Genomic DNA, 134,697 nt, shown 5'->3' on the forward strand with positions numbered 1-134,697 from the left:
AGGGAAAAGGGTTACCAGGGTCGGGTCCGGGATCCCTGCGTGGTTTGAGATGGACTAGGTGTCAGCAGAAGCCAGAGAGGGAGATGGAAGGGAAGCGATGGGGTGCCCCGGGAGGAGACAAAGAGGCTCCCGGAAAGCACTTCCACGTGGAAAGCCCTCCATTCCGAAGCGCCTGCCTGCTATAACCCTTCTTTCAGGGAGTAACTCGTGGGCTGGTCCAGGGGAGCCTGAGCTTGGGTCTGGGTCAGCTGTGAGGGAAGGAGGGTGAGCACTTGGCAGGGGGGTGGCAGCCTCCTTGGGGTGGGTACCTGGGCTGGTTCAGCGCTGCCATTTATATCTCCAAGACCCGACGTCGGATCTTGCCGCCCCACAGTAGCTGCTTATTTTGGGGTGTTACATTCTGGCAGAGTGAGAAGCTGTTTGCAGCAGCTTTAAAACCTCCAGTCACCTGCATCAGTGCCTCCCCAGGCCCCTGCGTCACTGGCATGCCATCGCCCCCATGCCACTCCCAAGGCCCCCATCTCCTCAGCCTCTGCCCCCTCAGCAGCTGCCGGGCAGGCCCCTGGCTCTCCCCTGAGGAAGCGTTTGAGGTATGGAGATGGTGCTTGTATTGGGACCCTGCACCCGCCTTTTAGAGCCAGAGGCCTGTCTATGTTTCTGGGGACATCTCTGTCCCGTTATGGTGCACCCTGGTTCCTGCCTTGGACCCTGCCCCCATCCCTTCCTCCTCAAGTTTCCTATCCCCAGGGGCCGCTGGTCTAACGGTTGGCACAAGCTGAGAACTTCATCTCAGATCCTGGGTACTCCAAGGTCTGGCAGCCCTTGGACTTTGACCATGATCCCTTGGTGAGCGGGTCCTCTTGGCTCTAGGTACCTTAACCTTCCGGGGATCAATATCCTGTGTGGCCTCGCTCCACCCCACTGTCCTGTGGCCAGGTCGGGCTATGTCTTTGGTCACTGGTCACCTCTTCTTGGCTCTCAATTGTGCTGTGCTCTAGAGTAACCAGAGCCTAGGGCCCAGGAGTGTACATCTGTGGAGAGGGCCTAGGTCCCTTTCGCCACCTTGATCCTGAACATACAGACAGCTAGCAGTGTGGTTATCCGGAGCCTGAGCAGGTGGGCACAGTACCCAGTTCCCTTTACCTCTAGGCCAGCATCTCCTGTCCAGGGGATGGGGGGTGGGCTCTGAGAGAAAGGTATGGTGTGTCTTCTGACCACAGTCCCACACCGTCCCTTCTGCTCTGGATCCCATATTGCTCGTGCACAGTGAGGTCTCCCTCCCTCCTGGAGAGGTTGGGACCTTTGCGCTATTGATTGCATGGGGGCTGTGACCGGTTCTGTGGATAAAGAAGGCAGCGTGTACAAGCAGAGTGCTGGCATGCAGTAGGTGCTCAATAGCAGATGATTCCTCCTCCTCTGGTCCCACACGCGAGGCACCTTGGGGGCTTACCTGCTGACTTTAGAGGAAGGGGTGAGCAGAGGGTGAGGGGCTTGCAGGGAAGGCTTCCCTCTGCCATCACCGCATGGGAGGGAAGAAACCCAGGACAGAGAGGGGTTCTACCCACCAGAACCCCTTTCTGCCCTCCAGCCCTCAGTGATTTCCTGTCTCACAAAGGTTTGATCCAGATGGCGGCTGAGGATCCCTGGTCCACCTCTGGTACTTCACCCAGGACACACACAGGGAAACTCAGTGTAGCTGTGGTCCTGGGGGAGTGCCTGGAGTGGCTGGGAAGAGATGTGAAGAGCAGGTCTTAGGGAGGGGACGTGGGAGGAAAAGGTCACGAGGGGCAGGGGAGGGAAGAGGGGTAGGAAAAGGTGTTCGCCCAGCCCCCTACCTTGCTTCTGCCTGGAGTGCACACTCCAACCCAGCCTGGGGGCACAGAAGCCCAGAGCCCCCCACCTTCCCCTCCCCCTGCCTCCAGTGAGAGCCGCAACCTGAATTATGGATGAAGCTCCTTGGGTTACAGCTGCTTTGCACGGCAGCCAGCGAGGGCCAGAAATGGCATCAGAGTCACTGTTACCAGCAGCTGCCTGGAGGCCCCCCACCAGGGTCCCTCCTCAAAGGGCCTGCAGGGAATACCACCGAGATCCAGGGAAGAGAACCCTGCTGGGAGAGGCTTGGACTGGGCAGCGGAGGCAGCGGCGGGGGCAGAGAGGAAGAGAACTGCACGGGGAAAGTGGGGAGCCAAAGAGAGCTTGGGCAGGAAGGATGGGGACTTGCCAGCCCTTGAGGAGGCTGGGGCTGAGGGAGGGGCCCCCTGAACCCGGGCCGTCTGGTTTGTAGCCCTCCCTGCTCTCTTTCCTCGGATAGGGTAGCCGTCAGCCAGGCGTGGAGGCCGAGGAAGAGCGCGGTAATGGGGTGGGGGAGGGGGGCAGCCCTGCAGCTCACTCTCTGGTGAGCTTCGGCTGGGGGTGGGATTAAAGGATCAGAGGAGGATTTGGCTCCTTTGGTGTAAAGTCCTTGGTGAGGCAGAGCTCAGAGGGTGAGTGACAGGAAGAGGGGCTGCACACCAGGCTAGTCTTTTTCTGGCCCTTGTCCTGTACCACTTCAATGTGTGACCTTGGGTAAGTTCTTTGCCTTCCCCGAGATCCAGCTGTCACCTCCACAGGACTTACACGGGCTCTGAAATCAGTGCTCTGCGAGCCCGGCAGGGTCCCACTCTGGACTTCCACCCCCTGCTCCTTCCTGGTTAAGACTAGGGGTGAGAGACGTGCTCCCCCACCCCACGTGGCTCTGAAAAACTCAGGAGGAGAAAAGTGATCGTGAACCGCCGCACGGGGGAGGGGTGAGAAGGGCCGAGAAACGCGGAGGTGGTGTGAACGAATGGGACAGCCGCGCTGTGTCACTGAATATTACATCACACCCAGCCTACACACGCACGGGGCCCGGCACTCACACACGCGGAGGGCCGCCAGCACCCGCTCGCTCACTCAAACGCCAGGAGGGCCATGGAGACACACACACACACACACACACACACACACACAGAGGCAGGCTGGGTTGGCCTTGGGAAGTGCCTGAAAGTGAAGCGCTGGGGAGCACCCTGAGGAGGGGCCCAGGGAACTCCACTCTGTCAGAGCGTGGCTGCTCCCAGGATGGGGCTCAGGGAAGCCTGCCTACCCGGCTGCATGGTGCCAGCCATCCGTAGTGAGCACCTGTCTCACGCTGCCCCCCCATCACAGGCACACCTTCGTACACACAGACACCTCAGAGACATTACACTCAAACCGCAGTCGTAGCCTTAGAGTTCTGGCACTCAGAGTTACCCACCTCTCAGGCATCCTGAGCCCCCGGGACCCCCAAACCAGGCCTTCCTACCTCTGACTTCTGAGGCTGAAGGAATGTCTCCTGGCCTTGTGGGTACAGGCTCACCTCTCCCCACCCAAAGCTTCCCAGGAAAGTCCCAGAGGCTTTCTGGGAATTCTGATAAAACTAAAGCCAAGCTCTGCAGCACTGAGGCCTGGGGGGCTCCTTGCTCCTTGGTGGGGCCAGGAAACACTGGCACCCATTCTGCACACTTTAGGCGCCTGTACCTGCTTTCCTGTCTGTAGGTAAGAGTAGCCATACCCCAACTCCAAGTTACTTGGGGAAAAAACTCTGTAACAAAGACTCTGAAGGCTGCTCTGAGTAAGTGGAGGAGCTGGCTCTACCGCCCCACCCTCTAGCCACTTCCTAGATGGAAAGGCTAAGGTTCTTCCAAGGCCTGCGAGGAGCCGAGGGAGGAGCGTGTGGGTCACCAGGACACCCACGGGCCTTCTAGTCACAGAGGGCCTCAACTTAGCGTCTCGCTTTCTCGAGTGGGCTGGTGTTGCTCCCAGAGGACATTTGGCAATGTCTGGAGACATTTTGATTGTCATAACTGGGGGCAGGGTGCTGCTGGCATCTGGCGGATAGAAGTGCTATAGTTTAGCACCCTAAAAAGGGCTGTCCCTGTCCCAAAGAATGCCCGGCCCTGCTTCGGTACAAAGGGAGGGGAAACCCTGACCCTTAGTCTTTCGACCCTAACTCCAAACAAGGTCAAACACACAACAATGCCGACAGGAATAAAACAACACCTGCTCCCCCCCGAACAACCTTAGACACATCCAGGTGCTCTTAGCGCTTGGGGCTTGGGGCCCGCCTCTCCCCAGGCGAACTCCAAGGGGATCCTGACAGAGGGAACAGGTCAAGCTGTGGCCGCCTTTATCTGCTCCATTGAGGGCTAGAGGACAGGGTTGAATGACAGAGCTCCTCCCTCTTGCATACCAGGGAGAACACAGGCATTCATTCTTGACAAACTCTAGCTCTCAGGAAGGAGGCTTGAGGCCTCTCTCTCTCACCATTGGTCGCTGCCTGTCCATTTGTCCCTCTCTGTGGGTCTCCTGACTTGCCTCCCCTCCATGTCTCCCTCTGCCCTGTACAATCCCAGTCTCGTCATCTTATAGCTGAGTCGTGGGGTGCTTGCCTCACAGGCGCAAGACCCAGGGTTTGATCTCTGGAACTGCATAAACTAGGCGTGGAGCCCACCACTGTTCCCTCAGCACTGGGAAGTGGGGAGCAAGAGAATGAGGCGTTCAGGATCATCTTCAGCTAAACATTAAGATGGAGGGCCACATTAGACCCTGCCACAAAAAGAAAACAACAGAAGAGAGAGAGAGAGAGAGAGAGAGAGAGAGAGAGAGAGAGAGAGAATTTGAGGGTTGAGGCTTGTGTGCCTCACACCAACCTAGAGAAGTGATGTGCTGGGCGGTGCCAGGCCTCCTGGTGAGGCTGCAGCTAAGCCCACCCACCCAGTGAGCCTCCTCTGCTCTGCCAACAGGTCCTGCCTCAGCCTGCCTGCTGCTGACACTCCTGGCCCTCCCTCCCGCGGCTCCCAGCTGCCCTATGCTGTGCACCTGCTACTCCTCGCCACCCACCGTGAGCTGCCAGGCCAACAACTTCTCCTCAGTGCCGCTGTCCCTGCCGCCCAGCACACAGCGACTCTTCCTGCAGAACAACCTAATCCGCTCGCTGCGGCCCGGCACCTTTGGGCCCAACCTGCTCACCCTGTGGCTCTTCTCCAACAACCTCTCCACCATCTACCCTGGCACCTTCCGCCATCTGCAGGCCCTAGAGGAGCTGGACCTCGGGGACAATCGGCACCTGCGCTCCCTGGAGCCCGACACCTTCCAGGGCCTGGAGCGGCTGCAGTCGCTACATCTGTACCGCTGCCAGCTCAGCAGTCTGCCCGGCAACATCTTCCGAGGCCTGATCAGCCTGCAGTACCTCTACCTCCAGGAGAACAGCCTGCTCCACCTCCAGGTGAGCCAGCCAGCTCCCCTGGGGCTCCTCCCCGCCCCCCCCCACCTCAGTGCCCCTCCTGGGTTCCCAGGCCAACATCCTGACTCAGCATCTTCCTCTACCTGATCCTTCCTCTTCTTCCTCAGCCTCTGTCCACCCCATTCAGTGGTCCTGCCTGCCTCTCTCTGTCTCTCCCTGACCCCAACTGCCTCTGCCTGTCCGTCTGTCCCTCTCTGCCTGTCTCCTGACTTGCCCTCCCCCGGATGCACGGCTCCCTCTGCCTCTTCTGTCTGTCTCCCTTCATGCACCCACTCAGCACACTCCCCAGTGTCTGTACAGCTAGCTCTCCTCTTTCCTGGAGCCTCAGCCCAAAGGCCTCTGTGTGATCTTTTCCCACCCACCTCCAAGTCCTCCCACTCCTCAAGCTGGACAAAGGGTGGAGTCATTGCTGGGGAGGGGGTTGTCCATGGAAGCCACACTCTTCCCTGAGGACGGGCAAGAGCACAAGGGAAAATCTCACCCTTTCTACATCCTGCTCCTTAAACCTGTTGTTAGGTAAAACTGTTACATGGCTGAAAAAAATGGATGCTGGAGGGGGCAGGAGTAAGGATAATTATTATTTATTGTTATTATTATTGATCTAGTTATTATTTATTGTTGTTATTATGCTGCCTGGCGTTAAACCCTCACATCTCATTTCCCCGGGAAGCAGAAACGCACCCTCCTAACAAACACCCAGGAGTATTTCCCCTCGTAGCAGAAGCTCTGGCTGGACTGGGCCCCTCACCACCTGAGCCCAGAAGGCCTGGCCTCCTCCCAGTCCAGGCCATCAGCCTGTGGGTTGGAAAATCAGTCCCACCTGACGCTCCCCATCACAGCAATAGAGATGGTAATTTATCAATGTATTGAGCATCCATAGCGCCCTGAATTATAAATACAACAGCCTTGGAAGCAGCATTCAAGTGGGGAGAGGGGCAGGAAAATGCATAGTGACTGGGATACTGTGTCTCATTGCTGAACAACAGTGATCACCTTAGCAGCCGCACAGTAAGCGGACACTGCGCTGGGCCCCAGGCGAAGCTCTTTATGGACATCAACATTTACAAGCCTGTGGCAGTTTTCAAACCCGGGCCTCAGTTTTCTTTATCTGTGAAATGGGAGTAATGTGAGCACTCACTGCTCAGGGATTCTGTGAGCACTAAATGCATGAATAATTTGTAGTGCACTTAGAATACTGCTCAGCTTATATAAGAGCTACATAAACGCTTATTAAAATGCCATGTTTTTTTAAATGAGCTTTATTTAACACTGGTCTCAGTGAAGTGCCCTAGCCTGAACCTCCTCTTAGAGATCTGGGTCAACGCTAAGGATCACTCCGAGGCCATGGAGAGGATCCAAGACCCACCTCGTATTTCTCTTCTGTCTAACTTTGCCGGGAACCACATGGTGCAGCGCGCACTCAGCGGCTTCACCTGACGCCTGTGGGCCTCTGCGGGCCGTGGCTTTCACCCGGGTGCGCACCGCTGGAGATCCCGTGGATCTGTGGACCGTAAGGCCCTGGAGCCACTGTGCCGTGACTGGGACCTTACTAGGCCCCTCACCAAAGTGAGCCAAACTGCCTGGCGGCCGGGACAGGTGAGGAGGAGCACAGGACGGAAGTGTCTGCAAGGACGCAGCGGGGAGCTGGCATGGGACCCTAGAACCTCCCTGCTGTGGAGGAATAGTACCCTCAGGGTCCAGTTAAGTGGCTAGGAGTTTTGGCTGGTATGTTTGCTTAGGTCTTTTGCTTGTTTCTTCCGTTGGTTGGTTTTGTCTTACGATGATGTCTCCCGTACCTCAGGCTGGCTCTGAACGTACCATATAACCAGGGATGGCGTCAAAATTCCTTTTTTATTTATTTATTTATTTATTTTTATGTGTATGGGTGTTTGCCTACATGTACATCTGTGCACTACTTGTGCACAGAGCCCGATGAGGCCAGAAGAGGAAGTCAGAGCTGGAGTTACAGATGGTTGTGAGCTGCCATATGGCGCTAGGAACCAAACCCAGGTCCTCTGAAGAACAGCCGGTGCTCTGAGCCGTCTCTCCAGCCCTGACCCTGAACTTCTTACTCCTCCTGCATGATTCCTGAGGGCTGGGATTATAAATATGTGCTCGCTCGCCGGGTTTATAGCCAGGGAACCCTGGTCTCTGGATACATGTGGCAAGCTTTCTGCCAGCTGAGCCGCGTCCCCAGGCTGTGGGCCCCTTTTTCAAAGCACCTCCCAGCCTCTCGTACGGCTTTAGACAGGCTGTTCTTTCCAGCCTCGTGTCTGCATCGCTAAGTTGGCACTTAGTGATGTTTATCTAGGTTTAGGAAGGTTTATCTAGGTTTAGGAAGGCTCATCGGTAATAAAACAAAAGGTATTTAACAGATGCTACACTTCGGTATGAAAGCACCATAGCTGTTACAGGCTGAGGACCCCGGCCTGAAGCACCGGGGATCGGGTGTGCTTGTTGCAGACCTTGGAGGATCTGTATCTTCCAAATAACATAAAGAGTTATCGTGAAGACAGGACCTCAGTCCAAGCACATAGCTCATCCATGTCTCCTATACATCTGGCCTCATGGCCTAGAGCAGATGTCATACAAACTTCATAGTTCTGCCCACGAACAAAGTTTCGTGGTGGGGAATTCCCCACCAGCGGGGACATGTCATTTTGCTGCTCTGAACGTTTTGGATTTTAGAGGATTTGGGATTTCAGGTTTTCTGATGCAGGATGCTTGGCCTACGTTTTCAATGTTTAAATTACATTTACTTTCTGCTTGTAGGGGGCAGCAGGTGTGCCCACATGCCATGGCGCATACACGGGAGGGAAAGGACAGCTTGGGGCGGCTGATTCTCCCCTCCGTCTTGTGGGTTCCAGCTACCGAACCCAGGTAGTCGGGCTTGGTAGCAGCCACCCTTACAGGCTCAGCCAACCCGCTGGCCTCGACTGTTTTAATTACTCCTCCTGTTCATCTAGGCACTACTCAATATCTAGAAGCTACTCAGTATTTGGCTTTAGGGAAGGATGCTCCATCTCCTCTTCCCAGTGGGGAGCCATGAAAACGATGCCTTCCACAAAGGCAGCCTGTGAGATGCAAGCAAGTTAAGTGTGGAGAGTGCACAGCTTAGGGTTTAATAAATTACTCTTGACCTTGACCCTCAGGCCACAGGCAGCAATCTGTGCCTGGGGTCAGCTAAGGCCCAAGTCTAAGAACCTCTAGACGACGGTCACTGGGCTCTGCTGAACTGGAAACCATTTTTATTTTTCTGAATAATCTTGGGCTGTGCAGCTTTGGGTGTCATGGGAAGGAAGCCTCTTCACACCCTGCCCTTTATAGAGAGAAGAGGCAGCCTCTGCCTGTGAAGCGCCTGCTGAAACTAGGCGAGGAGATGCCACGCAGGTGAGGAACATGTGGCTCAGTGAGATCCGCAGGGAGCAGGCGTGACCTAGGACGAGCCAGCTTGCCCCCGGAGGGCTCTGGAGGAGCCCATCCGCAGGATGTGGTCTGTGCGCTGGAAATGCTGGAGGTTCTCACGGAGTGTGTGCTGAGGGCGAGGCACTGTGCCAGGCCAGTTCATTCACCAGCAGAGTCCTCACTCAGCACCCACTGCACACCAGGCAGCATGGATTCTGGGTGACAGAGACGGCACCCCTGCCCTGCCGGAGCCTGGTGGAGCCCGGCCACTGGAGCCCGGCCACACAGTAAAGCTGCTCTCCCCTTCCTTGATGGGGAGTGGCTTCCTTGATGGTCGCAGGCAGTATCTGCGCTCTGGCACATCAAATTCAATCTGAGCCCTCTCTAATGTGCTGTGCCCTCCTGGTCCCTCCGTGAAGGAGAATGGCCTGTTGCTCAGGGTAGGAGGTGTATGAGGACTGAAGGGATGGCAACTTGGAAAGAACACAGAGTGGGTGGAAGTGAATGGTGGCAGTGAATTCACCAGCCTTGGAGGTGCCGGGGTAGAGGTGGCCCGGGTCTGGTAGGGTAGAGGTGGCCCGGGTCTGGTGGGCTCTACGGCACGGGTGCTGGCAGAACTCAGTCTTCTGGAGTTCATGGCCAGGTTAGCTGTTGGCCTTAGACAAGTGGCTCGGGTTCTCTGACCCCCTCTCTCTTAGTTCCAAATAAGAGATAATCACAGCATCTGCCTCACTGTTGATGATTGAGCTACTATCAGGGTCGGTGCCACACAGGGTTTGGCATTCAGGGAGAACTTGGCAAATCACCTGCTGACGCCAACGGTTATGACACCTGCCATGGACGGGCAAGCGCGGTGAGCGGGGGTGCCTGACGCACAGCGCACACAGAACAGCTTTGCTGAATGAGTGAGAGCGGCTCCGGGCTCACTGAGTCACAATTAGCAAATGCTCAGGGAACTTGAAGGATCAGCCACTCTAAGTCACTTATGGCGCAGATGGAAACACTGAGGCCCAGAGAGCTGCCTGGCACTGTGCAGCCACGCAGCCTGGGCGGTGATAAGAGCAGTCCCAAGGCTAGGTACTGGAAGGCTGGAGGAAGGCAAGACTGAGACAGGATGCTCCCAGGCAAGGCTGGGGAAGGATGTCACACTTAGATTCCAAATGGATGCAGAAAGCTCTGGACAGGCCAGGCGGGAGGCGAGAAGTGTGGTTTTTGAAATGGAAGAAGATGACTTTCGCAGATGCTCCTAGCCCAGAGGGAGGGGGCATTCGGGAGGGTGATGGGGGAGGGCAGGGGCTGTGAAAGTCAAGAACTCATTAATGCGAAGGTTGTAATGGCAGAGAGAGCTGCAGCCCAGAAAGTGGCAATGGGATTTGGCTACAACTTGGGTGGGGGGAGGGGAACGAACCCCAAGGCTGAGGTTCAGAATCAGGAGGAACAAGACTTCTGGCCAAAGAACACAGAGGAGGGGAGGCTGGAATACAAAATCAGGCTGTGGTTGAAAACATCTGGGTTCCCTGGAGTGTCTGAACCTCTGTCTTCCCTCCCAGAACATCAAGTCTCCAAAGTAGTGTGCAGCCCAGTGCCACCCTCGTGTGCCCCGACGCTGGTCCTCTGGACATACTTCTCTGGGTGTGACCTGCTGCTGACTAGGAACAGAAACCCCAAGGGAGGGGTTAAGCAGAAGGACAGGAAAGGAGGAACTAGCAGGCAGCAAGGCTGAGGCTACTGGGGTAGCAGGCTAGCTGGACCAGAACAGGCAGTCAGGGTGGTGGCGTGAGGGCCTGCAGAGCACCTGGGCAGAGAGGGTGGAAGGCAGATAGATGGGAGGAGGTGCTAAGGAACAGGCGGGGACACGGGAAAGTGGAGGCTGTGGATATGGGCCTGGCCTCAGCTCTCCCTCCTGAGGCCTTCATCCAGGTGCCCAGGTAGCATGAGGAAGGAACCATCTCCCCGGCACTGGGGAGAAGGAGAGAACAAAATTGGGGGATGACCCAGGGTGAAGGGGCTTGAGCAGAGAGGATGCTGTGTCCTGTTAAACCCAGATCTCCCGGAACCTACTGTCCACAACATCTGGAGGACCTCAAGGCAGTGGCATGAGACCAACGGGTTTTTCTGCAGTAAACTCTTCGTGTCTGAAGCAAAGTTCACTTTTGATGGGTAGATGCTAAATACCAGCTCCCAAATCACACTGTGCATGGGTCGGAACAGGGAGGAACCCAACTCGGGGCCTTGACGGTGGACAGGCAAGTACTCTGCAACTGAGCTACAGTGCCACCACCAAGAGTTCCCTGGGAAGCTGGTTAAAACGCAGCGTCCGCCCCCGTGGTCATCCACACCTGAGCCCTAATCCCAAGGTTCTTCTAGTTCCAGCATGCCGTCTCCATGCGGGCGCTGTGCTCACACTGTAGGAGGGACAGTCAATCGCACACTGTGGAGGGACTCCAGCTACTTCCCTCCTTGCTAGGCCTGGGAGCCAAGGAAACTTCCAGTGGATGGGATGTAATTCTAAGTGAGCCCCTGCTGTCCTGACAACTGTGGATTACGGGTGCCTGACTGTGTCTCTGTCTGCTGCTGTACCCACCATTATAACATCTAACCTTCCCTCTGTCTGTTGGAGAATCTCCTTCCCTTTCATACTAAGGGGGCAGAGGTTCTGTGAGGTTAATCGACTTGTCCAGCAGCTAGGAAAAGGAAAAGCTGGGGTTTGTGTCAGTGTTTTTAACTCCTGAGCCTCTGGGCTTCATCTCTGGGCCAAGACTCTGTATGCAGGAACTCTACCTGCCATGAGCCTTATGTGAACTCTCTTCCTTGTCCTCAGAACAGACCCCAGGGCTAAGAGCACTCACTTGCACTTTACAGAGAACCTTGCTTACAGGTAACCTGGCCACAGTAACAAACATGGCTAATTCACGTGACGTCTGCCCATATGAAAATCCAGGCATCTTAATACATGCTGCTACATTTGGTTGTCACATTTTACAGGCAAAGAAACTGAGGCCCAGAGAGACAGAATGACTTTTCCCAGGTATCCCAATCAGTTCCTGACAGACCCATGATCTGCCTCTCAGCCTCCTCAGCACCACCTGGGAAGGCGGGCCCCACACCTGCCGGATGGCATGCACTGGGAAGTTATTGGAATCTGAAAGGGACTGGGCTACTCCCCAAATGAGAGACTCAGGCAGGTGAGATGGCACTACCTCTGTGTGATGCTTAGTATCAGCTGCCATCTCGACAGGACCTAGAGTCACCCAGGAGGCCTGGCAGGATGGTTCATGGGAAAGGTGGCTGTCAAGCCTAGTGGCCTGCGTTCTATTCTGGCAACCCATACGATGGAGGGAGAGGACCCACTCCCACAGGTTACACACATTCATTCTCTCTCACGGGGGGGGGGATGGGTATGGGTTGGGGTGAGGGTGGGAAGTGGCAGGGGAGAGGGGAGATTGTTAGATAAATAAGTAAACTTTAAAACTCTCTGACATAACATATTGTGTTACTGAGTGCTAATCCAGGCTACTGAGCCACAGGGATGGCACTGAGTGCTAATCTGAAAGGCTCAGGGCAGAGATGGCAAGACCCACCTCCGCTAAAGAGCAAGCGCAAAAGCAGCCTGAGCAACTCAGTGCGAAGCTGGGGCTGTGGTTCAGCAGTAGAGCCCTTGCCTGTCCTTGTACTGGCTTCAGTCCCGTGCAGCCCTGGGGACACATGACCGACCCAGTGACCTCCATTGGGCAGCTTTTTCCATAGGACTAAAATAGGTTAGAAGATAGAAGATGCGGGTTGCAAGTTCAGGACTCAGACTCAGTGGATAAGGTGCTGTGGAGCAAGTTTGAAACCCTGGGCTGGTCTCCAGAACTACATAAAACGGTGTTTGTTAGCACAAGCCTGAAATCTCAGAAATCCAGGTGGAGGCAGGAGCTGAGATGATCCTCTTGGTTACAGAGCTGGGATCCGTGAGTCTGAAGGGATAAGCCAAGCCCTATCGCACTTCTCCACCCTGCCACCAGTCTTCCTTACCCTCCCCGGGTCCCATACCCTGCCTCAGGCCACTCTCTTCTGTTTCCACCCCCCGACTCAGGATGACTTGTTCGCGGACCTGGCCAACCTGAGCCACCTCTTCCTCCACGGGAACCGCCTGCGGCTGCTCACGGAGCACGTGTTCCGCGGCCTGGGCAGCCTGGACCGGCTGCTGCTGCACGGGAACCGGCTGCAGGGCGTGCACCGCGCGGCCTTCCGCGGCCTCAGCCGCCTCACCATCCTCTACCTGTTCAACAACAGCCTGGCCTCGCTGCCGGGGGAGGCGCTGGCCGACCTGCCTGCGCTGGAGTTCCTGCGGCTCAACGCCAACCCGTGGGCCTGCGACTGCCGCGCGCGGCCGCTCTGGGCCTGGTTCCAGCGCGCGCGGGTGTCCAGCTCCGACGTGACCTGCGCCACCCCGCCCGAGCGCCAGGGCCGGGACCTGCGCGCGCTGCGCGAGGCCGACTTCCAGGCGTGCCCGCCGCCCGCGCCCACGCGGCCCGGCAGCCGCGCGCGCGGCAACAGCTCCTCCAACCACCTGTACGGCGTGGCCGAGGCGGGCGCGCCCCCCGCGGACCCGTCCACGCTCTACCGGGACCTGCCCGCCGAGGACGCGCGGGGCCGCCAGGGCGGGGACGCGCCCACCGAGGACGACTACTGGGGCGGCTACGGAGGCGAGGACCAGCGGGGCGAGCAGACGTGCCCCGGGGCGGCGTGCCAGGCGCCGGCGGACTCGCGGGGCCCCGCGCTCGCGGCCGGGCTGCGCACCCCTCTGCTCTGCCTCCTGCTCCTGGCGCCCCGTCACCTCTGACCGCGGTGCTCAGACGCCAGAGGCCGCGGCCTCTGCCTGGCTCCCCCTCTCTGCCCACGGAGCTGAGGCTCCACCCCCGCCCCTTGTTTGCGGACCGGCCTGGGAGCCTGCCCTCGGGCTCCCTTTCTTCCCCCGGACCAGGCTGTCTCGTTTGCCTTCCGGGCTGTTCTGACGTGTGTGCGGCGGCCCCTGAGACAACGAGTACGAGGTGGCTCGGTCCCATCCGCCCTGGCTCTTCTTACCCCATCCTGAGGCTGGGGCGGAGCACCCCAGGCAGCCTTTGCGCCTCTCTCCGGGGCCCCACCGTGGACTCGGAGGGGCTTTTTCTGCAGAGCACCTTCCACCAGCAGAGCCTTTGAAAGCTCCCCCGGGAGCCTCCCCTCCCCCCACCCCGGGAGGGATGCCTCAGCGAGGCCCAGGCTGCTCCTGGACCCTGCTTGTCCTGACCCCTTCAGCCTCCTGACATCGGAGGAATAGTTTTCTCCTAAGTCTACCCAGGACACTTTTGAGGGTGCCTGGAGAGAATCTCCTCTCCACCATGGCCCCTGTGTGGTGAAGATCAAAAGAAGTTGTTTGGGGGGAAATTTATTAAAAAATTCTATTATTTTATCTCCTGTAAGTTTTTCCCCCTCCTCAAGACCTCAAAAGCAGCCCAGTGGTGATGTTGCATGCCTTCATGCCTTTAATCCCAGCATTCAGGAGGCAGAGGAAGGTGGATCTCTGAGTTTGAGGCCAGCCTGGTCTACAAAGTGAGTTCCAGGACAGCCAGGACTACACAGAGAAACCCTATCTGGAAAAATAGACCTCACCAGCAGTAGGACCTAGACCTGTAGGTCTTTAAGGGTGGAAGGGCTTGAGAAGGAGGAGTCCTTTCAGGCTACCAGAATTTACTGCTGCGTGGACTTAAGGGTGACTCCACCGTGCCTAGGCCTCGAGGTCATCCTGGTCCTCCTCAGGTTTCTTCTGTTTTTTGCGTTACCTGGGTGTTAGGAATGTTACCTGGGTGTTAGGAGGGTGTACGGATGGCACCGATTTGTCCAAGAGAAGCAGCTCCCACCAGCCCTGAAGCATCTGGTGGCTGAGCAACTGTGTGTGCAGGTGGGCATCAGCCTGGCCAGGCGGCATCCAGGGAGGAAAGACAGCCCCTGCCTTCCCTGCAGAGCAGGGACGTAGACCTCCATAGCACAACCGGCCTAGGCACGGCTTTGAGCCTGGGTGGAAAAGGCTCGACTTCTTGGGGGAACACGGGGATGCCACGGTTCTTTTGCCCTGAGAGCAGAAGCGGCAACTAGATTTCAGCTGTTTGCCTTCTTTGCTGAAAGCCCCGTGCGATGTGCTCAGCATACACAACTGTTCTCAATACCCCTAAGCCATCCCGTCTTCCTCTCTTTGCTCAGGTGAGGTAGCACCCAGCCCAGGAAGTTCTCAGAGCAGTGTAGAAGAGCCTGAGAGGTTTAGGCAGTGAAGGCACAAGGACTTCAAGCTGGGGCACACTGCAGTGCAGCTAGAAGCTCTCTCCTCCCCCCACCCTCCAATGGCCAAAGAGAGGCTAGGGCAATGAAGCTCAGCCCTGAGACTCATCAGACGGATGTGGTCAAGGATCCAGAGCTGAGGATGAGACCGGGTGGTGGGAATGGCAGGGACAGGAGGGAGCTGGGTGGTAGGAGTGGAGGACTCAGCTGTTACTGGGACCCCAACCAGTGATGTCCAAGGACGGTCAGAAGAGCAGGAAGGATGGGCATCCACAGCCTGGAGCAGATGGGCTTTAGGTACAAATGTGAAGTGGGTTAGGAGCTAGTGAGAGCAGAGGTCAGAACTGCAGAGTTCTGAGCCTGAGTTAGGCTGGCTTTGAGGAAGCTCTTGAGCAGGATTGGGGGAGGGGGGATAAGGTCGGGGGGGGGGGAAGAAGAGGAAATGTGAGTTAGAGAAGAGCTGTGTTGGAGGAGGGGTTTCTGGGCCAGGGCAGGGGAGGGGAGTATGCTGGTAAATCAGAGGCAGGCTGTCCAGGTCACAGAATTATGGTTGTGAAATATTCATGGGCCTTCGGTCCAGATGCTATTTCAGAACAACGAGAGCAGGAGGAGTGTGTGAGAGCCTCAGGAAGAAGCCTAGAGCAATGCTGCTCCCCACTGGCCCCCACCACAGCCACTGCCAGCCCAGACAGACCAAGGGATGCCCGTCACGTGCACACCCCACTCTCCAGCTCTCCCTCTCACACACACAAAATGGAGCTTTGTGGCACGTGTAAGCATGCCAGCCACCCACGGGTCCCGCAAACAGGCAGATGCACCTCAGACATGGGTGTGTACCCCATCTCACCCAGGACCCCACCCCCAGCAATCTCACAAGCTCAGATCCCCAGATTCTCCCAGCAATCCAGACTGACAGCTGTGAGCCGCATACCCCAAAATAGAAGAGATGGGCAAAACCACAGGTCCCAACCCCCACCGTTGTCCTGATAAGGAAACTGAGGCCAGAGGGTCAGGAATGGAGTCTCCCATGACTCCCCTAGCTCCTGAAAGAAACAACCCATTCACCTCCCTCATTCCATGAGAGTGCCCCTATTCTGCATGCTTTGTTTTTCAGACACCCAACTCGGCGTTAGCTCCTCCTTTCTTTGATCTCCTATATCTGCTCAGTTCCCGAGCGCGCTCCTGGCCCCTGTCCATGCTCTTCCTTCTAGCCCCTGCCTCCTCCCTGCTGAAGCTCCTCCTTACCCCGTGCCTAGGATATAAAGGAAAAATGGAAGTAATTCTATTCTGCTTTTTCTGGCCTTAGTCTCCTTCCCTCCAAACCAAGCTGCCCACAGTGACCAGACTCATCTGGCCAAACTGGGCATCGTGGCACTGTGTCACTCTGGAAACCAGCATGGCTCCCCATTGCCTTCAGCATCACCATCAAGCACCTTTCCAAGGACCAGAGGGCTTTCACTGTCAGGAAGCAGCTGCTATGCAAGCCTCCTCCTCGCTGGCCGGCAGCCAGCCTTCTCTATAAAGCTTGAATGTTTGTGGCCACCTGGTTTGGTACGCTAGAAACCCAGAAATCTACTTTGAATGCTCCCTAAAGTCCCTTCCATCTCCCCCAGACTAGGAAACTCCTCCCCGCTCTCCTCAGATCAGAGATTCCAGAGCCTTCAGGCAGGGCTCATACTGCCCTTCAAAGTACAGAGATGAAGAGGACGACTGCCCACTACTGGCCATCGTGGGAAGCACAGCCGGGCTCTGTCATCACAAACTGCAGAGTGAGCAAGCAGCTGCCTGGGGAGAGGATAGAAGGAGGACAAGGTTCATAAGCCTTTAAGCGGCTCAGGTTCTTCCACCCAGAGTGGGGGTGAGGGTGTTTTCAGCCCGGTTTTCTGAGCAGCTGGCTCCCAACTTTAGATCTCTAATCTGTTAGAGAGCTCCTCTCTAAAACATAAAGAGTGAGCTGTCAGGACCCTTCAGAAGGGAGAGTTGGCCGACAACTTCTGAGAGGCCAGGAAGGCAAGGCGGGCCCAGGTGGCAGGCCCACAGTCCAGCTGGGCTCAGGTTTCTCTATGAATGTTTAATGCTTCCAGCCAAACCTGTCAGATGTCCTGAAACCTGAGTATCCATCTCCTTCCATCTGTACCAGATGCCCTGTCCATCTCACTGCTCCCAGGGAGGAGGCCAGAGAGAAGGCTCTGACAGCTTATGTTGGGGAAATGGTTTGGCAGAGTAAAGGTTCTCCTACTTCCGAGCTTTGCGACCTTGGCAACTCACTTCTCCTGATACCCCTTTTTGTTAATATTGTTTGTTTGGGCATCTGGAGGGGTGGCAAAGATTCCCTGACAAAACTGAGCTGTAGTGGGGAACAAGCACCTAACCGGCCATAGGGGAGGGAAAATGGCTGATGGATTTGTCAGCACCGTCTTTCCCCAAGCCCTGCCTCTCCTCTTTTCTTCCACACCCGAACTGGTTGTGGTGTTCCTAGTCACCTCCAAACAGCCTCAGCCTCAAAATTCTCCCAAGAACCACAGATGAGAAAAGAGAGGGAGCTAAGAAGTGGGCAAGGCTGGCTGAACAAAATGGAAACAGAAGAGAAGCTGAAGAGTGGGGAAAAGAGGAGAGGAGAGGGGGCAGCTGAAGAGTGGGGAGAAGAGGGGAGGAGAGGGGGCAACCCATGATGTGGAGGCACACTCATCTCAGAGAAGAGCCAGGCGCAGACTCCCTCTTTTATCTTGGATTCTTCCTCTCCCTATTGTCTCCACTCTTTCTTTTTTCTTGCACCTTCTCCAGGCCAGATATCATCACACCAGAGACAGCCACAGTGTGTGTTGGGGGGGGGGGGGTCTGTAGGAGGAAGTTGGTTCCCATTTTTCCAGTCCATTCATCTCTTGCACACATTTCTAAAAATAAGGGCCTCTCTATCTGATTAAATGGGAAACGAATTGCTGAGCCCCTCAACGGCTGCTGAATCAGATAGCTGGGGTTCCAGGAATCTGCATTGTGTGAGTGGACATGCTCCCTAAGGGGAGGAGGTGGGACAATGCAAAAGAAAGTTAGAGGTCCTCCCCAAACGAACACACTGTGCATGAGAATCCTGTGCAGACGACAGTGGGCGCGAATAAAAGATGGAGGATGCCAGCCTGAGTGACGGTGCTTGCCTGCAATCACAGCACTAGGGTAGCTGGGGGAAGAGGATAGCCTGAGCTGTGGAGGGAGTTCCAGGCTAATCTGAGCAACAAGGTGAGGGCCTGTTTAAACAGAAACCTTAAGGTGAATAGTATGATGAGTGGAGAAAGAGACACCCAAATCATACAGGGTGGGGCACAGTCAAGATGAGACTGTGAAGCAGCCAGAAGCCCACCCACCCTTCCTCATGGTCACCTGGAACTCTGCATTGCTGGACCCAAGATTCAGAGAAGGGTAGTCATGGACAAACCGTCACCAGCTTTCTTGGACAGGAAGTCCCCAACACCGGGGAGCCTCTCTAGAATGCATCCCCGGTATATGTGGGTCCTTAACCAGGGCCCTCTGCGCCCGCGGGAACTCTGCTGCGTCCCGCATCCTTTGGACCTGTTCTCTCAGGCCTTCCCCAGCCCCCAGTCCCAGCTCATCTGCATAAAGTTCCAATTAACACGTTTTCCCAGAGCTGTTTGCGATCCCTGAACCCGCTCCCAACCCAGAGCCCTCTTCCTGCCGCCCCCTCGTCCCTGGGACCGCAGCCCCATTAACCCCTGAGTCCCAGGCGGTTCCCGCTGGCCTCTAGCCTGCTCCTCCGCAGGAGCCAGGGAGCCCGGGACGCGCCCTAGGCGGCGGACGCTCAGAGGGCCGGCCCGAGGCCCGAGCTCCTCCGGAAGACGGCAGGCGTCCTCCCGCCCTCTTTCTGGGAAGAGATGAGGAGGGGGACTTCTCCCGGGAGACTCGGGGCGACGAAATTCCTCGTTCCTCATCCTCCGGCCCCCGCACCCCTCCTCCCGGCAAGGCACCCTCTCCCCTCCCCAGCCATCTGTTCCTCTAGGCAGCGCCGCGACAAACACGGCTCTAGCTTGCTTCCGCCCCTCCCCAGCCCCCTCCTCAAACTCCCCCATCCCCTGGAGTGGGAGAATGATGGCACCCTCTCCTAGAAGGTCCACATGTAGCCTGCATTTCTCGCTTAGCCCCTAGCCTCAGCTGGACGGGATAGCCGCGGGGACCCCCCTTCTGAGTATCGGTGGAGCTGGAGAAAGAATGCGTCAAAGCTGGGGGCTCAGGGGCGGCGTGGAGGAGACCTCGGGAAAGGGCAGAGCAAGCAGAGGCAGGGAAACAGAGGCGCGGGTGGCAGAAGCGCGTACTGAGCGCAGTGGTCTGGGGTTCCCTTCCTGGATTGACACCCCGACTTGGCCGCAAACACGCAGCGCCACCTGCTGGGCACACTGAATACGACGTGCGCGCACGCACTGGGCTTCCAGCGCCTGCCTTCATCAGACAGACTGGTGGGATGTCAGACAGGTCCCTTGATGGCTTGAGGTTGGCAAAATTAGAGTCCGGGCAGAGAGAGCACAGAGACCCCGGCAGGGCCTTTGGGAGCTAGCCAGCCTCACTGACAGGATCTCTCCCATTCTGAGGTTTTTCGTGTGCACAAAAGGCCACACAGTCAGGAGTCTGCGTGAAGCAACCATCTGCTGTGTGACTTCTCTCCAGACCTCTCTGCAGTTTTGTCATTTGAAGACGAGTGGGTCATTCTCCTTTGTTTATTCCTCAAGGGAACTCAGAACAGAGGAAGCACAGCTTATCTGCAATGCTCTTCCAGCCCTGGCCTTTGGGGGTCCTTCATTGGATAGGGCTTTGCTGAGGTCACTCCAAGTCAGAGACAGTGGTGCCCGCCTGTCAACCCAGCACCTGGGAAGCTGGGGCAAGAGGATTGCAAGGTGGAGGCCAGCCCCAGATACTCAGTGAGCTTCTGTCCAGGCTAAATTTGAGACCCTCACACACACAAGCTACCCTACCCCGAGAACCGGAATGCTTGGGCCATCCTTTCTCACCCTGATTGCCAAAGGGGTGGGCTTCTGCAGTCACATCGCTAGGTGGCCTTGCCTGATTACGCCTGCCTTGCCTCTGCGTGCCACCTGGCTTTTGCCTTAGCCTCTCTGGCTGTTCCCCTAAAACTGCAAAGCAGCACACTTCTAACCTCTCCAGCTATAGCCGGGATGAACCGATTCGCCTGAGTGGGCTACAGAGCCTCGGCCCTGCCAGTCTGTGACTAACGCTTTGTGCCCCAGGGCACGGACTAGTGAGAGGCTGGGACAGACAAGGTCGCATCTTCCTGGAATGTCGATCATCACTCAAGACAGTGTTTTCCTTAAACGAGAACAATTTTAAAGCCTCACCTTAATGTTTAGAGTGGATGTAAACACAGGGTAACAAGACGCTCAGAATTTGCTGTTTTAAGGTAACATAGGAGCCAACAGAAAGGTGCTGCTTTAGCAGGCCCCAGGCGTGCCTTTTCATGACAAGTGTGTGTTACTCTGAAGCTCAGGATAGCCTGGGATTTACTATGTAGTCCAGGCTAGGTTCCATCTTCCCACCTCAGCCTTCTAAGCACTGCAGTTATGGGTTGGGTCCACCACACCTTACTCCTAAGTATGTCTCTCTTAAGCATTTGGTCCTGATCTCTTGTATGGAGAAAGGGTAGCTTCCAAGATGAACCCCAAACCCTGGAAAGTGAGGAGACACAACTAGAACTCCCTTTAGATACCAATGGGATGGTGGTTTGAATGAGACTGTTTCCCACAGGCTCATACATTTGGGAACTGTTTGGGAAGGATTAGGAGGTGTGGCCCTGTTGGAGGAGGTGTCACTGGGGGTGGGCTTTCAGGTTTCCAAAGCCTCGCTTTCTCACTCTCCTTGATTGTTGTCTCAAAATGTAAGCTTTCAGCCAGGCATGGTGGCACTCTTTTAATCCCAGCACTTGGCAGGCAAAGGCAGGCCTCTGTGAGTTCAAAGCCAGCCTGGTCTACAAAGTGAGTCCAGGACAGGCAAGGCTACACGGGGAAACCCTGTCAATCACCAACAGAAGTGACCTGTCAGCTACTGCCCCAGCACCATGCCTGCTCCCGGCCATGGTAGTCTCGACTCTAACCAACCCTTGACACTGGAGTCCCAACAAACTCCTCCTTCTTAGAAGTCGTCGTGGCCCTGGTGTCAGCACAACAATAGAAACGTAACTGGGACAGATGGCAGGACATGGTCGAGAAGAGGAAGATGGCCGGACAGCCAATGGGCAGTCGGGTATGCCAGCACACACATACACACACACACACAGTGGGCTTTATTTTGTTTTTTTGAGACAGGGTTTCTCTGTGTAGCCCTGGCTGTCCTGAAATTCACTCTGTAAACCACAATGACCTCAAACTCAGAGATCCACTTGCCTCTGCCTCCCAAGTGCTGAGATTAAAGGAATGTGCCACCACCAGTCATATATATAACATATATTATAATATATATTATATATGTAATTATATATAATTATAATATATGATTGATGGTATTATATATATAATGTTTTGCTGGCATTCATGTCTTTGTGAGTTGTTGGATTCCCTGGAACTGGAGTTACAAACAGTTGTGAACTGCCATGTGGATGCTGGGAAATGAACTCAGGTCCTCTAGAAGAGCAGCCAGTGCTCTTAGCCACTGAATCATCTCTCCTGCCCCTTGCATCCAGAATCCTTCTTAAAGGCCCAGCCAGGCCTGGGCAAGGCAGAGGGATGGTGCTGCAGAAAGGCAGCAATCCGCCCCCTCCAGCCACAGATACACAGCAGCCAGACTTTGATTTCCCTTTTATTTCCTAAGACTTGTAAGAAGCAGCACCAGGGAGGGAACCTGCCCTCCAGCCCCACACCCCATCATGGGTACAGCCAGCACCTCATACCCTCTTCCTCAGGAAAGGTTGCCATAATATGTGCACATGTGGCAGCTGGAACCTCAGGGGAGGCTGTTCACTGATCCCATGAGTCTTAGGACAAGTGTGGGGAAAGGGCAGCTTCAAACTCTGGTTTCCTCTGGTCCAAGAAGATGGCCCAGCACCACTGGAATAGGCATGGTCTTCAGTTAATAAACAGTTAATAAAAATAAAAATAGTTTCTAAGGGCTGGTTTTTTGTTGTTGTTTTAGGGCTTGGTTTTGTTTTGTTTCCCTTTTTGCAAGTCCCTACAAAAATAGAAATCTCAGTATTTATAAATCCACGGCCCTTAGCTCCATGCACAGGATGTAGGCAGAAAGCCACCAGGGTGTTCCCTTTGCCTTATCAGGCCTCGGTTGCCTGTCCTCCAAGTCACCGGGGCTCGGGAGTCTACATAGCCACCTTCGAAGCACTGAGCATCTTCTGCGGGACCGGCAAATTGGTGGCATACTCTCTCTGCAGACGGGCCCGGTAGTAGAAGAGGTAGGAAGGTAGGAGAAATCCCAGGAAGGAGAGAATCAGGAGGCCCAGATGCACCTTCAGAGCACGGAGAGAGAAGCAAGGAAAGTGAGCTGGGTGCTGGCTGGACACATCCTTCAGGGACCTGCCTGAGAGTATAGGGCAGACGCTGCCCTCCAGGTCCAGAAGGGAAGAGGCGTGCTCGGCCCCAGCAGGGGCGCTGACCGCTCCACCAGCACCTCGATAGCCAGCCACCTGGCCAAGGTGCTGAGTGACACCCTGACGTCTAGGAGCCACAGTCAGGCGCCACAACATAACACTCTCTGGCCCTGGAGGCAGGCTTGTGCCAGCCAGGAGGACCCAACTAGGCTGGCAAAAAGCGGCTCTCTGTCCTGGCCGAAGGAGGCAGAATGGATTTATAGCCAGTCAGGAGCACTCGGGGCTTGCCACACCCAGGACTTCAACCTCCGGGAGTTCCTGAGGATCACATCCTACCCCTTGACTCATGTGTGACTTTGGGCAAAGAATCTCAGCTCCAAGCCCCTCCTTCACAGGTCGACTGTGGCAAAGATGAGGGGAAAGAAAACCCGGCATGCTGCACGCAACTGCTCAGCAGGCTGCGAAGAGGGTAATATGGCACATTTGCTCAAGAGGGGCTGCATGGTCCAGTCCCACAGGAACACCTGAGTATCAGGAGGGGGACTTGGTGACAACAGTGGTACCTCACCCAGGAGCAGGCACTCTGCCACTCAACATCCCCAGCCAGCTGGGAGGAGCCTATTTCAAGAGTACTGAGGAGGGTGCCTCCATCAGTCCAGGGTGAACGCACTCCCCAGGACCATGACCAGGCCAGCCCAAGACTCGCCTGGGAACTTATGAAGACACATCAGTGGGAAAAGCTCTTCCAGGACACGCATGAGGGCCAGAGGCCGTCCATATAAATAGTGGGTGGGAGCAGCAGTCCACCTGTCCTGTTCCCTGGAGAAAACTGCTCAGCTCTGAGTTCAACAGACAGTCCTTGCCTCCGTGAATACTGTGGAAGGCCATCAAGGAATCCTCCCCGTGTCAGCCATGACATACGTGTACATGTACACACGCACAAGCGTGAATGCCCTCACACACACTCACTACATATATGCTAAAGTTTTTAAGGGTAAAACAGAATAAAAGCAGACCCTTGGAAGCAGATCAGGACAGAGGCTGATCTGAGGCTGGGAGCCCTTTGGGTTTTAACCCTCTGGGAAGGGTTCTGATGAGCAGCCAGCCGGACAGCCCAGGTTAGGAATCTCCACGGCACCCCCTGGCTGACATGCAGAGTGAGGGGTTCCAGCACACGCCAACCCCTGCCCTTCCCCCTGGGCCCATGTTGAAGCGGCTCTCACCCAGAAGGGATCTCCGTGCAAGGGTCCCACGGTGGCCATGAAGAGCAGCGGCTGCAGCAGAGCAAACAGGGCACTGACGAGGGACTGAAGGCCCGTCAGGGTCCCAAAATGCTTGGACGGGAACCTATCCAGAGGGACACCTGAAGTCAGAGGCGGGAACCCCTGTGGCCCAGCCCCCATCCTGCTCCCTCCCCAGAATCACCGTGCTGGCCAGGCAGAGCACTCCTTGATGAGGTCAGGCTCTGCACTTAGCCTTTGGCCACTCCAGAGCCAGCAGGCTGGGTTCAGTCGCCCGCTGTCTGTGTGGTCACTGTCAGTAGCTCAATCTCTCTGTACCCCATCCTTCACTAACAGCGGGGTATAGCCAAGCCTCACTGGCTCACTTACAGGGTTCTCTCCATAAGTATTTACTGGGCTCCTGCTATGTGCAGACACTGTTCTAAGTGCTCGAGAAAAGCGATGGATCTGTCACATAGCACGTGGCTGTGGTATAAGTACGATGAACGCAGAGCGTGTTAAGAGCTAAGGAGAAAGATTAAGCAGAGAGGCAGAGAACTGCGTGGAGACCAGGGACTCACAACTGCCGCTGATGTGGCCAGAGGCAGCCATGCCAGAAAGACAGAGAGATGTCCCCTGGAGACAGCGAGAAGGTAACACCGTAAGCCGTACAGGTATCCGGAGGAAGAATGTCACTAAGGCCCTCAGCAGGAAACATGCTGAGGGTCCGTTTGTCCACAAGGTGGCCCATGAGAGTGGAGAGGGGGCCAGTGGTGGTGGCACACACCTTTAACCCCACTCAGGAGGCAGAGGCAAGAGGATCTGAGTTCAAGTCTGGCCTGGTGTCCAGAGTGAGTTTCAGGATGGCCAGGGCTACCCAGAGAGACCATCTCAGAGAGAAAGAGAATGGGATAGGGTAGAAGAGGCAGGGAAAGTGAGAGGGGAGAGGAAAGGAGGAGGGAAGGAACAGGGAGAAGCTGAGCCACTACAGGTGACACAGATTTGCATACTTGAGATGACAGTGGGCTGGAGTGGGATTGAGGCAGACAAGTTTGGGAAACCAGATGCAGGTCGGGTGAAGGGCAGAGCCAAATGGATTACAGATGCCCTGTGGACAGGGGCTGTCTGCCTGTCATCATCTGCCACAGGACAGGAGCAGCCAGCTCCCATGACCATGTCCCCCTCTGACGATCCATACTGGAGGGATGCCAGGGGGAAGGCTGCTTTAGAAGTCGGGGCCCTTTCCGCTCTGGCTGAGCACCCCTAACTATGCGGGCAGAGCTCCACAGGGTAGCTTGGTCCACGAGGCTCACACTGCAGCGTAGAGACCTCCACAGGCCGAGTGGAAGAAGCCACGAACCATGGTGTGCAGGACAAAAGCCACCAACTGAAACCCAAGAGAGAGACAAAGAGGGTCAGAGAGAATCAAGGCAGAGAGAATGATGCAGGCCTTGCTGGGCACCTACACAGTTCTACCCTGACCCAACCCTCACCAACACAACCTACAAGGCACGCCTCCTAGAGAACCCAGGAGACCTGGAATAGAGCCGTGCTTCCGGAGAATGCAGGCACTGGCAGAGCGTTCCCATATGTGGGGTCGCAGAGATGGAGCGGGGTGGAGGAGCAGGTACCTGCAGCTGTAGGTTGCTGATGAGGCAGATGATGCCAAAACCCACAAGCAGAAGGTTGGTCAGGGTGAAGGCATTGATGGCGTTGGTGAGCTTTTGGACCTTACAGTAGCGCAGTCTGCTGGCCTTGGTGGTAGCCCCATCTCTGAAAAGAACAGGCACTCACTGGCTGCTCTCCGGAACTCCCCGGAAGCTCGTGGTACTTTGCCTGGCCCCACCCCATGCTGGTGTGCCTGCACCTAGCAAAGCAACGAAAGCAGAAAACCATTTCTCCGCCCAGAGAGATGGCTTGAAGTGCTTGCCTTGCAAACATGGGCACCTGGATTCTAACCCCTAAATGGCACACTCACACACACAAACACATACATTTTACATCTTCAATGCTAGCACTCAGGAGGCAGAGATGGGTGGCAGTCTGTGAATTCAAGGCCAGCTTGATCCACACAATGAGTGCTAAAAAGTAAATTCGGACATAGAGGTATATACTCGTAAACTCAGTGTTGGGGAGGCAGAGACAAGTGAACCCCAGGCTCTCACTGGTCAGCCAGTCTAGCCCACCAGGCAAGCTTCAGGTCAATGAGAGAACCTGTCTCAAACCGAAAGCCAACATGGGCAACACCTGAGGAACAACAGCCAAGGCCGTCCTCTGGCCTCGACACACATGTGCACCTACGCATGCACACCCACGCGCAAAAGAGAAAACATTTCTCCACAGCTGTGCTTTCCTCACCTAACTAGACAAGCTAGTTAGTCTAGTGTAAATCCAGGCCTATCCTCAGAACGCAGACCCAGGAGGAAGCTGCAAGTGTCCCAAGCACGTCTCATGCGATGCCACTCTGGGCACAGCTCAGCATGACTGCTCAGAAATCTCCCTCGTTCTAGGAATGACCAACGGAATAGGAGCCCAGGAATAGGAGCAGTGGGCTGGGTTAAGCCGAGGCTGCCCGTCCGTCCTGGGCAGGTGGGCTCGGGAAATGGGCCTTTGGCACATCACCAGCAGATGGTAAAGAGAAGGCTGGGGCCCAGAGGACAGAGGGAGGCCGCTGGGTCCGTCCTTGCCACCTTTTCTCCTGTCACCCTCTCCCACATCCTCAGGCAAATGGACTACAGAGGAGCAAAGAGCTCTAGAGTCCTGAGCTCAAGGTCCAATTTCAGTCTTTAGCCAACATGGTAACCTCAGGCCTTCCCCTACTACACCAGGCTCACTCCGTGTGACTGCAGGCCACGAGAGAAGTGACAGTAGGTTACTACTAAGACTATATTATAGAAGCTGTGACAGCTTCTGTCTGTACCTCTCCCCTCTCTCAGAACTCTGTCAGTAAGCCATATGCTGTAACAAAAGTAGCCCTACCATGGGCCACACTGGTAGGCCTTGAACTTAACGCTCAGTCACACTAGCAAACCTGGATGCAGCTACCCAACCTGGGCAGCACTCAGATGGCACCGCTATGGTAGGAAGATAGAAAACCACCTTATAACCAGGCACAGTGGCCACGCCTGTAAGCCCAGCACCCAGGGAGGCAGAGGCAGGAGGACCTCTGTAATCAAGGCCAGCCTGGTCTACAAATCTACAAAGCGAGTCCAGGACAGCCAAGGCTACATGGAGAAACCCTGTTTTGAAAAACAAACAAAAAGAAAGAAAGGAAAAAGAAAGAAGACAACATGTCAGAAGCCTCAGGTCAGAGACATCCAGGCTGAGGAAGTCCCAACTCCCTACCCTCAGCAGCGGTGCGAAAGTCAAGGTTGCCCTGGGGATAGGGCAATGAATTCCACAGCTACAGACAGCTAATAAACCAACCCCCACTCTCCCCAGCCTTAGTTTTGAAACACGGTCTGGGTCTCACCCTCTAGCAAGGGTGAGCCTAATGCCACCATATAGCCGAGGCTGGCCTCAAACTCACAGCCGCCTCCTGCCCCCGGGGGCTGCTTAGACGGCAGGCATAAGACCCCCAAGCTCGGACAAGCTTCGGAGTGTACACTCTATGACACTGATTCAGAAGCCTGCTGTGTGATCTGGTTGTACAACCCAGGTCTCAGCCAGTCATGGGAGGACCATCATGAACTCAGCCCACAGAGATGCTGCTGGACTCAGAACTGAGCAAAGTGCCTAGCGCAAACCCCGCCCTCAGCTATAGGCATTCTCATGCCAAACAGCCCGTGCCTTTTCTAGCCCAGTTCCCCATCCGCAAAACAACCAAGAGCCCGTGCTTTCTCAGACCTCTCAGGAGAATGAGACGAGAGGCTGCACACACACGCACAGAGGAACTGACAAGTGTTGCTGGGGTGTTAGTGCCGTCCCTCGGTCACCTGGCATCTCCAAAGGAAGCACTCTCGTTCGCGGCACCCTTGGCAGGAGCATCCACGCAATCCTTGATGCGCCAGTCCATGATGTAGCCAATGAGGGGGCAGGTGAGGAGACACAGCAGCTGCATGACTCCAAAGACGGAGGAGTAGAACTCCACTGGGCCGGAAGGGAGGTGGGCTCAGGATGTGGGCAGCTCAGCGGACACCGCCACCGCCTCCAGCAGAGAAAGGCGGGCCTCCAACAGCCTCCCTTGGGCCCAAATTCTCAGGCTCCCAGGACTAGAAGAATGAACCCCACCCTAGGCATGGGCACACCAGGGTACACATGGGCCGGGCCCCTGCCTTGCTCTCCTCACCTATCCCTTCCACCATCTGTCTCTGCTCAGTCGTCTCTGTGGGCAGAGGGGAGACACAGTGAGTGGATGCCCAGCCAGATGATCCTCCGGTCCACACTCCACCCCGCCCTCCACCCCACACAAGGTTTCCGAAGAGCCTCACCAAATTCCTGGCCACCGGTCACAAAGAACTCCAGTATCTTGTTCATGGCGGCCATGTAGAACATGACCCGCAGCTGGGTCATGCCCATGGTGATGAGGCTCCACAGGAAAATGGGGGAGCACAGGCTCTTTCGAAAAGGGACAGACTCTGGGGAGACAGTGGGGGGGGGTCAAGCCTCCAGAACTTCCATCTCCCAGTTTATGCGGGTCCATGGAACCGAGGGGCTAACTGTCTGACTCTGGAGAGGATCGGTCTCTTCTGTAACATCCTCCATACACGTTCTCAGGCGGGCTCTAAGTGCTTCCTGTGTTCCTGTGCTGCTTAAGCAAGTAAATGGTTTGTCGGAGCCCACGGGGCTGAAATGGCAGGGGGCTAATTACTGTCGTGGCTGGACCCATTTTGCACCATATGAAAAGCTTTCCTGCCTATTGGGCAATCTGGTCCTCATAACTATCCTCCCTGCTGGCTGATGACTGCAGAGATGAGGAAGGCAAAGGGAGGACCAAAAACAATGTCATGAAATGGAAAGCAGGGCTCAGACCCTCACCTTCTCACCCTGGAGCCCATGCCCCATCCCCACCACGTGTAGCTGAACTTCGGGAGGGCGCATCGCCCCCTGTGGCCAGCAGGGGGTAGAAGTATGCCAGACCTTGGACGGCCCTGTCTGCAGGCCCTCTGCTCTGGCTGTGCCTGATGCAACAGCAAGGAGATTGGTTGCGGATGGGTGGGAGCGAAGAGCCAGCTGCCTCACAGGTCAGGAAATGTGTCCTCTGCTGGAAGCGCCTCCCATCCTCTTGCAGAGGTCTTAGCAGATGACCCCTCAGTCTGGACTCCGCAGATCTCACTGCGCTTGGTTCTCCTCATCACAACGCCCACATAGGGCGTGGTGAAACCGAGGAGGATGAGACTGTGCCCTCCCTGCCCCCAAGGCTAGAAACCACAGCAGACACTCACTCTCGGGGTGCTTCTCTGAGGTGCCAGGGATGTCTGGAGATGAAATAAAGGTGTCAGACCCCTCCTCCAGGCTGGGAGCCTTCTGACTCAGTCGCTGACCCACGATGGTTACGTGGGTATAGAAGCGGTCACCTGTGACCTTGTGGTCCAAGGCTAACCCAATGAGTTTGATCTTCTTCCTGCCAACAGTCAGAGCAGAGCCTGTGAGAGCTAGCTGTGCAGGACCTAACTTCAAGCTCCAGGCACCATCCCAGCCTGCCCCAGTGAGCACCCCTTTATCTAGCACTGCCGAAACAAGCTCCCTTCCGTTGCGTCCCCCTCCATCTCTCTTGCTCAGAGGCTGGCCTAGGCACTTGCTTACACAGATACATGTAAATGAAGGGCAGAGGAGTGTTTTTTCCTTGGTCTATTTCCATGTAAGAGGTAGCATAACAATTTGAGACACTGGCCCAGCCTGGCCCCATCCAAACTTCAGCTCACTTCTTTTCTGTGCTAGGACTTTTGTCAAGTCACCGGGCCATTAATGGAGTTAACAACAGCATCTACATCACCCAGCTATTTGGTGGTGAGTACGGTGCAGGGCACACAGGATCCTGACACTTAATGTCAGCTGACTACTGCCCTGGGTGCTGGGCTGTGCAGTACCCCTTCTGACGCTGCGGAACTGAAGAGGGGCCGGGAAGCTGGCAATGAGGGTGCCCCACAAAACACAGGGTGCTAACTTCTTGGCAGCCTCTTGTTTGGGTCCAGGTGACACTCAGCAGTACTTCGTGGGGGGGGGGAAGAAAGGTCTCCTGCTGACCTCCCCCTCCAAAGCCAGAGAGAATATTACCAGTCATAGCAAAAAGCACATGTTGACCGCCTACTATGTGTGGGCCCGCTATTTAAAAAACCACCTGTGAGCAAAAGCAGAGCTGGGGAGTCTGAGACCGTTTGCAAAACTGAATTCCAATCCAGGTCTAAGGCCAAAGCTGGTTCTGTCATCAAAGCCCTGGCCTCAGCCCTCTACTGCAGGGGTCAGGGGCCGGGATCCGCTTCACACGCCAACCTCCTCTCCCAGCCTCTCACGTGTAATCAACTTCCTCAGGGGCAGGAAAGGCTTCTGCAGGCCAGTTGAGAGCACAGTTCAGAAAGATAAGACAGGCCAGGCCAGACCAAGTGAACATGATGACCATGAAGGATACGCCAGCATCGTAGATCAGCTGTTGGGGAAGGACAGGCCATGGAGGAAGCCAGCTTGCCTGGGCCCCACAAATGCAGAACCCTTGGGGAACTGGGACCTTCAGGGTCTCCTGCACCCCACTCCTTAGACCCAGTTTGCAGGCAGGGAAAGCAAAGCCAGAAGTTAAAAGCCAGCACGGCTGCCATTCCACCCCTTCCTCCACCAAAGCCCCGCTAAAGGAGTGCGGAGTCATTCTTAAAAGGTGCTGAAGGTGCCCACCACTCACTCACACACAGGGCATCTCAACTACTACCTCGGAAAGGAATGCCGTTTTTTTTTTTTGTTTTTTTTTTTTACCTATGACTCCGTAAAAAGTATTATTTTCACACACACACAAAGTTTTTTTTATATCATGCTCACAAGGGAAATTAACACAGTGGGTTTCGCCTTCCCCTTGCTCGCACATTTCGTCATGGAGGGGCAAACCCAGCCTGAGCAGCCTTATCTCCTGGCTCCCAATGGCACACAGGTGCACCTGCTGCCGGGGTGTGGGGTAATTCAGCAGGTTTCTAACCCTAGAACAAACAGGCTCTGAACAAACGTGACAGCCCCTTTGATAAGAGATCGTCTCCAGCCCCTTTGATAAGAGATCGTCTCCAACTGTCCTCCCTGACAGAGCCCCGGTCCTGTGCGGGGGGGGGGTGGGGGGCAGCTCTTCCAGGAGCTCGGGACTTGGCCTCTTTCGGAGGTAAGGAGGAGCTTCTGTAGACAGCACCGCTCAAGCCCGTAGGGGTAGCACAGGACCCCTCAAGCTCACCCAGGCCAGACTCTTTGCCATAACGAAAAGCTAACTGCGCAGGGTCAACGCTGATGAGCGGCGTGCTCCAGCAGAAACACTGCTCGGACTGCTTGACCGGAAAGAGGCAGAGTCCTCCAGCCCATCCCAGGCTTAAAGCTCAGAACTCCCCTTCCCACTCCACCACGCAGGCCTGACCAGGATCCGCTGTGGCATAGATGTGCTTCGTAACCTAGGCCAAGAACTCAGCCTCTCCACCCCCATCCAGTTCCCGGGTCAAGGCTGTGCAGCACCGGGACGAGAGCAGTGGCCCCGTGTGGAAGGCTTGCATCTCTACCACGAGTGGAAAGGCAGAGTGTGGCGCACACACCTGCCACCCCGTGTGGGCTGCGGCATGGAAACGGCAGATCCGGTGGGCTTACTGGCCTGCCCATCTAGCCAAAACTGCAAGCTCCTTGTTCAGTGAGAACATAAGGTGGAGCCAGGGTGGTGTGCACACCTCTGATCCCAGCACTTGGCAGGCAGATCTCTGGGAGTTTAAGGACAGCCTGGTCTATAGAGTGAGCTCAAGGACAGTCAGGGCTAACCAGAGAAACCCTGTCTCAAAAGAAAAGAAAAGAGCAAGAGAAAAAGATCCCCAATATCAACCTCTGCTGCCACAAGCAAGGATGAGCCCAACTGCAACAAACTGCAACACACACACACACACACACACACACATACACACAGGAGGGGGGGAGACAAGGCAGCCCTCCCCAGCCCTGCCAGAAGTTCCATACCTTGATTCCAGGGAAGGTGATGGCGGAAGATGCGTAGGAACCAATCATGAGTGCCATGAAGGTGGAGCGCAAATTCCCAAACATGTTGGGCAGCTGAGGGAGAAGAGCAACTCCTGTGAGCTGGAGATACCCCATTGCCACCCCTGGCTCCCCTTTCTTAACACTCCACGAGAGAGCTTGGAGGCATTTCCGACGGTGAACTCCGGGAGTGGAAGCCCAGGACACCCATAGAAAAGTGCCGAGGTAAATCCACATGGGGGGGGGGGTTGCTCCAACCCCTCTAACACACTCGCAATGCACTTGGGCACTGAAAAAGGTGCCAGAAATAACCTAGAGAGCAATTTTAACTTCATCTCATCCCAGGATGGCCCGGGTGCTCTGTTCATGGATCTCCTTCATTTGGTGACATCTGAAGAAGCCCCTGGAGCAGGTGGTGAGAAACTCTGATCTAGGGGCAAGAAGGCTCGTAGAGGGCCGACGCCCGGCACCCACACAACTGTTTATCACTCTAGTTCCAGGGGACCTGACAGCCTCTCTGGCCTCTCTGACATGCATGCCCACAAAACACACACGTAACATAAATAAGTAAACGCCGATGCTGTGAAGGAAAGAACACCCAAGTTCACAGCCTCAAAGACTTCCTCCCCATTCTGGCCCCATCGAGGCTGTGTCTGTGGATGACCCTGTGACACAGAGGTGACCTTTAACTCTCTCTGTGGCCTGCACACCACCTCAGCCCACAGGTTCGGCTGGACTAGAATAAATCACGGGAGACCAGGGAGGTAAGAATGAAACTGAGGTGGCTCTGAGGCGCAAAGCAGGCCCACAGAGCCAACCGGTCATGAATTAGTTGATGATCGTATGATTGCTAGGAGTGAGCCAGGCCCTGAGGGGAAGGGAAGGCAAAGTCCTCCGATCCTTCGCTTGCCTTCGCCCTCAGTCCCACTGACCTCCAGGGTTAGGAGAAGCCATCGCTGGACAGGACCTTGATGTGGTACAAAGACTAAAGCCCCTCCAGAGGAGAGGCTCAGTGGAGGGACCTCAGAGCTGAGGAGTAAAATGTTTACACAGAGAAGGGTGCTGTCATAGACCTCAAGGAGGTAAGTCAGGGAGGCCAAGTGGGCTCCCATCAGAACGGAGACTTTGTCACTAGCGCCTTCCATCGGCCATGCTCACAGGAAGGACAGCAGGAAGGACCCCTGTATCTCAAGGGTGGAAGAGGCGCGGCCTCAGCCTAGCGCTGCCGGAGCTCACCATAGGGTGACCCCGGGGGCAGCATATTGGCAGTAGTTCCCTTCCAGGGGCGGTCTGCAGCTGCGAAAGGGCTGGCCAGCAGGGCAGGGCCGCCCAGGGGTGGGGCGGGGCAGGCACCAGGCCGTGCCATTGGCTGGAGATTACAGACGCTGGAAGCGCGGACTGGCCGCCCAGCAGTCCCTCCACTACACAGGGCAGGGTCCAGGTCAAGCCTGCTGCCAGCGGGAAGGGGTTGCTGCACAGAGGGGTGGGTCGGAAGGGATCAGCTTCCTTGAAAGTTGTGAAATGTCCCCAGCTGCAGCTAAAGGCAGCTGCTGGGATGAGAAAAGAGGCCAAAACACCCAGTTGGGCCGCATCAGAAATAAACAAACCAAAAACGCCCAACAGGAAATGTCCCACCCCGCCCCCACCTGGATTCGCTTTTAACCCTTAGACCCACAGACACATATATGCATATAGAGTAAAACAAACTCACGCAGATGCCTAATAGGTGGAGCCCACGTGAAAGGGTTAGTTTTTGTAGGTCAAAAATGGTCAGCTATTGGCAAATTCGCACGGGTACAACCTCACAAATGCGTTTTCCACTCCAGCCCTTTCACACACTCCCCCACAGTGTGGTAAAGGTCCCCAAGGCGAGGACCACGTCACCCAGTAGAGCCTTCTTCCCAGTCTGTTCCACTGCTGACATGACCTATCAGTTTGCTTGCTTATTGGGTTTTCTGTTCCGCCCCTCCCTAGTCCCCATATGGAAGCTTCTGGAAGGGGGGACAGAGTCCTGTTTGTACTGTAGGCGCAGTGCGGGAACATAGCTCAACTGACACAGGCTCAGTACACACACGCACACGCACACAGTCTCACCCACGCACAGCTCCGTGCCTGCCCTCAGCTCCCACGTGCATAGTCCCACACCCAGACTCCTTATCTGAGCCACTCATCTCACTTGAGTCTGTTCTTTTTGTGTGTCTGAGGGCATATGTGGGCCGTGTGCTGTGCCCCCAGAGGCCAGAAGACGGCGCTAGTTCCAATGGGTGCTCGAGCTCTAGAGGGTCATGCGCTGTAGAACCTGGGGGCTGGCAAGCACGCTCTGAATGAAGAGCAAATGTTCTTAACCGCTGAGCCACCTCTTCAGCCGCTCTCGTTCACTTCTAGTCCCACCCACTCCCAGGTGCCTGGAAGGGCGCCAGGACATTTCCGTCATACTCACGGTAAGTGAGGTAAACGTTAGGCAGATGCCAGCAAACCCATTCAGGGACAGCGCCAGGAATATCAACGGAGACAGAACTGGGAAGACAAAGAAGGGCAGCTGAGGGCATCTGTAGAGCCGTGGGAGTCCACAGGCAGGAGCTGAGGTCAATCCACCCACTCTAGAGGAAGCGCATGAGGACAGACGGCTCACCTTCGGTGTCCCGGGAGGCCAAGGCCATGAGCGTGCAGGATGCGGCGAAGGAGGCGCTGTCAGGACACAGAAGAGGGGGCCGTGGTGTGCTGGCCTCCCTCCTCTGCACCCTCTCCCCCGCCCTGCTGTGTCTCCCCACACCCCGCCGCCTCACCTGCCCACCAAGCGCAGGGGCCTGGGCCCAAAGCGGTCCATGAGGATCCCCAGAGGCAGCGTGGTGGCGCTCAGCAGGAAGGAGCCGATGGTGAAGCCCAGATTGAGCATCTTGTCCTGCTGGTCACAGGTTGGCCACTGGCGCTGTTCATCTTGGGTGGTATTGGTCCTGTTCTCAGCTGAGGAGGGGAATGGGGACTCAGTGCAAGCTACAGACACAGGAAAGCAGCCTGGCCCAGGGGTCCTGCCTGCCAATCCAGGCCTCTAGAAGTAATGTGGAGTCCTGTGTGCTCTGATGAAGGACAGAAATTAGCATCTGGCCTTGGAAGAACTACATACAGTCTCCACCTGACGCTTCAAGTAGCCCAGTAAAGAAAGCCGGCCTCAAGGCATGTACCACATTGGAATAGTCCCTGGAGGGCCCCAGCCAGGAACCCCACATCACGAGGCAAAATCGGTGACTGGTTCTCTTAATGTATGCAACAAGAATGCACATAAAGGAAGCAGAGAAAGCCTTCTCAATAAATGACATTTTGATAATAGCAGCTAGGACTGTTTAGAATGTAACTGTGTTCCAGGCCCGGCTCTTCACACACCATCTAAGTCACAATAAGGCCCCAGGAGTCCACTAAGAAAACATCCCATCCCCCCACATGAAGACACCAGCATGCCGCCTTCCAGGGCCCTTCACCTGTGAGTTTGTGAGCTGCGGCAGGGTAACGAGGACAGGGGGTGAAGTCAGTGCTTAGCTCTGTCACTAAGCCATGAGGTGGCTGCCTCCAAATAGTTCCTGGGAGACTGGTCAAACAGGGTCTCCCTTCCCACTGCCCACCCGCCTTGCTTCAGATGGACGGAGTCTTGGCTAGGGAAACTCCCTCACTCTGGCTTTGCCTCAGGCCACTTATCCGGTAACAAGGGCAGAGAATGAGCAGCCTCAGCTGGAGACAGTTTCCAGCCCAGCGGAAAGGGCCGGGGCACATTCCATAGCTGACAATGGGGCTGAACACAGACCCACAGGATCATACCCTGACTGGAAGCTCATGACAGAGAACAAATGGATGATGATTCAAAGAGGGAGGTGTGGGGCTGGAGAGATGGCTCAGTGGTTTAAAAAGCAGTGGCTGCTCTTCCAGAGGACTCGGGTTCAATTCCCAGCACTGACATGGTGGCTCAAAACTGTCTATAACTCTAGTTCTAGGATATCCAACACCCTCAACAGAAACATGCAAGCAAAACACCAATGGACATAAAATTAAAAATAATTAATTAATTAAAAAAGAGGTAATGCCTCAAAATAAATAAATTAATAGATAGATAAGCAAAAAGAGAAGTGTGCTGTTTGTAGTGAGTCCTGAATGTAATCCCAACCCTAAGGAGGCTGACACAAGAGGATTGCCCTGAGGTCAGTCTGAGCTATGTGTGAGACTGGCCTCAGAGAGAGTCATTAACTAAAAATACAAAAGGAGAGAGTTCTGTAAAGAGAACAGAAGAGCATGATTGCACCTGGGTGCTGGGAAAGAGGTTGGTTATTCACCCGACTTCAAGTAACCTCCAACTGCCAAAGGACCTACAGGTAGGAGAAGGAAATGAGATCTGTGTGTTAACATAAAAAGAACATAAAGACCTATCAGATCCTAAGAGCAGGAAAAGAACTGCCCTAGGCAGTCCCAACTACCTGGCAGGCTCGGTGAAGGGCCCGTGAAGGACGTAGTCAGGGTTGAGACCACTCAGCCTTTGAGATTCATGCTATCTTTACGATCATCAGCCATTTCTCCACTGGCTTTGTCCACACAGGTATTCCACACCTGATTACTGAACATTGCTGTACGCCAGCATTGTGTTGGAACAGTGGGTAAAGAAAGAAACAGAAGACAGGCCAAAGGCCACGCACAGGTGCCCATGTTTTGCTGGACTGGCGTTAAGTGTCACTTTAAATATAAAAAAATCCAGATTTCTAGTTCATTGAGAACTGGGCATGGTGGTCTGCAACCATATTCCCAGCTACTCAGGTGCCTGAGGGAGCAATATAGTAAAAAGAGAGGAAGAAAGAGAGAGGGGAAGGAGGGAGAGACAGTCAGGAAGACGCAGCTGTTGCTGCTGATGGCCTCCTCTTTTGCCAGGGCTGTCCTTGTTGAACAGGCTTGTGTCAACCTCACCACTCCCAGATGCTGGCTATCTTAACCCTGCCCGTCTGGCCCCATCCCTTATCATCTGCCTGCCCTTGTATGGTGTGTGAATTTGTAGCCCCTGCATTAGACACTGTCTCTGCCGTTACATCTTTCATAATCAAACGACAACTTCCCTCCCAAACAATTACACTAGCTTGCTGTTAACACCTACTTTGTACCAGGTTGTTCAAAGCAAAGCTTTCACTTGATATTTGCAACAGCCCTAGACGCAATACAGCCCTAGACTGGATTACAGACGATGAGACTGGCAGAAGCAAAGGCCCAGCAGCCTGCAGCAGGCTCCCATTCGCTCAAGGGCCTCTCCAGAGCCACCAGCCAGCCTAGCTGTCCCTCAGGCCAGCTTGAAAACTTTCCCCGGTCTATTCTAAGCCAGCAAGTGTGTGAATCCTGCTACAGAACCCAGGCAAGAGGATAACTAATGGCCACTCCAGGAACACCTAAGTTCCAGTGGCTTCATCCATCAGCTCCCTGTGAGTGCAGTATGTGCGAGCTCCCGAAGCCTGGTCACTGTGGCCAGGACCTGCCTAAAGGACCTGCATCCATGACAGGCACGGCAGAATACATCTTCGGCATCCACCTGCCCCACTGTCACACACAAATGAGACACGGGGGATGAGGAAGGGATGCACTCAGTAAGGGAGTGACCAGCACATGCCCCAGCCCTTGTTTGCTCCTTTTTAGCTTAGACATCTACACACACTAACCGGCCCCACACAGTACACAGCCACACACACTACACAGCCACACATACTACATGGGCATTCAAAGAGGGGTCAGGCAGTATATGGAAACATATATAAATATTATGTACATGTGTGCATACACATCAAACCCAAGGCTGTACCACACTTTAAATAACAGCAGCTATGGCACACAGAAATGATAAAATTCCGAAGGTGGCTTGTGGATGGTCCTGTCCGGGGAACGCCGGGAAATGAGATCATGGTTAATTGTGTACCATAGCTACACTGCTAAAATTCTAAGGCCTTGTCCCACCTTTGACCTGGAACACCTGGACCTGAGGATGGGCTGGTCCCATCCATGCAGAATTTAAAATGATTCCATATTCTTTGTCTCCTAATCCATGCTTGCTTTCTCATGATACCTTCTTGCTGGTGGCAAAACCCCTCAGGACTAAATTTCTGTCTGGTAAAGTCTTGTCCATGACACCAGAGAATGTCATGTTGGAGCCAAGTCTTGTGCTCAGAGATAAGAAGTCTGAAGGAAGGCCTGGTGCTAAATGGAGTAATAGGAGCAGTCCCCACAGAGCAAGACCCCGCCCAGCCAGTCCCACAGCCTGAGAAAGGAAAAGGCCTGAGAGGTCTGACGCCTAGAAAGCATCAGAGTCCAAGCCCATGCAAATATCACTTCAGGAAGGGCCAGTTTCCAGACCCTGCGGACAGCACGGCAGCCTCACCCTCGCTGCTAAAGATAACTGTATCGACTGTGGACTCCTCCTCCTCAGTTAAGGAAAGCCACCGAGAGTAGGGGTGTGACCAGAGTCCCTCCTTAGAGGCCCAGAGACCATCTCATGAAGTTACGAAGGTGAAGTCTAGATTGCTTTGGAGACCCCAAGATGTTGGAGATGCCATAGCCATGGGATGTTTGCCAAGGAGCTGCTGACAGGGAGAGGAAGCAGCCCAGGAGAGAGAAGTGTGCTGCAGTCAACAGAGTCTGAAGAAGTGGGAGAGCTGACATGAAGTAACAGGATAGGAAGTTCTCCTTGCTCAGCTTTAGTCTTGCTTTGGTCCAATATTTCCTCACTATGCCTCTTCCCTTTTGGAATGGTAATGTATATCCTGTGCCATTGTACATTAAAGTATGTGACTTACTTTTGATTTTACAGGGGTTACAGTTAATAGAGTGCCTCAGAAGAGCCTTTTTTAAAGAAAAGTGTTGAGACTGTTATCGACTGTAGACGCTTCTGAAGTTGACTACATTTTCTATCATAATCTGACTATAGGCCTATGGGAATGGGTGCGGGGGGGGGAGCTGGTTTGAATGAGAACTGCGTTTGGTTCCAAGTTGGTTGAACTACTCAGGAAGGATTAGGAGGCGGGTCACTGGGGACGGGCTTTGAGGTTTCCAAAGCCCATGCCAGACTCCGTCTAAATTTCTCTGCCCGTTTGTAGATTAGATGTGCGCTCTCAGCTGCTGCTCCAGGGCCGTGGCTGCCTGCCTGCTGCCATGCTCCCTGCCATGATGGCCATGAATTCATCCTCTTAAACTGTAAGCAAGGCCCCAGTTACACACTTGCTCATATAAGTCGCCTCGATTATGGCGTCTCTTCACAACAAGACAGTATCTAAGACAGCTGGTCCGCTGCTGAGCAGTCCTCAGCCGTTAGGGGTTGGGACACTCAGGCTTTCCCCCTGAGGCTTAGTAACAAAGTTCTTTGGTCGGAACTGAAGCAAAGCCTCACTTTGGGGATGGAGCTTCGCACACCTGCAGGTGCTGGGGACGGAGCTTCGCTGGCTAGGGAAACACTGCAACCCTCAGCAGCAGTCCTTGCCCTCCTCCTCACCAGACGGTGACCTTTGGCACACTGCTCAACATCTCCTTAGCTGCGGGGTTGTCTCCCCTCAAAATGGGATCATAATAATACTGATATCACAGGTTTATAATGAGCTCTAAAGACCCGGCAAATAGTAAACATTTGACAAATGTTAGCATTGTTTTGCTGTTTTGTTAGCACGTCATCAGTTGAGCTAGGCCTGGCTAAATTTTGAGTTACACTCCCCATTAGCTCCCACATAGGGGAAAGAGCCTGACACAAACAGTATGACCAACAAACCTCAAAGCCTGTACTAATGTCAACGCAGTAATAGCCTTCCATTTGCTGAGCTCTTCAACTGTTTCTTAAGCAGCATCATTTGAGAATTGCATTGCTCTGTGACAGGACAACAGTATCCAGATGGAGACAGAAAATCACAATCAGAATGCAGAGAACAAGTGACCATGTGGTGGCTGGCCCCAGCTATCCATCTACCACACAACTCCTGCACCTGAGGCTCAGGAATCATGATGGAAGAGAAAGGAGCTTGCCGGGAGACTGCATCTCTGAGAAATGTCAGGGAAGTCTCATAAAGAATGAGACACCAGGAAGCAGAAAGGACTGTTTGTGATCAGACAGCACAAACAAGACAGAACAGGAAACATCATCCTATCCATCTGCCTGCAGGGCCCCTTAAACAAGGGGGTGGGGAGAGGTGCTGTGCGCTGTTTTCTCAAAGTGCACAAATACGTTCTGTGGAAAAGGACAAGAGTTCGCTCAGCTTACCACTAGTGATCACAGATAGCCAGACTCTACCACACACCAGTTCTGTCCCTTACAAGATCAAGGCTCTAAACATTAGGAGCCCAAACCACAGAGCTAGGAAAACACGGGTGAACTTGGTCTACAGCCAAGTGGGGGGGGCGCCTTTAATCCCAGGCAGAGGCAAACTGACCTCTAAGTTCAAAGCCAGCCTGGCTTACAGAGTTCCAAAAGAGCCAGGGCTACACAGAGATCCTGTCTCAAACACACACACATATACAAACACACACAGATGCAAATTTTTGTGACCTGAAATTTGGCCAACAGTTTCTTAAACATAATGGAGTAACAGAATGAAAAAAAGAAAAGAAAGGAAGAAGAAAGAAAGAAAGAAAGAAAGAAAGAAAGAAAGAAAACAGGCAAATAGGATCTTTATCAACACTAAAAAAAGGATACACACCAGGAAAAAAAAAAAAACTATCTAAAGGACTTAGATCTGGTGTATAAAGAACTCCTCTGCTTCAGTAATGAAAAGCCAGAACTAGGAGTTAGCTCAGTGATGACTGAACATATGCTTAGCAGCATAGGGCCCAGGATCCAATCTCCAAGTAAACAAACAAGCAACTAACACAACTTAAAAGTGGAAGAAGTAGCTGACTAGATGTTATTCTGGAGACCATGCCAATAAAAACCCATGAAAAACATTCAACCTCAGTATGCAAATTAAAAAGACAATCAGCAACCAATGCTGAGGATGTGGCGAAGCTGGAATCCTGCAGGCACTGCTGGGAAGAATTTAAGATGTGGGAGTCATTCTGGAAAACATTAAGGTTAGCTTCATGACCCAGCAAGTCCACTCCAAAATAAATCCGTAAACTCAGGAGTGTTATCCTCACTAAACCAGACGCCCATCAGCTGATGAAGAAAATGTAGCCAGTCTACAGAATGGAGGTACTCTGCTATAAAACAAGAAACGAGGCTAAACCTAGAAAACATTATGCTAAGTAAAAGAAACCAGCCACAAAAGACCAGATTACATTTATAGAACACGTTCTAAATAGGTATAGCTCGTATTTGTCATAGCCAGCCTGTAACAGAAAGCAGACAAGTGGTTGCCTAGAGAGAACAAGGGGAGCTGGTGCTCAGCACAGGGTTACTTTTGGGGATAAAAGTAAATGCTCTGAAATTTGTGGGGATGACTATGCTGTATATATATGGGATATATGTATGTATGTATGTATGTCTCAGGCCCTTAAAAGTTTTGGGGTGATAGAAATGTTGTAAATTTTGGCTGTTGTGATACTATTGGGGTGTATATACTTGTCAAACATCAAGATGCACAAGGTAAGTTAATTCTTTGTGGAACTCTGCCTCCAGATGCGGAAGGCAGGAAGAAGCCCCGGGTGGGCTCCAGCAGATCAAGGCCCCAGGCAACAAAGGGAACATGCAGGGGAATTTGACTCTTGTGCGTGAGCATCCCTACGCTCCCACTTGGTCCTCTCAGCTATCCTGGAATGCCTATTATTCCATCTTATGGGATCCCCCTGCCTTCCTGGACCTCATCTCCAGCCCCAGGCCTCTGAGACTAGAGCCAGGCACATGGGCAGGGTAGAACCCTTTGCTGCCTTAGAGATAACCTCGGCAGGGGTAGGGCAGCCCCACAGTGTAGCTGCTGCAGCAAATAAGAATAGATAGCAAGACGGCCTCACCTCCGCCCTCAAGGAAATGGTCTTCTGTTTTTTCCACACTCAGAGCATACACTGTGAGGCAGGGGACTGACCTGCGGAGCATTTGTTCAGTGCTGTTGAGTCACAGCCATCCCATGGAAAGATATTACTCCTGTTCCTACGTAATGGATGCTCAATTTGTAAGGAACCCACTGGTTAAATGAGGTGGAGGCTGGGATCCCTGCTGGCGGCTGCCTTTCCATGTGTGCTCCCCAACATGGATGTGAAAGAGACCCCAAGTGTACCCCACACAGCGCCTTCACAGAGCAAAGCACTCTCCTTTCCAGAAAAAGAACTATCCACCAAGTCCCGGCCAAGTGAGGGGCTCCCGGGGCAGAGGCAGACAGACAGGCTGCCTCTGGCTGCAGTAACACTCTCAAAGAGTTTAGGATACTCATACCAGGTTTGGATCCGTTTACACAAGGCCAGGGTGACTGCCAAGGAGAGCAGAGACGAACCCTCCAGAAAGGCCCGTTCTGGAGGAAACACGGCTGCTAACTGTAGAAATGGCTGATTTGCAGAACCGCAGACTCCAAGGTCTCGGAAAGGACAAGAGCACATGGCCTTCGCTTTCACACTCCAGTTTGTGCGGCTCTGCTTGATCTCATTAAGGACTCCCGTGTGCTGGTGATGCAGGTCAGCGCTGCACGCGGTGGGCGCGGAACTTCTAAGAGTCTACATCATACTCCAGACTGAACATTGTCACGAGCAGTCAGTCTCGGGCTATGAATGCCTAGTCGCACACCTGGATTCAGGAACCACTGAATCAAAGGATGCTAAGAGAGCGGGCACATGCAAAGTGAGGCTGTCCAATTCCCAACTGCCCAGTGTTCCAGTCGTGGGCAGCCCTGCTTTGTCTCCGCCTGACCACCTGTCCTTGTTTTCCAATTTCCTCCTTCCTCCTCCTCCCGCCCCTCGTGGTCCTCACCTCCCACCCTTCAGTGATATACCTGGACACAGGCTGGAATAGAAGCCTTCTTTCTTGAGCATGATCAGCAGGGAGGCCCAGCCCAGGAGCACCGCCGAGAAGAAGAGGTTTTCCAGCACAGCGGTGCAAGCCATCCACCAGCGCCTTCCGTATGCCTGCTTCAGTGTCGGGGCCATCGTGGCCAAGACTCTGCAGAGAAACAGAGCGCTGAGAGAAGGTCTTCCTAGCGGCCCTTGAGAAGGGTACTCCATCACGATGGCTCCTGAGACCCCTGAAGCCAACCCGAGAGGGAGCCTTCATGGAGGCCCCATAGCGCTGCTTTGGAGCTGGCTCCGCTCGCTCTGGCAGTGCCAGGGGCGAACGCGCGACTGGCCCGCAGAGCACTATCAGGAACTAGAAAGGTCTAGTCTGAGCGAAGCAACTTCCTGGCGCGCTGCCGGCCTTGCCTACCCAGGCCAGGGCGCACGGAGCCCGCTCCTGGAGCCAAACCCCAAGTTCCCAAAGTCTCCCAAAGCTACCAAAGGGCGGACCGTGCTCTCTAGCCACCGCTGGCCCACGGCTGGCCGGCCTCTTGCGCCAGATCGGACTCTCAGAAGCGGGCAGGAGGCGGAAAGGGAAGTCTGGGGCTAGCCAGAGACCCTCTATTCTTGTTACGCCTTTCATTCTACTCCTCTCCGGAGCCCGGGTAGGGAAACTCCTCCCGCTCGCCGAGGCCGGCGGCGCTCACATTCCTCCTTGTCTCCTGGGCCAATCCCACAGCTGCCACGTGGAGGAAGACCCTGGGCGGGCCCGGTGGCACCCCGCGCGCCCCTCACCCCGCCGCGCGCGCCTGGGGACGCGCCAACCTCAGTCCCGAGGAGAAGGCTCGGGCTCCAGCAGGAAGTCGGGTGCCTGTAGACTTTATAAGGACAGACTTTATAGGGCAGCGGATGGGGTGGCCGGCGGGCGGGTGTGTTTACCAGGGGGATGAAGAAATTCGAGCTCTCCAGGGCGCAGTAGCCACCGCCAGCCGTGGAGGCGATCTGACGCGGGGACACGGAGCGAGACCCGAGGGGACAGACAGAAAAGAGCAAGCAAGAAAGACGAAGGGGTAGGAGACACTAGCCCTTCTCTGGTCGGGGTGGCTCGGCCCCTCATGTGTAAAATGGGGCTTTCGATTCAGGGATCCCAGAGGTTCCTTCCCACGGCGACAGCCGTGGCTCTAAACAAACAGGGTGGACGCGAAGAGAATGGAGGGGTCGGGCGGAGGCGACAATGTGCCCGGGGACTCAGGTAACGGTCGCTCCGTGGGGACCTGCAAGTGTGGTTGGGCGACTCTGAGCGGCGCTAGCTGCTCACCTGTCCCCAGCGAACGTGCCCCCCGCAGCTCTTGACACCCGGGGTAACACAGAGCCTTCGCGGCGGTTCCACACTCCGGCTCTCCGGAGACCCAGGATCTCAATCCCAAATCGCATCCACGCGGGGCTCTTTCCCGCCAGAGCCAGCGGGGCTCGGAGCTTCGGCTCCGCCGCCCGCCGGTCTCACCTCGTCTGCGCCCTCGGAAGAAGCGGAGGATCTGGGCTCCGGGTGCCACAGATCCGGGAAGCGTGGACTACGCGATCTGCTGAGTTGATAGCTGTATTTACAGGCGTTGGGAGCAGCGCCCCAAGGTGGGGGCGGGGGTTCCCGTCCCTTCCCCACCCCTTAGGTCGAGTTTCAGGCACACGTGACTGGCCTGTTGGTCCCTAGACACTCTGCTTACCCAGTACGCCCTGGGCGCCTGCACTTCCTCTCTCGACCCCCACCTTCTCTGTTGACCGTCTGAACTACGGTTTGACAGCATTCTCTGCATCTTTGTTCAAAACAAGCGAAGACTTGGCTGGTGGGACTGGGTGCTGGAAAGGCTTGGGTGGGGTTTCGAACTGTGAGGTCGAAGAAGAGTGTTTTCTGAGAGTCAGAACTCTTCTGCAGTTCATATGCTCCAATTAAGAGTCTGAATTTTGAAGGCCGATTAACCTGCTTTACCTTGGGCAACTTAACCTCTCAGAGCGTCAGTTCCCCTCTCGGTAGATTTGGGTAGCAGCAGAATGGGCCTGCCTGCCAAGAGGAATGGAGTTAGGACGCAGCTGTAACGCCGGGTACACTTGAGATGCCGAGCATTATAAGGGCTCATTGTTGAGGCTGTTGTTATCATTTCCGAAAGACCTGGATCAGGTGCGTCTAGTCCCTAAAGGATTGATCTTTTGGTAAACCGTTCAGCCCACCTGGACTCAATCTCCTCATTTGCAAAACAGGGAAGGTATTCAGTACTTATTTGGACAATGGTGTAGATTAAGGAAATAATTATGCTGAAGGAAAATACGGATGTGGGTTAATTCGGGGCATTAAGAGTGAAAAAGAGGGGGCTGGAGAGGTGGCTCAGAGGTTAAGAGCATTGGCTGCTCTTCCAGAGGTCCTGAGTTCAAATCCTAGCAACCACATGGTGGCTCACAACCATCTATAATGAGATCTGGTGCCCTCTTCTGGTGTGCAGGTGTACATGCAGGCAGAATGCTGTATACATAATAAATAAATACATCTTTAAAAAAAAAAAAAAAGAGTGAAAAAGAGCGACCGGTGGTGCATGTGTTTAATGCCAGCACTCAGGAGTTCAGGTCTGCAGAGCGAGTTTTAGGACAGCCAGGGCTGTTACACAGACAGACTTTGCCTCAAAAATAAATAACTAGATAAGTAAAACAGTGGGGCTGGTAAAGTGCCAAACCTCCAGGTTCCATCGGAAGCACAAGCCCACAGACCGGGGTTGGTGGTGCATGTCTATAATTCTGGCATGGGGAGGTAAAGGCAAAGGGATCAGAAGTTCAAGATCATCTTCAAACTGCAAGTTAGAGGCCAGCCTGGGCTAGGTGAAATCCCGTCTCAAAATGAAGAGAGCTGCTGGTGGTGTTACGGAGCTCTGAAGGAACATGACACAGAGCAGAGTTCCACAGAGGCACCAATGAGGAGCTCCTGGCTGCCTGAGCAGCTCTGCTCCATACCAAGAAAGGCGATGACATTGCCAAGTGGCTATGATATGATCAGACTTTCCAAAACAAAAGTTGTTCAGTGTGCTCCCGGCCCACGAGCTCTCGCAGACAGCAAGCAAGGGCCGCCGCGAGAGCAGTGATTGCAGGTTGTCACTGTTCTGCTGTTTTCATTCCGGCGAGCCAGGTGAAGGAACAGCAAAGCAAAAGCTTGGCGGTGGAAAGGCACGGGGAGTTCTCTGGCAAAAGCACGCGTGTCAGCCTTTGAGGGGTTTACGTCTTAAAATGCCTCGCTGGCTTCAGAGTAGGGAGTGTGGCTGGTAAAGCTCGTGCATTAGTTTGTGTTCCATTCTAGAGAGACAACACACACACACAAATACATACATACACATACACGCTACACACACATATATATACATACATATATACATACAAACACACATATACATACACACACTACACATATATACATATACATGCACACATATATACATACACTGCACATATATATACATACACACATATGTACATACACACATATATACATGCAAGCACATATATATATATACACATACATACACACACTACATATATATATACATACACACATATATACATACAAGCACATATATATACATACACATACATACACACGCTACATATATATACATACACACATATATACACACAAACACACATACACACATATACATACATACACACATATATACATACATACACTGCACATATATATACATACACACATATATACATACACACATATATACATACACACATATATACATACACACATATATACATACAAGCACACATATATATATACCTATACATACACACATATATACATACATACACTGCACATATATATACATACACACATATATACATACACATATATACATACAAGCACATATATATACATACACATACATACACACACTACATATATATATATACATACACACATATATACACACAAACACATACATACACACACACACATATATATGTATATGCTTCCACACCTCAGGGTCAAATTCCTTGGCTCAAGACAAAGGGCCCCACAGGACAGGTTCTGACTCAAGAGCATCATGGTCTTTTGATGACCACAATAGAATATTAACCCGTTGTCTATGGAAATGCTTCATGGGCATAAGCACAGACATTCACACTGAAACTTCAGGGGGTTGGGAGCCCCATCCCGAGCGTCCATGAAGTCCTGCTCCTGGGAGGGAGGCTTGACAGTCCGTACTCCACCCAATGTTCCCATATTCCCCTGAGGAACTCTTGGCTCTGTGAAGCCAGGGGCTTTTGTTGCGTCCACTGCTTGAATGCCCAGCACACCCAGGAGGTTCGCCTTGAGCAGCTGTGCAGCAGGGCCCAGCCAGCTGCTTTCACACCTTCCGGTCTCTGCACCTGCTCTTCCTTCTTGGAGGAGCTGTAGCAACGGCAGATTCACTTCTTCACTTCCACCTCACTCATCCTCACAGCCTAGGCAGGCTCCACCGTGATGGAAGCTGGCTGCCCATCCCCAAACACTGTGCTGACCCCAGAAGCTCCTGCCAACCTAAAATGATTGGTTTCTTTCCTTGCTCCCCTTCCCCACTCCATGGGGCTAGTGAGCCTGTTGGGTGCGGAAACAACCCCTGTTGTAGGTCATTTGTACGGCGCCTGCCCATCACGGACCTGGAACACTGTAAGCTGCTGCTAAACATGTGTTGATAAGTGAGAGGGAGCGGCAGGAAAGGAAGCTGGAAGGAAGTCTGGGATGACTTTCTTCATTAGCCTGGATACTTACAGCGGTGTGAACTGTAAGAACAGGAAGAAAAAAAACTCTGGGTTTTTCATTTTCTTCTTTTGGCTTTGTTTAAGGGCACAGACATGGCTTAGTGTGTGTTTAATGACGGGAGGGCACATTGGAAAGGGAAGCTTAAGTAGGTAGGAAGCCGTTATAACAGTTCAGGCTGACGGGTGGAAAAGGCCAGGTCACGCACACCTCTAATCCCAGCGCTTGGGAAGCAGAGGCAAGGCAGGAGGAAGGGGGGCAGGAGTGCAAGGCCAGTTCTAGCCCAGGGCTACAGAGCAAGACTAAGAACATTGAGAGTACCTGTTGCTCTTGCAGAGGACCTGGGTTAGGTCACGGCCCGCCCACGTGGTGGCTCAAAACATAATGTGCTGCCAGTTCCATGGAGCTCCATGCCCTCTTCTGGCATCCACAGGCACTGAGTGCATGTGGTCCACTTCAACGCAAGCTGGCAAAACACTCAGCACACATAAAGAAATCTTAAAGGTTCTATTCCAGGGGTGCACACGTGGTCTCGGGAAGCTGGAAACGGGCCACAGTGAGAACGTATAGCCGGGAATTTGTGCTTTGTCACTGTGGGGATGTATAGAATGAGAGGGGAGTTGGTCTGGCCAGGAGCTCCAAGGATGGGTCTTGAGGGTGATGTGTAAGTCGACACCTGCATATTGCTTTTGTTTCCTTTCGTTTTTCAAGACAGCATTTCTCCGTGTAGCCTTGGCTGTTCTGGACTCCCTTTTTGTAAACCAGGCTGGCCTTGAACTCACAGAGTGCTGGGATTAACAGGCGTGCACCACCATGCCTGGCTACCTACAAATAGCTTTAAGGGAAAGAATCAGCAGGCTTTATCAGTCCCCAAGAGAAGGTAACCTTACATGAGAGATTCAGTGCCAAGAACTGGAGAGGTGCACATAAAGGAGAGAGATTGTAGCGTTGGCTGCCACTGAACACTGCCCTGCCAAGCCCATTCTGTTGGAGCGTTTGAGGCTGTGAGGATTGCTCAGCAATTGACAGTAACCACTCTGTGCCCTCCTCTGCTCCTTCCTCACCCACTGCTGCCTGTGTCAACAGCAGCAGCACCCCAGGAGCAAAACTGGAGGCACCCCAGAGTCTGATCCCTGCCTCCCTCTTTCCTTGCAGCTTGCCTGTAGCCTTAGTCTCTACCCTCCAAACACTCCTTGTTCCCTTACACTGGCCTTCCTGCGCCCTCTTGCTCACTGAGCCCAGGGTAGACCTTTGCAACCTGGCCTTGCCAATTCTACCTGACCTGACCACACATGTAAACAGCATGATCTCCCAGAAAGAAACGTTCTCTCTGGCTGCTGCCCTTGTAATATCTCCTGAGCCCACTCATTACCGGAGTCAGGGATTTCCATAAGTGTCTGGTTCTTTGCAATAACTTGCCGGACTCCATCTGACATACGTACACATATGTGCCTGCTACTTTTTTTTACTTATGGTACCTGCTGTTCTTCTGGAACCCAGGCACCGGGGGGTCTGCTGCAGGCTCTGGGTAGGGGCTTACCTTTCCTTTACTGTAGAAAGAGGCTGCTGCACGAGGGGTGTGCTTGGTCAGCCCCCAGCCCAAACCTAACATTTTTCACAACTACAAAACCACTTTGTTTTAGTATTTGTTCCACCAGCTGGATCTTTGAAGACACCTTCCACTGTGTGCTGTGACCTAAGGCAATGCTCATCACAGGAGCTCTTATATGAGTCTGTGTGTGTGCATCAGGAAACGGCTCTTCGCTTTTGTCAGATTTTTAACGGGCTCTGAGAGCTACAGAGGCTAAGAACCTTCCCTGGACTCTAAAGGGGCTGCCTGCCCTTCAGAATGGCATTCCTCCCTGGAATATAAGCTCCTAGAGGACAAGTGTCTCTCTTACTCTGTTTGGTCCACAGTGTATCCCAGGGCCTACAATGGTATCCGTGCATCCTAGCATAGGTGTGAAATGAACAACAACTCCAGACAACTGCCTTGGGCACATGGACAACCTGTGCGTGCACTGTTTGTGGCTGAACCACTCCAAATACAATGCTTTACCTCAGCTTCCCCAGATCAGGAGATAAGGTGTGACTTGGCTGGTCCCAACCTTCACTGTCTCTCACAGGATGCAAAGTGTGGACCAGGGGTGGCGTCATAAGCAGGGCAAGGATCTGCTTCCGGGCTCGCTCACACAGTGGGGCATGAGAATGGTGCTTACCACAGGGTCCGCTGCACTGGTTCAGCTCACAACCCAGAGCTGGCTTCACCGATTAGCAAGAAGAGGAGAGTGCAGTCTTCCACAACTACGCCCTCTCACTGAGCTATGATCTTTTCCTAAGGAAGCCTCTTCACCTAGTGCACTTGGCACACAGGGACGGGATCCATAAAAGAGCACAAATACTGAGCCTCAGGAATCTCAGAAGCTGCCTACCACAAAATATACTAACCACAGAAGACATAGACCAGAGCCTACGGAGCCAGGCCAGTGGGGAGGAGGCAGAAACTAGTGGTGAGATTTGGAGAATAGCTGAGCCTTTGCCTGTCTTCCAGCGGGCCACCATCAACCTGTAGTGCAGATTTAAAGATCTTCTCACTTTGTAAAAGTAGCCAAAGCCTAGATTTTCCCTCATTTTTCAAATGGGGATAATCAAGCAAAACCATTGGGTTTCCACTTCAAGGCCGGAAAGGACCTAGTTCAGTCTTATCTCTCACACCCTTTGAATCTGTCTGCCGTCTCTCACCCTCCACTCCACCTGACTTGCTCACTGGCAGCAAGAATGCAGCCAATTCAGTCTGTGCACGTCCCACAGAAAACAGACTGAAAACGCAAAGTTGCTGCAGTTTTTTTTCCTCAGGGAAATAACAAGCCAGAGGCAGCCACTAAGGTAGCCTTGGGGCTGTAACTTGGGATCCGAGCCCCGCCTTGAACACGTGATTAACTCTTGAGAGCTCCAGCCTCTTCATCCATAAAATACAAGCAGGACCTGCCTCAGAGTTGACCTAATGTCAGCTAGTCTTACATCACCACCGCTCTCTCCTGCCTGTGTGGTGTTCCTCCCCTTATCTGCTGTCATCTAACACTATCTATCTGGCTGGGACAGTAAGCCTGTGACTAGCAGACTTGTCATTGTCAACCAAAGGTTTAAATCCTTTCACAGCCTGCTGACGCCCTTAGCAGAAAATCCAAATGGCTTAACACAGCCCACTTCCTAGGCTGTTCTGGAGCGGAGCCCGCCCAGGCTTCTGGGCGCATTGCTCAGCTTTTCTCTTCACACTTGGTGCTGCAGCCACACTGCAGCTGTTCCCCGTCCCTCCACACCTCCCCGCCACGGCAAGCCTTTCTCAGAGCTATCCCTGGCTGGAACCTCCTCCCTGTGTCGCCAGGCCTTGTTCATTCTAGCTGTGCCTAGCAAGAGAATACTCACTACGTCCCTTTTATGTCTGAGGCAGACACAGTATCTCTTTTCCTTAGTGACTTCTTCCTAGCATTGTGGTTGCTGGCAGAGAGCAAGTTTAACTTTGAGGCAGTAGCCCCAGCAGCTGAGACCCACGGGCAGACAGTGCCACCTGCTGGCCGGAATTTGTCTGCATTTCAGCACTGAGAATGTCTTAACACTCTGCCCACGGGAGAATGGTTTCCAATTTTACATAAGTCCATCTAGTGTCTCCCCTTTGCACCAAATTAGGAAACTGAGTATTTGATGTATTTCAGACACATTTCTAACTACTGAGTTGTTTCACAGCCACCCAAGAAGGCAGATGGCCTCTACTGCAATATTTAACAGGTAGGGTAACTGAAGCAGTTAATCGCCTCTCCCAAAGCCAGACAGGTAAAAAATCTCAGACTCAAATCTATTTTGAACCCACAGACGTAAGCTGAACTAAGTCTCTGCCTCTCCTGCCCTTCACTCTGTCCCAGACACTCTACAAACGTCTACTTTGAAGGCGTTGCTGTCAGTGGCTTCCGTGTCCACAGTCTTATGAAACAGCCACATTCTGAAAACTGCAGTCCTCCAAGGAGGACAGGAGTAGGCTTGGCTTTCCCACTCCTCTATCTGACCACATCAGACAGAGGCACCTCTGAACCTGTTTCCCAATTAGACCTTTAGTCTGGGGGGAGGGGAGGGACCTTCCAAGATGCTTGGCCCGCCTCCTGCCTTCATAGCATTACAGCTACATACATCTAGGAGCCTCTAGAGCAGCCTCTTGCTCGCAAATCCTGCCCACTCACCTCCTCTCAATCACTTTTGTGTTGTGTAGAAATGTCAGCACCCTCCACTTACAATCAAGTTTTAAGACAGTGCTTCCGTCTCTCTACTGAAGCACAGAGATGTGGCACATTCAGAGTCATACAGCAAGTAGCCCTCTCCATCTCACTAGTCTATAGTTTTGGGTTGTTTGTTTGTATTTTGGGTTTTTTTGTTGTTCCTGTTTTGAGACAGGGTTTCTCTGTGAACTTGATGTGTAGACCAGGCTGGCCTTGAACTCAGACATCTGCTCAGATTAAAGGCTTGAGCCACCATGCCCAGCTTTAGTCTATAGCCTTAAGACATTACTACATTACATACCTGTAATCACAGCACTTAGAGGCTGACACAGAAAGACCGAGTTTGACGCCAAACTGGGCAGCAGGTAACAGACAGCCGCAAAGTACAACCTGCTGGGTGCAGTGGTGTGCTTCAGTCCCAGCACTTGAAGGCAGACACAGGTGACTCTGTGAGTTTGAGGGTAGTCTGGTCCACACAGCAAGATCCTGTATTAAAAAAAACCAATCCCACAAACAGAAAGATCCACTGCATCAAATTCCTCTACTGTTGATGCTCTGACTCATTACTCTCAAATGAAGACACTGCTTTGCACAATTTTGTTTTAATACAGATATATACATATACACATGTACACAGTCACAGACCAGCATGACAAGTCCCCTTCTTTAGCCAGGACAGCTCTACCACACCCAAGGGTCCTGGAGATGCTCCAGGAAGCCTAAGGATGACAGTTTTCACGTATGACACCCATTTGGGAACACTTCAATCAGGTAAGTGGCAAGCTCATCCCAGGTGCACACTGCCTGGGCCTCACGCAGGTCCAGAGCTCTGCTGAACCCTCTTCATCAGCTCTTCATCCTGCATAGACAACTCTGTCAACTTTTTGCCCATCCTCTCATGGATGTCCAAGTACTTGGACACACACCGGTCCAGGCACACAGACTCGCCTTTGGACAGCTCGGCTTCCTTGTAGTGGGGGGGCACACACTTCCGATGGCAGGCACTGGTCATTCTGGGGTTAGAGAGGAGCAAGGTTGTATCAGTAACTTCCTGTACATCCCAGGAACCGTCGACAACTCCAACCCTGCTTTTCCCTCCCCTTCTCCCCCAAGGAAACAGTGGAAATCCTCAGTTTTCACTTTAAGGTTGAAAACTTAGTTCCGACTAAGAACCTTGTTTGAGTCATGTACAAGACAGTTAAAGAGGAATCCCTTGCTGGACAGTGGCTGTGTGCCAGGCACCGTGCTAAGCACTAACACAGATTCTGTCATGGAAGGCACACAGAAACCCAGTGGGGTGGCCACAATCATTATTCCCACTTTACAGGCACAGAAGCCCAGTAATTTGCTGAGGGCCACACCGAGGTAGCTAGTCTGCGTGCACAGCCTGCATCTTAAAGGCCATTCTAGTTTGCAGCTGCCAAGAAAATCAACCAATAAAAAGAGCTTGTACTGACAAACCAGCAGATATGTTTCCTGTAGGTGTGCCACATGCTAACGGCGGTCATGTTTACTGTTAGCACTGTCTATGAAGCGCTGCTCACTCTGTCAGCTTTGTTGATGAGATGATCAGTTAGGAGACAACCTGCCCAGAGGCCATTCCGCAGGTTGGACTAGTGCACCACGATTTGTTTCCAAATTGGCCACACAGGTCCAAGCAGTAGCTGTGAAGTCGGCCTGGAGTTCTGACACTGCTACAGAGCAGCTATGGACCTGGAGATTACTAAACCCTTGATATCTCAAATACCCTATGTTAAAATGGCTCATAAAATTAGCCCACCTACCTCCCTCCCTCCCTCCCTCTTTTCCTTCCATTCATTCATTCATTCATTCATTTATCAGGCTGGTCTCCTCTATCCCAGGCTGGCCTCACTATGAAGTCAAAGTTGACCTTGAACTATTGATTTGCTGAAGTGCTGCAATTATAGGCACCATTTCAGGATCAAACCATGGGCTTTCTGCATTCTACGCAAGCACCCTACCAACTAAGTTCTACTCTTCTCCCTGTGCATTATTTTGAGTATTAAAAAAAAAAGACACTGGGGGCTGGAGAGATGCTCGGTGACTCAGAGAACTGGCTGTTCTTGCAGAGGACCTGGGTTTGCTTCCTAGCACCCACATGGCAGCTCACAATCATGTGTAACTCCAGTTCCAGGGGATCTGATGCCCTCTGGATCTGGCCTTTGCAGGCAAGTGGTAGACATACATACATGCAAGCAGAACACACATACATATAAAATAAAACAAATAAATCAAAAACAATATTAATGATAATATATAGAAAATACTTTTCAAGCGCCTAACACAGAGTTAAAATTTAATAAGGCCAGGCGCTCACACCTTTAATCCCAGCACCCAAAACAGAGAGGCTGGAGATCTCTGTGAATGCAAGGGCAGCCAGGACTACAGCATGAAACCCTGTCTCAAAAAAACAGAAAAAGGTTGGGTGGTGGTAGTATACACCTTTAACTTCAGCAATCAGGTGGCAGAGGCAGATGGGCCTCTGAGTTCAAGGCCAGCCTGGTCTACAGAGTGAGTTCCAGGATAGCCAGGGCTACACAGAGAAACCCTGTCTTGAAGAAAAGCAAAAACAACCCTCCCAAGCCACCCTGCAAAAAAAAAAACCAAAAAAACAATATTAACTTCTAAATGCTATTGACTTCTAAATGACCATTCAGATGGCTCCGGAGGCAACAGTGCTTGCTTCCAAACCAGAAGGCTTGAGACCAACCCTGGAGACCCACATAGTGTAAGGAAAGATGGACTCTTTGAGGCTGGAGTCCTTCAGACAACCCAGTGGTTAAGGGGACTGGCTGCTCTTCCAGAGGTCTTGAGTTCAACTCCCAGAAAACACATGGTGGCTCCCAAGCATCTGTAATGGAATCTGACTTCTTCTTCTTCAAATATATAAGAATACACACACACACTCATCTACTTTTCTTTTAAAGATGGACTCCTAAGTCGTCCTCTGGCCTCTACGTGCTACGGTATGCGAGGTGGCACTCACAAACAAGCACAGTACATAAACAAAGGTAATTAAATGGGCTATTGGGGAAAGGGGAGAAGGGAAGGAAGGGAAGAAGAAAAGGCAGTGCTTAGTTGTTCTTGATACTCACCAGAGTCTGGACAGGAGATTCTCCCTCACGCCCCCTTTACTCCCTCTAAATAGCCAAGCTCTTCTAGTGACCCTTATTTACTTTAGCCAAGGACTCTGAGGGTGGGGCCGGGGTAGAGGGGTGGGACTTGGCTTCACTACCCTAAAGAGAGCATTCATTACAAATCCTTCGCTCTGTTATGGTAAGGGTGACCCAGGCTAATTTTCCAAGACGGGTAAAGTGGTTCTCTTTACCTGTTGTACATGTCGGCCATCATCTCCACCTCCAGCTCCGCAGCCAGCTGCTGGGCTCTGAGAGGATCCATGTCAACCTAGCACCGTGGAGAGGACAGCCTCCTGGTCTTCCGTCCTAGGAGCAGCAGACAATGTCGTCAGCTCCGACCCCTCCCGGTTCAACCTAGTACCCGGGGGCTGGAGGACGCGAGGAATCAGTGTTTCAAACCAGCAGGGACCACTGTCCTCAATAAACGTAACCAGCTCTCCTAGCAGAAGTGGAAATGAGGCCCTTACAGGGGCCAGCGTCCAGCTCAAGGTCACTCAGGATGCCCCGGGGCTCGGGGACGGAAACAGAGCTCTCAGGCCCCCGAGATCACTCCTAGCCAGAGGACCTACGGTAGGGACAGAACACTCAGAACCGTGGGCCCGAAAACGAGTGCGGCCCTGAGAATCCGACCCTACCCACGACCTCGGTTCCCGGTGCCGGACCAAGGGCTGCGCCTCTGCCACGGCGACGGCATCATCGGGTCACCCTGGGGTCAGACGCCGTGGCTCGCTCACCACGGCCTGAGGCACCTCAGTTCCCGCGCCGTCCCCAACTTCGCGTCAATCGTAAAAAGTTGCCGGGCGCCCAGGTAGACGAGAGGAGCTGCACGTGGGTCACTTCCGGAGAGGAAGTCCAACCTCTTCTTTGATCCGGAAGGTAACGGAGGCCAGGCTGCGCCGGGAAACCGGCTGCCATAGAGACGGGGCCTCCGGCTGGGCGAAGACGGCGACTTCGCTTGCTAGAGAGGACTCAAAGGACCATAGAGGCCTGAGTGAGGGCAGAGCGCCGGCAGCCGGGTTAGCATTACAGCCTGTGGGCTGTCCCTGAGGCGTCTGAGCGTGGGAGTGTGGGAGAGGCTTGGCTCCCTCAACCCACCAAGCAGGCTTGAACGCAGTCAGGTCTTGTCTGAAGAAGGGAGAACGTTTTCCAAAGGGGCCTATCAGTTTTGCATGTTAAAACCACCTGGAATATAAAAATAAATATTTTTTTTAAATCTTCGAGGTCCAGACACTTCATAGCTGTGAAATCAGAATCGCTGGGGGTAGGTCCTAAGCATTAGTAAACCAGCGAGCTGTGTGTGCGTCATCAGCTGGTGGGGTTGTAGAGAGAAGGATACAAGATTGCTGCTCGCAGAAGGGAGAAACCAGCAGCTATTTTGTTTGCTTGCTTTTGAGACAAGGCCTCATGGAACCCCGGCCGCCCTGTAATCTGCGGTGTAGCCTAGAACTTAAGACCCTCCTCTACGGGTTTGCTCGGTTACAGATGAGCCCCACTGTGCCTGGCCTTGCAGTGCTGGAATGGAACCCAGGGCCATCTGCATGCTACAGGCAAGCACTCTCCCAGATGAGCTACATGCCCAGGCCTGAAACATGTTTTATTGTACTTTTTTTATTATACCCATACACGTGCACAATCAATCAATCAATAAATAATAAACAAATCTAATGAAAAGCACTGCTTTTATTCTTTAAAAAATACCTTTATTGGTCCCGGGGCAGTGGTGGTACCCAGCACTTGGAAGGCAGGAGAGGCCCCAGACCTCTGTGAGCTAGTCTACAGAATGAGTTCCGGGACAGCAGAATACTGCTTTTGCAGAGGTCCTGAGTTCAACTCCCATCACCCCTACTGCCCCACAACCATCTGTAACTGTAGCGCCAAGGGTATCTGACAGTCTGGCTCCCCAAGGAGGGCCCCTGCACTCATACATCCGTACACACACGTAATTTAAGAAAAAAAAAAAGTTTTATGGGGCTCAGAGGTTAAGAGCACTGACTGCTCTTCCAAAGGTCCTGAGTTTCATTCCCAGCAACCACATGGTGGCTGATAACCGTCTATAATGAGCTCTGCTGCCCTCTTCTGGACTGCAAGTACACATGCAGTCAGAATACTGTAAAATAAATAAATGAATCTTAAAAAACAAAAACAAAAAACTTTTATTAGGGAAATTTACAAAACACAGAGAACACAGTCTAATGAATGCCATTGTATCTATCCCCAGGATTTAACAAATCTTAAAATTTAGTCACATTTTATTGCTCTATTGTTGTATTTACCAGATGAGGTCTTTTTTTCCAAAGTGCTGTTTTCACGTCCTCAGCTAATAGTGATTTTTTAATCCTTCTTTGTCAGTGTTGAAGGCCTTGGGGTCTCATGCATTCTAAGCAAGCACCCCACAACTGAACTACAGCACTCATTTGATATGCTATTTTTACATTTAAATTTGTTTATAAGAACATATGCCTTGGGCACTTGAGAGAGTGCAGGTAATACACACACTGTGCTCGTGGAGGTCAGAGGGCAGCTTTGGACATCCATCCTTAACGCCCGCCATGTTGACACAGGCTCTCTTGCATTTGCTGCTGCCTCAGCCTGCCCCGCTGGCCCGCAAGCTTTCAGGGATGCACCTGTCTCTGCCTCCCATGTCACTGCAGGAGTCCTGGCACTGTGGACCCATCCTAGATGCCCGGTGTTACATGGGTTCTGGTAACCTTAACCCAGGACCTTACTACTGCAGAGGAAGCTCTTTCTGCACCGGAGCCATGTCCTCAGCCCTACTGCAAATATTTTCCCAGCCTCTCAGAGGACTCGAGATGTTATCAGATGTTATTAGAACATTTAGCATGAGATGCTTTTCTTGTACTGTATTACCATCTCTATGCACAGTATTGCACAGAAGACCTCTAGAATTTGGTCAACTTGCATAACTGAAACTATACCCATTCTACTTCCTACATATCCTACTTCCCTCCCTTCAGGGCCTGGAAATTGTTGGTTTTGCTGATAGTGGCACTACTGTTATTATTTACTAGGTGGCCCTGTCTCTCTTCTATAGTTAGCATTCTTGGTGCTACAAGTAAGACTCTCCAATTGCCCATGGGGTGCTTGTTTTAAAAGTCAGCTGAATAGCTTCAGTTTCTGAGATTATCACTGGAATCCAAATGTCATCCTGAACTGATGCTCTCTGGTTCCACACCCTACCCTGCAATCCATCCTTTCCCTTCCTTATAAAAGGTTCCATATTTGTCATTCACTCTGGGTCAGTACTGCCTTCTTGGGACTCCAGCCCCAAAGAAAGGAGTGCATCATTTCCTCATTGGGACCTGACACTCATAAAAGACTCAGAGAGAACAAAGATATGTCTGGGCTGTCTTGAGAAGAGCAAGAGGAAAGAGACTTTCCCATTAACTTAAGTAGAAGGCCTACCCAAACTTCAGTGCTGTCTCCACTGTGGCTGTTCCTCATCACTTTTGCTTTCCTCATCTATCTGCTTTCACAAATGACTCTCTGGCCCAGACCACCACATACTGTACTGAACACGAAGTTACTCTCCTGGCTGTTCTCCCGACTTCTGTCTATACTTCACATCTGACTGTTCTCAAAACAGCAGCCAGAGTGATGTGAAAAACTAAAATTAGATCTTGTCATTCACCCACTAAACACTGCAGTGGTTTCTAATCATAGAGCAAAAGCCAAAGTCTTCTCAATAGCTTTGTAGGATCCGGTGTTACTTCTCTCTGTGATGTGGACCCTCACCTGAGAACAGCAGCCCACAGCAGGAAGGGTTTACCTTGGCTTTCAGTTCAGGAGATACATTCCATTTGGCAGAGGAGGCACTGTGACAGGGATGGGAGGCAAATAGTCACGTCATGTCCATAGCCAAGACACACAAAAGAACGCTGGTGCTAGGCTCACTCTACCTCTTTATTCAGTCAGTTATCCCAGTCCACAGGAAGTTGCTAGATTCCTTCGGTGTGGGCCCTCACACCTCTCCTGGACTTGCCTATAGGTTTATGCCCTAAGCGGCTCCAGATGCTGTAAGTAGATCCTCGGTATAAGCCAGCACACGCCTGGTGATGCGCCAGCCTTGTTTCTTCTACTTCCAGCCTTTCTCCTGCCCCGCGCTCTGTCCAGCCATGCTGACACCCTCTCCTTATCAGACACACCAGGCACCCCTGCTCTCTGGTTTCTGTCCTCTTTGCCACAGATGCTGATGTCCCTCACTCTCACAGGCTTCACTCCCGAACTTACTTGAGGTCTTTGTTCCCACATCACTTGTTGTATCTACAAATATATCCTCTCACAAAACAAAGCAAAAACAATCAGAAAATGCTCTTATTTGCCCCCCTGCACCTTATTTTTACAGAACTTAGCACATATAACACAGTACATACTTTACCTGCTGATGTGGTTACGCTCTCCTCACACTTAACACAGTATATACCTTACCTGCTGATGTGGTTACTCTCTCCTCACATTAAAATTGTCTTTTACCTGTTTCCTCTTGCATTCAATGCTGTTGTCTCCAACACCTGCTTGCTCTGCACCCACCATCACCCCAAGAGACATTTTGTTGACTGATGCCACAATCTTCCTGTGTGCTGTTTTTATTATCTAATGACAGTAGGGCAAGAAATGAGTTAAGGGAAGGAAAGACTCATCAAGCCAGACAAATGTGTGGAAACTCACCTGTATTTGGCAGCTACTTTCTGGATGAATGAAGGAGACATACTAGGGACATTTATTGAGCATCTGTCCCCAAACCTGGCTTCACAAATAGTCTCTGTCTCACGTCATCCCAGGCACTGACCTTTTCTTCTTCCCTGCTTTCCTTGATTAACTCCTTACTTCAATATGTACTTATTAAGAGCCTAATATGACCCAGACAAAGCCTACATCTGTGAACATGAAAAAGATCCCCTATCCTCATGGAGCATAAAGGAGAAAGAGAGAGAGAGCAATGTTACAATAATTTTTAAGGATCTATTTATCCTTATTTTATGTGTATGGGTGTTTTGCCTGCATGTATGTAGTGCACTACAGATGCCTTGGGGATCAGATAAGGGCATCGCACCCCCTGGCACTGGACCCACAGATGGCTATGAGTTATCATGTAGGTGCTGGGATCTGAACCTGAGTACTCTGTAAGAACAGTTGGTGTTGCACTCCTGACCACTGAACCATATCTGCAACCCTGAGAAGGCAATTTGTTGCTGTTATTCAAGACAGAGTTTCTCTGTGTCCTGTCTCTAGCTGTCTTGGCACTCGCTCTGTACACCAGGCTAGCCTTGGATAGACCTGCCTCTGCCTCTACCTCTGCCTCTGCCTCCTGAGTGCTGAGATTAAAAGTGTGTATCACCATGCCTGGCTAAGAATACAATTTTTAAAAATTCCAGTAAATATCTAAAGTACACAGGCAGGCAAAAGTGACAAAGAGAGCTTGACAACTGTGAAGGACCTCTCTGAGAGGAAAAAAAAAATGGAGCTGGGTCCAGAACAATGAGAAGGAGCCCAGCCTCCCAAAGAGCAGAAGGAAAACCCAGTCCTGAGTCTGGAAAGCGCTGATTAGATTTATTTAAGGAACAGGAAGCAAGCCAGGGTGGCTGAGTGGAAGGGATTGGGGGAGGGGAATTGGAGGAGTCACAGGCTTCATGAATGGGAGGGATATCACTGTCCTCTCTCCAAGTGATACCCTTCTTAAGTTGTATGACACATAGCCAGGATAAGGATTTGCTTTTTTGTTAAGTTTTGTTTTGTTTTCTGAGCAAAATTTCAATTCATTGTGCACACACACACACACACACACTATATATATATATATATATATATACACACACACACACACACATAAATATATGTATATATAAACTGTTTGTATGTATGAATGTATATATTCAAGGTTGATCATGTACCAATCAATAGAGCTCAAAACAGAAGCAATGAGTTATGTTGGGCGTAGATGCTCAGTCCAGTGTTTCATTGGCTTTCTCCATTCCTCTGGCCTCTAGGCCCCTCCCCTTTAAAGCTTCCTGGTCCAGTGAGCCCACCACCGGCAGCTGACCTATTTGCTGCCTCATAAGCCCATCCCTCAGCAGCTGCTTTGTCTAGAGAGGAGTGAAGGAGGAAATTAGAGAACTGGAGGCAAAGGGCTAGGGGCATACAGGAGGTCTAGCCTGGCTCTGGATGGTCACAGAAAGCTGGAGACCATGTTCCGAATGGGCTAGCCTGCTGCTTGCCTGGTCCTCAGGAGGAAGGTGAACACAGAAAAGACGCTGTTGGGGTCAGGAGAGGGACGCAGCAGCGTGATTGAAAGGTGCCACCTGTCAGATCTTCAGGGGAAATTTGAGCCTCCCCGTCTAAGAGAAAGTGTTGTACCAACAGGCCGGTAAACAATGCTCTCCCCAAAGCCCAGGCCTCTTCAAGGTGGGGAGGGGTGGGAGCAAGGAGGAGGGACTATGAGCTGGGGGCTGAAAGCCACCAGATCCTGAAGGACGATGGGAGTGAGGCTACTCAGCTAGAACAAGGCAAGAGCTCCCAAGCTGCAGGCCGAACCCTCAGGTAGGAAAAGCTCTGGGCCCCTTTCTCACTGTTCCCAGATCTTCCAGCCCCTGCTCTCACTTTGCACGAGCCAGATCATCTAACGAGAACCCTACAGTGAGAGAAAATCAGGTTGCTTCCTAGTTCTCCTCTCTATTATCAACTCTGTTGAGCTGCCTAAGGAAGTTGGGTAACCTTGAGCTCAGGCACAGAGTGGCCTGCAGGTGGCCATCCAGGAAGAGGGCCTTGGGGGGACAGGTGGAGGTATTTGGGGGGTAGGGAGAGAGCATTAGGATGCAATAGTCTCTCCAAGTGAGGGCTGAGGTAGGCAAGGCAGGAGCCTTGGATCTACTGAGAGAGAGACTGGGTGGCAGAAGGAGATGGAGACACTGCAGACAGCAAGCATCCTTCGCCTGTTCAAGGCTCAGAACTTGGGGTTTCCCTCTGGACTAGGGAGCTGAACTGAAAAGAAAGGGGTAATAGTTGGGGTTCAAGGGGAAGAGGGAAGAAGGAAGCAGAGAGTAGAACAGGAACAGAGTGGTAGGCAACCTTTTGCGAATGGTCCTGTGTGCGCTTGGACGAGAGAGGAGCTCCTCACCCTTACTCAGTGGCTCCTCCCCACTGAGGAGTCCGCTCCAGTGAGCTGGAGCTGGTCAAGGGACACTGGCTGAGGATCTAGTGGGAAAAGTATCTTCAGTACGTGCTCTAACTCTGGACTCAGGAGACCTAGGTCCCAGGTATAACTTGACATAATTTAATTCTCCTACAACTTTAGACATAGGAAGACTATTCCCTAAACCAGACTCCTAAACTATAAAACGGGGCTACTTACACCCTGCTGAGGGCCAAGCAAGGGACCACCAAGGCACAGCGGAGCACTTGAGGGTGAGCTGTAAGCTGCTACAGAATCATGAGCATGGGGGAGGGGGTCCTGGCTCTTCAGAATGCAGAGCTTCTTCACTCCTTGTTTATTCACGACAAGCCTGGAGGGGGGACGCAGAGGTGGTGAGCAGGCCTCGTCGCTGAGGGGCTCTTCCCTCTACCTTCAGTGTGTACAGCTGGAAGGAAAGAATGGAAGCATCAGCTACGTCTTAGCACATTCGCCTCACTTGGATGTGTAAAGAGGACTTGTTTTCATCTTACTGACATACAGCTCTTGTCCTGGGGACCAGGTCAGGACCTAACCCTGGCTCAGGAATGGCACAATCCCTCTTCACCAGGCGATCTGTGGACTAAGGACGCCCTCCAAATCCTTCACATGCCCTACACACCTAAGCCCTCCACTATCCGTATGGGCTGGCACCTATTTCTGTCTATTGAAATTAAAATGAGGAGCAAGCACCATACAGTAAACACTGGGAGCTGGACTCCCTCCATCCCAAGACGCCAGTGACTTTCACCACAGAGTCACCACCTTCCCCACCAGGACAGAGAACAGAGAGGGCAGAGAGTTTATGCCCCATTCACACCTTGAACATGGTTTTGACGAAGGGCGTAATGGAAATGTCTCATGGGAAACAATTCAGTAAGAAAAGAGGGCAAAGAGGAAAGTCCATGGCCAGGCAGGTTTAAGGAAAGGTGAATTCAATGATATTCAAGCTACGCTTTCAGTTTTTTAAACTCAGTGGCACCTGGTGCCTACTGAAGTGCTAATGATGCTGTGTATCTCTGACAGTGAAAAGCTCACTATATTTGGAACAACCTTGGTCAGTGAATAAACACATCTCACATCTTCCTCTCACTGTCAAGGGAACCTGAATTTATTCATTTTGTTTTTCTTCCTCTTTCTTTCTTTCTTTCTTTCTTTCTTTCTTTCTTTCTCTCTCTCTCTCTCTCTGTCTCTCTTTCCTTCTTTTCTTTTTTCTTTTATTTCTTGAGACATACTCTCAGCTGGCCTCAAGATCAATATGTAGCTGAGACTGAGCCTCCTGCCCTACTTCACAAATGCTAGGACTGCACGCATGTACCTCACAAACGCTAGGACAGATTGCATGCATGTACCTCACGAACGCTAGGACTGCATGCATGTACCTCACAAATGCTAGGACAGATTGCACACATGTACCTCACAAACACCAGGACAGACTGCACACATGTACCTCACGAACGCTAGGGTTGCATACACACTCTGCCCTGTTGATGCAGTGCTGGAGTTGAGCATGGGCCTTGTACGTTCCAGGGAAGCACTCTGCCCCCTCAGCCATGTCCCCTGCGTTTGTGCCATGCTTCTACTGAGTACTGTCTAGAAACTCTTCGCTAAAGCTGGCACTCTGAGGGAATCCCTTGAGCTCAAAGCGAGTGGCTAGTTTAGGGTCCACATGCTGTGACCTCCTGGTCATCTTCTGTGCACGCTGCTACACGGGCACACAGAAAGAGGGACCCCTCCTGCTAGACTATCTAACTGGAGCTGCCACACCATGAAGGGACCGCGGTGACAGTCTTCATATCTTTACAAAACTCCACCTACTTCCTAGAAAGTGGGGAAGGGGACACCAGATCCGGGGAGCTCTTGTCAAACTCCACCTACTTCCTAGAAAGTGGGGAAGGGGACACCAGATCCAGGGATCTCTTGTCTAGGGGAACAGGAAGACTGAAGTTGGGGACACAAGCACATCCTGACTTCATGCTGTGTGTGTTACAGAGGTGTTCTGGGTCCTCCCCGCCAGGAAGACATGTCTGCCGAGGGCAGGAGGTATTTTTAGCTGATGACGGGAGTGTCAACTTTTCTTACTGTCTGAGTCATTCCCTAAGCCCGATTTGGGAACTGTTTTCTTTGTAACTAGACCCCCAACAAGAGAAGGTAGTAAAGGAACCGGCCCGTCCCTGACTCTGAACACTATATACCAAACTCAAATAGGAATGATCAAGTAAAGGAACCGCTCCGCCGCATACACCAGGAGCAAGTGCAGGCCAGCTTTGCAGACTAGAGAGGGTGCAATTCTGTTCTTGCACCGAAGCACACTCTCCTCACCCACTCTGTCAAGAACCACAGAGGTTCAGAGGGTAGCCTGCCTAGGGCCCCCCAAAGCCCCAGTATTTTTATATCACCTCTATGATTTGACATTTGTATCGTCTTTACTCGGGTTTCCTAAATGCCTGTCTTGTTTTGAATTGTTATTTTTAAATCCAATAATGCATTTTAAAAAGACACTTTAGATCACTGCTGGAGATGGAAGCTCAATGTCGCTTACCAGAAATAGAAGGTAAATGAAAATCCATACAATGAAAGCAAAGCAGGGCTGTGCAGATGTATACGCCTGCTTGCTGTGGGGGGAGCAGTGATTGTTCTGTCCATGTTCCAGAATGATGGTAGTAAACTGGCTTAATCAAAATGAGGCAAAAGTTATTGGAAAAGCATTATATGAGGCTGGACATTTCACTCAGGTGTAAAGTGATGGCTTGTATGCATGAAGCCCTAGATTTGAGCCTTAGAATAATAATTATTATTGATAATGATAATAATAGCCAAGTGTGGCAGTGTAAGCCTGTAATCCCTGCACTCAGGCAGTAAGATCAGGAAACCCTCTGCTAAAGACCAAGTCTGAGGTCAGCCTAGGCTACATGAGACCCCACTTTAAAATTACAATAATAAATCCATAGCCTTCAGAAGGATGGGTAAACATGAAGTCAACGTGGTTCAACTGCCCCACTTTAGCAGGGAAACCCTCTACCCTTCCTGTGACCACAGCAAGAGTGGGTATTTGGTGTCAAGCCCAACGAGTTAGGGAACCAGGATGGAACCACAGACTTCTTGACTCCTGAGCTAGAACACTCAGAGGGCAGTGTGTGACAGTCTTCATGTCTTCTCTTTCTAGACATGGAGCAGACAGAAGGGAGTCCCTCTGAGGATGGGACCGCTGTCTCCCCAACTGCTGGGAATCCCGGGACACCAGGAAGTCAAGGTACGGCAGAGGAGGTGGCCAAAGGCACAGTGGGGACAAGTGACAACGAAGGGCCTCCAGATGGGGCAGAACACACGTGTAAAGCTGTGTCTGAGGGTGGCCTGCCGAAGGGATGCCCGGGGGAAGCAACTGTATTAGACCTCGACGTAGACTTGCAAGGCGAGGCCTGTGGGAAGGAGGGAGCCAAGGCTGGCCTCGCGGAGGAGGAGGGTGTGAAGGGAGCCACTGCAGTGGCTTCTCAAGAAGACATGGGCAAGAAAGAAGAGACAAAACCTGAACCCAGCGAAGATGAGAGGAAAGAGGAAGTCGTGCTGGCCTCGGAGAAGCAGAAGGACGATGAGAAAGAGGCCAATCTGGAATCTCAGGAGAAACTGGATGGGAACGATAAGGCTAAGCCTGAACCCGAGGAGGGTGCTGGGGCAGAGGATACTGTCAAAGAGGCTGAGGCTGAATCTCAGAAGAAGGCTGATGTGAAAGACCAGGCCAAGGCTGAGCTCCCGGAGGTCGATGGGAAGGAGACGGAGGGTGGCACAAAGGAGCTGGCAGTAAGTAGGGCATAAAGGAGGGCCGCAGCCTCCCTCCTCCGGAACTAACCCCCGCCTCCCTTGCTTGTCTGCGGGCTTTGTTGCTGCTTATTTGTTTGTTTGTTGTTGCTTTCAAGGGGAAATTTTTACTTTGGCTCATGGTTTCAGAGGTCTCGGTCCAGGTTACATTGACTTAAGGCCTGTGGTGAGGCAGAAGTACGTGAAAGGGCATGGTAGAGGAAGACTGTTCTTCCTACGCAGCCAAAACAAAGGAAACAGAAGGAGACAAGAAATCTTGACCATAAGATATTCTCTTCCCAGGGGAGGTTGCTCGTTGGGTACAACACTTGCTAAGCGATCATAAGTACCGAGTTTAATCCTCAGAACCCGTGTCAAAGTCGAGCCCGGTAAAGCACATCCGTGGTTCCAGTGTGCCTGACGGAAGCCAAGAAAGGAGAAACCTCTTATGCACAAACAACAAAGAGAACTTGTCTCAAGGAAGGAGGAAGTCAGGATTATACCTGAGGTTGTCCTCTGATCTCCACACACACACTGTAGCGTGAGCCCATACTTACATCCACACCCACCACATACTTGCATTACATGAAAGATGTGCCCTTCAAGAGCACCACCCCATGGCAGGTGCCCTAATAGCCCTACTTCATATAATACCATCTCACTCCGCTATGAGCTCACCGATGAGACAGTCTGTTAATAGGGTTAGAGCCCTCACGCTACAACCACCACTTGGTAGAGGGTGCAGCCACTTTATCCAAACCACGACACCTTGGGAAAGCACAGCCTTCCCCCGCCAGGTACCGAGGGCTCAGGAGTGGGGACAGGAACGGAGAGTGTAGCTCAGGCTGCCTTCCAAATCTTTCTGAAGTTCTTAGAGAGCCTTGGTAGCTGCCTACACAGTCCTGTTCACCCCAGGAGCCAGAGAGTCCTACTGAAGAGCAGGAACTGGCTAAGGAAAATGAATCAGAAGAAAGGCCCGCTGCGGTTCCCAGATCTCCGGAGGAGTGGCCCGAGAGCCCGACCGATGAGGGACCCAGCCTCAGCCCAGGTGAGGGAGAGCCCCGGGTGCTGCATGGCTAGCCTGAGGAAGGAAGATCCGGAAGGCACATCTCAGATAGCTCAGCTTCCTTCTGCTCTATTCCTTCCCTCCAGACGGCTTGGGTCCAGACTCTACAGCGTCTGGAGAGACCAGTCCTCCCGCCAGGTAATGTTAAGCAGTGGAGCTCTGACTCCTCCCATCTGGGGCTCTGACTCCTCCCATCCGGGGCTCTTTCTCCTCCCACCTCCTGCTTCCTCTGAAGTCAACCATCATCTTTCCCTGGGTCTCCCCAGAACCTGATATCCAGATATCCCAGGATTCCTGGCCCTCAGTCTTGTATCCCAGACAGATCCCAGAAAACAAACGGAGTGAGAGGCATGCGCGAGGCCTAGTCTACGCCCTGCTTCATGCTGGAGCCTGTTCAGGACCCCTGACTGGTCACTACAGCTCTCTCTTTAAGGGCCGTCCATAAGAATGACCAGAAAGCCCGAGTTTGGACAATGGCGCTGCCACTTTAGCAGCCACGTGACCTTGGCTGTGTCACTTAATCTCATCCGTGAGGCGAATAGAACGGTTGTACGGCTCTCACAGGGTTAGTGCAGGCTCCAGGGACCAGTGAGCAAAAAGCGCCTGCGCATGGTGCCTGGCCTACGGGAAGCGCTAGACACCTCAGCCGCATTTGCACAGTTTTGTAGCAAGTGTTGCCACCTGACCCTGATCTTCCGTAGGCCTCGGAATCACCTTGTCAGGTAGGCAGTCTTGTCCCCACTCTACAGACGGGAAACCTGAGGTTCAGAGAAGTAAGGTGACAGCCCCACACGGCGAGTAATAACAAAGTCCGGATCCAAACTCAGGTCAGAGCCCAGATATGCCCTAGTCCTGCACCACGTGACCTCAACAGACCGCGGGCTCCGCAGAGTGTGTCTGTTGCTTCTCGGCCCGTCCAAAGCTAGGATGAGTGTGCACCGATTAGCATAAATGTACAGACCTGAACATGACCTCTGCCTAGCCGGCCCTCTGCAGCCCGTGGAGTCGGCCTAATCCCCTTTCCGTGCTTCTGCAACCTCTCCAATAGTGAATCTTCGCCCAGCGAGGTGCCCCAGGGCCCCTCGGAGCCCCCACCCTCGGAGGAAAAGAAGGGAAGGGCACCGGAACGCAGGCTGTCGGCCCCCACCCGGCCACGGGGACCCCGTGCGCAGAATCGGAAAGCCATCATGGACAAGTTTGGCGGGTAGGATCCCGACCTGGAAGGGTGGGCTGAGATTTCCCTAGGATCTGTGGGTAGGGCTGAGGGAGGGAGGCCTTGGGTGCCAGACCCTCCACCGAAGCCTGTCTGTGGTTCCTTGCCCCTCCCCTCACAGGGCAGCCTCTGGCCCCACTGCGCTGTTCCGGAACACAAAGGCAGCCGGGGCAGCCGTTGGCAGTGTGAAGAACATGCTTCTGGAGTGGTGCCGGGCCATGACGAGAAACTACGAGGTGGGCACGGGCTGGGGATACAAAACAGACAGGGGACACTTCTCTCCAGGGCAAATGTGGTGGGAAATCTGAGGGTTCTGTTTCCAAAGGGTGGGAGAGGCGAAGTCCAGGCGCTCCTGCCCGGGGTCACTAAGGTCTCCTGCCCATCTGTTTCAGCACGTGGACATCCAGAACTTCTCCTCCAGCTGGAGCAGCGGCATGGCCTTCTGCGCCCTCATCCACAAGTTTTTCCCAGACGCCTTTGACTACGCGGAGCTGGACCCAACAAAGCGCAGGCACAACTTCACCCTGGCCTTCTCCACTGCAGAGTAAGCCTCCATCCAGGGACTGCAGGTTCGGAGGGAGGAGGGGGCTCAGAGCAGCCAGCTGCCAGCACGGGGTGCAGGGCAGGTGGGTCTCCAGTTTGTTTTTTAGCACCTTTAGGTAAACGGCACAAAAAGGCAAAGCTGCGCCCCTTGTGGTGTACATTCTAAAGGAAAGAGACAGAGCATAAGCGCATCCTGCAGGTAACTATGTGATGCTAGGCAGAGACAAGTGCCCTGAAGAAAATTCAGGGGCAGGAGAGACGGCTCAGTCGGTCAGCTGCTACCGCAGAGCCAAGAGGGCCCGAGCTCCATGTGAAATGCCAGGTGTGGCCGAGACAGGCAGGATGCCGAAGCTCGCTGGGCACACTAGTCTAACTGGTGAGCCTCAGGTTCCCCGGAGAGGCCAAGACCCAAACAGCAAAGTGGACGGCTCCTGAGTACACCACCCAAGGTTAACTTCCTTCCTTCCACAAACCTGCATACGCCTGCACACACAAACACACACATCCAAAGAAAACTGGAAATTCAAGTGGGGTAAGGGAGAGAAGAAAGGCAGGCCTTCTGGTTTTGGACAGTGGTGGCGAGGTGGGATGTGGGGGTGTGTAGCAACCTGGGGTCAGATTTTGACCCTGTGTAACCTCTGACATTCCCAAGCCCCTTTATTTCCCAGAGCCTCCGTGTCCCTCCATGTTTCCTCTTTTACACAGCTAAGAATCCAGTAGCATAATTAAGTCCCTCTAACCTGTAACAGGGCCTAACCCACTGCAAGCACTTGGCTATACCACCATTACCATAACGCAGGAGATCGCGCTCATTATGATAATTACTATTTACTTTGGGTCCTGGAGGGGATTATTGCGCAGGCTTATACAGCCACAAGTCAAGGGTAGCAGCAGTTCGAAGACAGTGTCAGGAAGAGTGAGGCTGACAGAATACAGGTTCTAGGCCTGCCTGGGATACGCAGTAAGAACCTATCTTAAGGCGAAACCAACAACCAAACAAACAAACAAAAAAAACATGGTTACCAAAGTGGCAACAAGGGGGTAGTGTACCTCCCATCCTCAGCCTCCCACCTCCAACCTGGCAAAGGACCCAGAGAGGAGCTTCTAAGTCACTGATGGAGACAGTGAAGAGGAGATGGCAAACAGGAGAGCCGCTCAGGCCCCTGGCAGATGGACAGGTGCCTTGTCTAACGCCCACGCACATCGGCGTGGGCCAGGAATTTCAGCACCCCAAGGCTGAGGCAGGGAGACTGCTGAGAATTTGAGGCCAGCTTCACCTCTATACTAAGACCAATCAATCAATTATCAGTCAGTCAAAGGCCATGGACATAGTTCAGTTCATAGACTGCCTGTTTACCGTGCACAAAGTCCTGTGTTTGGTCACCAGATGCGATCATGCACACCTGTAGCCCTAGCACCAGGAGCTTTAGAGGCGCGAGAATCTAAAGTGCAAGGCCATCCCCACCTACACAGAGTTGGAGATCAGCCTGTGAGACAGGAGAACCTTTGTCGGATAAGTAAACAACCCCTAGGAATGGGGGTGCTAAAGCATCTGGACTAGGAAGCCAAGCCCTGGAGTCTAACCCAGGCCTCCTCCAGGAGGAGGAGTGTGTGTCTCCATAGGAACATACTGATCCAAACTTCTCAACAACTTTTTTTTTTTTTTTTTTTTACAGCACATTTTTCTCAAACATTAGTTGACTGAGCTACATATGACACATATGAAGGGGAGACCTTCCAGTTGGGAGGAGATCAGTGGCCAACCCTCTCTTTCTAAGAGAGTCTCTGAAGCATAGCCTTAGGCCTTAGGGCACAGGCCTCCGGATGGCTGGTGTGTTGGCATGTGCCTTTAATCCCAACACTTGGAAGGCAGGGGCAAATGACAATAAACTTTCAGCTAGACTCTGTATTCCTGAAGAGCCCTTTGGTTTTCTGTTGTCCTGCCACGGGACCAGATGGGTGGGTGTCTTGGGGAACGCGTGAAGTCGTGTTTCGGCTCAGCCACACCTCCAGTGCTGAGTGAAAGCTACGTAAACCAAGCAAGCACTGGCTGAGTGTGTGCAGCCACTCCTTCAGTCCTCACAAGCGGAAATGGGCGAGGGCCTAGGTCTTCTCAGGTCCCTACAGGAGGACTGTGGCAGGGTCGGATTCAAGTGACATTCCCGGTCTAGCTAAGCTTAGAGGCAACAAAAGGGCAGACAGCCCCGCCCCAGCCAAACATCCCTAACCTAGAGAGTACAAGTCTAGTTTCACTCAGAGGAAGAATCACAAAAAGGCAGAGGATGAGCAGAGGATGCCACAGGCTTTGGCAGGCACAAGGCAACCGAACAACGCTAAGGCAAGGGAACGAAGCTGAGGAGAAGTATAGGAGTGGAGAATCACGGTCAAGTTGCCAGGGCGTGAATCCTTATTCCTCTCTCCTAACTCCGTGGCCTCTCTGGAGGTGTCTCATGGGATTTGAAAAGGGGCCTCTGCCACAGCTATTGCCCCTGATTGTCCTCTTCTTCTCAGAGTCCTTGGATGAAGGGAAGGAACGCCGATCCAGAGCCCCAGTGGGTGTCATCAGTTACCAGATGGGGGAGCCCTCAGGCTCCACAGGCACAAAGGGTTCGCCTCTCCAGCGTTGGAGTAGCGCTGGCCATGCACATAGGGCTGAGGCTGAAGCTTAGGTGCAGTGAGCTTGTCCGTCCCATTCTCCACAACTGTCCTGTCTGTGCCCCTCCCGCAGCTCCCAGGCCAGTGGCTCGGACTTCAGCCCAGCTGTGGCAGCCCTGAGAGAGGATTTCCCCCAGGGCCCCCTGTTCCCACTGCCAGCACCCACGGCTGGCTGGCTTTGGCAGCCCAGACTGCTGAGACCTAGCACCATAAGAGCCAAAGCATCAGAGGCCTGGGCGGGCCTGGGCTTGAGTCCCGGCTGCCACACTCGTTCACCTTGGGCAAAGCACCAAACCCTCTCAGGTCAGTTCCTCCCCAGCCCATTAGAGATAAAGAGGAGCAACGGAGGCCATCTTGAAGAACCCGATAAGACACCTGGCACCGGGCAGTGAGGCCCCACTGTGATTAGCCCGGCTTATCAGCCTCAGCAAAGCCAGGGGTATCAAGTGGCCTCCAGATGCAGCTGAGAAGTTAGAAGAGAGGACTTGCCGGGTTGCCCGCAGTCCAGAAACACAGCAGGCAGTCCTGCATCAGGGCCTTTGCAAATGCTGCCTCTCCGCCTGGCTTCGGCATTTACCCTAAGATGCCTTCCTTGGGCACCATATTAGGAGTTACCAGAAGCCCGCTCTAGCACAGAGTGGTCCTCTTCCTCCATAGCACCGCTCAGCAGTCTGGTAAACCCTGTGTGTATGATTATTGTTGGCACTTCGAGAGCAGAGTCTTGGCTATTCACCGCTGACAAGTAGGAGACTTCCTGGCACACAGTAGGTGCTTAATAAACGGATGATCTAATTGAATGAAGCTGTTAAAGCCAGCACTCTGGATAGGGTTCACGTTCTGTCTGGGTAGGTTCATGTTGTCTGTAATTCAGAGCACAGCTCCACACGTGTGCACGGAGGAAGATCATACAGACTGCAGAACGGAGGTCCCATGTGAGGATGTGGAGACCCAGGTCCCCTGAAAATATAAGTGTTAGTCTTGGCCCTGCTGGTCCTGTCACCATGCAGCACACACTGGCATGGCTGACCTGGTGACCGTCACTTGGCTGGACCCGTCCGTGTCTCCTCGGCTCCCTCTTCACCTCTATGCTTCTGCTTCTGCCCTCCCTCAGGAAACTAGCGGACTGCGCCCAGCTGCTGGAGGTGGATGACATGGTGCGGCTGGCAGTGCCCGACTCCAAGTGCGTCTACACCTACATCCAGGAGCTGTACCGGAGCCTGGTGCAGAAAGGGCTGGTGAAGACGAAAAAGAAATGAATGATGAAGCTGTGTGGGTGGAGGAAGCCACCAGCGCACAGCCGTGGCCTCCAGGAGCTTCTGCACCGCCGGGCGTGAAACAGGTGGCCCAGGCTCAAAGACACTACAAATACCTTTGTAAAATCCTCCTTCCTTGATGCTCCCCACACCCCAACCAGCCACACGTGTGTGCAATAGGCGGTGGCCAAAAATAAAAAGAAACCTGCATTCGGAGACACGCGTGGCAGTTTGCCAGGTCTCTTGCGCTCTGTTCCTCTCCACTTCCTCCCACTGGTGGGGAGGACTTCTAGACAGGAAATAGCCAATCTCTAGAAATCTCACCCAACCCGCTGCTGCGTCTGGCCAGTGGGTGGCGCTCTTGAGATGGCCAACGTTCAGACTCACTGTTTCCAACAAAATTAATCCCTCCTAGTCTGGATGAAGCTTTGCGTTGTGCTGTTCCACGGCACGGAGGCTCAGTCGGGTCTAGCATACATGCAGCTGTGGGTTCATTCCCTAGACCACGGGAGGGAAAGCAGACGTGCTGCCAAGGCTGTAGGAAGAACGGAGTTTCCGGTGACTGACAGAATGGACATACCCAACCCGAGGACGGCTGCGCCTCAGCTGTACAGCACTGGTGCTCCCCGTGTATACCTCTGCAAGGGCCCCTGAGGATGGCCTGCTCAGGAGCAGCGTGCCTTATCGCGGGTGAAAAGAGCCACGCCCTGTTAGTCCCAGCCAGCCTGTTCTCTCGAGAATACTTAGGGGGACTTAGAAGGTCCAAGGGGCAGCCGCCAAGCCAGACGGGCAACCTCAGGGCCCACACAATGGAAGGAGAAATTTATGTCTCCAGTAAGGTGTTCTTTCCCCTCTACTCCCAGGCCATGGTATGGTCACCCATACACAAAATAGATAAAATCGTAACAAAAACCTTTACATGACACAAAACAACCCCCCCCCACACACACACAGAAAACTTAGCTCAAGTCTGGAATTCATCCGTGAAGTTAATGGCAGACAAGCAACACACATTTTGTGGCGCCCCTGGACTGGAGGTTGGGGGTACACGGCCCCAGACAGCAAACAATTGAGAAGCATAAAGTCTGATTTCTGGACGGAGGGCAGTTAGACTCTTTATTTTGAGATTCGCCAGCAGAAAATGAAATGTTTAACACGTAAATATGGGCATGCCTCTCCTAAGTGTGGTTGATTCTGATCACTCAGCAGCGAATGTGGCACCTTTGTGGACTCTGCCATCCGGGGACGGTCCTGCCCCCCTCACCCACCCCTCCAGGCCTGGGTTCTATTTTCTGCCAGTTGCCCTGGCCTAAGTTGGAGAACTGGAAAGCAAGCAAACCTGAAACTGTGCAGACCTAACTTCCCCGGAGCCACCAAGGATGTGGGGATGGCACATCTACAGCCATGAGCCGGGGGAGGAGCACGCTCCACACAGGCCCAGCCCGCCCCTCCACACACACTGGGGGCCATATCAGCAGCTCCAAAGGAGAACTTGAGCCTCCAAAGGCCTCCGCCACCACACTGTGGTATCAGCCCACTAAGCGGAAGATCCGGGCAGAGAGGCCTCAGAACCACAGGAGGGTCGGTCCACTCCGAACTGAAGCGTGAACTCCTCCGCCTTCTTCCAGAACTGCTCGGGGTTCTGAGTCAGGAGGTCAGCAAGCTCCAAACGCACGGGCTCGTCCAGGTTCGGTCTGCTCACGAGAACGTTGAGGGCCTCCAAGACTGCAGGGAGACGGAGAAGGGCATCAGGAGAACCATGGGAGGAGGTAGGGGCAACCCATCCCCAGACTCCCCTGAAGCTCACAGTCATCCCCAGGTACCCCAGGAGGGTTTCATCACTTAGAATGGCTCCACAGATAACGACACTCCAAGCCCTGACTCACAGATCAGCCCTTCTCTTACGCTATGACGCAGGCTTCCCTTGGCCTGGGCTCCTCCACCTCCCATGTGCTAGGACTGCCACACCTGACTCAGTTTCCACACAACTCTTCTCCATGCTTCAAAGAGGCTTCATGCTTCACGAGATAAGTGAGATTCCTGATCCTCACTCTCCCTCCTTTCCCCTTTATTTAGTCTTCTCTCTCACACAGTACATCCAGAGTACAGCCTCGTCTCCCTCCCCTCCACCCAGACACCTCCTTCCCTCCTGCCAGATCCGCCACTCCTCCCTTTCTCTTCAGAAAAGAGCAGGCCTCCCAGGAAGGCCTGAGCACAGCAACTGAGCACAACATAACAAGACGCAATAAGACCAGGCACAAACATCACATCAAGGCTGGACACGGAGACCCGGGAGGAGGAAAATGGTCCCAAGAGCAGGCAAAAGAGTCAGAGACACACCCATTCCAACTGTTAGGAGTCGCCTGAAACCCTGAGCTAAACGACCACAGCATATCCGCAGAGGACCTACTGCAGACCCTTGCAGGCTCCATGACTGCCACTGCAGTCTCCGAGAGCCCCTGGGAGCCCGGTTGATTCTGTGGGCCGTGTTCTCCCGGTGTCCTCGCCCCTCTGGCTCCTACAGCTCTTCCCCCTCTTCTTCGGGGCTCCCTGAGTTCTGCCTAATACCTGGCTGTGGGTCTCTGCATCTGCTCCCATCTGCTGCCGGAGGAAAGCTCCCTGATAGTGATCGGGCTGAACACTGGTCTGTGAGCCTTCCACTCTTGGTAAGAGGCACTCTGGTTTTCTGTTTTATTTTAGGATTGTGTGTGTGTGTGTGTGTGTGTGTGTGTGTCCACCAAGATGTGTGCAGATGTGCTTGGAGGCCGGAAGGGGATGCTGGATGCCCTAGAGCTGGAGTTAAATGAAGGGAGTTGTGACCAATGTGGGACCAAGGTGGGAGCCAGGAACTGACCTCCTGACCTCAGCAAGAGCAACGATGATTGTTAACTGATGTGCCATCTCTCAAACACCCTGGTTTTCTGTTAGATTGGAATAAAAACAAAACAAAACAAAAAAAACCCACAAAACTTTTATTTGGGGTAAAGGGGTTCTGAACAAAAGCCTGAAAAGCTCTCCTGCCTCGGCAGCTTTACCCTTTCTCAGCTGCTTCTGGGAGCTCAGGGAGGTGGCACCGAACCCTCTAGGTAGTGAACAAATGTCTGTGCCCTCACTTACAGCTAGAGAGAGGCTCACGGGGCCCCAGGGCTCACCCTCGCTCCACCCCTGTCTGTGCCCTCACTTACAGCTAGAGAGAGGCTCACGGGGCCCCAGGGCCCACCCTCGGTCCACCCCTGTCTGTGCCCTCACTTACAGCGCTAGAGAGAGGCTCACAGGGCCCCAGGGCTCACCCTCGGTCCACCCCTGTCTGTGCCCTCACTTACAGCTAGAGAGAGGCTCACGGGGCCCCAGGGCTCACCCTCGCTCCACCCCTGTCTGTGCCCTCACTTACAGCGCTAGAGAGAGGCTCACAGGGCCCCAGGGCTCACCCTCGGTCCACCCCTGTCTGTGCCCTCACTTACAGCGCTAGAGAGAGGCTCACGGGGCCCCAGGGCTCACCCTCCGTCCACCCCTTGTGTCTCCGCCACCCCAAGGATCCTTGTTCCCCTAGATTAAGAAGACTCTTGAGCAGGCCAGACACAGTCTGTCGAGTCCACAGACTTCAGAGCTTTACTGTCTGTCACCGTCCACGGTTTACATGTTATTTACGTTTAAATTCATGAAAGTTCAATACAGCGAGGAATTCAGTTCCAAGCTGGAAAGATGGCTCAGAGGTTAAGAGAACCAGCTGCTCTTCCAAAGGTCCTGAGTTCAATTCCCAGCAACCACATGGTGGCTCACAACCATCTATAATGAGATGTGGTGCCCTCTGCTGGTGTGCAGGTGTACATGCAGACAGAACACTGTATACATAATAAATAAATCTTTAAAAAGAACTCAGTTCCAAGCCAGGCATGGTGGCATAAGCTTTTAAACCCAGCGCTCAGGGAGACAGAGGCAGGCAGATGGATCACTGTGAGTTCAAGGCCAGCCTGGTCTACAAAGTGAGTCCAAGACAGCCAAGCCTACACAGAGAAACCCTGTCTTGAAAAGATAAAAAAAAAAAAGTTTAGTCCTTTCAGGGATATCCTGATCATGTGGTTCTCAAGCATGGGTTTTGCAGATGATGAAAAAACCACGACCAACTTGTGGAGGAAAGGGTCTCCTTCAGCTGACAGCTCTGGAGGCACGCTCCATCACTGAGGGAAGTCAGGGCAGGAACTGGAGCCATCCACAGAGGAGCACTGCTTGCTGGCCTGCTCCCCACAGGCTGCTCCACCTGCTTTCTTATACACCCAGGACCAGCTGCCCGGGGTGGTCCCACCCACAGCGGGCTGGGCCTTCCACATCAATCTTCAAGCCAGAAAATGCCAGACAGACGTCACCTATAGGCCAATCCTATGGAGGCAATTTCTCAATTAAGAAGAGTCCCTCTTCTGAAATGATTCTAGCTGTGTCAAGCTAATGTAAAACTAACCGAGACACCACACCTGCTGGATTCAGCCAAGCTCTGACCTCCGACCTGTAGGTCCCTGTTCACCTTTCCTAAGCTTCAGTGTCTCTGTTTATTCAACCAAGCTAACGGCTAATGGTAACACCATCTCATAGGGTGAGGCGATCCTTCCCTCTGAAGCCAAGCGCTCTCTCTCTCTCTCTCTCTCTCTGACACACACACGAACCATATCTAAGTTCCCCAAATGCCTGAAAGAATATGCCAAACATCTAGTGTCATCTCAGGAAGCATCCCTCCATCCAACAGGAGGCTCACCTCGACTCACATTTTCATCACCTCTGATTTATTTATTCTTAAAATGCATTTACTGGGGATGGGTAGAGAGCTCATCAGTTAAGAGCACTGGTTGCTCTTCTAGAGGACCTGCATTTGATTCCTAGCCTCCAAACGGCACCTCACAAGCGCCTGTGACTCCAGTCCCAGGGTTCCAACACCCTCTTCTGGACTTCACAGGCACAAGACATGAACATGGCGCACAGACATACATGCAGAAAATACTTCCATATTAACTTAATCAACACATGTTTAAAATTTTATTTATATGCTTAAAATTGTTTACGTGTGAGTATTTTGCCTGTGTGCACAGTGTGCATGCAGCACCCAGGAAAGCCAGAAGAAGGCACTGGGTCTCCTAGAACTGGAATTTCAGATCACTTTGAGCCACTGCCTGAGTGCTGGAAAGGAGTCCAGGTCCTCTGCAAAAGCACAAAAGCAGCAAGAGGTATTAACCTCAGTCATCACTCCAGCACCTATATATTTTTGACACAGGTCTAATGTAGCCCAGGCAGGACTCACACTTGTTATGTCAGTGAGGATGACCTGTTTAGTTTATCATTTGTATGTATGTGTGTGTGTGTGTGTGTGTCCTCATGGAGAGGACAGAGACAACTCTTTGAGTTGGCTCAATCCTTCCACTGCAGGATCTTTCCATCAAACCCAGGGTAGCAAGCCTTCTTCCCAGATCAATCATCCTGCCCTTGAACTTCTGACCCTCCTACTTCCACTTCCCAAGTGCTGAGACCCCCAGTGTGGATCATCACACCCAGTTCATGTGGTGCACGTGACTGAACCTGAGACCTTAAGTGCACAAGGCGAGCACTGAGTTCCGCTCCCTTCCCTAGCTCTTTCCTTTAAGTCTTTAACTCAGTTTGAGCCCACTACATCCCATCCGATAGCCCCACCCACAGCAGCCCTTCCTCCGGACCAGGCCCACCCTACCTTGATAGGCCTTGGTATAAGGCTTCCAATTCTCCCTGCTGATGAGGGGCAGGCACACCAGCCCGTCCTCTCCGACGTTGGGGTGGTAGATCTTGGTAATGAATTTTAAAGTGGGAGGCTTAAGTGGATACTCCCTGGGGAAATCAATTTGCAGTCTGAAGGCCTTGAGTCCATAGGGAAGTTGGTCCTGATCAAAGAGAAGAGGCTGAGCTTTGTTCTGACTGAACAACTCCCTGAAAGATAGCTTTCCTCCAAAAGCTTTGATCTGGCCTTCCCTCCCTTTCCCATCCCAGGGTCCCAGGGGTCCTCTGCTCTACTCCCAGGAAGATATAAGCATTTAGCAATTGCCTTAGGAATTAGAGAAAGGGTGGACTCACACAAGAGCACTGGCCTGCCCGGCAGGAAAGTCTGACCCTAGGCTTTGCCCTGTTGCCATGAGTAAGCCACATCTCACCCCTGAACCTCAGTTTCCTAATCTGAAAAACAGAAACGCAGAAAATCACAGACAGCCCTGGTTAAGCTTGGTGGGTCACAACACAAAACAAACAGATATGTGAGAAAGAGATGTGTAAGAAAGAGAGGAGGCAGGCTTGAGAGAAGCCAGTGTGGGGATAATGTCGGCATGAGACTGTCTACAAAGTTACTAATTAAAACTGGTGCAGATACTATGGGACACCAGAAAGCGGTTCTCTAGAAATTAAAACATGATCCATTAATTCCACTGTGGGATTTATTCCTCAAAAGAGAAATTTAAGATGCACTTTACGTGTATGAACGCCTGCGTGAGCGTACTGCACCGCGCACCTGTGGAAGTCAGGCGATGGCTCCCTGGGACTGGGGTTACTATGGTCATGAGCCAGGCGCTGGCAACTGAACTCAGGTCCTCTGCAAGAGCAACCAGCACTCTTAACCACGGCGCCATCTCTCCAGTGTTCCTCAGAGGATTTTGTTTTGGTTTGATTTTTTATTTGTTTTGTTTTTATTTTTATTTTTGTTGTTGTTTTTCTGGACTCACTTTGCAGACCAGGCTGGCCTTGAACTCACAGAGATCCACCTGCCTCTGCCTCCCTGAGTGCTGGGATCACAGGTGTGCACCACCATGCCTGGTCCACACAACAAAAGTTAATGTAACCACTCAGAGAAATGGTCGCCTAGTCCTAAACTCTACAGTCTCAGTGAACTTCTGCCCAGTCAGGATAGCCATTCTGAAGCCATGCAGCTTCCCTTGGGTTTTGTTCTGCTTCTTTTCTTTAATTATTCTCTCATCCTGACCACAGACTCCCCCAGCCCCAAAGCATCACCACCAGCCTCCTCTCTCCCCCAGATGCACTGCTCCTGTCTCCTTCAGAGAAGAACAGGCTTCCCAGTAACATCAACCAATTAGGGTCGTACGCTTTCACTTTCAATTACATTTTTATGGGCTTGTTCACCCTACATGAACAAGGAAAACTACAGCAACGAAGCCATCAGTTTCAGTATTCTCTTCCTGCATCTGCCCACACTCGTCACCCAGCGTCACCCTTCCTCGTCTCCCTCGTAAGTGTGACACTGTGCCCCCCCTCACAGCTGTTTGCATGTGTGCATCGAAGTCTAGATTTGCATGTGAGAGAAAACACACAATATTTTTGAGTGGCCCCACTTAATATTACACGTTCCAAGTCCGTCCATTTCCTTGATAGTTTCATGGCTGCATTTCTCTACGCAGCTGAAGACAATTAATAAAATAAGACACATGTGTACAAAGAAACATCATTTATCCTTAAGAAGGAATGAAGTCTAACCTTGCCGCAACCTGGATGAGCCATGAAGACATCACAGTAAGTGAAATAAGCCAGACAAGAACTGACATATGCTGTGTGACAGATTCAATACCTGGGTGCTGTGTGACAGATTCAATACCTGGGTGCTGTGTGACAGATTCAATACCTGGGTGCTGTGTGACAGATTCAATACCTGGGTACTGTGTGACCGATTCAATACCTGGGTGCTGTGTGACAGATTCAATACCTGGGTGCTGTGTGACAGATTCAATACCTGGGTGCTCAGATCCTAGAAATACAAGACAGGAAAGTGCTCATCAGGTGCTGGAGGAACGGAGAAATGAATGAAATGTAGACAGAGTTTGAAATACAGGTTGAAAAGTTCTAGGAATGGAGGGGAAAATGACCACATAATGTACCTAATGCCACTGAACTCTATTTCATTGTAAATTGTGTCTTTTATTCTTGAGATTATAATATAATTACAAAATTCCTCTTTTCCTGGTCCTCCTTCCAAACTCTCCCGTCTATGTACATACATACCTATTTCTAAATATAAACGTTCGGTCTGGGTAGTGTCCCTCATCTGTGTGTTTTCAGGGCTAACCGTTTAGTACTGAATAACCAGTTGTGTTCCCCTGGGGAGACTGTATCTCCCACCGTCAGAATTCCGTGGTTGCCTGATTTCATTGTGCAGGGTTGAGGCATCTTGGGCTTTTCCCAGGCCCCATTGGCATGTCTGTTGTTGTGTCTGGTGAGCTCATGCAAAGCGTTACAGGTGCAGCTTCTGATGTTACTGGAGACAGAGTCTCATAGCGAGCTCCCAACCCTCTGCCTGTTCCAACCCTTTTGTTCCCTCTTCTGAAATTTCCGTGAGCCTTAGATGCTTTGTAGAGATCCACTGGCACTGGGTACCACTGAACTCTTTAAAGATGGCAAACATAATTATTTTACAATAATATCTAAACACAGGCAAAACAGACATATACATAAGTTAAAATAAATTTTTAAAAAAGTAGACGTAAAGGTACATGCCTATAATCCCAGCATTTGGAAGGCAAAGGGGGAGGGCTGCTGCCTGAGCTACAAAGCAAATTCAAGCCAGCCTGGACTATACAGCAAAACTCAGCCACCAAACAAAAACCACACAGTTGGGGGCTGCAGTAAACAAGGGTTTCGCCAAATGCCAGCACAAGAAGACTTCAGATCAAGGGACCTGAAGATTCTCCAGGGCACCTACCCTGGGCCACGTGCGACTAGGGGTGGCACCTTAGTCAGCCTGGGACTAGTTAGCAGGGATTTAAAGGCCCTGAAGTGCCCTGCACGGGGGTCTTGGCTCTTTCGACCACTAATACCATCTCTTAGGCAGTAACTGGATCTCTCTGTTTCCTAGCAGGTACTGTAGATATCTTCATAGGGCTTAGATGAGAAACACATGCTTGTTTACTTCAAAGGCTTAGACCAGGGCACGGCAGCATGCACATGTATGTGCCGGCCATGACTGACAGGTAGGAAAGCCATGTAACTCGGTGCCTCCATCTTCAGCTAAGGACACTGTCGGTCCGTGTGCACATGTGCTGTCCAGGCCACGGTGAGTGTGCTGGAGTGGAAATGCAGTGTTTGACTTCACAACCCACATACGACCCTACTCCATGCTCTCTGGAGACAGCCCAGGGGCTGGTAAGGGCTGAGCGAACGTGGACAGAGCTCTGGATCAGTTCCCAGCACCTCGTGAGACGGGGTGTGGTGGGACACACCTGTAATCACAGGCGTGGGAGGTAGATGGGAAATTCAGTGTCTTTCTCAGCTATATAGGAGACCAGCCTGCGATACAGGAAAGCCTGTAAGGAAGAAGAGGAAAGCAAGGCAGAGGGGACACGAGAGTCCTCCCAGCAGGGCTCAGGGTCCCTCAGGCTGGCGCCAAAGCTCCACAGTTGAAAAGACACGGCAGGCAGCTAGAACCACAGCGTGGCCGAGCGGAGTACAGTGCTGTGTCCTGTTCTATCTGTGCTGGGAGCGGGAGTGCACCCAGGGCCTACGCATGCTAGACACATCTACCACTCCTGAGCCCTCCTCAGCCCAGAGTCAAAGTTCTGAGCGCCTCTCCCTACCAGATGGCAAAATGGAAACTCGGCCTGCTGCGTGGTGGAGATACGCAGGGAGCAACTCCCGGGCAGATAAAGGAAACGCCCAGCTCGTGGTCCTCATACACAGAGAAGCCTGGGCCTTTGGGGCAGACACAGGGAGAAGCAGGACTCTCAGGGCAAAACTGGGTGTCTGTGCCTCCTGTGTCTACAGGCTCCTTTTTGCTGAGCTAAAAGGGATTAACAGTGGGTGAAGGCTCCAGGCAGCTGAAGTCCAGGCCCGCTTCAGGCTCCTTCGAGCTTCTCCCATCTTTAAGGAAGGTGGGTCAGAAGTATTTCCCACTGCATCTCATGTTAGCGGGAAGACTGCTGCTGCTTTCCACATTCTGGGTTATATATATATTAAAAAAAATTTTTTTGATTGGAAGTTATCCATGCACTGGTCAAGACAAAAGATTCAAACTGGGCGTGTAGCATGTGTGCCCTGGGTTCAAATCTTAGCACCCCAAGCAAAACAAGAAAGAGAAAAACTTGAAAGCCCAAGGCAGGAGAACTGCTATGAGCTCAAGGCTAGCCTGGGCTACAGAGAGCCTGTCTCACACGAAGGAGGAGAGAAAGGAAAAGAATGGGCCCAGGAGACCAGCTCGGTCAGCACAGTGTTCACCTTGAGACCTCACCTGGCTCCCTCAAACGCCTGCATAAGAAAAAGCTGGACAAGGTGACACAGCTTGGTAATCCTGATGCTGGGAAGTATGGACAGGCGGATCCCTGGGGGCTGGCTGCTTAGCCTGCCTGTCTACTTAGAAAGTTCCAGGATAAAGTCTAAAAACCACCACCAACAAAATGGACAGCACTCAGGATGACCTCCAGATCAACAGAGGCAAACACAGAGGAGAAGGGACAAAGGGGGGCAGTGTCTAAAGCCAGGCCTTCCTTTTTCTGCCCTGCAGCCTTATTCTGTGTAACCAAGGCCACGTTCCTAGTTCTCCACATCCTCATCTGTTCAGGAAATGTCTTCTCAAGGTGGGCGAGGTCCTCAGGTCCACGGTCCTCCAGCCGTGTCCTTCAGACGGAGATCCATCCGTTGATGGATCTGCACAGCACTGGGTGACCCAGCACAGCTGAAGCGGCAAGCAGGCCCCAAGGATTAATATATAAGTTGAGGCTCTGCCTTTCTGGGGCAGAAGGCTTGCTTACCGGCAAGGTCCCTGTGGGCTCTCCTTCCCTGTGGGCCGGCTACTTCCTTCACCACAGGTCCTAGGCACCTCTAGGTCCCAGCACATTTCCTCCAGCCTCCTGACTGGCTGGGAAGGTTTTAGCACTCCTGCCTGAGGAGCCAACCATAGAGGTCCTCTGATTTCACAGTCTCTCCCAAGCACGGCCTTTGCTAGTTTTCCTGTGACAACCCTCTTTCTTCTGATTTCCTCCTTCACTGTCATCATCCCCAAACTGGTCTCCTTGGAGACATAAGCAGGACCCTTCTTCCTGGTATCTTCGTCCTCTAGCTCAGAGCAGAGGTCCTCACAGCCAGCACACCCACTGAGCTGCTCCACACCAGGGCTAGAGGACCCTGACGGGACTCAGCTGTTGGCCTAGACTACGGATTTGTGGAAAGAGAAGGTAAGACCACAGCACGGGGAGTACAGAACCTAAATGACCATCAGTTTGTTCTAACAGCAACAAGGCTGCGGTTTTGTTCTATCTTTCTTCTAGCTAGGCAGTGCGGTACATGCCTTTAAGACCAGCCTTTGGAGGCTAGAGGGAGGTGTATCTCTGAGTTCAAGGCCAGCCTAATCTACAGAGAGAATTCCAGGACTACACAGAGAAACCCTCTATCAACAAAAACAAAAAAGCAGAAACAACAACAACAACAAAAATTTAATAGGTGTTATTTATCAAGCTGGATCATGACTCTGTATCAAAATAAAAAACAAGACAAGACAAGACGGTCTCATTCTGTCAAAAACTGTTACCTAGGCATGGCAGCACATGTTCTTAATCCCAGAACTCAGGAGGCAGCACTCTAGAGTTCAAGACCAGCCTGGTCTGCAGACCAGGAAAGGCTACTCAAAAAGGTGGCTGAAGAGATGCCTCAGAGGTTAAGAGCACTGGCTGCTCTTCCTAGAGGTCCTGAGTTCAAATCCCAACAACCACATGGTGAGATCTGGTGCCCTCTTCTGGCATGCAGGTGAACATGGTATACATAATAAATCTTGAAAAGAAAGTGTGAAGTGTGTGTGGGTTTTGCTACCTCATTTTGGGAGGCAGGATCTCTCACTGGCCTGAAGTCACCCAGTGAACTTGGCTGCCTGCTCTGACTCCTCAGCTTCAGCTTTTCACCTGGGCACGGAGGGCTTAGCTCCAGTCCTCATGTTCACCAACTGACCTCCTTTTGAGTCTGCGAGTCTTCTGTGGTGTTTGAGAAGGGTGTCCTCCTAAGTTGCCAAAATTTCTGCTGTGTTCAGTAGTCTGACTGGACTTAGAAGCACTTGGTCTAGGGACAGAGCTTTTTCCACACTCACCACAGCCTCCAGGAAGAGCTCCAAGGCCCGGCCCTCCCTGCCCATGCTAGCATAAGTCAGCCACTGGTCCTCGAACACTCACGGGCAGCAGGAGCGTGCGCCACTCCAGCACGTTGGCGTCATCGCTGGACAGGTGCCGCAGGTACGGCGGAAGCTGCTTCGAAAGCTCCTCCAGCTCCTGTAGGGGTCACACCAGGGAGCATGAGTGCTCACAACCTCGGCCCCCACCCACAGCCCCACAGCAAGCCAAAGAGGCGCCCTGAGAGCAGAAAGGGACGCTCAGCACCCCCACTTAGAGCACTTAGCTGGTGAGGCACCGTGCTGAGTGATAAATCATTTACCTGACTCCAGCCTCAGCACAACTCTTAGCCCCAGGGCAAGAGTTAGCCAATCTCAAATATTCCATCAAATATTAAGAACTTTGGGGGTAAGTAAGTTCTCCTAGGAACTCTTTTGCTCTCTGAAAGCAAGGTCCTCTATCCTCTTGCCGTCTTTCTAGCAAGTCACTGGGTCCTATTCCTCCCTCTCTCTTCAGAAATTGCGTTTCGGCACAGTACACTCGGGCAGGAGGGACGGCAAGGGCGTCATTCATCCATTCCCCTCCGCCGAAGCACACCACCGTGGGTTTTTAAGGACTGACCCAGGCTGCCCCATGAGAAACTTCACAGCACACACAGCGCCCAGGGAAGAGCAGTGACTTGCTCCTCAGAAACAAACGGGGCCCACCTCCCGAGAGCACCTAACTGATCATCTGCTGGGCCCTGACTAAGACAGGGTGCAGCCCTCCAGAGCGTCTTTGGAGCAATGAGGAAACAAATTCGAGGACATGAATAGTGCGAATGGACACACAGTCAGGAAGGAGGGGGTGGGAATGCTCAACAGAGGTCGTGTGCTGTGAGATGGGCCTTGAAGTGTGGGTAGGAGCCCAGCAGGCCCAAACACAGAGCACTGAGGCGGAGGGCACAGACAGGACAGGATGGGCCGGTGTCCCGTGGAAGAGTAATAGCACAGGAAAGGGGCTTCTGGCCAAGCACATCTGGGGAAGCCGAGCTAAACAGCTTCTTCACTGCACAACAACCACAAGTTTTGGTTATTGCAGTGCTGAAGACGACACCAAGGGCCCTGAGCATGCTACGTGGTACCACTGGCCCACACCGCCAACACACCCAGAGTCAGTATGCCATGGCGCATCCGACCAAGGGCTCCTCCACGGGGCTCCAGAGCCTCTCGTTTTGAGAAGGGGGCCGTTTGTTTAAAAACATTCACACAGTCAAGGCAGCTCAGTAAGTAGACATAAACTAGGGGGTCTCATCCGGGAACGTGGTTACCCACCAGGGGGCATTTGCCGGGATCTAGAAACTTTTTTTCATTGTCACAAATGGGGCGAGTGCTGCCAACAATTCAGCGTGTAAAGTCTAGAAATACTGATGAAACATCCTACAAAGAATTATCTGGTCCCAAACGTCAACAGAGGTAAGGTTGAGAAACACTTGTGTAAACACTGGCAAAGAGAACGTTCCAGTCAGCCTTCACTGCTGTAAACCACCTGACCTCTCCCTCCCAATCAAGGAACGCCCCTTCAGTCTCTCAAGCTGTCTCCATGTCTAGTCACACCATGCTTCCTGTGCTTCTGCCTAGAGCAATGACCCTCCCCTGTGCTGCCCAGCCACAAGCACCCTCAGCTTGGGCAAGAACAAAGGCTTAGGTGAGAACACAGAGGCTGAACAGGCACTTTCTGGGCTGGAGATGAAGCTCAGCTGGGTGACTGTTTGCCTAGCCCGAGTGAAGCCCTGGGTTCAGTCCCCAGCACTGCATAAAACGTGATAACGTGCTGCATGTCTCTGATCAGGACTTAGGAGATGGAAGCAGAAGAGTCAAGAAATTAAAAGTTGGGCTGGTGAGATGGCTCAGTAGTTAGTATCTCTTTTTGTTGCTCTTCTGGAGGAGCTGGGCTCCATTCCCAGCACTCACATGGTGACTGCCAGCTGGCCCCAGTTCCAGGGGATCTGAAGCTCTCTTTCGCCTCTGCTAGCACCAGGCATGCAAGTGGTTCACATACATGTAGGAAGGACACCCATACACATAAAATAAAATTAAACAATTTAGAAAGAAATGAATGGCCATTCTCTGCTACCTATCAAGTTTAAGGCCAACCCGAACAACACAAAATCATAACTTAAAAATAAACAAAAACAAACAACAAGAACAAAAACCCAGACTGGAGAGACGGCTCAGAGGTTAAGAGCACTGGCTGTTCTTCCAAAGGTCCTGAGTTCGATTCCCAGCAACCACATGGTGACTCGCAACCATCTGTAATGAGATCTGGTGCCCTCTTCTGGCCTGCTGGCACACATACAGGGGGATGTATGTATGAATGGTAAATAAATAAATCTTAAAAAAAAAAAAAAAAAAAAACAAACAGCAGCAACAATAAACCAGAAGGGGAATTTTCTCTCTTACCACTGGGAATTTTTTATGTCTCTCGGTGAACTCGGCCTGAATTTCCCCTGACTGCTGAAATCCAAGCTAGGCCCACACAGCTCCTCCTAAAGCTCATAAGTCACCTGACTTAGAGGAACTGAAAGTGAGGACCAAGAGGCCATAAAAGCCTGTTAGGACCTCATCGGGGCTCACTTTCCAGTTCCATCACTCCTGGCCACTGGTGGTCAGCAGAGTGGCTTTCCTGGTGTCTGTTTCCTCCTTATCTCAGAGTTCTTGTAAGACTTAGATAACGTAAACCGCCTGGCACTCAGGACTCGGGAGCAGTAAGAGCCGGGCTGCCTTAGGTTGGGATGTGTCCCTCTGTCCACTTTTGCACCAGCCGAAAACCATCAAAGTTTAGCTCTGGGTTGGGCCTACTTCGGATTTCTCCACCATAAAGAATTTTCTTTTTGGAAGCTGAGGACAGCAACCACCCTCCTGTCTCCTGAGACAGTCTTCCCCTCAGTTCTGCAGACTGGGGAGGGGGGTGCGGAGGGACTTTTGGGGAGACTCAAAGCCTGGGAGTGCATTTCTCCTCCACGATCTCCAGTCGTGGCTCCATTCCGCCCTCCAGACATTCTAAGGGAAACCGTCCCCCTCCATTCTTCCAGTTAATGTTCAAACAGTGACTGAGATAGAAATGAACACTCAAGGGGGACAAGACTTTTGTTCCTTTTCTGCCCCCTGCCGCCTGGCACTGGGCTAGAATAAAGCACGCATTTAGCATCTGTCTCGGGGCTGCGTGCAAATAGCCTCCTGAGAGCATGAGTTGGTACTTCTTCTTCCAGGGGCTAGTCTGCACACTTCCTTTCCAGGGTCCGCCGGTCCCCACCGCAGGGCAAGCTAGGTATCAAACTACCGGTCCACCCTCTAGGTAGAGCAACAGACCCCTTCCTGGGCCTTTAGTAAATTTCCAGGCCATGCTGAGGGGGCGCACACCTTTAATCCCAGCATTTAGGAAGGCAGAGGCAGGCGCACTTCCAGCCAAGTCTACAGAGTGCGTTCCGGGACAGCCAGAGCTACACAGAGAAACCCTGTCTTGAAAAAAAAAAAAAAAAAAAACCAAAAAACGGCAGAATCGAAACTGAAACCATTATGACTCAGGAAGCTGGTGACACCTCTATCTTGTGTGTCCCCAGCCCAGCCCACAAATTCCAGTCTCTTGGCCTTCCTGCCTACCTCTCTGTGTGTGTGTCTCTCTCTCTGTCCCTCTCTCCCTTTCTCTCTGTGTCTCTCCTTGTCTCTGTCTCTCTCTATTGTCTCTCTATCTCTGTTTCTGTCTTCTCTCTCTCTCTCTCTCTCTCTCTCTCTCTTTCACACACACACACACACACACACACACACACCGACTCCTCCCACTCCTTTATTGGGATGCCTGGGTTTCAACCAGCCCTGGTACTCAAATTAACAAAAGTGCCCAGCGGTCAGCCGGGGAGTAGGGCATGGCGGGAGGGGCAGGAGGAAAGCGTGGGCTTACCTTGGCCACCCGCTTGCTGGCGGTCATCTCTGTTGGGACCTCGGGTGGAAAGGCCGGGCAGCAGGCGCCCGCGGGAGCTGGCCCACGGAGCCGCAGCAGTGAGCCCCGCCCACGCTGCACTCCACCCCCAGGGACTCGGGCGACCTGCCCCGCGCAAACCTGCCCGGCGGCGCTGAGACTACCGTGGAGCACACCGCCTCGCTTGGTTCCTGCGTCCCGCGGGCGGGGTCCGTGGCGCAGGAGCTGGGATGGGGCTCCTCCCCAGCCTCTGTCAGCCCCCACGCCCAGAACACAGTCCAAGCGCGGAGTGCAGGGCTCTCTCTGCAACCTCCGCAATGGGACGACCAGCCTAACCCCACCTCTGAAGGGACTGAGCCTCAGAGTCCTGGGCCAAGTCACTTTGCCTTTGTGGTCCAGTGCCCCATCCTGCCAGCGAGTTGGGGACAGTGTAGACTGTGCCCTCCGAGGACCGCTCCCTTAGCTGTGTGCGAGCCTTGGTACAGAGCAGCAGTTGGGCGGAGGCGCAGGGATGGATGCTTCCTTTGGGGTGTAGGTTCCTGGCGCTGACCCGGTCGCCTTTTAGTTGAGATGTCCTTTACCTAGAAGGTGTCTGCTGTGTGGCGATTGGGAAATCGACAGGTTGGGGGGAGGCTCGAGATAGATTTCAGGAGCCGATTATATTTTTACCACCAACCGATTACAAGCTTTTAGACCTACTGTGTGTCCTCGTGAACAGCCAAGAGTCTCCAGCCCACAGCACTGGGTAAAGACCCCTTACCCCAGCCCAAGTTGAGACCCCAAAATATTGAACAGCATCTAGGAGAAAGTGAGAAAGCTAGTGAGGGGTCCATTTCCCACCCGACCCCACCATGGCCTCACCCCTTCCAGACCAGAAATTAGCATTATTTGAAGCTCAAGCTTTTGACCCCATATGCCACATGGTTTTTTGTTTGTTTGTTTGTTTTCTCTCTCTGGGAACCGAATGTCTGCTCTGCTCAGATATGAGATGGGTTTGGAGAACAAGTCTGTTTATTCAACTCAATAACTTTAGCCAGATACTTCCTGAATGCCAGCAATGACCAGGCAGCCATCCACAATCCCTGCATATAGCATGGGATGAGGGAGCAGGGCATTTGGACCCGTTTCTAATCAGCCTTTGCTACTTCAATACCAGCACCAGCACTGCCCGTGAAGCACAGCAGACTGAGAAACTGCTTGTCTGTTCTCAGAGGAGCTCTGACAGCTGAAACAGAGAATTCAGCCTCTGAATTTTCGTGTTTGTGGTTTTTTGAGTACGTAGTCTTGGCTGGCCTGGAACTTGCTGGTGAACCAGGCTGGCTGGAACTCGGAGATCCTCCTGCCTTGCCTCCCAAGTGCTGGGATTAGAGGCATGTGCCACCATGCCCTTCATTTTAGTCTCTGAATGTTAATGATAATAGCGTAGCGAATCACTCCATCCTGGAGCAGGAGACCCGCTTGGTCTCCTTGTGAAGCGGCGAGCAGAGGCTTCCTGGGTGACAGCTTGGGAGTGAGGGAACTGGACGATAGGCTCCAACAAGAGGAGGGAGGAAGGAAGAGCACCCATGTGGGAGCCCGAACCGGCTGACAGTGTCGAGGACAGACGTGGTCCTCCCTGCTTTTCTCTTACAGCCCTGCATCCTTATCCGACTTCAGGCTCTCTGGGAAGGGACCAGAACCAGCACGGGAGAGCATACACACACAGAGACAAGTAGACAAATAAATAGTTCGTTTGTTTTAATCGGAACATAATAACTGCACACTGATGGGGACAGCGTGGTAGTTCACGTCTGCCCTGTGCAGTGGTCAAATCACAGCGGTGAGCATTTGCACGGCAAACGTCCTTTCTAATCCTTTCTTTGTGTTCGGGACCTACGGACTCTTCTAGTTCTTTATGAAATACATAATGAACCACTGTTAATGAAATTTGTCCTACTGTGCTATACAACATAAGAACCCAGTGCTGTTGTGAGCCTGGACAGATGGTTCAATTAAGGGCACTTGTTCTCACGGCAACCCAGGTCCAGTTCCTGGTACCCACATGGCGGCTCACCAACTAGCCACAACTCCAGGACATCAGACATCCTCTTCTAACCTCCGGGGGCACCAGGCATATGTATGGTGCACATATATGCAGGCAAAAGAATCATACACATAAAATAAAATAAACTTTAAAATTAACAAGAAAAGAAAGAAAGGAAAGAACTCGGGGCTGGAGAGGCGGCTCAGCAAGTGAAGGTGGGGCTGGATGGCTTAACACTGGCCAGGACCCACGCAGAGGGAAAGGAGAAAACTGAATCCCTTGGCTTGTTTTCTGACCTGCGCATGAACACCGTGGCATGTGCGTGCACACACACTCAATAAAGCACTATAAAAATCATCTAAGTGCATTTGGAATCCATCATCCAGCTCTTTGTAGCCTCCCTCTCTGCTACTCTTCCTCCCTGGTGACATTTACTCTCTTCTCTGCTTCTGTGAGAACTTCCTTTGCTTTTTGTTTGTTTGTTTGTTCGTTTTTGTTTCTGAGACAGGGTTTCTCTGTTTTAGCTCTGGCTGTCCTGGAACTCACTCTGTAGACCTGGCTGGCCTTGAACTCATAGAGATCCATTTGCCTCTGCCTCCTGTGGCTGGGATTAAAGGTGTGTGCCACTGTATAGGTAAAATGCTGGACCTGGCGGCACACACAACCTCAGGCTTGGGAGACAGGGGAATTCAGTGTCAGTTTTGGCTACTTGAAGAGTTGGCAGCTAGCCTGGATTACATGAGACCCTGTCTCAAACAAACAGAATAAAAAGACCGTATGTTAGTTACAATATGTAGTACTTGGCTTTCTGTGTCTGGCTTATTCCATCGCTGACACCCACCATCCATTCCCTAAAACAGAAAATTTGAACAACTACCCACTCAAAACTATAGGCAGATTCATATTTTTAAAGGTTAAAGGGGAACATTTAATTTTTTTTAAGATTCGTGGTATTTTATGTGCATGATTTTGTGTGGATGTCCGTAAGGGCAGCACACAGGCGCCTGGTGCTGGAGGAGGCTGGTGCACCACAGCAACGTAGCAGTCAACATCGCCACTGTCGCTCTCATCATCATTCCGTGAGTGACTCCTGTGCAGGCAAATCCCCAGAAGGGTGTCAAGCACCATAAATGGGTTAAGTAACAAACTGGGGTAGTAGTTCAGTAAATAAGTAGAAATCTTATGTAGCAGGAAATGGCCTGGCCTCGATCTCCAATGCCACAGAACGCACAGATGGATTTAAAACGCATTTTCTGCCTTGGGGTCTGGTTAATGTTGGTGTGTGATGTTTATTATTAAAAACAAAATCAAAGACAATTCCAGCACCCGAGGCCAGCCTGGTCTACAGAGTGAGTTCCAGGACAGCCTGAGATACAGAGAGAAACCCTGTCTCAGAGAAAAACAAACAAATAGAACTTGAAAGGATTTTTTTTTTTAATAATAAAGATTTGTTTCGGTTTTTGGTTTTAGGGGATTTTTGTTACTCTTGCTTTTTGTTTTGTCTTTTCATTTTCTGGGGCTGGAGAGAGGGCTGAATGGCTGAGACCATACCCACCTGTAACTCCAGTTCCCAGGGCTCCACGACCTCTTCTGGCCTTCACATTCACATGGCTGTGCTCACATACACATTATTAACAATAAAATAAACTTCTTGTTTCAAAAAAGCCTTTTGTGTTTTCAAGTCCTTTGGTTTCTCTTTGATTTCTCAAAGATAAATGGCCACTTAATGCTTGTCAGTCTTTAACATCCAATGCACGCTAATTTCCTTTGTTTCTGTGTTGGGGCCTCCTGTAATCTGAGCTGGACTCTAACCTGATGTTTAGTTGAGGCCTAAGCTCACGATCCTTCTGCCTCAGCCTCCCAGGTGTTGAGGTCACAGGCGTATATCACCATGCTACTATGCTGCTCTTAATTTTCATTTTTTAAAACTTTTAAAATAATGTAGTGATTTATTAAATCTATGATTATCCTTAAAACTTTTTAATGTTTAGTTTTGAGGTTTTTTAAATTTTTATTTATTTTTTATTGATTACAGTTTATTCAGTTTGTAGCCCAGCTGTAGCCCTCCTCCTCACCCCTCCCAATCTCACCCTTCCTCCCTCATCTCCTCCCTTGTCCCTCCCCAAGTCCACTGATAGGGGAGGTCCTCCTCCCCTTCCCTCTAGCCTATCAGGTCTCATCAGGAGTGGCTGCATTGTCTTCCTCTGTGGCCTGGTAAGGTTGCTCCCCACTCAGGGGGAGGTGATCAAAGAGCAGGCCAATCAGTTCATGTCAGAGACAGTCCCTGTTTCCCTTGCTAGGTAACCCACTTGGACACTGAGCTGCCATGGGCTACATCTGTGCAGGGGTTCTAGGTTATCTCCATACATGGTCCTTGGTTGGAGTATCAGTCTCAGAAAAGACCCCTGTGCCCAGATATTTTGGTTCTGTTGCTCTCCTTGTGGAGCTCAGGTCCCCTCCAGGTCTTTCTGTCTCCCCCCTCTTTCATAAGATTCCCTGCACTCTGCCCAAAGTTTGGCTATGAGTCTCAGCATCTGCTTTGATACCCTGCTGGGTAGAGTCTTTCAGAGGCCCTCTGTGGTAGACTTCTGTCCTGTTCCCTGTTTTCTCCCTCTTTTGATGTCTGTCCCATGTGCCTTTCTGAGTGAGGATTGAGCATTTTACCCAGGGTCCTCCTTCTTGCTTAGCTTCTTTAGGTGTACAGATTTTAGCATGTTTATCCTATGTTATCCTAATTCCCATTTTTAGCAAGGAGGGAGGGAAAAGGCTTCACTACACATTAACAGGAAGGCTTCAGTAACGCCATTTTGCATTCATTGTTTGTCTTAGCAACTTCCCCTTTAAGACTGTGTTCTGATTTTCATGGCTGGTTGTGTCTTGTTTTCCTTCCTCTGTTTAAAAAAAAAAACCCTAAATTGGCTAGGTGGTGGTGTCCCATGCCTTTAATCTCAGCACGCAGGAGGCAGAGGCAGGCAGCTCTCTGAGTTGGAGGCCAGCCTGGTCTACAGAGCAAGTTCCAGGACAGCCAGGGCTACACAGAGAATCCCTGTCTCAACAAAACAAAACAAAACAAAACAAAACAAAACAAAACAAAAAACAAACACAAAATCTTCATTTCAAAAATATTATTAAATTATAATAAACAAGAATACAATCCATGTCTGGGAGTGATAGCCTAGAGGGTAAATACTTGCTCTGCAAGTGTGAGGACCTAAGTTTAAATCCCTAGAGCTCACTTAAACACAGAGCATGAACACCAGAGCCCCAGAGCCCTATGGGGGTAGAAATGGGGAGGCAGGAGGCTCCTCTGAAGCTTCCTAGGCAGTGGAAAAACAAGCAAAGAGACCCCGCTGACAGACAGGTGAGGTTGTCCTCTGATCTCCACTCACGCTTGCAAACACACACACACACACACACACACACACACACACACGCAACCCAGGCAAGGGGGATGAGTAACAATACTCACTATCATTATACTTAATTTTTCTTCTAATTAAAAAAAAATAGCTAAAGCATATTCACAGGACTGGAGAGATGGCTCAGCCGTTGAGAGCACTAGCTGCTCTTCCAGAGGACCCACGTTCAATTCCCAGCACCCTCATGGTAGCTCACAACTGTCTGTAACTCCAAGATGTGACGCCCTCACATAGACATGCATGCAGGCAAAACACCAATGCACATAAAATAAAAATAAACTTTAAAAAAGCATATTCATAGGCCCCTGAAAGTATGATGGGCTCAGGGCCTTGGAGCCTGGCTGGCCCAAAAATCATCCTATTTGTGGTGAGTGCTATTGATTTTCCAATTATAGAGGCAATGCCCTGCCTTGTCTTCCTACCAGTGTAGCAGTGAACAAAATGAACCCATTATAAACAAAATCACAAGAAATGATCCTCTGAGCTGGGTAGCTGAGAAGATGGCAGAAAGGAAAGCCCTTCATGGCACCACAGAGGGCACTGGGGTCTAGAGGCGTGCCTCCTCAGGGCTGAGGCCGGAATTACAGAGCCGTGCAGTCTCAGCCTTCAGGACGCCCCTCTGTGATGAGGCCTCTCAGCTACCCCAGAACATTCCCGGAAGGGCTGTCTGTCCCCACTGGCCCATTTTCACAGGACTTGGGAAGTTCCAGAATTACCCCATAGCCTGCTCTTGCCAAGCCCTGGGGCCTGGGGAGTGAGCTTCTCAGAGGACTCTGTGAGGAAAGTGCTTCAGATGGGCCTCTGCTTCCAGCAGAACACTCTCTCTAAACTGCCCAGGGACGATAATGAGTACCGTTACATCCACAGGGCCACGTCGTATTTAAGAAGAAAAGAGGATGGGAGCGGTCAAGAGGAGCAAGCTAACGGGGGTGGGGAGGCGCAGAGCATAATAAGCGTGCGAGCTCGGAGGACCGGGCAGCACACACCCACACACGAAGTGTAAAGGGTAAGTCAGTGAGCGTCCCTGAGAGACAGCCGTCACCCACGGAGCCAGTCCTGACCCTCCCGGAGGCAGGAGATCAACCATCCATCCCCTGAGGCGTGTGTTCCCTCCTGTCTTTCTGTGTTAACCCATGGGGGAAGGACAAAGAGGCAGTCTAGAGGCGGGTGAGACAGCCTCACCCATGCTAGGTCGGCTTTCTGGACCCACCCTCTGGATGGCAAACGCAAACAGTGCTGAGAGACAAAAAATACCATCTCTGAAAATGCAGGCAGAGGAAGAGCTCTGGAAGGTAGGGGCCTTTGTGGGATCTCAGTTGCTCTGTGGCTTAAGACAAGACCCAGAAAAGTCTCTAGAGCCTCTGATTAAAAAACCAAACCAAACCTCAGCCTGCCCGGTGGTGATGCCGCCTTTAATCCCAGCACTCGGGAGGCAAAGGCAGGCAGATCTCTGAGTTTGAAGCCAGCCTGGTCTACATAGTGAGTTCCAGAACAGTCAGGGCCACACAGAGAAAACCCTGTCTTGAAATAAGAAAAAAGAAAAGAAAAGAAAAGAAAAACTCAGCTAGGTTTTAACAACACACACACACACACAATTTCTGGTGTTGCAGTTTATATGAATGCATGTTTTGTATGTGTGCTCACACATACATGCAGGACCAAGTGCATGCGGAGCCTGGAAGCTGACACTGGGTACGGCCCACTGTGTCCACCTGTCTCACGAGGCAGGGTCTTCCACTGAACCCAGAGCTCGGGTTAAGCCTGAAACCAGCCAATCAGGAAGCTCTGAGTATTCCCGGTAGCCTCTGCCAGCAGACTGCAGGGATGGGGGTGCAGGAGAAAAATGACACTAAAAGGCCTAGGGTGGGCAGTCCAACCTGTGTCCTCCACAGCCCGTGTCAGTTGGTCAACAAGCATTAACTGAGCTTCTGTTGTGTGCCAGCTGTATGTGGGTGTGTGGGGGGAGTGACAGGAAGTGGCGCACACCAGAAAGGAAATCGGAACTTTTCAGGAAGCGGGCAAGAATTCTTACACTGGGTCACAGTGGACATCCCACGACTGACTCAAACTAGCAGGTGGCCATAGTAGAACTTGAATGGTAAGACCAGTGTGTGACCAGTCTGCTTCTTTCAATACCCTCTGTCAGGGTGGACGTGTGGCCCAGTGGGTAGAGCGCCTGCCTCACACACAGGAAGCTCTTGGTTCGATCCCCGGCATGACATAGAGTGAGTGTGACGGTTACATCTGTCATCTTGGCAATCAGACGGTAGAGGCGGGGGAGGTCAGAAGTTCAGTGCTACCCTCAGTACATTCCAAGCCTATGATACAAGAAACGCATCTCCAAAACAAACACTTGACTCTGCTCTCCTTAACTTCCGGTGTCCTTGCCTTCACTTCTTCAGATGAAAGCAGGATTCATCAGAAAGATGTAATCATTAGATTGTTGGGGGTCAAGACTGGGGACTCTTAGGCAGCCCCTAACTAGGCATGTGTCGGTGTCAAATACATAAGAGGGCACCCCAGAGACACAGTGACATACATCTTTAGCAGTGACATACATACATACATACACAGTGACATACATCTTCAGCAAGGCCACATCTCCCAAACCTGCCCACCAAACCTGCCCACACAGGACCCAGCGCCAACTATTCAAACAGAGACTGTGAAGAACATTTGTCTCTCAGTCCACCATGTCCACTCTGCGCTGGAGATCCACTCTGCGCTGGAGAGATGACTCAGTAGTGAAGAATGCTTGTTGCTCTTCCAAAGGACAGGAGTTCAGGAGTTCAGCCCCTGAGAGCCACCTCACACAGGCTTCTGTAACCCCAGCTCCAGGGGAGATGGCATGTCTGGCCTCCGAGGGCATCTGCACGGATGTGCACATACCCACGTGCAGACACATACTTATATCCGAGGGCATCTGTACGGATGTGCACATACCCACATACAGACACATACTTATACATATTTAAAAGTAAATTGCTAAAAAAGAAGTAAAGTTCCCAAGCTTGAGGCTGGGGATGTAGCTTAGTGTGTGCGAGGCTCTGAGTTCTACCTCCAGCTCTACAAAACACAAGCAAAAACAAGTTCCAGCTGGGTGTGCAGCACACACCCTTACTGCCAGTCTGGGAGGCAGAGGCAGGTGGATCTCTCTGAATTTGAGGCCAGCCAGGGCTATAGAGTAAGAACCTGTCTAAAAATAAGTAGACAGACAGATAGACAGATAGATATCTAGATATCTAGATAGAGATAGATAGACAGACAGACAGACAGACAGATAGATAAAAATCCAACCTGAAGACTAAAGTTAGTGAAGAAGCAGTGTTGGCACTGAGAACAGCAAGGCATAGTCAAGAGTCTTCCAGAAGCTGGGGTGTGTGTGTGTGTGTGTGTGTGTGTGTGTGTGTGTGTGCATGGTGACATAAGGGAGTTGAGTAATGCAGAGGAAGACGGACAGGGAGACAGGGGTCAGCTTGGACATCAGTCTCAAAGAGCAGAGAATTTAGATTGTCTAATTTATGTGGCTAGCACATCCTTTTCAGGGGTTTGCCATAGAATGGTCTCCCCTGGAAAACCAACTCATATCTTAATGAACCTGACTGTGGCTGGAGGATGTATGGAAGGACAGAGTGGAAGGTAAAGTCCAGTGGAGGGTCAGTGCCCAGGTGAGAAGTGACCATGCTAAGCTGTGGCTCTGCCTAGTTATACGGTCTTGAGAACAGGAAGACAAATGTAATAAGAGCTAAAACCACCACCACCAACAACAACAAAATAAGCATAAATGATGGCCTAACTCATTTGTTAGCAAGGAAATAAAAATTAAGACCACAATGAGATATCAATAGATTGGCTAAGAGGTTTAATTTTTGCACTAGCAAAAGGTACTGAGAATTGAAAGAAATAGTATTCTTCTTTTTAAAAAAAAATATTTTATTTATGTGTGTGAAAGAAAATTCTTGAGAAGAAGCTGTGTCTGGTATGAACGACATCCACTCGAAATCTCCTGGAAGGAGTTTGTGTTTGCAGAGACAGACAGACAGACAGACCGGAATTTCAGGACAGTTGGAGAGACTGGAATTTGGTAGGTTCAGAAGCTAATTACTTTATTTTGGGCGAGTTTTAGCCTTTTGGAACTGCTATTTCTTGCCCTCCCTGTATCGTGATAATAAGCTAAAACCTCTTAGAAGCTGTTAACCTAGAGCTAACATGGTGTGATAATAAATAAAAAACCTCTTAGAAGCTGTTAACCTAGCAGAACATAGCTTCCTCCAATCCAGGGGCTCAGAGTCACCACACAACACTTTAGGCCTGTGAAAAAGGCTTTCCCTAGCTCCATGTGTCTGCCGCTCTGGTGTGCCCACCAGCACATTTTAAACTTGCCTTGATTTATGACTTTCTTTGTTTTGTAAAACCATTGGAAACATTCATGAAAGTGCTTCCACATTGGAACATGGAATTTGGAGTAAGTTAAACCCGTGTTCAAGGGCTGCACTCACTTGAAATGGCTCCAGAACGAACTGTCTTTTATCTCCTTTAAGATGAGGGGTGTAGCTTTTACATCTGCGTGTGTGCCTGTGTGGGGTATGTGCACACGAGCACAGGTGCCCGTGGAGGCAGAAGAAAACATTGCATCGCCTGGAGCTGTAGTTACAGCTGGCTATGAGCAACTGACGTGAGGGCAGGAAACTGAGTTCAGCGCCTGCTTTAACCATGGAGCCGTCTCTCCAGCCCTGAGAAACAGCAGCTTTTGTTCTGATCACTTCTTGCTCACCCTGAGGGGCTGTCATCCTGTAGTTAGAGGGTGGTCTACCACACACGGCCAGGCGCTGCACAGATAAGGTGAATGGTGATTGATCAGCCACCAGCACAGGTCGTGGTGGACCACACAGGGGCTGAACTCTGGGGTTGTGGGACTCAGGCAGCATAATAGCAAGAGTCTGGGGTGCCTCTTGCTCGACTAACGCTTCAGGCCGCCAGGGAACTGACTCACTGCTCATTAATAAGCAGGAATGTACCTGACACCCTTGACAAGGCAGGTTATCAGCTAGAGGCTTTATCCAAGGGAGCAGAGAGGGCAGGGAATCTTCCCATAAGCCTTTTGAAGCTCCCCGATAGTCTCCAGCTGTCAGGGCAGCACATAACATTGAGCCTTAGTGTTTGGCCTGTATTAGTCATGTTTCTCCAGAGAAACAAAACCAACAGGATGTGTATATATAGAAAAGAAATGTATTTTAGGGAGCTGGCTCACGTGACTGTGGAAGCTAATCTAAAAGAAGTCTCCTAGCAAAATTCCCCTTTGCTGGAGGGGGTAGGGGGATGGTTCTGTTAGTAGCTCAGCTGACAGAATGAGACCTCCACTATCATAATGGGCACTTTGATTTCCTCAGATGTGGAGCTCATGTGAAAACTCTGGCCTGGATGATTCAATGGGTCAAGTTTCATCCCTGTGATTTACATTGGTTTCAAACCTCTGACTTATGTACGTACACACACATACACACAAATTAATAAATAAACAAACATAATGAAAATTTTTTAAAAGGAGGCTGCAGAGGTGGCTCAGCAGTTAAAATCGCTTACTGCTTTCCAGAGGACTAGAGTTCGGTCCCAGAACTCACAGGTGGCAGCTTACAACTTCCTGTCACTCCAGCCTAGGGTACTCACATCCTCTTCTGCAATCTGTAGGTATTTGCACACACACGGCACACACTCAGCACCTGAAATTCATGGCATTCAACACTCACACACCAATAAAAAATAATCTTAAAAAGAAATAAATAATCCAGGAATGGTGGATGTCTTTAGTTCAAGTGATGTGAGGTAGAGGCAGGTGAAACTGAGTCTGAGACCACCTTGGTGTACACAGCAAGTTCCAGGCCAACTAGAACTACACCGTGAAACTGTGCTAGAAACAGACAGACAGATGCTAGATAAATATTGCCCCCATAGAGTCCTTCAGAATGTCTGACCAAATAGCAGAACACTGGCATAACCAACCAAGTCTATACAACGTACCGTCACCACCACCAGCATAGACTGGTGGCATAGACTTGTGAGCCCAGCAGTGGGGGTTGGAGCACAACAATCTCCAGTTTGAGAGTAGTCTGAGCTACGTGGCAAGACCACCCTAACATACACACAAATTTAGCTGGGTGTGGTGATAGACTGAAAATATCCCAGCACTCGGGGGCTACAGGCAGGAGGATAAGGGGTTCAAGGCCGGCCTGAGACAAGTAAATAAAAACAAGCAGGGGAGAGAATAAAAAAGAATAATCCTAATGCTTTTGTAAACTTCTGAGAGAGTCTACTTGGTAAGGACACGCTGGGAAATGTTGGTAAAGTTGAGACTGCATAACATCTCTAGCCATGACGGGCCTGTGTTTAGAAACAGGCTAAAGACAGGTCTGTCCAGAGTAGCACTGAGCAAAATGGCTTGAAACTGGAAGCAACACAAACGTCCATCCAGAGCAGAGCAGATAAAATTGCAGAACACTAAAATAACTGAGAGTTAACGAGGTGTAATGGCAAGTCTCCGCAGCCCCAGCTCTGAGGCAGGCTGAAGCAGGGAGACTGACACAAAAGATGAGGGTCAGCCTGAGAAACAGCGAGATTCTACTTTTTCAAATTTAAGGAGAAGAAATATAACCGCAAACTATGCAGAAATGAAAATAAATTACAGCCACGTGCCATAATACTTGATCTTTTTTTTTTTAAAGATAGTCAAGCTAGGGAGATGGGTCAGTTGGTAAATGTGCTTTCCCTGCAAACATGAGGAGCTGACTTTGACCCCCAGAAGCCATTTTTGAAAAGGTAGGCATGGGGCCCATTAGAGATGGCTCAATGGATATAGGATCTTGTTGCCAGACTGGTAACCTGAGTTTAATCTCTGAGATCCACATGGCAGAGAAAAAGGATTGACTCCCTCAGGCTGTCCTGACCTTCCCACACAGTCCCCACTCCACACAAATAAGTAAATGTAATAAAAAATTATTTGCATAAAAAACAAGGGCTAAAGAAATGGCTCAGTTGCTAACAACATTATTTTCTTGTTCTTTGCTTTCTTTGTTTGGTTTTGGTTTTGGTGTTTTGTTTTATTTTGTTTTGTTTTGAGACAGGGCTTCTCTGTGTAGCCTTGGCTGTCCTGGACTCACTTTGTAGACCAGGCTGGCCTCGAACTCACAGAGACCCACCTGCCTCTGTCTTCTGAGTGCTGGGATTAAAGGCATGCGCCACCATGCCCAGCCTCCATAAATAATTTTAAATTATAAAAATTTAAAGGCTTTAGACAGCTGTTGCAACACATATTTCATCATAAAACAAAGTTGAAAATCAGCTGGGTAGTAATGGTGCATGTCTTTAATCTCAGCACACAGGAGGCAGAGGCAGGCAGACCTCTGAGTTCAAGGCCAGCCTGGTCTAAAAACTGAATTCAGGATAGCCAGGGCTACACAGAGAGACCCTATCTCAAAACAAAACCAAAAAAAAACAAACAAATAAACAAACAAAAGCCCACCAAAAAGTAAAAGTCTAAGTGATTCCACAAACATGGTTGGTTCCATAAGTAAGTTCATGAGCTAGGCATAGAGGTGTACGTCTGTAAGATGAATTGATTTTAGTTTAATCTTTGTTTGGTTTTATTTTTCAAGATAGAGACCCACCTGCCTCTGCTCCCTGAGTGCTGGGGTCACAGGTGTGCGCCACCACGTCCGGTGCTTAATTATTATTATTATTATTTTAATCACAGCAATAGCAAAGTAACTAATACAGAAACCAAATACACATCTGGGTGAACAAGACAAAGCTGGACCTCTTGACCTCCGAGACGACAAGCAACAGTTAGCAATGAAGGTTAGGCCCAGAAAGAAGCACATACTCCAAGTGAGCTGCTGGACAAAAGGGGTAAATGTCGGCAAGTGACAGAACCTTCTGGAATCAACAGGTCGCTAGGCCTGGTTTGTAAATCAACTCAAGGTTCACTATGCCTGAGATTAAACATCTGTGACACATCCGTAAGATGGAAGGTTGTGCATCCATTAGAAAGGATGAACTAGGCTACCTGCACCGGCTCAGTCACGTTCTCATGACACCTTACTAAGAAGCAAGCCCGTTATGGGGCTGGAGGTATACTTCCACTGGCAGAGTGCCCGCTTAGCATGCATGGAGCTCTGGGAGCGATCCCCAGCACCCACAAACTGGGTATGCAGACACAAACCTACAACACCTTAGCACTTGAGATGTGGGGGCTGAAAGAGCAGAAGTTTCGGGACATCTCACGCTTGAATCCAGGTCTGTATGAGACGGTTTCTCAAAAGAAAGAGAGAGAAACAGCGCAAGAGAGAGACACAGACAGACAGAGACAGACAGACAGAGACAGACAGATGGACAGAGAAAGAAAGAAAGAAAGAAGGAAGGAAGGAAGGAAGGAAGGAAGGAAGGAAGGAAGGAAAGAAAGAAAGAAAGAGAAAGGAAGGAAGCAAGAATTATGTATGTGATCTATGCTTTTATAAAAACATCCTGGACGGATTAAAAAGCAGTCATGTCTGCAATGATTCAAATTTATAAATGTGTGATTTGTTTTAAAATTTTACAAAGTACATATATGACACTGTAGTGATGTCTGAAAAAATAAAATATCCTTAGATAACTGAATGAACCAATTTAGAATGTCTATTGAATGTTTCTATTCTATTCTAAAAAGTTTTGGGCTACTAATGAGACCCTTTAGTGTTTTCTGGATTGGAAAGTTTGTGTCTCAGCAAATGTTTGGATTTATTTCTGGTCTTCATTCCTCACCTCCGTCCACCCCTTGGTACCAGCTGTACACTGCAAAGAAGAAAAGATATTTAGCAGAAGGTTGTGAATGGGCACCCTAGAGCAAGATTTCCAGAAAGGCTCAGACTCCATAGCGCTAAGAAGACACCCACGTGAGGAGACAGTGACATACAAATGAACTAAGTGCGGATATCATCTGTGGTAACAATGACACCGGGAACCCACATCAAACTTTCACTTGTGGCTGCCAACACTGTGGCTTCCACAGAAAGAGGTGTGTTGTAGGAAATCATGGACAGAGCTCATTCATAGGAATCACAAATAAGCATGCACAGCCCAGACACCTGCCCCCTGCGGGGAAGGACTGAATTCACAGCTTCACGCCCGTGGGGCACAGGACCGTCCAGCCTAGGAAGAAATTCTGAGAGCATGGTGACGCAGTCAGTCACAGCTCCAACTTCATCAAACAAGAGAGCTGCTAAGCTGGGCGGTGGTGGCACACTCAGGAAGCAGAGGCGGGCAGATCTCTGTGAGTTCGAGGCCAGCCTGGTCTACAGAGTGAGGTCCAGGACAGCCAGGGCTACACAGAGAAACCCTGTCTTTAAAAAACAGAAACCAACAAACAAACAAACAAACAAAACACAACAAAAAAGCAACGACAACAACAAAATGCTGCTACAATGCAGCTGCCCTCTGAATGGCCAAGAAGCACAGACAGTGGTGGCCAAACAGAAGAATGCCTCTGCTTCTGCACCGTTCACCCTGGAACTTTGGCCGGAGAGCCCGGGGCACTGCAGCAGATTCCAGGATCTCAGCCTGCTGGCTGCTGCAGATTGGCGCTAGCTTAGGCCAACGACTACGAGGATTTCAACACCAGCCGGATTTAGTCCAAGCTTGCTTTTGGCACTTCTAGCTTTGTGTATCTATTACGTGACCAACGTGTGTAGCACAGAATAGATGACTTAAAGGAAATACTCACCTTGGCTCACAATTTGAGAGACTCCATTTCATTGCTGCATTACGTCTGACCAAGGTGAAGGGAATAAGGTGGAGAACCTTTGCAGCAAAAGGAGCTGGAGTCAGGGGCTGACTGCGGCCTTCAAGAGCTCAGCCCGAGTGCCCAACATCCACCAACCCGGTCTCGTGTCTTGAAGGTCTACAGCACCCCACAACAGAGCCACCAGGTAGAGGACAAGAACGTGAGTCTAGGGTGACAGTTCTGACTCAAACCATAGCATCCCACCCTGGCCATCTCATAGTGCAAACGTAATTTAGTGCAACTTCAGGCGTCCCTAAAATCTGTAGGAGGGTAGCAAGGAAGCGTCAGATCAGAGTGAGAGTGAAACCAGTGGGGTCTGTGCTAGTGCCTGTAGCTCCGCATCCAGCACTCCGGGCGTGCGGTGGCCTTGGGCACACTCACCCTGTGGCGTCCTCATTTGCACCACACGCAGATTCTCACTTGGGCTGGCTTCACCAGGTGCCTGCAACGTTCGCAGCAGATGTCACCTATTTCTGGCACCCCCATCTTGAGGTCGTTCAGTCTTCATCTTCACAGCTTCATGCACTGGCCTCTTGTGGATTCACCTAAGAATTCCAAGCTTTCTACATAGACCTGGCCTCCCAGGGTGTCCTCAGACATTTGTGTGCAAGCTTCCATGATCGCAAAACTCTCGTTCTGTGCCTACAAAACCCACAAGACTTCAGGCCCAACTATTAGGGCCATAGGGTCCCAGGAGCCCTTGGACCTCAGCCGAGTTCTTACATAGCATAACCTGGGAAGACATTTCCCGAGGTGGAAGTTCTTCAGAGCAGGAAAGATGGCTCCGCAATTAGTGTTTAGCACTCTTGCAGAGGACCCAAGTTCAATTCCCAGCACCTACTATCAGGAGACTCAAAACTACCTGTAACTCCAGCTTCAGGAGTCTGAGCCTCTGCCCCCTGAGAGCGCACGGTCACGCACACGCACGCACACACTGAAAACAAAACTTTTAAAGAGAGAAGAAAGCCTTTCAAATGTTTTTTTTTTTTTTTTTTTTTTTTTTTTTTGTTTCCTGCCTGTGATGGATGGACGCTCACCCTCATCCTCAAGGCACCTTTTCTGTTGTTCCAGTGCACAGAGAACAGTTTCTCTTCCATGGTACCCATCTCTTTAAGAACTCAAGCCACTTCGTCTGCGCTTGATTTGCCTGCAACTTTAAGCAATCATGCTCGTTCCCGGGCCATGCTAGACTTATTCTCCTCTCAGTCTTTCTGCTCCAGATTCTCTCTTGTAAACCTGACAAAAACCTGCCAGAATTAAGCATGCCATGGCCTGTCTTGAAAGTTCTTCTACCAAATGAATTAGTCTATTACTTTTCAGTTCAACCTCACTCAAGATTTCAGAACACAAACAGAACATAGACCAATTCTTTGCCAGATTAAACATAGTCTGTTTCTGGAAACACCATGAGCTGTCTTTTCTGCCTATATGTCGGTTGGTGTTTAGTTTTCCAAACTTCCACTGAAATAGCCCATAGAAGAGTTTACAATAGTGTAGCATTTTTCCCTACGCTTCATCGCCAAACTCTTTTCTCCCACAAAGTAGTTTCAAAGAACTACGTGCCTCATGGCTGGATTTGGTCACAGAAATCAGCCTACTCTGGTACCAATCACCTCTATTCATTACTTTCATGTCTGTGACCAAAATAACTGTCATAGTCACCCTCAGGGCTAAAACATTTAGTTTGGTTCATGATACCAGAGAGTTTCCGTCTATCTCTCATAGTGAGGAGGGCAGGGCAAGTAGCTATACTCACACTGGCAGAAGCAGAAGGCAGAAACTGTCCGCATCAGGGCAGAACAGGCCAGGAAGCAAAGACAGACCAACCAGAGTCAGAGACTAGGTGTAACCCTCAAAAAACTGCCAAAGACACCTACTTCCACCAACTAGCTCCCACCTCCTAAAAGTTCCACAGCCTTCGAAGGTGGTGAGTGCCACCAGTTATGGGTGCAGACAAAGCGCTCGGTGACATTTCAGATTCAAACCACACACTGTTATCTCTGTGGATTTGATAATTTCTCTAAGCCTCATTCTTAAATTATCCATTCATTTATCTTATTTATGTGTATAATGGCTTTGTCTGTGTGTCTGTATGTGCACTATATGTGTTCCCGGTACCTGCAGGGGTCAGAAGAAGGCATTGCATCCTTAGAACTGGAATTACAGATGATTGTGAGCCACCAAGTGGGTGTTGGAAGCCAAACCCAGATCCTCTGCAGGGGCAATCCAGTGCTCTCAACTGCTGAGCCATCTCTCCAGCCGCTGAGCCTCATTAAAATAAATAAAAATAATAGTAAATACCTCATTTCAATGTGATTAACATTAGTAGAGCCTCACAGCTACAGCAGGCTACCAGAGAGAAGAGCCCGGCTGTGCACAGGACACAGGGCTGTCACATACCACATAACTACCACATGCCAAAGAAAATGCAGACTGCTCAGTCACAGTGGAGTCTTAGCCACAAGACGAGGGCAAAAGGTCTTATCACAACATCTGACTGGGCTCCTCCTGCCAGGGTGTCCCACAAGCCTATTGTGACAGCTCAACCACAAACGCGCTACCTCAGGGTCTACCTCTGGCTGGCTGGCTGGCTTGGGGTCGTTGTTGTTTAAGTTGTTAAGTTTTGTGGTTGTTTTGTTTTGCTTTGCTAATAGAGGGTGAAACCAGGGCTCAGATTCCTTGTTCTCAAACTCAGAAGCCCTGATGGTTCAGAGCAGGGATGGGGAAGACCCTGCTGCTGCCATTAGGACTTTAGAAGACCCAGGTCGAAGCCTGGCATAGTTCCAGATGAGGGCAATGGGAGCTCAAGCATGTAGCTGCTTCTAAGGCCTGGTTTCTTAACCATCAAATGACCCATTTCCACAGGGTTCCTCTCCAAACATGCGCATCTCTTGCAAAATGCTGGGCGTGTTTTGTGTTTCTCCTGGTTTCATCTTCACTCATGGAACCCAGGAGGAGCAGTTGGTTGTGCATCACCAAGAGACTCAAGCTTCGCCGCCCTGTCCATCACTTCATACCCTATTCCCACCCCATTTCAGGAGGAGCTCCAGGCTAAACTTCTACCCTGGCCCACAGTGCCAAACCCAGGCCCTCCCCATCCTGGTTTACAGGAACTCACCCTAGCAATCAATCATCCTCAATTTTTAACTGGGCAGTGTCCTGAGGCAGCCAATAGCTGAGTCTGCCCCACACCCCACCCTCACTGACCCTCTGCAACTGTCCACTCAGTCTGCCCTGAAGCTGCCTAGTGACCAAGAACTTGGACCAGGTTTGTAAGAGGGGCTTTTGGGAAGAACGCAAAGTTAAGAGGGCCGGTCAGGGAGGTCTCCAGCCTAATTCTCCCCAACTTTCCAGCCCCCTGTTTGTTATCTCCAGCTTCCATAGGCTTGCTTCCACTTGAGCCTTCTGCCTCTTCCTCCTCCCTCAAAGCTGTGCTGCCCAGCTCGCCCTGGCCCTTCTCTCCTGCTGCCTCTGGCTTATTGTTTAGTTAAGCGGGACCCGGGAGATTGAACAGATGGACGGAGACTTGGGCGTGAAGGGAGGAACCGGCCAGCCGGTGCCGGGAAAGGGAAGCGGTTTGGGGAAAACAAAACAGAGGGCGGAGCCAGCGAGGAGGTTGTCCCAGAGGGAGGAGGCGAGAGCGCAGCACTAAGGGTCGAAGCCAGAAATGGAATGGGGGCGGGCCTGGGGATGGGGTGGACGCCTGAGCTGCTAGGCTCGCGGCTCGCTCTGAGGCTAACTGGCTTCGCAGGACGCAGCTGACATCGCTGCCCAGATGGCCTCCAGGCTGACCCCACTGACCCTCCTGCTGCTGCTGCTGCTGGCTGGGGTAAGTGGTCTCCCTGCGAGGGGTGGGAGTGGGGGATGAATTAACTCTTCAGAGGCTGGCAAAGGAGGAACTCTCCTCCCGGGAGTCGTAAGTTCCTGCCTTGCCTTAGCGTTGGAGGAGGGACTAGATTCTATAAGGGAAGGTACATTAGCTGAATGGTATTGGGCCGACCCCTCACCAAGCTTCTTTAACCCATTGTATAAAAGGAAGAACACATAGACCCCACCCAGCCCACCAGCCAGGCTTGGACGGGTCAAAGAAAGCAAGATGAAGAACAAGCCCGGAGTTGTGGAAAACAGACCCCACCGCCACCAATGCCGCTGTGACAGGCTCTTCCAGGCTGGGGTCTGTGGAAGGCGGGGTGCAAGGAGAAAGGCTAGCAGACAGGCCTGGACAGCACCAGGGTTGAGAGCGCTGTGGTTCCAGTGGCCTAGGAGGACAGGGATGAAAAGTAAACTCATAAAAAGAGTGGGTGCTTGCTTCCTGGGGGTGAGCAGTGTGCTGTGGTGGAAGCTGGCATCCCCAGTGACCTTGGGGAGGTAGCAGATGAGGGCCCAGTTGAGCAAGGGATGTGGATTTTCCTACTTTCCTTCCCACTTCTGAAACACCCTGCCCCATAAGGAGGTCCCAAAGCCCAGATGCCTGGGGCTACAGGCTGTGGCACTGTGCCTAGTCCCCACCATTCGCTCCTTTCCTTTTGGAATACTAACTTTTCAATACCCACTGCTGTGCCACATCCTACTCTTTGAAGACCCACAGTCCTAAAATAAGACCACAAATGCGCTAACCCAGCGAGTGAGTCAAAGCAAGTAGATATTTACAAGAAAACAGCTCCATGCATGGCAGTCCCTGAACACAGATAACTAATTACCAAATCGGGATTTATTCATGATTCCATGGAGAATTTTCCCAGCATTGCCTGTTTCTGTAGGAATTGGGGGGGTGGCCCAAGGCAGACCCTTCACCTGCCAGTCTGTACCAGAAAAGACTGGTATGATGTGTTCCCAATCTTTTCTTCCTGCCCGGAGTGGTTGAGGGGAGACTATGGCTCACCAAGAAATGAAAACACTGTTTCTTGAACCACAGGACAGAGCTCTCGCAGATTCAGAGGCTGCCAGCCATGGCACCCACGACCCACTGGTTTCTCAAGACAAAGAGATCTTCGCTGAAGGATATGGCCCCTGGAGTAGCAATGTGCAGTCTTCTAGCTGGCCAGCAAACAATGCATCCACCAAAATAACAAATGACAGCACGGATAAGCCTGCCAACGAGTCCTCCATCCAGCCCACTGAACTGGCTGATCAGCTACCCATAGATTCTCTCAGCCAGCCCCCTGTGGATTCTTCCAGCCAGCCCCCTGTGGATTCTTCCAGCCAGCCCCCTGTGAATTCTTCCAGCCAGCCCCCTGTGAATTCTTCCAACCAGCCCCCTGTGAATTCTTCCAGCCAGTCCCCAGTGGACCCTTCCACCCAGACTGCCACAACCACAGAGCCTCCCACCCAGGCTCCCACTGAACCCTCCTGCCCAGAGCCACTTGCGCAGTGCTCTGACTCAGACAGAGACTCCTCAGAGGCCACGCTGGCAGAGGCTTTGACAGATTTCTCTGTGAAGCTCTACCATGCCTTCTCAGCTACCAAGAAGGCTGAGACCAACATGGCGTTCTCCCCATTCAGCATCGCCAGCCTACTCACGCAGCTCCTTCTTGGTAAGGCTCTGACTTCTTCCCAGGCCGTAAATGGGAGCCTTCCACAGGGATCAGCAACCACCAACACTTTCTGCAAAGCTATGTCTCTGGAAAGTAGCTGTAACGTGGGCTACATGATGGGGATGGTAGGTCTTCATTCGTGAGCATTGCTTCGTTTAACAATGATGTAAGTAGGCACTGTTGCTTATATTTTTGGTTGTGAGCCCAGATTTAACAGCGGAGCCATCTCTCCAACCCGTGCTGCTGCTTATAAACCCCCTATGGACTCATTAACAATATATGAAATAAGGTCCCAGTCACCAGCCCATGGTTCAAAGCAATGTGATGAGGAAAATGAAGTCACTAGAGATAGACCTAAGGTAGAGTTGTGGTAATGCACTTTCTTGCTATGCCGTCACAGGCGGTTCGCTCAGCCCCTCCTGAGAGGGAATTCTCCCCAGGTAGGCAGAGAGGTGAGAGCTCCCTCTACAAGCCAAGAGTCACAGAATGTGTTGCCTTGACTCCCTAGAAGGTAAAACAAGCAAACAAACAAACAAAAAAAAAATAAAACAAAAGCCCTCTCCCTCCATTAGAGTGATTCATCTGGCAGAACATTCAAAGGACATTCAAAACATTGAATGAACATTCAGATTCATTCAAAGGCAGAACAAATTGCCACAGGCAGGGGAGAGAGAGAGAGAGAGAGAGAGAGAGAGAGAGAGAGAGAGAGAGAAAGGACACTCCTCTTACCCCAACAAGGAAAGTTCCAGAAATGCATCTAGAAACTGCACATATAAGATCCTTTTTCCTAACATCCCACCATGGCTGAAGCACCTGACTCTCCGGGTATGACACCAGGCTGTCCTCAAACATCCTCAGCCTCCTGGGGGCCAGGGAGGGGGCTCTTTCTAGTCAGTTGATTTCAATTAATTTTAGTTCAAGTCCTGCATTCATCTTTCACTTATTAGCTTTGAAGCCTTAAATGCATTAATTAATAACGTAATCTCTAAAATGTCAGGGTCCTCCTCTACATAATAGGAAAGGGAGTATTCTGTATAGAAGGCTTAGTGACAATTTAGTAAGATACAATAGGAGAGGTGTTAGAATACCTGGACCAGGAGAAATGCTCTTGACAAGATTTAGCTATTATGGTAGAAAAAACATACAATAAATGCTTAATAATGAAAAACATCTACCCTCTTTTACAGTAGTGATCAAGTGCTTCTGCTTATAGGATGACCCTTTGTACATCCAAACATCTAAATCAGAGTGAATGTGGAACAGCGGTTAGAAATATGTGTGGGAATGTTTGAAGCCTTGGTGAAGTCTAGTGGGGTGACTCAGGACTTTCCCACCTTCCTTCTGATGTGTGGACTGTCTTCCAGAACACAGATCAGAAACCATGTTTCTGAAGCCGAAACATGGCAGGGAACACCCTCCACTCCAGCCAGTCCTCAGCCCTAGTCCCAGATAGTGCGTCTCCGATCCCTCCCCCGAGAACCCGCATCTCTCTGTCCTCTGTTGCAGGAGCTGGAGAGACCACCAAGAGCAGCTTGGAGAGCATCCTGTCATACCCCAAGGGTTTTGCTTGTGTCCACCAGGCTCTGAAGGACTTTTCATCCAAAGGTGTCACCTCTGTGTCTCAGATCTTCCACAGCCCAGGTGAGCATCCAGACAGTAAGCTATGGAGGATTCTGGGAAAGAAAGCCTGGGAAAGAGGATGGAGGGCCTGGACTAGGGATGAGTAAGAACAGATGGAAGCCTCAGCAAGTTTCAAGTGGCTCCAAGAGCTGGGCAGTCCTTCCCGAGAGTCATTTGCATTTGTCCATTGTTTATAATAAGAAAAGTCTATGCATGCCTTAGGGCTAGAGGTTAGAGGATAGAAGCATAAAGTGAACAAAAGTTGCTAAGTTTTAGGTCAAGGGAGTCTTAAGACTCATCTTTTGTACTTTCGTGTTACATGAGTTTGTTATTGTTTACATGTTTATGTTAGGTAGAAAATACCAGCAAATAGTAAATAAAAATAATAAACTTTACAGATAATTTAATGCAGTTGGGTTTTTTGTTTCTGTTTTTGTTTTTGTTTTCTGTGTAACCTTGGCTGTCCTGTACTGGCTTTTTAGACCAGGCTGGCCTCAAACTCACAGAGATCCACCTGCCTGTGCCTCCCTGAGTGCTGGGATTACAGGTGTGCACCACCGTGCTCAGGTTACGCAGCCGTTTTCAAACTTGGTTCCGCAGAGCTGGCCACTTGTGCAGAGGTGCTCAGCAGTCGATGGGGATGGGGCGTCAGGACGACTGGCGGAGGTGGCGCCCTTCCCATGGGAGGAAGGTGGTCCACTTCAGTGCTGGCCTCTAGCGCCCAGAGCCTGGTTATGACTTGGAGGATACAGCTCTGTTGCTTTCAGAGCTTTAAAATTATAGAGTTAGTCTAATCCCTCTCTTCCTGGCTTTTCTTTCTCCGGTTGGTTTTGGTTTTTTGAAATAGGGTCTTGCTGTGTTGCCAAGACTGGCTTCAAACTCAGATTCTCCTCCAGCCTCAGCCTCCTAAATTCTGGTGTTCCGTACTTCCACCTGGCTAAATCCTTAGTCCCACTTTTTCTCACTCTCGCCTTCTTTCTTTTGTGAGAAACCATGTTCTCCTGTCTTTCCTTTCTTCTTTGTTGTCTTTGTGATTAAGACCAGGGCTGAACTACATTGTCAGCCCTCTTCCTCTGTTTCCCTACTTACTGAGATCGCTTTCTTTGTAGCCTCCATTTCTTTTTCCTTTTGTTTGTTTGTTTTTTTGTTTTGAGACAAGGTATCCCTATGTAGCTCTGACTGTCCTAGAACTCATTATATAGACCAGGCTGGGTTCTTATTTATAGAAATCGGCCTGCCTCTGTCTCCTGCATAATGGGATTGAAAGCATAACCTCATTTTTTGGCAATCCTTTGGTCTAGGTTGCTGAGACTATAGACCTGTGCTGTCATGCTTGGCCTTTTTTTTTTTTTTCTTACTATAAAAGCCATATTTGTTGTTAAAAAAAAAACTGAGAAAATACAGGAAAAGAAGAAATACAGAAAAAAGGGAAGGAGACTGCCTAAAAATTTCAAACCCCCTTCCATCCTCTCTCTCTCTCCCTCTCTTTCCTTCTCTCTTTCTGTAGTCCTGGCTAGCCTTTACTCCCTATGTAAACAATGCCCACCATGATGTCACAGAGGTGTCATGCCTCTACCTCCCAAGTTTTCCCACATCTGGCATTAAAATAAATCTGAAAAAAAACATATGGCTCAAAGGCCTCAATAAATGCTTCCTTACTAACTGACAACCAGCGGGTCCTTTGTTCTGCTCAGTTAATGGGCAATTCTACTGCATTCAACATTCCCCTCTGCTTACATCCAGAGTTCTGCTGAGGTTCTGGCTTTTAGGCTGTGTGAGCTTTCAATCTATTTTGATCAAATTTGTATTTGATCAAATACGTTGATCTATCCAGTCCAGTAAAACAGTCTACTCTTTCAAGCACTCAAATTTTCTCACAGGGACTTGGGCTGTGAGAATAAAAGTCAAGAAGTCTTGTCATGGACTTCCCCTGAGGCCTGGGAGCAGGTCTATTCCTGCTGAATAAGGAAAGAACAAGTGTAGGGAAAGTCAAACGCAGGCTGTGTCAAGAAGTCTGTCCAGCAAGCACTAGTCAGCAGCAAGCAGAAGCTGCAGGGTGCCTAGGAGTTTTGCTCTTCTTAGTTCATGACATGTTTTCTTGAGCCTGGTTTGCATATCTATAATAAAGGAGCAGGCTGGTCCCTGCACCAGGATTTTGTCTGCATTGGAGTGAGCAAGAACCATGGAAACCTGGATAATGTGATGGTCTTTAATCCCTTCATTCAGGAGGCACAGGCAAGCAGATCTTTGTGAGTTCTGGGCCAGTCTGGCCTACATGAGTTCTAGATTAGCCAGAGCTACATAATGTAGCCATCTCAAAAAAAAAAAAAAAAAAAAAAAAAGCAAAACCAAAACTCATGGCAGGTGTGCTCTTTGAAGGGAGAGGTGGAGTTGTTCAGAGGACCCATCCTCCCCTCTCTTGTCCTGCCCCTCAGACTTGGCCATAAGAGACGCCTTTGTGAATGCCTCTCAGAGCCTGTATGGCAGCAGCCCCAGAGCCCTGGGTCTGGATAGAGATGCTAACTTAGAGCTCATCAACACCTGGGTGGCTGAGAACACCCACCACAAGATCAGCAAGCTGCTGGACACCCTGCCCTCCGACACCCGCCTCATCCTGCTCAACGCCGTCTACTTGAGTGGTAAGGAAAACCTCGGGTGGGTACCGTGACTGACCCAGTTCTGCCTCCCTCCCTGTCCTCACATTACCAGGCTGAGAGCACCATGCTATGTTCCCATGTGCCTGTCCTACCCGATCCAACAGAACCTTTAACACCGTCTTGTCCCCACCTGAATCACAGCCATCCTTTCTCCCTTCAGCCAAGTGGAAGAAAACATTTGATCAAAAAAAAACGATGGAATCTTTTCTCTACAAGAACTCTGTGATTAAGGTGCCCATGCTGAGCAGCAAAAAGTATCCCATGGCCCATTTCAACGACCGGACCCTGAAGGCCAAGGTAAGCTCTCGGCTGACTCTGACCCTGCTTCAGACATACCGGACGGTCCCAACTTCCTTTCTCCTTATCATTGTGGAGGACCTGCTTGCAAACTTCCATCTGTTAGTCCCTCCCTTCTCCTCTCTCTAATTTTGGCCCAGGCAGGGAGTTTTAGGCTGGAAGACATGAGTCTAGACACGACTCTAAAGCTTCTTCATTCATCTCTACTGCATCAAATGGCAAAAAAGAAAGTGAGTTGTGTTTCCATTCTGTGTGTCTTTCTCAGCAGCCACCACTCCAAGTAGCCCGCCAAGTGGTCTGCGTGTGCGTGCATGTGCATAAGCACACTTGTAGATGGATAGCTGTGTGTGTGCAGAAATGTGGTAAGTGTGTGTATATGCAGGGCTTAAGTTACTGGACGAGACACCTGTCTCTCCTCCCAAGTGCTGGGATTAAAGGTGTGTGCCGGGGGCTGGAGAGATGGCTCAGTGGTTAAGAGCACTGTCTGCTCTTCCAAAGGTCATGAGTTCAATTCCCAGCAACCACATGGTGGCTCACAACCATCTATAATGTGAACTGATTCCCTCCTCTGGCAGGTGTAAATGCAGATAGAACACTCATATACATAAAATAAATAAAATCTTAAAAAAAAAAAAAAAAAGGTGTGTGCCATTAGGCCTGGCTGAATTAAGTTCTTTTGTGGAAATTGGACAGTATAACTAGTGGGTCAGGAGAGGGACAGGACAGAATAGGTGGCACACGCCTTTAATCCTGGCAGCTGGGAGGCAGAGCAGATGGGTACATAATAGAGAGCTGTATAGTAGAAAGGTCCTGTCTTAAAATTTAAAAAGGAAGAAGAAAAACATGGAGCCCAAAGATTCTAGTTAGTAACTTCCCCATGTCCGGTGCCCACGAATTCCTTCCTGCTAGAACTGCAGGACACCGGTCCGTAGGGTGGGATCAAAGCCTCACCACTGTGCATAAGGAAAACACCTTCCTGGCATAGCCAGCCTTGTTTCTACCTTGGGAGATCTCCGGGTCCCTTTCTGCTTGTGTGTGTATCTCTGTGTCTCAGTAGGAGGGATTTTTTGAGCCAGAATCTCCTATCCTTTCTAAGAAAAAAGAAAGGGGGAAGGCACTAGGGAGAGAGGAAAGAAGGAAAGGAAGAATAAAGAAAGCAAATCCCTCCTTTGTTATTCATTGCTAGTCAGGGTTTGATCCAAAACTTGTGCTCACTCCTGGGCTCTCCCCAGGACCAGCGTGTTTCAGTGAGACCGACTGGCATGGCCACTCGATGGCACAGCGTGCTAGTCAGGTGTGCCTGCTGCTTACCGAAGCAGTATACAGTAGAGACAGACTCGGGGCACGGGAAACGGGGAGGACAGGAACGGGCTTGGGCAGGAGGAGCTGATGAGCTGTGCCTCATGCTCTGTAGGTGGGACTGCTGCAGCTCTCTCACAACCTGAGCTTTGTGCTCATGGTGCCCCAGAGCCCGAAGTACCAGCTTGACAGCATGGAGGAGGCACTCAGCCCCACTGTCTTCAAGGCCATCATGAAGAAGCTGGAGCTGTCCAAGTTCCAGTCCACTTACCTGATGATGCCTCGTGTCAAAGTGAAGAGCAGCCAAGACATGCTGTCAGTCATGGAGAAGCTAGGTGAGCGCTAGCCGCTGGGGACGGGGAAACGGTGATGCTGGAACGTGGCTGTCATTCTAAGCTATGCGAGTTAAAGGGACAGGGGTTTTATCCCAGGAGGCCACTGAGAAAGCTGAAACTCAGAAACATTACGTGACTTGCCCAAAGTGTGCACGACTTCCCTTTGAGCCGGTTGGAGTCAAGCCGGAACAGCAGCGCAGAGCTCCGGCTCTCTGGGATGTTTCTGCTGTGTGGCTCACTGGAACCGGTGACCCACATGGCCTTGGACATTCACACCCCCAGCCGCATTCGCTGGTACACCGCCTCACAGGATATGCTCAAATCCATCTAGATCTGACCGCCTAGGGGCTCTGAGTTCTCAGGAGACTTTAGAAGCACCATTTTCTCCTTTTCCCATTGATTGGGAGATTTAATATATTTTTTAACTTTTTATTGATTTTTCGTGAATATCACATCATGCACCCCAATCCCACTCATCTACTCATCCTTCCATATCTCCCTCCAGCCTTGTAACCTCCCCCAAACAAAAACAAACAAACGAACATCTCACTGTGCATGCTGCAGTGTGTCATGCTTGTGTCACACAGAATACTCTTTTGCCCAAACAGCTCTATTTGCTTTGCTGTAAATCACTGCAGTAATTGCCCTGAGTCATTGGTGTGGTCCGGGGCCTCTGGCTTCTGCTGCGCTGTCAATGCTGGATCCTCACTGGACCCCTCTCAGATACCCTGTTGCTGCCCTGTGTCATGAGATCCTGCAGCTTTCTTTCCTCAGGACCTGCCCCTTCATTTGCTCCAGCAGCTCATAGATGGGGTAGATGTTGAGGTGGGCCTACTCCAAGCCTGAGTCTGGCCTGCCTGGTGGCTGAGTTGGTCAGCCCTGTAGCTCTGCCTCACTCACACCATCAGGGCCAGCTCATCTGCTCTCACAGAAACACTATTTTCTTACCTTTGAGTTCATCTCTTGCTAGATCTGTACACTCATTTGCTGTCCTGACATTTGACCACCTAATATATAATCTGATTTTCTAGATAAAAGACCAAATAATGGACTAAAAGATGCACCTAGTGCTCCTACCTCTGCGGAATTGCAAGGGCTTTAGGAACAGGGATCAAAAACCAAGTATTAGGGGGAGTAGCCTTGCCAGGCCACAGAGGAGGACAATGCATCCAGTCCTGATGAGACCTGATAGGCTAGGGTCAGAGGGAAGGGGAGGAGGACCTCCCCTATCAATGGACTTGGAGAGCAGCATGGGAGGAGATGAGGGAGGGAGGGTGGCATTGGGAGGTGATGAAGGAGGGAGCTACAGCGGGGGTACAATGTGAATAAACTATAATTTATAAAAATATAAATGATTTTTTAACTGGAAAAACAAACAAACAAATATTAAGCCGATTGGTGGTGGCACACGCCTTTAGACCCAGCACTCAGAGGCAGAGGCAGGCAGATCTCTGTGAGTTAGAGGCCAGCATGGTCTTCAGGGAGAGTTCCAGGACAGCCAGGGCTACACAGAGAAATTCTGTCTCTGAAAGAAATAAAAGAAAGGGGAAAAAAGAAAAACAAATCCCAAACCAAATGTTAAAACAAAACATGCTCCCAGTACCTTTATTGCTAAGGAAGTGCCAGGGTTATAGACACTCTTTGTCGAGAATTTAGGGCAGAGACTAGTATATATTTCTTATCACTTCACAGAATTTTTACCATCATGTGATCTCATTTTATAGCATATTATCTCTCTCTACTTTCCAAAGTCCTTAAAGACAAGGAAGTATGGTGTCATTTTTTGGGGGGAGAGTAGCTGGTGGGCAGAGAGCAGGCCTCTCGCCTCTTGAGAGTGGTGGCTGGGCCTGCTGACACGGCTCCCACTGGCCAAACCAGAAGCCGTGATATACTGAATCTGAGGAGGAAGAGACTACGGGAATCTGAGACTAACCCAGGAAACTAAGAGCAGAATCTCCATCCACCTAGAGCTTCCTGCTGATGTCTGATCTCATTCTTCTGTTGTCCCCTGCCTCCCCAGATTTCTTTGACTTCACTTACGATCTCAACCTGTGTGGGCTGACCGAGGACCCAGATCTTCAGGTGTCTACCATGAAGCACCAGACGCTGCTGGAGCTGACGGAGACAGGCGTGGAGGCAGCTGGAGTCTCCTCCATCTCCGTGGCCCGAAACTTAGTCATCTTTGAGGTGCAGCAACCTTTCCTCTTCGTGCTCTGGGACCAGCAACACAAGTTCCCAGTCTTCATGGGCCGCATATATGACCCCAGGGCCTGAGACAGGCAGGAGACCTGTAAGGCCGGCAAGCCAAGCTTCAGCTCACCATGTTACCGCCTGCCCTAGCCACTTCCAGCCTTGGGGCCCGGCAGAGGGACTGTTTCCATCCTCCAACCCCAATGGCAACTCTCTAAACATTTTTCAGCTTTTATGGTTCAGGCTTGCCAGACTCTACAAATAAAACTTGCAGACATTTTCTTCTCTCACTTGTCTCTGGGCACGAGTTGCCTCAGTATCAGAACACGAGACTCACCATGCTTCCTGCATCAGCTGCTCACTGCTGTGTAAAAGCCACACTAAACACAGTGGCGTAAAAACATCGATGCTTATCATTTCATCCGTGTCTCGGGGCTGCCCAGTGGTCTTGCTCCTCTGACTAGCTGTCCCTCCCTGGCATATGAATGCATCTTCCATAGTTAGCAGGTTGCTTGGGGATGACTGGTCTTTGATGGTTGTCTTAGTTAGGGTTTTACTGCTGTGAAGAGACAGCGTGGCCACGGCAACTCTTATAAAGGAAAACATTTAACTGGGGCTGGCTCAGAGCTTCAGAGGTTTAGTCCATTATCATCATGGTGGGAACATGGCAGCATGCAGGCAGACATGGTGCTGGAGCCGATGAGAGTTCTACATCTCCATGCTCAGGCAGCAGGAAAAAGCTTTGTGCCTCTAGCCTGGCCTGAAACATATGAGACCTCAAAGTCCACCCCTATGGTGACACACTTTCTCCAGCAAGGCCACACCTCCCAGCAATGCTACCCCCTATGGGCCAAGCGTTCAAACACATGAGCCTATGGGGGCCGTTCCTCTCCACACCACCACAAGGGTCTTGGCACTCTTCTATATGTCCCTATGTCCTGCCACCAGGATGACCTGTATTCTAACACAGCCTCTTTCTCTCATGTCTGCTTATATCAAGTTCACCATTTCCCATCAACAGTTGGCATGGTAAAACCAGGACGTAGAGTGCAAAGCCACCACAAAGTTAGAGGGGAGACAGCCACTAATTGAAGACCACAAATGCCATTGACCTGGCACAATCCTTACCTGGAGAGAGAGCTCAGTGGTTAAAATTCCTTGCTGTCCTTCCAGTGGGCCTGGATTCGGTTCCTAGCATTCCCAGCAACTCATGGTTCTTTGCAGTTTCAGTTCCAGGACACCGGACACCTTCCCCCTCCGTAAGGACTCAGGGTAAACACACAGTGTGCGCACCTACACCGACATGCTAGACATAAGGGATGACTGAAGATGTGCCAGCCAGCACCTGGACTTTCTCCTTAGGCAAATAAGGCGTTGCCAGCACCTTAGCCAACCAATGGTGTACACTCACCCCAAAAGCCTTTGTTCCCCCAATTAAACGAGCTGCTCGATGGAGCCTGCCTCCTGGGAAGTCTGTTTCTCGTCCTCTGAGGTCGCCATCGGCCCCAGCAGTTCCTACTTCACGTTTTCTCTCAGGCAATCATGCTCTCAGCAATCATGCCATTGAGGAGGGGGAGTGAAGTGGGGATGACAGTCCATGAGCATCATGATAGGGATCCACAAGTATGAGGGAAGAAGGGAAGAAGAGAGAGAGAGAGAGAGAGAGAGAGAGAGAGAGAGAGAGAGAACACTGGCTTCGAATAGCACTGGCTTTTTAAACTTCAAAGCCGAGACCCAGTGATATTCCTCTTCCAACAAGGCCACACCTCCCAATCCTTCCCAAACTCCCAAACAGTCCTACCAATTGGGGACTAATTATTCAAACATAAAAGCCTATGGGGGCCATTCTCAACTAAACCATCACAGTAGCCGATAGATTTATTCCTGAAAGTTGGAACTTCAGTTCCTATAATTTTTTTACTTGTGTATGCTCTGCTGAGGTCAAAGCATTCCTAAGAGATGACCTGGAGCAATAATCATTGCTTATTCTTTTTCTTGTTATTTTCCTGCGATGGCTCTGCCCTGATCCTCAGACTTCCCTTCAGTTTCTCGCTCCTCATGCAGGCTAGGCAAAACCAAACAAAGCCTCAGAATTTGGGCCAAATCTTCCTCATAATTTGTCTTCCAGTCAAGACCAAGAATCAAACAAGAGTCACCCCAACTGCATGGAAAGATCCCCACTTCAGCTTTATTGCCCAAGAGCTGTCTGCGTGCTCTTCTTCTGTACTAGTGTGGACTGTGTGAAGAGATTTGACTTTGCACATTGGGACATGATGATGAGGACTTGCCCAGCCAACTGGTCCATGTGATCTCACTTTTATAGAGCCTAGTCTCTCTGGGTATGTGGGGTGGGTGTGTGTGTGTGTGTGTGTGTGTGTGTGTGTGTGTCTTTCTGTCTCTCTCTCTCTCCCTGTCTCTCTCTCTTCAAGTTTTCTCTGTGTAGCTCTGGCTGTCCTGGAGTCACTTTGTAGACCAGGATAGCCTCGAACTCAGAAATCTGCCTTCCTCTCCCTCCCGAGGGCTAGGATTAAATGCATCTCTCACCACCACCCCACACAGCTACGAGGCCTTTTGGATCTGAAGCTCGGAAGAAACACAGCATCACTCTTGCTTAATTACATTGGCCAGTTAGTCAATAGATGAGCTCAAATTCAAGGAATAAGGACAGAATCTCTACCTCTTAAAGACAAGACTCTAAAAGTTACTCTGCAGAGTTTGGATGTAAGAACACATGAATTACTCTGGCCACATTTCCAATTGTCTAACAGGTTGTCCTTATTTGTAGAGAGACTTTTAGCAACTCTGCTTAGCAAGCTGTTGCTCTGAGCTTTTCCTTAGGAAAACCAAGGAGCTGGCTCAGCAGCTGAAACAAGCCTGATGACCTAAGTTCAACTCCCAGACTCCACGGTAGGAGGAGAGAACTGTCAAAAATGTTTCCATGGCCTATACCACACACACACATATATATACACACATACATCACACACACATATATCAATCACACACACCCACCAATAATGATAATAACAGTAGTAATGACAATAATATTTTTTGAAAGAACCAAGGAGAAATCTGGTCTTGGTCACTTGTCTGTAGTAACAGTACTAAAGAGGTTGAATTTGAGAATTGTTGAGAATTTAATGCCTACCCAGTAAGCTCTAGGCCAACCAAGGCTACAGTAGGGCCCTGTCTAGAAAACAACACAAAACAGTCCTCAGGAAGCAGAAGCAGCCTGATCTGCACACGGGTATTCCAGAAGTGTTGGGGCCACATGAAGACACCCTATCTAAAAAACTAAAATCAAATAAACTAATTAATTAATTCAAAAATATTTTGTCTCGATCATAATACTAAGAACAAATTTATCACATGCAGCTGTGATACACTTTAGGATGATTACACTTTTTTTTCTCTTGCAGACTTTGTGGCAGCCTGAATGCCAGTTCCTACAGCACACGTGTCTCTTGAAAAAGACAGACACAGACTTCTAGAATCTCTACCCTGAAGCCCTACTCTAGGGAGACAGGGTCTTATAGGTCAGCAAACCTAGCTCTGATGATCCTGCTCCTGTCCCCAACCTCACTTGTGTGTAATTCTAATAAGGATCAGTGGATTATGATTCCTGTACAATTAGCATTTCTGCCACATGATGCCGCTATTGAAGCTTTGTCTTGAATAGCTTCGTGGATCTTGCTCTTGAAGTTTTATTGGTCCAGACTCATTTCCTTCTTAATATGAAATTCAGAAATTTGCATACAGTTTTTGCATGGAGCCATGACAATCTTCTCCACGTAGTTCTGTTTTTCTGTTTTGTTTTGTTTTTTTTTTATGTGTGTAGGTATTTTGCCTGCATTCATGTATGTCTGTGCACCATGCACATGCCTGATGCCCACAGAGGTCAAAAGAGGGTGTTAAATTGAAGAACCAGCCTGCCTCTATCTTAGGCTTAAAAAACATCTTATAGTAAAGATAAACTACGTTCATTCCCGTTTATGACTAAACCTCTGTTTTTAAGGCTTGGGCTGTGCATTTAGTTAAGTAATCTTAACTAAAAATGGTTCTGGACTGCCTGCTCCAGGAATAGCAATCATGCCTTTGAGTCAAAAAGCCATCTTACAACCATACCTTTGTTAATAGCCATCTTACAACCCTACCTTTGCTTCCGAGGGGTTGTTCTGGCTACCTTGTTATGGCTGCCCATTGTTATGACCACCCTGCAGTCATGTCTGTGTTTCAGGAGGTCTTTATGACTAACTTGCTGTTCTTATGTTCTGCTCCTGTAACCTCGTCTATTTTGCCTGCCAAATCCCCCATTTGGAAATCCCCTGCCCCTAAACTGTGAAAACCTTGTCTTCCCCATATCCAATGCTGACCTCTCAAACCCTGCCTTACGGGGAAGCAGCTCACATACATGAATAAAAAAGCTTGTTTTAATTAATTGCTTGCTTAAATTAATTTGGCCATGATGATTTTGCTTGGTGATCTTAAACTCTCATCTTTGGGACTAACAGGATCCCCTAGAACTGGAGTCTTAGAAGGTGTGTGACGCCCTTCAGGTGCTGGGAATGAAGCCTGTCCTCCGGAAGAGCAGTCAGTGCTCTTCACCACTAAGCCATCTCTCCAGCTGCCAGTGCTGATGTCTCCACATGTGCTACTGAAACCAACAGCGATCCTGATTTTTGTTTTTGTTTGTTTTTTGTTTTGTTTTGTTTTGTTTTTTTTGAGACAGGGTTTCTCTGTGTAGCCTGGGCTGTCCTGGACTGGTTTTGTAGACCAGGCTGGTTCTGCCTCCCCGAGTGCTGAGATTATAGGCAAGCACCACTAAGCCCAGCTGGTAATCCAGAACCTTAAGTTGCCCAAAGTGGATTTAAATTTGACCAGGACAAAAGTGTGGCTCAGTAACAGAGTGCGTGTCTAGAGCACAGAAGCTGGAATTCTGTCCCAGACAACGACAGTTTTCACCGTGCAGCTTCAATGACAATTCCTTCAGGTTCTGGGAGACGCTGGAAGGCCAGGCTTCCATGTTAGAACCATGCTGGTGTCTACCGATGTTTAGGGTTGGACCTAGCACAAAGTACGCCCGGTGTTAATTAACGTTAGGAGCAGCTTATGCTGCCATCTTAGGGTGTGTCAGCGAAGACCAGCCTGGGGATACAATGGGCCAGCGTGGAGGGTGTGCCCTCGGTGTGGATGAGAGCTGTCCAACCGGCTACAGGCCCAGGTGAAGCAAAATGACCCTCTCCTGAGAGGGGCTGGAGAGACAAGTCAGTGGTTAAGGGCACTGACTGCTCTGGCAGAGGACCTGGGTTTGATTCCCAGTGTGCACATGGTGCCTCACAGTGTCTTAAAGTCCAGGGTCTGGGGATCCAGGCACTCTTCTGGATGCTGTGGGCACATGGAACACACACACACACACACACACACACACACACACACACACTGGGCAAATGAGATAATATAGCTCAGAGGGGAGAAAGCCCCTACTACCAAACCTGAGCACCTGCATTCAATCCTCAGACCCACAAAGGGGCAGGAGAAAGCCAACACCTGCATGTCTCTGACTTCCACACGCACGTCATGGCACACACATGCCTGTGCAGATGCACGCTAAGTGAATAAGTAAAGTAATAATTTAAAAAAATCCACACATAAATATAAAATAGAACGTTTCATAAATTTAAGGCAAAGGAAACGAATTTGTTTGCTCTGTTTTCCTGGGGGCTGGGACACACTTCTGTTGTTGGGCATTGGAGCGCTAGGTTTTCTGGCTTTTAGAGTCCAGTACTTCCAGCAGCAGGGCCAAGTTCTTAGACCTTTGGCCTCTGAGGGTTACACCACAAGCTCCCTCGGTTCTGAGACCTTTGGACCTGGACAGTGCTGTGTCTCCAGTTTCCCTGACTGTCCAGTTTATTAAAGGCCTGTCGTGGACCTTTTCAGCCCCATAGTCCTGGGAGCCCACCCCCTAGTAAGTGACCTCTTAGCATGGGTTGGTAGCATATTCCTGATTCCAGTCCTTGGGAGGTGAAGGCACGATCATGAGTTCAAGGATAGCCTCAGCTATATAGCAAGTTTTAGGACACTCTGGATCCTGTCTCAAAAAGACAACCAACCAACCAATCAACCAACCAGAAAAATAAAAACAACAACAACAACAAAACTAAACAAATGAAAACAAAGACCTGGACCAGGTGTGGTGGGCAGAGGCCTTTCATCCAGCCCCCAGGAAGGAAAGGCAGGGGCAGGCAGAGTTCTGTGAGTTCAAAGCCACCTTGGTTTCACACAGCAAGTTCCAGGCTAGCCAAGGCAACAGACATCATGACTCAAAAAGACCAAAACAAAACAAGCCAAACCAAACAAACAAAAGATCCTATTGATCCTATTGATTTTTCTCTCTCTCCTCCCTTCTCCTCTTCTTTCTCCTAGTACTGGGAATCATATCTAGAGCCAAACACACGCTAGGCAGGTTCTGTGCCGCTTGGGCTACAACCCTGGCTGTATAAAGTCTAAAACCGGCTTGTGGCATTTCAGTGAAAGGAGGACCACACTTTACGAAAAGAGTATGTTGCTAAGACATTGGATAACTTAAAACTTTGATGATTTGACGCTATAATTTCCAGAATGGTAACTGGAAGAGGCATGGAACAAACCTTCCGCCATTGCTGAATACTTGCTATTTCATTCTGTTTTTTATTTATTAAACACTAAACTTGCTAGTAGTTTATACAGTGGGCACTGTTAAATTAGCACCTTGGCATGGTCGCTTCAGCCAGGCTTTTTGTTATTGATTTTAGATTGTGGTGTGTGTGTGTGGTGTGTGTGTGTGTGTGTGTGTGTGTGTGTATTTGTGGTGTGTGTCCACCAGAGCGGGCCTTGTTTGTGAGGTGTGTACTGTGGGTGCTGACTTCTGAACTCTGATAGAGCAGGAAGCTCTTTTAACTGCTGAGCTACCTCTCTGACCCTGTTTGGGCTTTTTCATAGGCTTTTCTACATGATCATCTCTACTTTCCGTTACAAAGTTATTTATTTTGGAGGTTGTTTTTTTGGCACTAACACCTTCACTTACCATCAATCCAGGATGCAGAAGATATCTTAAATGATTACTCTGGGTGTTAAAACCACATCACATCATCATTAATGTCACTGTCAGAAGTTACGATGTACTTAAACAACAGCTTGATTTCACATAAGACGAGTGCTGATGGCAATTATTTACTGTTGCTAGCTCAAGTGGTTCTGTCATTAACAATAATTGTAAGTATAGTTTACAACCCCCTCAGCCAACAATTTTGAAATTATGCAATCCTTGATGATTTTTTAAATTATGGGAGGTTTTCAGTATTTCAAATTTGTACCATTAAAATTTATGTAATATACAGGTAGCACCAGGCATTATTATCTTCTTTTTGTAAATGAAAAAATGAAGCTTTTCTTAGCCTAATGTACTTATTCAAGGTGTCTCAGCTAACAAACAGCGGGGTTAGAAGTAGACCCCAGTGTCTAATTTCAGGGTTCGTGCCTGATATACAGGACTCATTTTTTCCCAAGGTAGTTTTATCTGCTAGAAGGTATTGCCATTTCTTCTCCTCAGTCTTGGTTAAAAACATTCCCAAAAGCTCTGCATGATTTTGAATCTTAGGAAGAAATGATGCAAATATAAGGTTCCCTACTTTCTGTAGCAGGGACCTCGGAGGTAACCACCAAAGATGCACATAGAACACTGGTCTGCCTTCAGAATGGGGGTGGAGATGGGAGAGTTGGGGGTAGGGAGTGGAGTGGGGGTGAGGGATTTGGGGCTGTGGGTGGAAGAAGCTTTCATCTGCATCACTGAGATGGCCCAGATTTCCCTGAGTCTCTTTAGATGACACATATGAAAGGCTCATATTTCAATGAGTCCTCTCATTTCTCACTCTAATCTTCGCCTTGACTAGCAATTTAACACACATGTCCACATGTAAGAATGTGCACCCAGCCCAGCACTCTGCAAGGCAGAGACAGGCAGTGAATTCAAGGCCAGCATGGTCTACAAAGCAAGTCCAGGACAGCCAAGGCTACACAGAGAAAGAGAAACCCTGTCTGGAAAAAAGAAACGAAACAAGAGCAAACAGTAGAATGTCCCACCCATGTACACGTGACGCACACACACATAGGCGTGGGGAGAAGAGTCACAGGCTCACACAGACCTTCAGACTCACACTCTTGTACAAAAAGCACACACACATTGTTGTCTGCAATGGGGTAAACCTTCCACCCACGCCCAGGTCCTGAGGAAAGCCTCTTGAGTAAGAAGATTACGTCCATTGCCCAGTGTGCTTTTCATTACTAATTACAAGCCTGGAACCAGCCTCTTCTGTCACTCTGAAGAGACAGGCAGGCCCCTCAGCTCCCTTCCTCACTGCCTGTTTCTCCTTGTGTGACCACACATCTGCTCCACAAAGCAAAAAGCATCTTAGCCCAATATTCAGTCCTCTCCAAAAATGTCAACATGGTCACGCTCAAGCCTTAGTCCTCTGCCCCTCCCCACCACACGGAGAACTCATTCTGGACCCCTCCTCCCCACCTCCCGTGCCAAACCCTCTTTCCACCCAGCTGCACATGTACAGATTTCATTGCAACGGTCCTGTGTCTTCAAGTTGACTCCACAGTCACAAATAAAACTAAACTTTTTGTTGTTGTTTTGGTTTGTTTGTTTGTTTGTTTGTTTGTTTTGAGACAGTCTTTCTCTGTGTATCCTTGGCTGTCCTGGACTCACAGGCTGGCCTTGAATTTACAGTCATCCTCCTGTCTCTGCCTCCCTAAATTCTGGGATTACAGGTGTGTGCCACTGCCCCAAACAAAAGTAAACTTAAAAAGACTTAATTTTTGGTCTCTCTCTCTCTCTTGCTCTTGGTCCTCCTTTCTCTCCTTTCTCTGTCAGTGCACCTCTCCCCTCCCCTATCATGTCTCTCTCTTCCTCCTTTTTTCTCTCTCCCTCTCTCTCTCTCTCTCTCTCTCCATCTCCATCTAATATACCTCTTTTATATAGAAAAGTAATAATTTTTCCAGGGTCGGAGTGCAGGGAGGATTACAAATGTCGTTCATGCTAGGGTCCTAACTCCTCCCTTCATAGCCCAACTCACAAGGTCAGGTTTGAGAGCTAGCAGAAGGCTTTGTGACTCAGCAATCCTGCTTGGATGCCCCACAGCGACCTCTTCTACATCACCTGCCTTATACTGCAGTCTATGATCCCAAAGTTGTATTAGCCCCACAAGGAGAGACCCAATAGGAACCTTAAGGGCGTCAGGTCAGGACCTGGGCAGAGGGTGCACAGCAGAGCCGGGCAAGCATACTTCCAATGGCCCATACTGGTCACAGTCAACTCTCCTGGCTGGCTCCAGGCCCCAGTCAAGCCTCAGACTCTGCTCTATCAACCAGACTTCCAGCCCTGCAACCCCAGTCCTGCAGCGAGGAAACTCTACTTGGTGGAAGCAGGCTGACTTCTAGAGCACCCCAGAGCGAGGTCAGGACTGGCCACATGAGAGAAGCCTGCTCTGGTGCCAATGCTGAAATGATTCTGTAACCTCCCAGAAGGCAGACGCATCTTTTTCATTGTCCTTAGCTCTAAGCACAATGTCTGGCAGCTTCCAAGAGGCACTTGGGTACAGATTGCTTAAAGCAAAACAAAGAGAGAAAAAAAAAGAGCCTTAGATGTTTCTGCTTCTGTCTCTAGTACAAACTTCATCCCCTAACACGTTTTCTTGTCTTCCTCAAACACAGAGCCCTTCCTGCACTGCAGACCCTGTCTTATCTGCTCAGTGGCAGGCTCACCTGTATTTGAGTCTTTTCATTTTCAACCACGTGTAAGCTCATTAAATGTTTTTTCTCATGCCTGGGACTTCATCCTAAGTACCTGCTATCCCAGCACCAGAAAGCCCTTTGTGAACCTAATTCAGCCCACACTTCACTTCTCCGGTGCCATCTATCATTATGACTGTTTAGTAAACAGCCCAGGGTTGTGACACACACCTGTAATCCCAGCATGCATTTAGGGTATGCATCTAGAGGCAGGAGGATTGCAAGTTTGAGACTAAGATAAACTAAGAGTGAATTTGAAGCCATCCTGCGGTACATAAGACCCTGTCTCAACACACAAAAACAGAATACAATATAAACAAGGCCTTCATGATTAGACTCATGATTTCCACTGTATAATTGCATCAACCAGGAGAGTTCAAAAGAGAACTTGGGAATGGAGAGCAGGAAGATCAGGAGATCAAGGCCAGCCTTAACTACATTATTAGTTTATAGGCCAACTTAGACTACTCAAGACCCTGTTTCAAACAGACAAAACGACAGACAAATAAAAAACCAGGCTTGGTGAAAGTGATTGATATTTTAGAGGAAGGTAGTTAGGAGACTGAAAATATTACTCTAGAAAAAAAATAAAATTGGTCTGGCCAGCCAGGCATGGTGGCTCATGCCTACAATCTAAACACTTGGGAAAAATGAGGCCGGAGCATTGTGAATATGAAGTGTATAGCAAGGCCTTGTCTCGAGTAAACAGACAAGATTCCTGCTGGTCTTGTGTGGTGAGTCATCAGGTTTTTACAAGAGCAAGTTGTTTTAACTAGCAATCTTAGCCTGCAGTGGTGCACGCCTTCAATCCAGCACTCAGGAGGCAGAGGCCGGCGGATCTCTGAGCTCAAGGCTAGCCTGGTTTATAGAGCAAGTTCTAGGACAGCCAGGGCTACACAGAGTAACCCTGTATCAAAAAAAAAAAAAAAAAAAAAAGCAAAACAAAAGGAGCAAGCTTGCGTCTGAATCCCTCCGGCTTTTTGTCTCACTGCGTGGTCACACTCCTTCTTTCTCCTACCGTGTTGTCTACTGTGTTCTGATGCACCCCAGGGGCCTCTATCAGAGCCTGGCTAACAGGACAGCTCAGTCTTGGACTTTAAGCCTCCAAAACTGGGAGCTAAGTAACATTTTTCTTTCTTTTTCTTTCTTCTTTCTTTTTTCTTCTTTCTTTCTTTCTTTCTTCTTTCTTGTTTGTTTTATAAGACAGGGTGTTATTTTTCTTTCTTAAGTATATTTATTCCTTTCATTTTACATGTGAGCATTTTCCTTGCATGTATGTATATGTACCAAGTGCATGCTCAGTGCCTTCAGAAATCGGAAGACAGCACAGGCTCCCCTGAACTGGAGTGACAGAGAGTTGTGAACCACCAGGTGGGTGCTAGGAATCAGCATAGGTCCTTTACAGCACTAAGGAGGAAGAGGGAGAAGCCTCATCCTCATCGACATAGTAAGTTTGAGGTCGCTGTAGGCTCCATGTGTTCCTTTCTCAAAGTTGAGGGTTTAGCTGTAGACATGGTTTCATCGTGTTCGCTCTCCGTTGCTTGCCTCTCATGTTCTTTACTGCCTTGTCGCTTTATTCACTTTCCCACACATGACACTAGTTATGACCATTAGCAGTTTCAAGTCGACCTTCTTTCACTAACATACCAATCCCAGCAATGTGGCTTTCCCAACGACTCAAGCTAAAACCACAATGGACTCTGATTGGATACTTATTCTTGAATGGATCATTCTGATTTGATTAGCTAAGTCTTGTGTGATTGACAGCCTGTGGGATGGCCCTCAGTGATCTTGTATCCTGGTGTCCAGACTCTTGTGTAATTCCCTCCTCTTGAGTAACTGGTTTCTCTTTCTCTCATCATCATTATTATTATTTACAGAGTAACTGATTTCTAACCAACAGGCTCTCAGTGTTGAGCGGCTGTCACTTCCATGACTGGTTACCAGAGCCTGTGGCTTTCATCTCACCAGCAGGCTCTTTTTCTTGTTGGCTTGAATGATGCAAGCTACTATCTTGAAGAACCCCACACTGCAAAAAAACTTAAGAGCACCATGAAACAGAGGCTCTTAGTCCATTAGCACTGGAGGCATTAAATCTTGAAACCATGATGAAGGTTTTGGAAACAGATCCTTCCTCCATGAAAGACACTTTGATTATAGCCTCATGAGGAACCATGATCAGAGGACGCAGCAAGTCTCCCAGATTCCCAAGCCACAAAAACTGTGAGGAAAAGAAGTGTGTGTTGTTCTAAGCCATTAAAACAGACTAATTTGTTACATAGCAACAAAAAACTAATACAATTCTGTTGTGTAATTGCCTCCGAATGGGGTCAGTTTCATGTGAATGGTGTTGAGCGAAAGTAAAGAATGGACATCTCTCAAAACAGGAGTGAGATGCAATTGCCAGAGGCAGGGTGGAGTCCAGTCAAGAATAATCAGCAGCCGTGTACCTCGAACATCTGCTGGGAGTGAAAGGAGACAGCTGGAAACACATGCACAGATATAGATTTGGCAATGACTGTTGAAACTAAGAATGGATAAAATTGTCACTAAAGACAGAAGAGTCAAGAGCAGCTCCTTTGGGAAGAGCAACAATTAAACAGCAGATGGGAAAAGAGCCCAAAGGGTTAGGCAAAGGCAGAAGTGTAGAAAGACGTGGGTTTGGTGTTAAACAAATTGAGCTGGTTTGGCAGGTAAGACATATAATAAGGAATTGTAGTCTTCTGCTAGAAATCCGAAGTTTTCGTTCAGAGGTTAGTGCTTGCCTCTGTCACTGCAGAAGTGGCTAGAGAACTGAGTGTGCTTCCGTGCAGACATGACTATCAAAGTCAGGCACATGAGGCTCCTGTCCAGGGAAAAGAGAGCTAAGGATAAACCGTTGTGCTTAAGCAGTGAAAGCAGACACAGGGACCTGTAGAAAGAGAGCCGAGCAACGGATGGAGATAGAAACAGTCCGAGAGGGAGTAGTCCCGCAGATATGGACATTTCGAGACCCATGCAGTCAACATGACAAATGATAAAGAGAGGTCGTGCATGATGAGAGCTGAACAGAGAATAGTGGGTCGATAAGAAGGAGGTCTTAGGAAGGAGTGTGTCTTAGTGGGACTATTGCAGCAGGAATTGGGACCAGAAGGAAATGGGACTCATGCAGCCCATGAGAATGCAAAGAGGATCACGTATGGCTGGTGAGATGGCGTGCCTGGTAGAGACACTTGCTGCCAGGCCTGGGGGTCACAGAATAAATAGAGGGTACACGGATAAGGGACGGTGAGGCACTCACCTAGGAGGAAGACGTCCTAGTGTGGCACAGCACAACAAGGGGCTCTGGATAGTGGCCAGTAGTTATGAAAAACTAGGGGAGAAGGAGACGTTTGTCTTAATTACCCTGACGATCGTTTGTACATTGCAAACGTGTGATTATCACATTGTAGAGAACAATTGTTATGCATTAATTCAAAATAAAACAAATGAACAGTGCAAAAAAGAGAAGATAGGGAGTGAAGACAGTGCTGCCGAATATTTTGGGACAGATTGAGGAAAGATCTGAATATAGTCTATGTAGGCTGGGGCGAAAGTCTGCACTGTCTCCCCACACTGCCATTCTTAGACGCCTCTGGTGCCTGCACTTCTCCCTTCCTTTCCTCTTCTCCTGTTGCTCTTCTCCCTTTCTTTCTTTTTCTATTCTCTTTCATTTGTATTGTTGTTGTTTGAGAAAGGGTCTTACTGATGTACCTCAGGCTGCCCTGGAACTCACTATGTAGCCCAGGCTGGCCTCAAACTCATGACAAACAGTCCTTCCGCCTCTACCTCCTGAGTGCTGGGAAAATGGACACAGCCACCTTTCCAGGTCTTTCTCAGTTACCTGCCTTGCATTCTCATGCATTTTTCTAAAATAAACAAAATCTAAAACGTCCCACAAACTAGGTGTTTGGCAAATTTTTTGTTGTAAAGTGCTAGGCTTTTACCAGCTAAGTTTTCTGCCACAATCCCTCAACTTGGCTGTAGAAAGTAGAAACCAATGAGCACAGTTGTGTCCCAGAACTTCATGCACACAAAGATAGGCAGGCACAGGAGCAGGTCTGTGACCTGTGTCTTCTTGACGACCTTCCCTAACTTAGGCGAAGGGGCTGGAGAAAGAGTCACTAGGGCGATTGCTGATGCAAGGAGAGCATGAAGCTCTCAGAGAAAGAGCCCTCAGAACGAAGGCTCTCCTGTCTGTTCGAACCTGTTCCCTTTTGAGGTGCCTGCTGTGTACTTCGCTGCTCTGCACACCTATCATCCAGCAATGCTTTGAGGCCACCAAAGCCTTCCATACAGTCAGTCACCGGACACGAAAGCACAGGAGAGAAGCCAGAGAGTGAAGAAGAGGCACTTTTCTGAGGACGGAGGACACCCAAAGAGGGTCTCGCTGACGAGCCTGCTTCAGTGAGTCTGGAGCCACGGGCTAACAGCGAGCAAGGTCCGCCACTGAGATTTAAGCAGTCAGGTGGCTCTCATACCAACATTGTTGTTCCTCCAGAAGGCAGAGGGCTGGTACTCATAGCATCATTGTCTCACATTTAGAGGTTTCGAGGTTTCGGTTTGCTTGTTTGCTTTGAGATGCCCAAATCTTTATGGGGTGATAGGGATCAGGGGACAAAGGAAGAGAGGGCTAGAAGCCAGGTGCACTCTGAAACGCCCATGGGAGGGACTGCGAAGATGGTGTATGACGCCTAAGACCAAAGAAGGTTCTGGGCACATTGTTTTTGTTGTTTATGCTCCTGTAAAGAGCAGGACCATGTTCTGTTCCCTTTCCTGAGATGAGATGAGGCCACACAGGGCTGTGGAAGGTTGTGAATAGAAAAGGAAACCCTTTATGCATATCATAGCCGGGCACTGGGAATGCAGAACCAAGAGAATCAGTCCTCCGTTGGGGAAGGAGAGTTTGCCCTGTCCTCAGAAGACGTCTTGTTGACAGAGGACTTTGAGACCAAGGCGCACACAGCAGAGAGCGCAGGATAGAGGTGCTAGGCCCGCTAGATGAGTACATGGGCAGCATCGCTTGGTGAGGGAAAGGGGAAGAGAACCTTCAAGGAAAATGATGTCTTTGGAGCTGAGCAGTAGCACAGATACCCTAGCGTCTGCCCTAGCTTGCCTTCCCACTGCTCCTGTTTTCTTCCACACACTGGGGGCTCTGGGGGAACTCCCAAACACTCCAGGGCACTTCCACCATGTCTCCACCTCTCAGCTTTTACGTTGTTCCTTCTCCGTGGGGACCTCTTGCTCACCCCAACCACTGTATTCTGCCTAAATCCTTTTGGACCATCAAGCCTCAGCTGCTACCTCCAGGCATCCCTTTTGAGTTCCATTCCAAGTCTTCCCTACCCTGAAGCTTCCTGTCCTCTGCAAAGAAGTTGCATAGCTAGCTCACCTGGGAGTAAAGGGATGTTGAAGACAGAGCCACTTCCTAGGTATCTCTTTGACTTTTCCTGACACATGGTGTACTATCCTGGCGGAGCCTGCTAGAAGCACAAATATTCTGTAAGGTCAGCCTGGGGCAGCCCTCCTCTTTACTAGTGCCCTCTGGGCTATGTTAGAAAGCTATGTGTGTGACCTGAGCTTATACCTATGTGAACGCTGGACATCTACTTCTCCACAAATCCTGGCCGGTTGTATTTCTGAATCAGCCCCCAAATGAATAAATCCAGCCATTCTTCCATTCCCTCGAGACACCATGAGATCATTCACTAACATTGATTCAGGAAGTAGGTGTTGAGATGTTTTTTTTCTTTCTCTCTTTCTTCTCCCTCCTCCTCTTTCTTCTTTAATAATCTTTAATATGTAGCCCAGGTTGGTCTCAAACTTTTGGCAATTCTGCCTCAGCCTCTCAAGTACTAGGACTGCAGGTATAAACCACCACAATTAGCTTCCGCTTCTTTCATTGTAGCTCCGGCTACACTGGGGCGCAGGGGTTCGTGTGTTGCTTGAAGGAAGCTATTGGAATTTCCCACAACTCTCCATCCTTACACATCAGTGTCGGTGGTTAACTTTCACACCAGCTCCCATATGGCCTTGGTTAAAAAGCACGGATTAAATGGACTTAATGACATGTATATGTGTGTACTAGGCTGTACTGGTTTTACTGGCACATATTAACTCAGGAACAAACATATTGCCTGTGCCCTTAGTCAAGTGACATGCCCTCTCTCCATCCCTGACAATATCTTTCTTTTTGGCTGTTGAAAAGGATTCCCACGTAGCCCCGGCTGTCCTCAAGCTCATTTTGTAGCCAAGAATGACTTTAAACTCCTGATCTCCCGCCTTTGTCTCCCAAGTGCTGAGCTTGTCTCAACCATGGCCAGCATCATTAGTCTTTAGCCTCGTAAAAACACAGTAGGTTTCTACATGGTGGAAGGAGAGAAGCAATCTCACTAAGTTGTCTTCTGACCTCTGTGCGTGTGCCCCGTATACACTGCATGTTAAGCAATAACACTAAAAAGAAAAAAGACTGGCATCTAGACAAACCAAGTTCTGGGCAGGGATCTGGAATTTCCTTCCCTGTGCATTGATGCCCTTGGTGACGTGGGTCTGGAAATCAGTACAACTTCTAGTAAAATGAAGGAGTTTCTTTTTTGTTCTTAATATTTTATTTATTTATGTTTTATGTACATTGGTGTTCTGCCTGCATACATCTGTGTGAGGATGTCTAGAACTGGAATTACAGACAGCTGTGAACTGCTATGTGGGTGCTGGGAATTGAACCTGGGTCCTTTGGAAGAGCAGCCAGTGTTCCTAACTGCTGCGCCATAATCTCTCCAGCCCCAGGAATTTCTTTACGAAGAGGAAAAAACAAAACCAAACCAAACAACAACAAAAAGCCTCAAGAGGTGTGCTAGAGCACGGTAGGTGT

The 134,697-nt window shown here is 50.7% G+C and overlaps 6 protein-coding genes across 25 annotated transcripts in view; 3 read left to right on the plus strand and 3 right to left on the minus strand.

Moving 5' to 3' along the window:
• The window catches only part of Rtn4rl2 (reticulon 4 receptor like 2), a 15,399-nt gene extending 1,258 nt beyond the window's left edge, over positions 1-14,141 (plus strand). For both annotated transcript variants that reach the window (XM_021642922.2, XM_060390343.1), the window contains exons 2-3: positions 4,800-5,281; positions 12,783-14,141. In XM_021642922.2, coding sequence (XP_021498597.1) covers positions 4,800-5,281; positions 12,783-13,532 — 1,232 coding nt within the window. In that variant the 3' untranslated portion in view covers positions 13,533-14,141. The remainder of the gene's footprint in view (positions 1-4,799; positions 5,282-12,782) is intronic.
• A 7,660-nt stretch (positions 14,142-21,801) lies between these two features.
• Slc43a1 (solute carrier family 43 member 1) lies at positions 21,802-44,432 on the minus strand. Of its 5 annotated transcripts, none has more exons than XM_021642923.2 (15): positions 44,136-44,432; positions 42,820-42,986; positions 34,699-34,876; positions 34,545-34,600; positions 34,353-34,429; positions 31,895-31,987; positions 30,226-30,359; positions 29,158-29,336; positions 28,204-28,350; positions 28,062-28,097; positions 27,709-27,862; positions 25,405-25,546; positions 25,087-25,160; positions 23,777-23,900; positions 21,802-22,472 (listed from the first exon to the last, which is right to left on the minus strand). In XM_021642923.2, exons 1-15 carry the CDS (start codon positions 44,249-44,251, stop codon positions 22,326-22,328), a joined length of 1,824 nt encoding a protein of 607 aa, XP_021498598.1. In that variant the 5' UTR covers positions 44,252-44,432; the 3' UTR covers positions 21,802-22,325. The 5 variants fall into 5 exon arrangements, with proteins under 5 accessions (XP_021498598.1, XP_060246328.1, XP_021498599.1 ...); XM_060390345.1 differs by lacking the exon at positions 44,136-44,432 and adding an exon at positions 43,643-43,688; XM_021642924.2 differs by lacking the exon at positions 44,136-44,432 and adding an exon at positions 43,328-43,462.
• Positions 44,433-52,457: 8,025 nt separating this feature from the next.
• On the minus strand, positions 52,458-55,918 carry Timm10 (translocase of inner mitochondrial membrane 10). Of its 2 annotated transcripts, none has more exons than XM_021642894.2 (3): positions 55,764-55,918; positions 55,221-55,335; positions 52,458-52,884 (listed from the first exon to the last, which is right to left on the minus strand). In XM_021642894.2, the coding sequence occupies exons 2-3, from the start codon at positions 55,289-55,291 to the stop codon at positions 52,683-52,685; spliced, it is 273 nt and encodes a 90-aa protein (XP_021498569.1). In that variant the 5' UTR covers positions 55,292-55,335; positions 55,764-55,918; the 3' UTR covers positions 52,458-52,682. The 2 variants fall into 2 exon arrangements, with proteins under 2 accessions (XP_021498569.1, XP_021498570.1); XM_021642895.2 differs by having other exon boundaries at positions 55,665-55,890.
• Positions 55,919-65,380: 9,462 nt separating this feature from the next.
• On the plus strand, positions 65,381-73,063 carry Smtnl1 (smoothelin like 1). The gene is made up of 7 exons (XM_060390357.1): positions 65,381-66,010; positions 66,923-67,055; positions 67,160-67,211; positions 68,122-68,277; positions 68,408-68,522; positions 68,679-68,830; positions 72,596-73,063. The coding sequence occupies exons 1-7, from the start codon at positions 65,381-65,383 to the stop codon at positions 72,738-72,740; spliced, it is 1,383 nt and encodes a 460-aa protein (XP_060246340.1). The 3' UTR covers positions 72,741-73,063.
• A 763-nt stretch (positions 73,064-73,826) lies between these two features.
• On the minus strand, positions 73,827-89,180 carry Ube2l6 (ubiquitin conjugating enzyme E2 L6). 14 transcript variants are annotated; one of them, XM_060390347.1, is made up of 6 exons: positions 88,772-89,113; positions 84,896-84,991; positions 80,401-80,496; positions 78,825-78,923; positions 78,448-78,634; positions 73,827-74,462 (listed from the first exon to the last, which is right to left on the minus strand). In XM_060390347.1, the coding sequence occupies exons 1-6, from the start codon at positions 88,796-88,798 to the stop codon at positions 74,275-74,277; spliced, it is 693 nt and encodes a 230-aa protein (XP_060246330.1). In that variant the 5' UTR covers positions 88,799-89,113; the 3' UTR covers positions 73,827-74,274. The 14 variants fall into 14 exon arrangements, with proteins under 14 accessions (XP_060246330.1, XP_060246331.1, XP_021498564.1 ...); XM_060390348.1 differs by having other exon boundaries at positions 80,428-80,496; positions 88,772-89,110; XM_021642889.2 differs by having other exon boundaries at positions 80,455-80,496; positions 88,772-89,106.
• An 18,005-nt stretch (positions 89,181-107,185) lies between these two features.
• Serping1 (serpin family G member 1) lies at positions 107,186-118,267 on the plus strand. The gene is made up of 8 exons (XM_021642899.2): positions 107,186-107,313; positions 107,797-107,874; positions 108,961-109,579; positions 111,086-111,220; positions 113,635-113,838; positions 114,017-114,153; positions 115,568-115,787; positions 117,808-118,267. Exons 2-8 carry the CDS (start codon positions 107,821-107,823, stop codon positions 118,059-118,061), a joined length of 1,623 nt encoding a protein of 540 aa, XP_021498574.1. The 5' UTR covers positions 107,186-107,313; positions 107,797-107,820; the 3' UTR covers positions 118,062-118,267.
• Positions 118,268-134,697: the final 16,430 nt, after the last annotated feature.

Source organism: Meriones unguiculatus, chromosome 8 (genome assembly GCF_030254825.1).
Source record: "Meriones unguiculatus strain TT.TT164.6M chromosome 8, Bangor_MerUng_6.1, whole genome shotgun sequence".
Classification (NCBI taxonomy): domain Eukaryota; kingdom Metazoa; phylum Chordata; class Mammalia; order Rodentia; family Muridae; genus Meriones; species Meriones unguiculatus.

Excerpts from the sequence above, each read along its gene's own strand:
- Ube2l6 (XM_060390347.1), bottom strand. The coding sequence starts at position 88,798 with ATGACCGCCAGCAAGCGGGTGGCCAAG. Across the intron at positions 78,635-78,824 it reads GGGCAGGCCAGTGCTCTTGT|GACCAACTTCCCTATGGACT; the intron begins GTGAGTCCACCC and ends CTCTTTGATCAG. Across the intron at positions 74,463-78,447 it reads TTATACCAAGGCCTATCAAG|TCTTGGAGGCCCTCAACGTT; the intron begins GTAGGGTGGGCC and ends GTCTCCCTGCAG.
- Smtnl1 (XM_060390357.1), top strand. The coding sequence starts at position 65,381 with ATGGAGCAGACAGAAGGGAGTCCCTCTGAGGATGGGACCGCTGTCTCC. Across the intron at positions 67,212-68,121 it reads GAGACCAGTCCTCCCGCCAG|TGAATCTTCGCCCAGCGAGG; the intron begins GTAATGTTAAGC and ends CCTCTCCAATAG. Across the intron at positions 68,831-72,595 it reads CTGGCCTTCTCCACTGCAGA|GAAACTAGCGGACTGCGCCC; the intron begins GTAAGCCTCCAT and ends GCCCTCCCTCAG.
- Slc43a1 (XM_021642923.2), bottom strand. The coding sequence starts at position 44,251 with ATGCGATTTGGGATTGAGATCCTGGGTCTCCGGAGAGCCGGAGTGTGG. Across the intron at positions 30,360-31,894 it reads TCACCTTCCCTGGAATCAAG|CTGATCTACGATGCTGGCGT; the intron begins GTATGGAACTTC and ends CTTCCCCAACAG. Across the intron at positions 28,351-29,157 it reads CTCAGAGAAGCACCCCGAGA|AGTCTGTCCCTTTTCGAAAG; the intron begins GTGAGTGTCTGC and ends CTGTCTCCCCAG.
- Serping1 (XM_021642899.2), top strand. The coding sequence starts at position 107,821 with ATGGCCTCCAGGCTGACCCCACTGACCCTCCTGCTGCTGCTGCTGCTG. Across the intron at positions 109,580-111,085 it reads ACTCACGCAGCTCCTTCTTG|GAGCTGGAGAGACCACCAAG; the intron begins GTAAGGCTCTGA and ends CCTCTGTTGCAG. Across the intron at positions 111,221-113,634 it reads TCAGATCTTCCACAGCCCAG|ACTTGGCCATAAGAGACGCC; the intron begins GTGAGCATCCAG and ends CCTGCCCCTCAG.
- Timm10 (XM_021642894.2), bottom strand. The coding sequence starts at position 55,291 with ATGGATCCTCTCAGAGCCCAGCAGCTGGCTGCGGAGCTGGAGGTGGAG. Across the intron at positions 52,885-55,220 it reads ATGGCCGACATGTACAACAG|AATGACCAGTGCCTGCCATC; the intron begins GTAAAGAGAACC and ends CTCTAACCCCAG.